General features: G+C 40.3%; 4 protein-coding genes and 1 pseudogene across 12 annotated transcripts; 2 read left to right on the forward strand and 3 right to left on the reverse strand.

Moving 5' to 3' along the window:
* The first annotated feature begins 593 nt into the window (after nt 1-593).
* On the forward strand, nt 594-47,905 carry LOC110214110 (uncharacterized). Of its 5 annotated transcripts, none has more exons than XM_020994814.2 (5): nt 594-1,279; nt 4,765-4,856; nt 8,908-9,034; nt 9,632-9,745; nt 17,521-19,096. In XM_020994814.2, the coding sequence occupies exon 5, from the start codon at nt 17,595-17,597 to the stop codon at nt 18,948-18,950; it is 1,356 nt and encodes a 451-aa protein (XP_020850473.1). In that variant the 5' UTR covers nt 594-1,279; nt 4,765-4,856; nt 8,908-9,034; nt 9,632-9,745; nt 17,521-17,594; the 3' UTR covers nt 18,951-19,096. The 5 variants fall into 5 exon arrangements, 1 of the variants encoding a protein (XP_020850473.1); XR_013486379.1 differs by lacking the exon at nt 17,521-19,096 and adding an exon at nt 43,809-43,837 and having other exon boundaries at nt 614-1,279; XR_002326193.2 differs by lacking the exon at nt 17,521-19,096 and adding an exon at nt 38,869-40,105 and having other exon boundaries at nt 614-1,279.
* LOC110214101 (uncharacterized) lies at nt 35,128-56,673 on the reverse strand. The gene is made up of 6 exons (XM_020994786.2): nt 56,574-56,673; nt 55,857-56,125; nt 48,896-48,987; nt 48,367-48,493; nt 47,649-47,762; nt 35,128-42,447 (listed from the first exon to the last, which is right to left on the reverse strand). Exons 2-6 carry the CDS (start codon nt 56,038-56,040, stop codon nt 40,187-40,189), a joined length of 2,778 nt encoding a protein of 925 aa, XP_020850445.1. The 5' UTR covers nt 56,041-56,125; nt 56,574-56,673; the 3' UTR covers nt 35,128-40,186.
* Nucleotides 56,674-56,736: 63 nt separating this feature from the next.
* On the forward strand, nt 56,737-89,281 carry LOC110214105 (uncharacterized). Of its 5 annotated transcripts, none has more exons than XM_020994793.2 (7): nt 56,737-56,888; nt 60,454-60,533; nt 79,461-79,617; nt 81,502-81,590; nt 82,960-83,086; nt 83,818-83,919; nt 85,893-89,281. In XM_020994793.2, the coding sequence occupies exons 4-7, from the start codon at nt 81,537-81,539 to the stop codon at nt 88,040-88,042; spliced, it is 2,433 nt and encodes an 810-aa protein (XP_020850452.1). In that variant the 5' UTR covers nt 56,737-56,888; nt 60,454-60,533; nt 79,461-79,617; nt 81,502-81,536; the 3' UTR covers nt 88,043-89,281. The 5 variants fall into 5 exon arrangements, with proteins under 5 accessions (XP_020850452.1, XP_020850451.1, XP_078009996.1 ...); XM_020994792.2 differs by having other exon boundaries at nt 60,470-60,533; XM_020994794.2 differs by lacking the exons at nt 56,737-56,888; nt 60,454-60,533 and adding an exon at nt 76,931-77,121.
* A 2,381-nt stretch (nt 89,282-91,662) lies between these two features.
* Nucleotides 91,663-96,731, reverse strand: LOC110214267 (uncharacterized; annotated as a pseudogene).
* Nucleotides 96,732-113,661: 16,930 nt separating this feature from the next.
* On the reverse strand, nt 113,662-117,526 carry LOC110214112 (zinc finger protein 252-like). Its single transcript, XM_078151809.1, is given in 4 exon segments — nt 113,662-114,558; nt 114,561-115,181; nt 116,722-116,835; nt 117,388-117,526. Coding segments are annotated over 4 exon segments (1,419 nt in total). The 3' UTR covers nt 113,662-114,013.
* Nucleotides 117,527-132,069: the final 14,543 nt, after the last annotated feature.

A 132,069-nucleotide genomic window follows, 5' to 3' on the forward strand; every position in this document is an offset into this window, starting at 1 on the left:
TAGGATTTTAGTTGGAACTTAAAGGAAGCCAGGGAGGTCAGTAGTTGGAGTCGGGGAGGGGGAGTATTCCAGACATGGGGTTCAGCCAGAGAAAATGTCCAGAACCAAGAGATGGAGTGTCTTGTTCACAGAATAACTAGGAGGCCAGTATCACTGTTGTACGTGTTGGGGGAGTGAGAAGGGCTTTGTGTGCCAAAGAAAGGATTGTATATTTAATCCTGTAGGTGATAGAGAGCCTCCCTGGAGTTATCGAGTAGGGAGTGACATAATCAAATCTGAGCTTTAGGGAAATCGGAGTGGGGAGAGACTTGAGGCAGGCAGATTCTGGTAATAGTCCAGGTATGAAGTGAGTAGTAGCAGTGTCAAAGGAGAGAGCGGAGCGTTAGAGATGCTGCAAAGGTGAAATCAACAGGCAACAGATTGGTTGTGGAGGGGGAGGCGAGGTGGTGAGTGAGAGCGAGAAGAGGACAAATTCTAGATGGCGGGCAGATTTGTGTTGCCCTCTGCTGTAATAGAGAAGGCGCAGTGTTTAAGGCAGGCTTTGGGCGGAGTTTACAGCTCCGCCCCTCCAGAACTCCAATCAGAGGGCGGAGGCACCTGAAGGCGCAGAGAAGGTGTTGAGTATCAGAAATGCCAATCTGGGTGATGGTGAGATTTCCGGTGATCTACCGATCTGGGGAATAAGCACTAGAGTTGAAACCTAGCTGAGCTGCAGCTCAATCAACAAGCATTTATTAAGCGCACAATCAATAAGCTCACAAGCCACAAGCATTTATTAAGAGCATACTGTATACCAGTCGCTGTGGGAATGTAGAGGAAAACCAAACGCGTCTCCCTCCCTCCTGCTCCCCGCTAAGTTTCCATCTCCTTATTTTGTCCGTATTCATTAGAATATAAGCACCTTGACGGCACGAACTGTCCTTTTTTCGTATTGTTTGTAGCGCCTAGTAGGAGGAGCTTAATAAATGCGTATTGACTGAGCCCATCTAAAATAAATAAACAATGATGGTTGGTCCGAGGGCAAGAGGGACTAGCCGTAGGTAGGAGAGTTGGGCAAAGCCTATGAAAGGATATGGCCGAAAGGCGCTAGGGCTTCCAAAAAACCCGAAGCCGCTGAGTCCTCCTCGTAGCCTAGAGCGGCCGGAGAGAAACCTCGGACTTGGCTGGGGCGACTTCCGGGGGGAACTGGAGTCCGGCAACACTTCCGTCCGAGGCTGACTCCCTCCTTTTGTGAGGGCATCCTGGTTTGGCCAGTCGATCACGCGCTCCGGAGCAGAGGGTGAGTCCGGTATATACATGCTAGTGTCTGTCACCGTCATCATCATTATTAACAATAATAATATTTTCCTAGAGGTAATAGGGAGCAACTGAAGGCTTTTGAGCAAGAGAGGAGTAAAATGTTCAAACCTGTGCTCTAGAAATATCATTTTGCTAGCATCTTGGAGGATGCATGAGGGGAGTGGGGAGGTCTAATAATCCAGGCAAGAGGTGATGAAGGAATGAACTTGGGTTGCAGTCATTTTAAGTGGAGAGAAGGGGACAGTATATGAGAGCCCTTTACGGAGGTCGTTGGCAAGACTTTACAACTGACTACTTGGGGGCATGGAGATACAGCATTTGCACAGTTAAATAAATACTTACTGATCATCGGTAGCAGGACAGGCTTCCAGTAGGAGGCAGCACCAGAGATGAGCCTTGGAGGATGCACAAAGAGGATGCACTGCTGTGGCAGCTGGATGTGGGGCAAGGTGAATTTTCCATCAAAGAAATTTCCAACAGAGACAGGGGTAACTACCAGGATCTCAGAGCTATGGCTTGACTCAAAGAGCCAGAAACCACCTGGCCCGAAGGAAACCATTTGTTTTTCAGTAATCGAACTCCCTGGGTACTGTTTTGAGGTGGAATAAAGGGTAATTGGGGTGAGGGGTAAGGGGAAGGACTTGGGGAGGTGATGAGTTCAGTCGTGCTCGACTCTTTATGACCAGTTTTGGAGTTTTCTTGGCAAAGATACTAGAGTGGTTTGCCATTTCCTTCTCCAGCTCACTTTACAGATGAGGAAACTGAGGCAAACAAGGTTAAATGACTTGCCCAGGGTCACACAGCTAGTAAGTGTCTGAGGCCAGATTAGAACTCAGGAAGATGAGCCTGACTCCAGACCCTGCACTGTATCCACTTCGCCACCTAACTGCCCCAGCTGATGAGCAGTGATAAGCAAATGAAGAGGAAGAGAGAGAAAAGCATCAATAAAACACTAAAAAATATAGCAAAGGGAGCTGAAGGAAGTTCAGAAGGTGACCCAGGCAGGTAGTCTCGTTACTAGTGTTCAGTTTAATATGCATTAAGAAAACACATACATGAGATTTCACAATTTTGTATACAAACTTATTTTTCTCTTCTTTGTATATTGAAACATTCACTTTTTATTATGTTAATAATAAAAAACAAAATTTAATGTAAAAAAAAATAGGTTTCAACACCTAAGCTACGATTTAACTCAGCTGTGTGCTTCTGAGAGCCTAAGGACTCCAGAAGAATTGCCTGGCTCTGTGTCATTTGGAAATTTATTTTAATAGATAGTTGATGCCTGTTAGGCCTTTATCAAAGTCACTAATAAAATGTGTAGCAAGCAGCACAAGACGGGTCTTTCAGGAACTCAGATCACAGATCACAGAATTTCAGAACTGGAAGAGACCTGAGCATCTATTTAGACCAACCCTTAACCTGAGGGGGAAAAAGTCAAATCATTAAACATTTTATTAAGCAAGCGCTTTATTAAGTGCCTAGAATACATAGAAAGGCAAAGAAAGACCCTGCTGGTCAGGGAGCTCACAGCCTGATGGAGGAGACAGTGCAAATAACAGTGTACAAATATGATACATATAGAATAAATTGGAGATGTCAAAGGGAAGGTGCTGAGATTAAGGAGGGCTGGGCAAGGTATCCTGCAAGAGCTAGGCTTTTGGTTGAGACTTGAAGGAAGCTAAGGGAGCCAGAAGGTTGAGATGAGGAGTGGACAGCCCTCATTACCTCACCTGGATTATTACAATACCTGCTTGCCAGTCCCCTTGCCTCAAGTCTCTCTCCACTCCTATCCATCCTACACTTAACTAGATCTATCCATGAATATGGTAGAATTTTCATGGTCTTTGAGAAATATGAGGAAGTCCAGGAAGACTTGTATGAGTTGATGCTGAGTGGAATTAGCTGAATCAGGAGAATATACACAAAGAATACAAGTATGCAAATAAAAACAACACTTAAGGCAACTGAACTCAGATGAATTGCGGTGGCTAATATTGGCCCCCAGATAACAGATAATGAATAGACTAACCTCTTGGTTGAGAGGTTCTAAATGCCCAATATACCTTTAGATGAGGCTGGTATTGCTTAACTTTTCCTTTATTACAAGGGAGGGTTTGATAGGTGTTAACCAGTGTAAAAAGTAAAAAAAAAGTCATTAAAACTTTCTTTAAAAAAGAAAAGACTAGACCTGTGATGTACAGTTGTGAGAAAACTTGCATCAGTCTTTGGCTCTGACTACTGGGTTTCTGGTCTACATAACCTCAGTCCTTGGGTAAGGGTCTCTAAAGCTGCAGGGAGAGGTCCAGTTTCCCAGCCACTCAGGGCAAGGTTCAAACAATACAATGAAGTTTTCTCCCAATTCCCACAATGGAATAAGTTTTCTCGTAAGACAGAATTTGGGCTAGACCCATAATTGAATAGAAACTAAGCTAGCTCCAGAATTGAATCACAAGATGAGTCAGTGTAGTTCACTTAATTCCCACAATTATCCACTTGCTGTGCTAATCTCCTCAATTTCAATTGAGTCCAATCTCCTCATTTTATAGATAAGGAAAGGAAGATCCACTGAGGTGAGGTGACCTGCCCAAGGTCACACAGGTAATAAGAGGAGGATTGGGGGGAGATTTGAACCTAAATCCTCTGCCTCGAGAGGTTTTTGCCAGGGCTTTGTACCACAAGGCCTCCTGTACCACAATTCATTACAGATTGTTCTTGGGGAAAAGATGGGAGAGAGATGAGGTCGACGACAGTATAAATTCCAAGCTGAATGGACAGACTTTTCATTAATAGGTCCATGCCACCTGTAAGGCTTCTAGTGTAAAGCAGTGGTAATTCCCTGGTACTCTGTCCATCAGACCACATCTAGAATATACTGTGTTCAATTCAGAGAATGTTTAGCCTGGAAAGGAAAAGATTCAGTGGGGATATGCTAGCCTTCTTTATATAGATCTCAAGGATTTTCATGTGGGAGAAGAGCTATATTTGTTCGGTTTGGCCCCAGAAAGCAGGATAAGGAGTGATGAGTGGAAATTGCAAAGAGGCAGCTTTAGGCTTGATGTCAGGAAAAACTTCCAAACAGTTCAGTTTTTCTTAAAGCGGGAATGGGGTGCTTTGAGAGGTGGTGGATTTCCTTCATTGGCGGTCTCTAGGTAAAGACCAGGTAAAGACTTGTTGGATATGATGGAGTGGGGATTCTACTTCTATAGCCTCCCTTCTGTCCTCTGACACTTCCACCACCCAGGTCATGCTCACAAACAGTTATGCTCTTAGTCTGAGGGGTTGTTATGATCATCATTTTTATTGTACTGTTATGGAAATGCTTGTTTTGTTCTACGAATGGAAAATAAAATAACATTAAAAAAATGAACCCATGACAGGGGTAACTGGAGAGTCCCAGGGTGTGGTTCTGGGGTGGCTGAAGACATGGCTGATTTCACTCACAGCCACGTTTTCTTCTTTCAGTTCTATATGTTCTCCAGGATTTTGCCTGCCCTTATAAGGGAAAGCCAAGAGACAAGGGAATGGAAACCAAACGCCTACCTTCTGAGCTCCAGGTGGGCTTTCCTTTCAGAGATCTTTTTGGGGCTCTAGCCCTTAGTGTGGCCTCAGATCCTTTTTCTTCTCTGTGAGCTTCTCTGTCTGCTAACCTTTTCTCTCTTAAGGCAGAACTCTAAAAACCCAATTCCCAAGACTGAAGCTGTCTCAGTGTGGGGAAGAGGGCTCCCTTTTGGACAGTTCTCTGATAGGCAAGGCATCCTGTCCCCAAACACATATGTGCAGTTTTAGAGAGTTAGTGGGCCTAGCTCCTATGATTTTTCTCTGAGTGATTATGCCCAAGTTGGGGGATTTCCAGCTGTTTTTGACATCCCCCCCCATTTCAGGTTTGGAAGTATGCTCTTGTCATTTCATGTAGTATAATAATATTCCATTTCGTTGACATACCACAGTTCATTTAGCCATCCCCAAGCACTGGCCTTATATGTTGTTGCCAAGGTTCCTTCCCACTCTAAAATTCTGTGATTCTATGGAAATAAATGACAGCTGAGTTGTACCACTGCTGTCAGTTAGCTCTTCATTGAATTGCAGGGGAATGGTATCTACTGTAGTTTCTTGTATAAGGGGGCTATTTCAACTTCTTTGTAAGTCAGGCTGACAGTATCCAGCAGAGTCTCTTAAATATGACTTTTGAACTGCTTTATTTCTGTCTCTACTACCTCTTTTTGAATTCAGTTTACTCTCTGAATTGTTATGAAAATTCCCTTCATTTTCCATCATGCCCTGAGTCACTCACTACCTGGGTCCATGTAAATGGGAGCTTAATCCAGTAATACTTGGAGGATAAAACTAGCAACTTTTTCCCTTGCCTGCAAAAGAACTGCTGCTCTCCCTACATTACTAATTTTTGCCAGTTTGACAGATATATAGTGGGGATCAGGAAAGGGATCCCTTTGTGATCCCTACCAGGTAGTTGTAGGGAACAAGAAAGCCTTCATGTAGAAGGTAACATATGAACTGAATCTTGAAGGAAGACAGATATTTTGGGAGGCTGAGGGCAAGAGAGAGCAATTATGTTCCAGGCATGGGAGACGGCTCTGCCCGGAGGCAGGAGATGGGATGTTGTGGGTGGGGTCAATTTGGCTGGATTACAGAGTGTGGGAGGGAGAGTCCAGTGAGACTGGAGAGACAGTTTGGGGCCAGGTTGTAAAGGGTTTTGAAAAGGAGATAGAGGAATTTATATTTTATCCCAGAGGGAATAGGAAGCCACTGGAATTGATTAAGTGGAGGAGTGACAGAGCCAAATCTGCTCTTAAAGAAGGTCATTTTGGTAGCAGTGTATAGGATGAACCAGAGAGGGGAGAATCTTAAGACGAGAAGATAAATTAGGAAGCTGTTAACAATAATCTAACAAGAGGTGATAAGAGTCTAAGCTATAGTGGCAGGTGTATGAGTAGAGAGAAGGGCTAGGAAGTGAGATATTTGGAGATAGAGATGGCAAGATTTTGCAACTGATGGATATATGGGGTGGGGGAAAGTAAAGAATCAAGGATAATGCCAAGGTTACAAATCTGGGAGCCCAGAAGGATGGATGGTGGTACCTTTGACAAAAATAGAGATACTTAGAAGATGGGAGGTATTAGGGGAAAATAATTAGCTCTGTTGTGGACATTTTGAATTTGAGATATCTTTGAGACATCAAGTTTGAAACATCTAGTAGGCGATTAGTGAAATAGTACTGAAGCTCGAGAGAGACACCAGTAATGGATATAGAGATCTGTGAGTCATCTTCATAGAGATATTAATTAAACCCACTGGAGCTGATGAGGTTGCCAAAACAATAAGGGGTAGAGAGAGAGAAGAGAAAAGGGCCTAGAACAGAGCCTAGGGGAATACCCACGTTAGAAGGAGTGTTATGATGAGCCAGCAGAGGAGCCTGAGAAAGAGCAGTCAGGTTAGAAGAGAACCAGGAGAGAGAAATGTCACAAAAACCCAGAGAAGAGAGTGCCAAGAAAAAGATCAATAGAATCAATATGGCCAATAGGTCAAGGAGAATGAGGAGAAAAGAACATCATTTTGGGGACTGAAGAGATTCATTCATTGGTAACTTTGAAAAGAGCAGTTTTATTTGGGGGTTAGTGGACAGATTGCACAGGGTTGATGCAGTGAGTGATAGGAGAGGAGGTATAGGAAGCAAGTGTAGGCAGCTTTTCCTTTTTCTAGTTTGGCTTAGAAAGGGAAAAGGTATACAGAATGATGGCTTGAGGTGATGCTAGAGTCTAATGAAGGTTTTTTTAAGAGTAGGAGAGACTTGGGTATGTTTGAAAGCAGTAGGGAAGGCAGCAGTAAATCGGGAAAGGTTGAATATTTGAGAGAGAGAGAGAGAGGTGAGGGGGTTGCAACTTGCTGAAGAAAAATGGATAATATGAGGTCAAGTGTACATGTAGAGGGCTTGGCTTTTGCAAGGACAAGGGCTACTTCGTTGTCAGATATTAGGGGAAAGGAGTCAAGAGTGGAGCTAATGTCATGGGATTTTGAAATGAAGAGAATGGGAGAAGAAGGAGCTCACATTTGATAGCCTCAGTTTCCTCAGTAAAGTTAGAGGTCAGATTTTTATCTGAGAGAAGGGGAGGTGGAGAGATGAAGGTATAGGAGGCTTAAGGAGGGAAGAGAAGGTTTCAAATAGCTTCTATGAAGAGTGAGATAATGAATCCGTTAGAGATAAAAACTTTTCTCTGCTGCAGTGAGGGCCCAGTGAATTTAAAATGTACCCAGTCATCCCCGTTATGTGACCTCCTCCAAGTCCTTTCAACAGCCCAGCAGCCCATGAGTGTGGGCAGAGGAGGTAGGTGGTGGGAGTAATCCAGGCTGAAGTTTGGCAAAAAGATGGGCCATGATAGGACAAGGGGTGAGGGATTTGAGAGCAGTGAACAGTGTAGAGTTGACTAACTCTAATTCAGTATAGTTGGCTGACTGTAGAGTCAGGATTGGAAAGGGAGGAGAGTAAAATCAGGGCAGGGTGAGACTGGAGGTCTTGATGATACAGAATAGGTTTAGTAGGGTGAGGTCATAGGGAGAGAGGGAATGATAGGAGGAATTAGGAGGGGTATTGCCCACTTTGTGGGAATCTGGGCCTCCCTGGATTCCTTTAACTTTGTTAGCATTAGACCTTGTTAGCTTTATATTTACATTAGCTTTCAATTTAAAATGCATTAGTTTCTCACAACCCTTATCCACTGTTTCCCATTTGAATATTTGTTTTTGTCTCGGCCCCCTTTTAAAACGCTGTTCTCCTTATGGCATGTTGAGTCTGTTTCTCCTCAACCATTTTGAAATTCTGGGCTCGCCTTGAATCCTTGCTCTCTGAAAAGCTACCAGTGAGCTCTGGTGCTTTCAAGGCAGGCTGAGCCTTCCTGTCCATTACCAGCTGCTGAGTCTCTCAGATGAGAAGTGAGTAAAGGAGCTCGGTGACCTTTACATTCCGAGCTCAGTCTCGACTCTTCTTCCTTAGGCTGTCTGGCACATTTTTGTTTGCCAAGTCTACAGTTTCACGGAAGCTCACAAAGGTTTTTTTCCCAGAAGTATTCATGGATAAATCTGAACTTTTGTTTGTTTTCAGGGACTTGTAAAAGGCTCTTCCTTTTTTTGGAAGGAACTCCTGAACTCTAGCTAACTGCCTGGACAAAGAGCTTGTTAGAAACTTTGTGTGCTGTTCTTTGGAGCTTTTCCACAGCCCTCTTGTCAGCTCTGATGAGGATAATGGAGATTTTCATCGTCTACATTTGGGGGAGATATTCTTTGGGGGTAATGCCTCTAAGTTTTTGCAATCTAAACTCCATTTTATCTAGCTTCTTCTTTATCCTATTCTCTGTCCCTTTAGAGGACTTTCTATCTTAGCTGTAATTCCCTTTGTTTGAATGTGAGTTATTTTTTGAACAGGATAAATGCTACTCACTGAGAACAGCTTCCTAACAATTAGTGCTATCCCAAAGTAAAAAAGGGGGTCGGTTTCCCTTCGTTGGAGATCTCCGAGCAGAGGTCTGCGAGGCTGACCCCAGGGCCGAGGATGGTAACTCTCCCTGAAGCTGCAGCAGTAACATGTTGTTTCAGGAATCAGTGGTGTTTGAGGATGTGGCTGTCTACCTCACCCAGGAGGAGTGGGACTGTCTGCACCCTGCTCAGAGGTGTCTCTACAGAGATGTGATGCTGGACAATTATGAGAACATGGCCTCACTAGGTAAGGCCTTTCTTTGAGACTCAGGCCTGAGCTTCTTAGCTGTCTGCTTTATAATAACCATGGGGTCCAAAGGATTTGGGTGACTTAGGGCTTAGTATTTAGGGATTAAGGATTCTTGATCTTATATTGGCACAGAAAGGATCTCCCTTCTGTTCCTTGACCATACCCTGTTCTATACAGAGCTAGAAATGGGTTGCTTCCTTGACTTCTCCATGACCCTGCACATTTCCCATCCTCTGAATTCCCTCTAGGAGACTAGCCTCACTGTCTTTGGCCCAGAACTGTCACCAAGATCCAATTTGGACATCCCCAGAGGTGAGAGTTTCCTACACTTCTCATAAGTTGAAGACATGAGCTAATAGTTTCCAGGGCCCAGGTCACCTTCCTCCTCGACCTCCCTCATCCTATGGGTAGTACAGTCCTGGAATTCTTCCAGAGGGTGCACAGGTCTTTCTAGGCCTTGCTGTTGAAGTCTCTCTGGACAGTTCTTTACTCCTCCCACCTGGTGCCTATAGATCCAAGGGCTGGGCCTGAGCTTGGGTTAGCCCTGTTAACCCAGGACAAACCACGAGGTCCTATTTTCTTTCTCACAAGCAGGATTTCCTGTGTCCAAACCTGATGTGATCTTCTGGCTGGAGCAAGGAGAAGAGCCATGGGTTTTGGACATACAAGGAACTACCAGGAGAGAGACCTTGTGAGACAGCTGCTTAGGTGAGTTAGTAAGTAGAGAACATTTCCTTCCTTTAGTCTTGTTTATTGTGTCATCATTTTACAGAGGAGGAAATTGAGGCAGACAGAGTTAAATGACTCGCCGAGGGCCACACGGCTAGTGTCTGAGGCCAGATTTGAACTCAGGAAAGTGAGTCTTCCTGATTCTAGGCCTGGAACTAACTTGCAAAGCTCCCATTCTATGTTCCTTAGTGTACTAAGTGGTTTTAGAGACAAAGAAATAAAAGGCATAATCCTAGCTTTGGGAGAGTTCATTCTTAGGTTTGGGTAAATGGAAACAGAAACAAATGAAACAATTAGGAAACTATTATGGGCACCATATGGAGCAATGGTAGAACAAGACATTACCAGTACACATAAGTGCCAAGGAAATGCTGGGCTAATCAAGGCGGGCTTATTGGAGAAGATGACAGTTGAGTTTTGTTTTGTAGGAATCATTGGACGTGGGTTGACAGCAGAGGAGGAAGAATTATTTTAGCTGGAAAGAGCAAGGAAGAGGAATGGTTTAGAAACAGGAAGGAGGAAGGTGGGGGTGGGGGAAAGAGATCGACTTAATTGGAGTAGAGTGTACCAGGTGGAAGTAACCAAACATGGATCATCGACCAAGCATTGAGCGAGGGATCTGAAGACTACCTCTGTACTTTCCCCCTTTGTAGCAATGGGAGCAATTGGCTAAAACTATGTTTTAATAGTTAACTGCATAAAGTTTAGTAGTCAATAAGCATTTATTAACCATCTACAGTGTGCCAGGTACTGTACTCGGCAGTGGGGATTGATGGTTGTCCTTCGTTCTTGAAGAGGACCAAAATGGCATCGCTCTGCTAGAGTCAAGTTTCCGTGGGTCCTATGGGAGATAAAAGACAGCTCCTGCTCTTGAGGATGTCACGATCTCCTGGGGCAGACAGCAAGCAAGCAGGGCATTCTGGCAGTTCTGATTAGTTTGTCATCTGCCAGTGTCGAGATGAAGGAAGGACTTTGATTGTGTGTGATGCTGTGACAGGGACTGCACAGAGGATTTGAAAACATCTGTGCTGGGGCCAGCTAGGAGACACAGTGGATAGACCACCTGCCCTGGAGGTAGGAGGACCTGAGTTCAAATCCTGCCTCACACGTGATTTGTGGGACCCTGGGCAAGTCCCTTAACTTTGATTGCCTCGCAAAAACAAACAAACAAAGCATTATATGTAATGGGGACAGGCTAGAAGCATTTCCAGTAAGATCGGGGATGAAACAAGGATGTCCATTATCACCAGTGTTATTCAACATTGTACTGGAAACGTTAGCCTTAGCAATAAGAGAAGAGAAAGAAATTGAAGGCATGAGAATAGGCAAAGAAGAAACAAAGCTATCACTCTTTGTAGATGACATGATGATATACTTAGAGAATCCTAGAGAATCAAGTAAAAAACTACTTGAAATAATAAACAACTTTAGCAAAGTTGCAGGCTATAAAATAAACCCACATAAATCATCAGCATTTCTCTATATTACCAACAAAGCCCAACAGCAAGAGATAGAAAGAGAAATCCCATTTAAACTTACTGTAGACATTATAAAATATTTAGGAGTCTACCTCCCAAAACAAACCCAGGAACTCTATGAACACAATTACAAAACACTTTTCACACAAATAAAATCAGATCTAAATAATTGGAAAAATCAGTTGCTCATGGGTAGGCCGAGCTAATATAATAAAAATGACAATCCTACCTAAGCTAATTTACTTATTCAGTGCCATACCAATCAAACTACCAAAAAATTATTTTATAGAGTTAGAAAAAATAATAACAAGATTCATTTGGAAAAACAAAAGGTCCAGAATATCAAAGGAACTAATGAAAAGAAATGCAGGGGAAGGTGGCCTAGCAATTCCAGATCTTAAATTGTATTATAAAGCAGCAATCATCAAAACTGCTTGGTACTGGCTAAGAAATAGGGAGGTGGATCAGTGGAATAGGTTAAATATGCAAGACACAGTAGTCAATGACTATAGTAATCTATTATTTGATAAACCCAAAGACCCCAGCTTCTGGGATAAGAACCCACTCTTTGAAAAAAACTGCTGGGAAAACTGGAAAAGAGTATGGCAGAAACTAGGCATAGACCAAATATCCACCATACCAAAATACCAAAATAAAGTCAAAATGGGTTCATGACTTAGATATAAAGGCTGATACCATAAGTAAACTGGGAGAACAAGGAATAGTTTACCTATCAGATCTATGGAGAACAGAAGAATTCATGACCAAACAGGAGATAGAGAACATTATGAAAAGTAAAATGGATAATTTTGGTTACATTAAATTGAAAAGTTTTTGTATAAACAAAGCCAATGCAGCTAAGATTAAAAGGAAGGTAGAAAATTGGGAAAGAATTTTTACAACCAATCTCTCTGATAAAGGCCTCATTTCTAAAATATGAAGAGAATTAAGACAAATTTATGTCTTAAGACAAAATAATGGCTTTCCCCAATTGATAAATGGTCAAAGGATATGAACAGACAGTTCTCAGATGAAGAAATTAAAGCCATCTATAGTCATATGAAAAAATGCTCTAAATCATTATTGATTAGAGAAATGAAAATCAAAACAACTCTGAGGTACCACATCACACCTATCAGATTGAGCAACATGACAAAACAGGAAAATGATAAATGTTGGAGAAATGTGGGAAAATTGGAATGCTAATACATTGTTGGTGGAGTTGTGAAAGGATCCAACCATTTTGGAAAACAATTTGGAACTATGCCCAAAGGACTACAAAAATGTGCATACCCTTTGACTCAGCAATAGCACTTCTAGGGCTATATCCCAAAGAGATCATAAAAATGGGAAAAGGACCCACATGTACAAAAATATTCATAGCAGCTCTTTTTGTGGTGGCAAAGAATTGGAAATTGAGAGGATGCCCATCAATTGGGAACGGCTGAGCAAGTTGTGGTATATGAATGTAATGGAATACTATTGTGCTATAAGAAATGATGAACAGGCTGACTTCAGAAAAACCTGGAAAGACTTATATGGTCTGATGCTGAGTGAAGTGAGCAGAACCAAGAGGTCTTTGTACACAATAACAGCGACGTTATGCAATGACTAATATTGTTAAACTGAACCCTTCTCAGCATTACAAGGATCTAAGATATCTCCAGAGGCCTCGGGATGGAAAACACTGTCCACATCCAAAGAAAGAACTATGGAAGTCAAATCATTATCACTTATTTTTGCCTTCTGTTGAGTTTTGTTTCATCTTTCTGATGGTTCCTCTTGTTGGTTTTAATTTTTACTTACAACTTCACTAATGTGAAAGCCTATATCAGATTGTGTGCCGTCTTGGAGAGGGTGGGGGGGAGGAAGGGGGAGAAAAATTTTCAACTCAAAAGCATATGGAAGTGATTGTTGATAAAATAAATTAATAAAATTTTCAAAAAAGAAAAAAAAAAGGAAAAACAAGCAAACAACCCCCCTCCAAAAAAACCCCCCATCTGTGCTACATGTAACCAGACTCATTGTTTATACAGTCCAGGATCCTGACTCTTAATAGTGGTCTTTAGGGTCAAGTTGTGGGAGGTCTTAGTTGTTGTACTGGTTGTTATCATCAGCATTTTAAGTACATGCTCCTATAACATTCTAAATTTGCCTAATAATGTCTTTTGGATTTTTTCTCCCTTTAAATCCTTATTACAGTAACGTTGGTCAATCAGTTTAGTAAACTCTGGGTGGTAGTCCTTGGCCAGTCAGGTAGAGGCAAAAGGGTGTGGCTATCTGGGTAGAATTCCCCATTTGATCAGATTGAATATTTGGCTCTGAATAACACCTGAGCTTGGAATATATGTGATAAGTGTTGAGTTCTGTATTATAGACCCAATTAGTTTATCAGCCCAATAATATACCTTCTAAAAGAGTTCTCAGAGATTCATTAGACTTGAATTCTTCTTCCCTCAAACATGTGGTTCTTACCCCAACAGGCTTTATGTTCATACATTTTCAATGATCTTACTCTTTATTATAGATGCTTATACTTGCCTGATACAGAAATAAGATTCACTGGTCTGTAATTCCCCAGATTCCCTTCTGGATGAACCAAAGTGCTAGCAATTCACTGGTCTTGCATACAGCAGTAATTTGTAAGGGCAGATTATATATTTTGGCCACTGATTCTATAGTTCTGCTTTCATAACTTCCTATTGCCTGATATTTGATTATGTTGAGTTATCTAGTCCTGTCTACATTAGATCTGGAACATCTGGTATATTTGTATTTACCATTGTTTGAGCTTAGAACCCTGAACTGTCTATTCCAAAAGTTCGTAAGTAGAAATCTTTCTCATGTCTCCCCCATGAAATAGCAAAGCAAATACATGTTTTCATTCCTCTGCCCTTTTTCCATCCCTGATCACGTGACCTGGTGATCCTATCACCAGGTGGCTGTGTGTATGCTCTGTCTTCTTATGATGACAGATTTAAAGGGCCTGTTTTTGAGTCCTTTGCAAAGTATTCCTTGAATTCTTTTACTCAGTTCATGCCTTGTTTACCCATGGCCTGCCACATTCTGCAGCTTCTCCATTCTTCTTGCTTGGGCAGCCTTCTCAATTTAAAAAAGTTTTTCTCCTTGGGTGGATTCTTTCCCATTACTAATCTGTTAAATCCTAGTGATCTTTAGAATTTAATAATAACCACTAAATTTATGTAGGCTGTAAAGGCTATAATTACTTGTTTAAATAGTTCAGGGTGAATTTGTTTTAATTGTATGCCACATCTTTTTCTCAGACTTCTTGATTTTTACTAATTCTGATCTTAGCTCTGCTGATGTCTTCCTGACAGAGACAGCCTTTTTAGGGAGATAGTCACACCAGTAAAACACCTTCTATCTGCTAAGATATGGTATTATAAAGGTGCTTACTATGCCCAGCACCTAATGATTTTTTTTTGTCAGAGTATGTGTTCATGCTATAAAGCATGAGGTTTCTATGAAATCTGCTGGCTTCCCTCATTTCTTCTTCCCAAAGCATGCTGTCCTATAGCCAAATGTATATTGACTTAATTTGGAGAGTCATAATTAATTTTTTCTGCAAAATTTCTCAATTCCTTCATCCTTAGTAACTGATGTTGGTGCATAAGTTGCAATTATTTTCATGGTGGCCATTTTGCAGATATTTGTCCTTAGTACTGCTACATATGATGACCTATGAGATGTTGTTTCTTATTGCTTCTAGCAACTTGATAAAACCTGCTCTGCTAGCTCCTTTATTAGCTTCTCCAAGGAATGCCTGTGAGCCATCCTCCCATTGCTGCAACTTCCTTTTTTTGGGTTTCATTTATAGCAAGAATGTCAAGATTAATGTGATTCACCTTTCTAACAATATGCCTACTCATTGGTCACTAGCTAAGAACATCACATTTAGAAAACCATTGGTCAAACTGTGCTTCTTCGCATCCTTTCTCCTGGTCATGCCAGCATCACTGCAGAAACAAAGCTGCCCATTTCACATTTTTCTTTGTTTCATGAGTCGCTGTGGCCAGAAAATTTCATTAGCTGGTAGCCAGTTAACTGGCAATGGGCTTCTCCATAACTATTGAGATTGAACCTTGGAAAATAGACTCAGTCTCTTGCCAGAGCTAGCCATTCTAGAATTTCTAGCGTGGTAAAGGCTTCAAGAGTTTACATTCAGCTTTCATAGCCTTCAGGAACCCAGAACCACGTCCGTGACATAGAGATTCATCAGAATAAGACTGGAGGAGCTGAACAATTTAATTCTAAACTATTTAAATATGTAACTGAAATCTCTATGGGAAATGGGGAACAGAAATTGCATTGATACTAACTATAATATTTTTATTCAGAAGATTAGTTAATATAAAGTAATTGGGAAGGGAAAAGGAAACACTCATTTATTAAATGCCTACCTACTAAGTGCCAGGCAGTGTTGTAAGCACTTTACAAATATTATCTCATTTGACCAATTACCACAAAAAGGACCCCTCAAGAACCTAGGGATCTCCTTAATCATCAAACATCTGACTTACTTAGTAGAGAGAGATGGCCGCCACAGGCAACGCTGGGTTAGAATATAAACTTATTTGGGACTTGAACACATTCTCTAAAAACCTTAACTGAATCCTACTCTTCTTACTTGCTGACTTGCTGAAACTCCTTTGCTTCACAAATAAATTCCCTGAAAAAGCTGTTTATACTTACTTGATGCCTCTGTGTCTCTTCCCACTCTTTTCTAAACCCTCTGCAAACCAGCTCCTGGTCTCATCATTCAACTGAAGCAGAGTTACCAGTGCTCCCTTAACTGCCAAATCAAATGGCCTTCTTTTCTCAGTCCTTAGTGTTCTTGATCTTTCTACAGTATTTGACCCTGCTGACTACTTTCTCTTCCTGGATACTTTCTCTCTGGATTTTCTTCACTCTGCTTTCTCTTGGCTCTCTTCTTGCCTGTCTGATTATTTTTCAGTTTGTTTTGTAGGTCTTCATTCATAGCACACCCACCAATTGGGGGTAATTTTCCTAAAGCACTATTTGAGGCCTTCTTTTATATTCTCTTATCCCGTCAGCTCCCGTGGATTCAGTTATCATCTCTATGCAGTTGACAATCAGATCTATTTTTTCAGTCTTTGTCTCTCTCCTAAGATATAGTCCTATATCATCAATTGTTTATTAGACATTTCAAACTAACTGTCCCATAGACATCTCAGATGCATGTCCAAAACATAACTCATTATCTTTTCCCCAAAATCTACACCTCTTCCATACTTCCTTATTACTCTTAATGATACCCCAATACTTCTAGTCACTCAGATTCACACCCTTGGCATCATATCTCTTTCCCCACCCTACGTATCCAATCAGTTGCCAAATCCCATAATTTCTTTCCCCACAACATCTCTCTCACTTGTCTTCTTTTCTCTATTCACACAGCTACCACTTTAGTTCAGTTCCTCTATCTTGGACTATTTCAATATCCAATTGGCCTCCCTGCCTCATCTCTTCCTATTCTAACCTCTATACAGATCTCAAGAGTCTCTTTCCAGAAAGTGGTCTAGTCATGTTAGCCCCTTCTCCTTGCATGTTTAAACTCCAATGGCTCTGTATTACCTCTAGGATGAAATTTCAATTCTTCTTATGGGCATTTAAAGCTCTTAACAACATGGCCCCTTTCTGTGTTTCTATATGCTATTCCTTTCTGTGTTCTGTGGCAGGAATGGCTACTCTTAGGCCAGACAAAAACAGGTGGTGGGCCAGATTTGGCCCTTGGGCCATAGTTTGCTGACCCCTGCTTCATAGTCTAAATGTACCAGTCCCTTTGTTCTTCTTTATACACAGCACACCATTTCCTTTTTCTGTGTCTTCTCACTGGCTGTGCCACATGGCTGGAATGATTTTTCTTCTCACTTTCCACTTGTAGAATCTATGACTTCCTTCCAGATGTGAGTCAAGTGCTACCTCCTGCAGGAGGCCTTTCCTAGTCCCCTTTAGCTACTAATATCTTTACCTCTAAGGTTACCTTTTATCTATTCAGTATGTATCTTGTATGTGTATATTTATATGATGTATCATGCAGGTTGCATGGGGTGTCCACCCATAACTTTATAGTGTCTCACCGCTCTCACCTGTGTGTATGAATACCTGTTCACTCTCTGGGCTGGCATACTCACTTCAACCTGCCATCACCGTGGCAGTTTAAAGCTAATTTTCTTTGGGATGTACCCATTGCATTCTAACAACTTTATATTTTGTACTTATTTTTTTTTCCAGATTATGGTAATAGAAATGAAAATAAGGAGTTGAATTCAAAAGAAAAAATTCCTAAAAAGGTGGAATCACAGAGGATGGTGTCAGAAAGACTTGCCCAGGATGTTTCCCAAGGCTCTGAATTTAGTAAACCTGATGGATGTGTAGGAAGTTTAGTGAGACAACTGGAAAAGACCACAATGAAAAGTCTGAAGAATTCTCTTTACCTGGAGAATGGTTTCAAGCCATTTCAAGCAATGAGAGCTCCCACTGGGGAGAAAAGTCATGAATATACTGAATTTGGGAGAAACTCCAACCCAAGTTCAAATCAGAGAGCTCCTACAGGAGAGAAATCCTATCAAAATGATACATGTAGCCAGTGCTTAAAATGGAATTCACAGCTTAGCAACCATCAAAGTACCAACATATCCAAAATTACTTGTGAACATAATAAATCTGAGAAAGGCTTCAGTCACAGCTCAGTCCTTAATGAGGATCAAATGATTTCTATTGGAGAAAAATCCTATGAATGTAGTGATTGTGGGAAAACCTCCTATCACAACTCTAATCCTATTCAACATCATATGATTCATGCTGAAGAAAAACCCTATAAGCAAAGTGAATGCAGGAAAGATTTCAGTCAGATCTCTAACCTTATTGGGGGTCAGAAAAACAATCAAAGAGAGAAGTGTGATGAATATAAGGAATGTGGGAAAGTCTTTAACCAGAGTGCACATCTTATCCTTCATCAGATAATTCATAATGGAGAGAAGCCATATAAATGTAGTGAATATGAGAAAGCCTTCAATCAGAGTTTCAGTCTTACTCATTATCAAAGAACATATAATGTAAAGAAGTCTTTTACCTGTAATGAATGTGGGAAAACTTTTAGTGCAAGTTCCTCCCTTATTCAACATCAGAGAATTCATAATGGAGAGAAACCTTATGGATGTAACAAATGTGGAAAAGCCTTTAGTCAGGTCTCCCGCCTTATCTGCCATCAAAGAATTCACACTGGAGAAAAACCCTATGAGTGCAAGGAATGTGGAAAAACTTTCAGCCAGATGTCAACCCTTATTAAACATCAGAGAATACATAGTGGAGAAAAACCCTATGAATGCAATGAATGTGGGAAAGCCTTCAGTCAGAGTACATGCCTTATTTATCATCAACGAATTCATACTGGAGAGAAACCCTATCATTGCAATGAATGTGGGAAAGCATTTAGTGCACGCTCTTCTCTGACTCAACATCATAGAATTCACACTGGAGAGAGACCCTATGAATGCAATGAATGTGAAAAAACTTTCAGTAATCGTTCGTGCCTTATTAAACATCTTAGAATTCACACGGGAGAAAAACCTTATGAGTGTAACACATGTGGGAAAGGCTTTACCCAGAGTTCTAACCTTATTCAACATCAAAGAATTCACACAAGAGAAAAAATCCCATGAATGTAACATATATGGTAAAGCCTTTAGTAAGCTCTCAGTTCTTATTCACCACCAAAGAGTTCATACTGGAGAAAAACCTTATGAGCGTATGGAATGTGGGAAAACTTTTAGTCAGATGTCAGCCCTTATTAAACATCAGAAAACAATAGTGGGGAGAGACCCTATTAATGCAGGATATGTGGAAAAACCTTCAGTGATCATTCAGACATTAAACATCATAGAATCCACATGAGAAAGTCCTAGTGAATATGACAAGTGTGGGAAAAACTTTAGCTTATTCAACATCAAAGAATTCACATTGGAGAGAAACCTTAGGAATGTAATTATTATACTTAAGCCTTCAGCGGTGGAGGAGGGGGTTGGGGGGGGTCATACTGGAGTGAAACCCTATGAATGTAATGAATGTAGCAAGGTTTTTAACCGGAAAGCACACCTTATGAAACATCAAAGAATTCATACTGGAGAGATACCATATACATGAAATGAATATATGAAAGCCCTTAGAGTTCTAATCTTATTTTTCATCAAAGAGTACATAATGGTAAGAAACCCTGTGAGTGTAGTGAAATGTGGGAAAGTCTTTAGTGTACATTCACACTTCATTCAACATCAGAAGATTCATCCTGGAGAGAAAACCTTATGAATGTAATGAATGTGTGAAAGCCTTCAGCAGAAGAACACGACTATGTATCTTGAGTCATATTAGAGAGAAGCCCTATAAATTCAGTGAATGTGGAAAAGCCTTTAATCTTAGCTTCCCCCTCTTTCAACATCATAGATTTCACATCAGATAATAAATAGCCTTGTCAGTGAATCAATCAGCAAGCATGGGAAAAACTGGCAAAGTCCCAACAAAGCCATTTGACTTCACCCCATAGATGATTGCAGACTCCTTTGAGATACAGCCACTTTTCCATTAATTCATACTGCGTTGCTCTCTTTAGCTCAGTGCTATGTAAAAATTAGTTTTTTGATAAATGTTTTTGGCATGTTTGAAAAGAATGATAAGTGTGGGAAAGGCTTCTCTTAGAATTCCCCTCTTGCACCATTGGGGATCAGGAAATCCATGCCAAAGAAAAGGTTCTAAAAATAAAATAAATGAGATGGTAACAACTGAATTAAGAGTATTTATCATCAGAGAATGGGGTGGATTGGGTAGAGAAACTTGACTTCTGGTAAATCTCACATAGTACATCTTAGCCACAATGAGCAGTGTATTTCATGTATCAAGAAAAGGTATACCCCTCACATCCTTGAAAAAAAAATCCATTTAGAGCAAGGGGTCTTAAGTGAGGGTTCATGGGTGCCCAAAGGAGTCTGCAGATAGATTTCAGGGTGTCTCTAAACTTGGATGGGAAAAAATCATTATTTGTACTAGCTGAAATCTAGTATTTCTTTTATTTATGAATTAAAAATATATTCTGAGAAGGCATGCAGAGGATTTACAAGACTGCCAGAGGGGTTATAACACAAAAAAGTTAAGAACCTCTGATTTAGGAAAAGGATAAAGGAAAGATTTCTGGATCTAGTTCCCTCATTTCTAAAATGAAGGGACTGAACTAGATACTTTCCAAAGTTCCACCTCTAGGTTTGTGATATCATTATCTTGGTATAGATTTCTTGTTGATATTTGGCACTGGGATATGTACAGCAATTTATCTTTGTTTTACTAGTTTACTCCTTAATAGCTCTCCCATGATTGTAGCAAGATTTAGATCTTTAGTTATATTCTTCTTTCTAAGAAGATACCAAAAGCCTTTACTTCTGCTAGAGTTTATTTTTTAAGAGCCACAGATCTTCAAAACTTTTATTTCTAGGTCATGTAGAAGGGAAGAGAGCCATTACCACACAATCTGTCTACATTTTGCATTTGGCCACATGGAACCGTCTTCCTGAAAATCTTTAGACTCACATTACAACTCATTCCTGCTCTTTGCTTCAGAGACCATCTTAGCACCTGAGCTAAAATTTCTGATTCCTAAGTTCACTGACTTTCTTTGTACCCCATGCCCTGCCATTAGCTTTAGGAACTCAAATACTTATGTTGATGATTCTTTTACCTTGGTCTCACTGTTCATTTCTGCTCAGATTGTACAACCTCCCAAATCAGTTTCTAAGATCTCTATCTCCAATCTACCTTGATTACCCTTGGTCACTTTACAGTGCAGACATTGTCCCTCACCATAGGAAATACATGTAACTACAGTCTCCTTATTTTCCAGCTCTCCTACTGCCTCACTCCTACTGGACCTCTTTTTTTTGTCTTTATCACGACTTTCCATCCCACCCCACCCCATCCAATCCCAAAGTTCATTGGCCATAAGCAAGTAATTTTCTCTCTTTGGGCCTCAGTTTCCATTTTCACCTCCTTAATTTAAGTATTCCCCAATAATTTTTCCTTGGCCCCCCCTTTTCTCTTGACTCTCACATGGCAATGTCATCTACCCCCACAGATGCAGCCTCTGCACAGATTTATTCCACATCTCTATGTCCATTTCCTGACCATTTTCCAAATTTTAGTTATACATCTTCAGTATTCCACTGAAAATTCAGTTCACAAGCATTTAGAACTGAAATATCTCTCAGATCAACTTTTTCAAACTCCTTTTACAGGTTGAGAGAATAGAGGCCCAGAAAAGTTTAGTAACTTAACCAAGATCATTTAGTTAGGAAGTGGTAGAACTGAATGTGAATCCAGTTTCTCGTGAAACGAAATCCAGAACTCTTTCCAGTATCCATCATCGAGGTGGCATAGAGAATAAAGTGCTAGACTTGGAGTTAGAAAGACCTGAATTCCAATCCTACATCAGATGCTAGCTATATAATCCTGAGGAGGCCTCTTAATATTTCAGCCTCAGTTTCCTCATCTGTAAAAGGGGGCTATTATTAGCACCTACCTTCTGGGGTTGTAAAAATCAAATGAGATAACATGTAAAGTGCTTTGTAAACCTTTAAGTACTATATAAATGCTAGCTATTAATATTATTTATTAAGCACCTAATACGTACGAGGTAACACACTGGTAGATGAGGATAGAATAACAAAAAAAAATGCTGCTTCTCCACCTGACTTTCAAAGCACGGGGTATGGTCCCAGGTGTTAAGGCTGCAAAAATGGCAGCAAAATACTCCTTGGCCTTTGTAGCTTCTATATGCATGTAGGGATCCCACAGGTACATAGAAAAGTAAATCCAAAGTAATTTGAAGAGAGAGGGAGCACTACTTACTGAGTATCTCAGGAAATATCTGTATATAAAGAGGCATCCAAGATAGACCTGGAAGGGAAGGATTCCAAGGGGGAGGTAAGGAGGTCATCCCATATATCTCTCCCTGAATTTGTTACCAACAACATGTCTACTCAACGTGCCTAGTCCTTAGCCTAGTGTTTGGCATGTAGCAGGTGCTTAATAAATGCTCGTTGACTTGGACTCATTTGCTTCCCTCCTCTTGACGTTCTTTCAGGGGCACCACAGAATCTTCCCATGTTTGAAACTCTGAAGTCATCTTTATTTTTTCCCTCTTCATTTTTTTCATCCAAAGCCCTTCTCAGTTACTTCAGATGAAACTTGGCTTTCTTTTCTTTTTTATTTATTTCTTTTTTGAATTTTGGTGAGGCAGTCGGGGTTAAGTGACTTGCCTGGGGTCAAATAGCTAGTAAGTGTCTGAGGTGGGATTTGAACTCAGTTCCTCTGGACCCCAAGGCCGGAGCTATATCCATTGGGCCATGTAGCTGCACCCAAAACTTAGCTTTCTTCTAATAGAATTTATTCCTTCCTTCTCTCACCTTATTTCATTCCTCGGTGACTTCACCATTGGCACTGATGATCCTTCCAACATCTTGGCTTCCCAGTTCCTCATTCTCTTTGGGATGAAATGGTTCATTTTTGTGTACTTTCAGAGTAGTGGTGTAGTACATTTTTGAGGCAATAGGAGCACTCCCCTTACCTGAAGAAGGACATTAACTAGCTTGTTAGTGATTAGTAAGAACCTGTTTTGAAAGACTTATTCTTACTAACCTGGATAGGTCCAGACTATGGATTAGCTTTGAATTCAAGTAAAGAGAGAGAGGAACCTGTATATAGCTTGTTTCTACTTAGTCATTTACACATTGTCTCCCTTATTAGACTGGGATTCTTGAGAGCAGGGACTGCCTTTTGTCTTTTTTTTTTTTGCATCCCAGTGCCTAGCACACAGTAGGCACTTAATAAATGCTTATTAACTGACCGACCTCATTGATCTACTGTCTTATTCTAAGGCACAGAGGATAGTCAATAGAGGTGACAGTCACTTTCCAGGGGAGGTGAGAGGAGGGGAGGACCACCTACATTGTAAAGTTGTTTTCATAAACAAAACTTGACATATATAAATAAAACATTTTAAAATAAATAAAACATGGGCATTTTCAGTGTGGAAGCCAGAATGAAGCTGGATGAGACCTGGGAGAAAAATTATGGCCATGGATTTGGCCAGGGTAATAAGAATTCAGTCAGATCAATCAGGAAAATTTGAGTGCTATTCAGTCTTTATTGGATATATACATTTTAAATTATCTTGAATCTCGAGTATTCTTTCTGAATTTGTATCCTCCTTTTCCCTTGTTCTGTAAATAAATATTTCACCTTCAACCCAAGATGGTTTGGCTGCTGTCAGAGAAAGAAATGACATATTAAAGGATGGTGGCTGCATATGGATACAGAAATCCCCCATCCCTAGAGAATGAGGCTCAGACCTCCACAGAAAAGAGGGATCATCCCACTCAGTAAATTGGTTTAGGAATTTAGCAAACAAGCTGAGGTTCTTGCTCTTGGCTGGGTTCAGGAGACTTTATACTATTTAATTTCCATTAGCTTCTAGCTGCACTCAGCCACAACCATCAGTTCATTCATTCATCAGCACAACTTCTCCCTTGGACTTCATCATCACTTGGGGCCACTGGGTTCAGTTCAACAAATATTTGTTACTTACAGCTATGTCTGAGGTCCTGTAATGGGTTCTAAAAATTCAAAGATTAAATGAGACACTGTCTCTGCCCTTAAGGAGCTCAGAGTATAATGGTAGGGGGTAGGGAAAGGAAGTAGGACCTGTAAACTGTAGACACTAGTTCCCAATAGATTGGGTTATGGACCCCTTGGGTCTTCAGAGTTGCAAGGGATCCACAAATCCATAAGTATATTAAGTATTGTCATTTTGGTCTTTAGCTCTAAGGAATTATCTAGCACAACGGTACAATAAATAAGCAAAAAACTTTCTGTAGATAAAATCAATATCTCATATATACATATTACTATTTTTAGTAATTGTGTGAAGTAATATGATTAATAATCATCCTTATAGAAATCAGTAGAATGCAAAGTCTTACTAAATTCACAACAGTTTTTTGTTGTCATTTTTTAATCAATGATTTTAATTTTAGTAAAATAAATAAAAAAATCAATACAATGTAGATAATTAATTTGTGGTTTTAATTTGTTAGTTTGTGGTTTTCTAAGTCAATATGCCTGGCAGGAATCCACTTCTATTTGAGTTTGACACCACTGCCCTAGAGAAATGTGATAATAGTATGAATTAGACTGATGATAGGAGGAATGGACAGGAGGGGGAAAATGTGAGAAATATTGTAGAGATAAAATCATTAAGTGATAAAATCACTTATTACCCTGACCAATCAACTGTGATATGGAAATAGCCAAGCATTCCTTGATAGGTACTGCTGTCAGCTGAAATTATTAACACAGAGAGATCTAGGAGGTAAAACCAAGGTTTATTATATACTTCAGCATAGTCCCAGAGTTCTTAATTAACTCTGATCCATGAACAGAGATTTACTAAAGCTTGTATAGTCTCCAGTTACATCAGAGAAAGAAAAAGAAAAGGAGAATTTTGGATTTATAGCTGCTGGAAGGAGAAAGGAATTTGCAACTGCCAAAAAGAGAAAATAAAGATTTATTATTCACAGATACACTTGTAAGATTTACATTTCAAAGATAAATTTGTGAGATTTATATTTCAAAGATATGCTTGTGGGATTTACATTTTAAAGATAACCAAAGAAGAAAAAACACATTAGATGTAGTTTATCAAAAAAAAAAAAACCATGAAGATGTAGTCAGGGAAAATTCTTTTATCCTCCCCCATTTCTAACCTCAGTTAAAATAACTGGGATTCTCAGCTAAACTAGTGTGCCCTAAGGAAAGCCTCAGTCAGTTACATGATTTTCTCATGATTAAAGCAGCCAGGTTGGACTCAAATAATAATTTTTAAAAAAAGAATAAAAATCTCTTACAACTGGTTGAATTTTAAGGAGACAGTGAAAGAAAGGATAAGGAGGAAATTAAAGATAATTCCAAAGATTTGAGTTCAGGTGACGGGTGGTATCAACAGAAAGAGGAAGGTTGGGAGAATGGCAGGTTTGGAGGGGGAGGGGATGATAATGAGTTCAGTTCTAATTTCTAGTTTATCAGATTGTGAACTCCGTAAATGCAGGAAATGTGGTGTCTGATTTAATCTTGTTATCTTCTCAAGCACATAGCACTAGCATTTGGTAGTCATCTGCATTGATATCATCCAAGTGGATTAAGGTGAAGAAGAGGATCCAGGAAAGCATCATGGGAACCACATTTAGAAGCCAGTGAATGAAGCAGAAAAGGAGAGTTAAAAAGTTAGGAAGAGAATCATGGTCAAGTACTATCACAGAAGTCAAGGGAGGAAGAGGTGGTCAACGCCGTCAATGTTTAATGTGGAGAAGAAAAGAATGGAGTGGGGGTGGGGGAGGGGTAGAATATGATACTTATCTTTAGTATTTGAAGGGCTATCCTATGGAAGAGGAATTTCTTCAAATATGGAATACATGGAAAAATTTACAGTGACCTATATTTGTTTTTTCACTAGTGCCAGATCAAATATGGATACACAAAGTGCCAGTTGATTTTGATGAAAGAGCTGGTGGAATGCCTGTGCACACTCCAGCAGGGAGAATGAAGTGTTCTTGGAAAGTGTAATGGTTGGGGTGGGGAAGGAGAAGGTGATACAGTCCCCCATGTGGAAGAAGCTAGGAAGCCTGCTTCCTGAAAGGCATGATGATGTGTGATGGAAGTTCTGTGGAGAGATTTGGAGTATGCACAAATGTCTCACAACTAGTCCCAGTCTGCTAGCTATCTGATGAAAAGGGGCATCTTTGATTATGGAACTGGAACTGAGATGCATTCAAAGAGGTACTAGTGTTTTGATGTGGGCTTGCTAGACTTGTTGGCATTGAAGGAGGAAGAGCTGCTATGGCCTTCCTAGTGGGGGAGGGGTCTTGAGCCCTCTGGAGTTGGCATGAAGCTGAAAGACCTTACTGTTGCTTCTGTCTCTGCTGTGTCCATTTGTCTCTGTTTCTAGTTGAAGGAGATTGGAGATGCCTACCACCTTGTGAGTTTCAAAATGGCAGGAAAGCAAGATACCAGAAGGTCTGGGAGTGGAGTTCATGCTGAATTTTAAGCCAGTCAGTCTAGAATTGAGACCTCAAGGAGCAAGAGTGGTAGTAGCAAGGTAGTCTAGTGGCAGCTGAGACAGGATTTGATAAAAATGGATTTTTAAGAGGTAAGAATGAGCTGTTAGAAGTTGGCATAATTGGGGCAGCTAGGTGGCACAGTGAATAGAGCTCTGGCCTTGGAGTAAGGAGGACCTGAGTTCAAATCCAGCCTCAGACACTTAACACTTACTAGCTGTGTGACCCTGGGCAAGTCACTTAACCCCAATTGCCTCAGCAAAAAAAAAGTTGACATAATTAACTTCATTGTGTTCCATATTCAATATTTTACTATGTAAGCCTCATCATATACTGAAGTATCAGCTTACAACAAGCTGGTTTTCTTCAGTATCTCCTTTCTACCTCTAATTACTCAAAAGTTTTTATTGTTATGAAGGAATATTGTAAAATCTCCCAAAAAACAAAAAGAGGGCCCAAGGAGTCCTCTCGTTTTCTTTAATTAACTCCCAAGGGATATATAGTCCCCTTCATCTAGTATGAATGGTTATGCTAACAAGAACACATTCCTTCTTTTGTAACAAGTGATAAACTTCCTTTTTTCTTGTAAAAAGTACATATTTCTTCTCTACTCTGACCTAGCTGCTTTGTAACAAGCACCCTTTTGCTTCATGTACCCTAACAAATGGTGTAAATATTATTACTTGGATTGCAAGACACACGTGTCCATCCACTTGGTGGTGGAGTGTGTCTCACTCACTCACTCACAAGACAGTGATCTTGTCTTTCTTGTGCCAGCCTATTGGCAGAATCCAAGAAAAACTCATGCAACAAACTCATCCAGGGGCTATACTGAATTTCCATGTGAGGAGTCAAGGATAGTCAAGGATGTCACCTAGGTTTCCAGCCTGGGTGACTGCAAGAATGGTGATGCCCTTGGCACTAATAGTGAAATTTGGAAAGGGAGAGGGTTTGAGGGGAAAGATAGTGAGTTCAATTTTGAATATGCTGAGTTTAAGATGTCCAGTAGGCAGCTGGAGATTGAAACTGGAAGTCTTGAGAGAGTTTAGGGCTGCATAAGTAGATCTGAGAATCATCAGCATAGAAATCATTATTGAATCCATGGGAGCCAATGAGATCAACAATACCATAATAAAAGTCTATTGACTTATGCATGTTTTTGAGGCAATCAGGGTTAAGTGACTTGCCCAGGGTCACATAGCTAGTAAATGTCTGAGGCCAGATTTGACCTCAGATCCTCCTGACTCCAGGGCTGATGCTCTATCCACTACACCACCTAGCTGCCCTGATTTATGCATTTTTAAAGGAGTTAATTGATATTAAATGGTTATATGGAATTGGAGTGTTAGTCACAAATGGAACTAGAGTTTTTGTGAGAGAATATAATAGAAACAATGTGGAGGTACTGAAGGTTCTTAAGCAAGGAAGTAATGTGATCAGATCAGTGCTTTAGTAATGGCTGTTGGGCAGCCAGATGGAGGATAGGCTGGAGAAGAGCATAGCTTGAGGTGGGCACAATTGAGGATGTTACAATGGTACAGGTGAAGAGGATATGGATTGAATAGAGAGGCTGGTGGTCCTGTTAGTGGAGAGGAGACAGCTGAGGATTACTCTGAGGTTATGAACCTGAGTGACTTGAATGAATGAATGGATGAATAAAAAAACATTTATTAAGTCCTTACTAAGAGCCAAACATCTTGGCAAGCTCTGGGGATACAAATAGAGAATCTAGAGGTGTCTTTGCTCTCAAAGAGTCCACATTGTAACTGGAGGTAACAACACAAACACACATACACAAATACATATACACACATACATATATAGAGATGTATAATCATATAAACATATTATACATTATACCTGATTATTTGCATATAGATGCATATAATATATAACATATTATAAATTATAAAAGTGTATGTGTTTGTATATGTATATGTTTATATGTGTGTATAAATGTAAAATATGTGTATAGACATATACACACACATATATATATACATATATATATATGTATATATATACACACACATACATACACACATATACATAAGCATGCACACATATACTCATAGCTACAGGGCACATGGAAAAGCCCAGAAGTCCTAAGAATACTACAGTGGGGTGGAAATGTATATTGGCAGGTCAGATGGCAATGCCCAGGGAGTTGGAGGGTGGAGTGGTACGGTAGATGGTTAGACCTAGAGAAACTCAGGATCTGGTAGCAGGGCAGATGCCAAGACCTGATAGTCCTCCATAGTCATAGAAGGGTGGTGGTAGTTAGTGACTTCCAGCTCATTTATTTGGTGTGAGCAGTCATGGTGCTTTTCTCACCTGTTTGCCCTATTGGGTCGGGGAAGGAAATGGGGGATGGGTGCCTCTGCTGGTGTTTCTTCCCACCTTGTTGCCCCATGGGGGGGGGGATGGGGGAACATGGGAGAAGCAACTTTGAAAGACCTAGGAACTCTGATCACTGCAGTGACCATCCACAATTCCAGAGGACCAATAAATATTCTCAATAATAATCATAACTAGCATTTATATAGCACTTTAAGATTTACAAAACACCTTACAGACATTTCATTTTATCCCTGCAGCAATCCTGGGAGGTAGATGCTATTATTATTCCCATTTTATAGATGAGGAAATTGAGGCAGACAGAGATTGAGTGAGTTGCTCAGGGTCACATAGGTATAGCAAGTATTTGAGGCCAAATATGAACTCAAGTCTTCCTTATTCCATGTCCAGTGCTCTATCCATTGCATCGCCTAGCTGCCTCATAATGAAGCATGCTACCCGTCTCCTGACAAAGAGGTGATTGATTCAGGGTGCAGGATAGATTTTTTGGACATGGTCTCTATGGGAATGTGTTTTGCTTAACTATGCATATTTGTTGCAAGGGTTGGTTGCTTTTTTTTTTCCTATGTGGTAGAGGGAAGTGGGAATAGACAGAACACAGACTTGGGGTAATTAAAACAAATAAATAGAATTGGAAAAAGTGGACAGTTCTACATTTTTTAGAAAATAAGGAAAAGAATGGTAGAGCCCTCAACAGAAATAGGGAAAATTGGAGGAAGGATTGGTTGGGGTGGGGGAAGGAGAGTTCGATTTTGTATAGATTTGGGAGCCATCTGTATAGAGATGATAATGGAACCCACTGGAGCTGATGATATCATCAAGAAAGAGGGCAAAGGGAGAAGAAAAGAGGACCCAAGCCAGAGCTTTAGAAGAGACCCAAATTTATCAGGTGGGATAGAGGCAATGACCCAGCAGGGTCAAATTAACAATATTTATGAATGGAGGAGACTTGAGCTCGTTTATAGGCAGTGGGGAAGGAGCCAACAAATGGAGAACATAGAGAAGAGAGAATGATCAAAGACACAAACCCCCAAGGATTGAGAAGGGATGGAATCAAAGACACAAGTAGAAAGGTTAGCTTTGGTGAGGGGAAGGGTAGTCCGGAGACCAGTGCAAAGTAGGAAATATATGAAGGAGTTGTGTGTGTGTGTGTGTGTGTGTATATATGGGTTTTTAGGTATGGTGTAGAAATGAATGAATTTGTGATGGATGGCTTCAATTTTCTTAGTTGAATGGAAGGTTAAGTAGTCTGTTAAGACATTGAGGTAGGGGAAATCATTGTACATTAGGAAAAAGGAAAATGTTTGGAATAGCTGCATCATAAAGAATGTTGTAGAAATGATATCAGGTAAGAATAAAAGGATTTTAGTAGTAGTGAGGGCTCAATTGAGGTTAGGTAACATGAATTTGTAGAGAATCCAGGCAGCATATTAATGTGACTTCCAATGACATTTATGTGGCTGGATATAAGGTAATAATAATAGCTAAAATTTATGGAGCTTAATTATATAACTTTATTGCAAAGTATTTTACATATGTTCATTTTGTTTGATAGTCACAACAACTCTAGGAGGTTAAGTGCTATTATTATCTCCGTTTTACAGATGACAAAACTGAGGCTGAGGTCAGTGAAGTGTCTTGATCAGGGTTACACAGCTAGTAAGTGTCTAAGGCAGGATTTGTACTAGCACAGTGGATAGAGTATTGGGCTTGGAGTCAGGAAGACTGAGTTCAAATCTGCCCTCAGACACTTACTAACTGTGTGACCTTGCTCAGGTCACTTAACCCTGTTTGCCCCAGTTTCCTCATTTGCAAAATAAGCTTGATAAGGAAATGGCAAACCATTCTAGTGTCTTTGCCACGAAAAACCCAAATAGGTCACAAAGAGTTGGACATGACTGTGAAACAACTGAGCGACAACAACTTCCCAACTCCAAATCCAATGCTCTTTCCATTTTGCTATAGCTAGACAGCTAGCATGCCCCTCTTATTTTCTCTTCTTTAGTTGAAATACTTCTAACCTTCAACTGATGCTGATAAGGACCTGGTAGGTATCAGGTAGATACCTGTCCAGGAACTGAGAAGGTGGAGGACAGTGGTGACCCATAGTCGAGGTTCGGCAAAACATGAATAATAGAAAAACAAGGAACAGGTGACTCTAGTGGTAGATATTGCATAGTTGATTTGGCTAATTGTAAAAGCAAGACTGAATGGAACCCAGTGGAGCCAGAACAAGGATGATAGGGTGGGAGAACAGGGAAGAACTGAGGACTAGAGGTCAAGATGTGGAATGAGTTTAGAAAAACAAGGTATAGAAAGAATGAGGCAGAGGGGGAAATGGAAGAAGAGATTTCAGGAAGGTTTGGGGTGATAAGCAAGCCCAGATTGTGATTTTCCCTGGGGTTGGTTATGAGGGAATTGAGGGAACTGAGTGAATCACACTGACTCCATCTTGTGACTCAATTTTGGAGCTAGCTCAGTTTTCTTCAATTATGGGCTCAATTAAGGGTCTAGTCCAATTTCTGTCTTGTGAGAGAACTTTATTTAATTATGGGGATTGTCAGAAAACGTTATATTGTTTGAACCTCGCCCTATGTGGCTGGAAAGCTAGTCTACCTCTACCTGTTGCTTAGAGAGTTTTACCTAAGGACCTAGGTTATGCTGACCAAGAAACCCAGTCAGATCCAAAGATTGATGTAAGGAGTTTTCTCACAATTCTATATCTCAAGCAATCTGAAAATTGGCCCCATGTTGGCCGATCAGTTATTCTTTCCATGTTCCTTTGATTCTTTCCATCTTCCTTTGATTGAATAGATACTTGAGGAGAGGAGGGTGACACCTCTTTTTCTGATTTCAGGGAATTGTACCTGTTTGTTCCTCCCTCCTAACTTGGAAATCCCCTAATCTTTCCTCCAATTTGAATTCAGATTGCCTAATTTTGTATCCTGTTAATTATTTTCTTTTAATTAATTGGTCTTATTTGATTAGTTCTTTTTAATACATAAAAATTGAGCTCACTCTGTATTCAGGATCTTTGGACTGACTGGGAAGTCCATTGCCCTGTTTATGATGCCTGTTTTGCTAATAAATCATATAGTTCAGATTGTTTCCTCAATTATTATTAATTGTCCACCACAGTTTTGGTATATTGGAAGTTGACAAACTGGCAAGCTAACAAGTAGTGTGAATATTGAAGAATGAGGGCAGGCACTCAGCTGAGTCAGGTACTGAATTCTGAGAAAAGAGGGAGAGATATCTGAGGGCCAGTAAATGATAGCAATGAGGAGCTGGACAGAGTGATAAATATGGATGAAGTTCTGGGGATAGGTTGCTGATAGTGGCAGAGGGAGTGTCTGGAAGTTACACTGGGGAATAAGTAATATACCAACTCTTTTTCCTAACCAGGTGTGCCTCAGGAGGTGGTGATGATGAAGAAAAGAGCAGTCAGCATTGGAAGTGGTCTGAGAATGAAGTGTCATCTAGAGAAAGACAGGCAGTACCTGTGATGAAAATGATAGATACTTGAAGTACTAAACTATTGAGTCAGTATGGCATCCCAAGAATAGATTGTGCCAGGTTAAGCTTATCTAATGTTTGGAGTGGGAAGTACCACACCAGTACTACCATTCAACATCACAGAACCCTGAAAGGTAGAAGCCCCAATCAGTTGGCACTTCCCCAGTCCCATGGCTAGCAAATTGCCACGATTCCCCTAATCTCCACGATTCAGATGAAAATCACTTTCTGTTACTTATCCCATTTTCTTGTCCTCATCCATTACAACTCTATTCTTCCCCAGTCTCTTTAATCCTCTGCCTTCCAGTATCCTGATTTCCATGAATATTTCTCCCCATCCAAGATCCTTCTTTTCACATTTCCATCTTCTTATGCTCACAGAAATCCTAGTCTCTCTTGAAGACACTGCATCCCTGACCATCCTGTCTCCCCATCCAGGGCTAGTTGCTTCTTTTCACATTGGGCCAAGCAGAATCAGCATATTCCATATTCCTCATTGCCACTTTCAGATTCTACCTTTGCCAGAATCACTTAGCAACCTCTTTGAGATTTGTCCCATCTACTTTGATCATCCTGTCCCAATCCTTGTTGCCATCATCAGCTGATCCTCAGGTCACCTTTTCTCTCTTTTTTGTGGTATCTTCTTCATCACTAAAATTTAGTCTTTGCTTTTACTGCAATTTCTAGGACTGACACCCCATCCCTTTATTCCAGGCAGCTTCTTTGCTCTGGCTTCACTTTCCTACCTTAAGAGTTTTGACCCTATAGCCAATTTGACTGTATGCTATACACCTACTGACTACCTTGCCCCCTTGCCTTTCCATCATTTCCTCCATCCATTCTTATTTTGGGATATCTCCATGTTCTCCACTCCTAGAAGCAATGTGGAGCTGATGAAGATTTTGGCAGTTGTGTGGATGATGGATTTAATGGGGGAGACTATAAGCCGGGAGATCAGCTAGGAAGCTAATACATTAGGTGAGAGGTAATGAGGCCTGAACTAGGGATTCAATTTGTTGTGTGTGTCCTGAGGGCAGAACTAGAAGCAACAGGTAGAAGTTGTAGATTAGATTGCCTCTGAGGTCCCTTCCAATTCATGTCTAAGCAAGGATTCCCTCAGACACTGTCAACAAGTGATCATTCAGAGATCTCTAGTGGGGGAAACTATACCACTTGAGGCTTCCCTTTCCAGTTTTGGATCACTGGAATTAGTAGGATTTTTTTTTTTATACACCAGCCTTTATGTATCTTGTATCCATTTCTCTTCATTCTGCCCTCTGGGCCCAAGGAGAACAAGAAACAGCCCTTCAGGCACTTGACAGCTATCATGCCTCTCTTTTTTTCTTTTTTAGTTGAAATTCTCTAACTTTCAACTGATGCTGATATAACATGATCTCAAGGTCCTTTATCTTCTTGGTCACTCTCCCCTGAACACTCTCTATGCCCCTTCTAAAATTTGATGCCTATAACTAAACATAGTACCCCAGATGTGATTCCCACCAGGATAGAACAGTGAGATTATTACCTCCTTTGTTCTACATGAAATCACTATGAGTAGCATACTACACTCCCAAATGGACTTAAGGTGTGTTATTGTTCTGGAAAGTAGGTGATATTTATTTAGTAAACACTTTTATCAGTTATATAGTATGAATAATATTAAAGTCTTCATACTATATACGGGACAGAAGTTAGTACATACAGGATACACAATATTTTAAAAATGTATCCAGTCTTGATTTATTCAACTCTTCCTTCATGGAGTGGAGAATGAGGGTGATAGTATTTGAGAGGGGATAGTAGTAAGATGAGCTTCAAGAGATTCTCACTAAAACACTAGCCAACATTTCCCCAGTCATTTCTAAGCAGTCTAACATCTGCTTGATCAGTAAGCCTATAATTCTCTTTAGCTACAAAGATGTATATTATTACAGGCTACTTTTGGATAGTGCTAATTGTTATTTAGCCACTTGTGTCTCAGTGGAGAAAGCAACATAAAGATCATTTCTCGCACCAAACCGGGCACCCTTGGATTTATCCAAGATGAGGGCAGTGGCAGGACTTCTTGGAATTTCCTGGAAGGCCTTTCTTTGGTTCTTTTAATATTATGGAGATGCCAGTATAACACTTGGACTGTCTTTGCTCTCTAATCTGCTTAAAGGCCGATGGATCCCTTCCAGCTGCCTTACCATTGCTCATGGAAGCTGTTTCACTTGGCTCTAATTCAGACATAGAATGAATGGTTTCCTAGCTTTGGAAATGTAATGCCTAACATTTTTACAATCCCATTCTATAACATCACGAAAGCCTTTAAGGAACAGATGTTAATTTCTACTATTTCTAACTGCCTCAGGCTTCAGCGGGGAAATCTCCAGTTGGGGGATCATGGAGCATGAGCAGTAGAAAGTTTTGTCTCCTTCAAAGCTATATCATTGTCCATAACAGGGATCTGTAAATATAGATTCAGGCTGTCCCTTATTCACTCTTGGAGCCTGGGTATTCTCCCCAAAGTAGTCCCTCTGGTTAGATTGATCCTCCAGGGCTCTAAGTTTTCTCTATAATTTTGGAGTCAGAGGCCTCCCCTAAGGCCCTTATGGTTATGGGCAATGGAAGACTATAGATTATCCTTATCCTGAGACCCTGGGCATATGGAGCTTTTGCTGATGCTTTCTTTGATCAATTTTGCTGGCCTTCTTCTGCCTGTTCCTCAACCAAGAACTCAGCTTCAAATCAGGCTAGTGTAACCAAGAAGCTTACCATCTACAAAAGTCTCTAGCTTTCTAGTCCTTGAAATTGCAGAAATATAAAGATAGAAATCAGAAAGGGTCCATTTTTATCAATTTTCTAACGATTAAGAACAATATGACAAAATCTAACACTCAAGAGGTAATGAAAAAGAGGTTCCAGTCACACAATACAAAGAGGAGGAGGGGCATTGCAAAGCTACAGAACTGACATTAGGCTGTCCTCAGCTAAGTAAATTCAGCCTTGTATGTATATGAAGTCAGAGCTAAGAAGAGCAGATGGGAAGAGAACAGGAATGATCTTAAAATAAAACATTAAAATTAGCTCCCACTGATTGGGTAGCTTTCTCCAACATTTTTAAGCTCCAAGTACCAGCCAGCCCTTGCTATTCCTTTTTTTTTTTTTTTTTTGCCTCATAGAGGAAAGGGGAAATGGAATCTTGGAACAGAGAACTAGAGAAAAAGGACACAGAGACCCTGAGTATTCCTTCTTTTTGGCAGTTCTAATAACTGTGGGCAAGCCGAACAAGATACTTGTGAGAATGCAGCTCCTGGGGCTTTTACTTTAAATGAACACTGATTAAGTTGGTTTGGCTTTTGGGCACATTAAGTGGATGTCATTTAAGTGTCTGCTCCAGTCCTGTAGGTATACTACCAGGTATCTGCAACATATCATGGCCAGTCTGAGCAGCAGAGCAGAAATCATAGGGATGGTTGAAATGAGCATGTTTCCCCAGCCCCACCTCTTTTTTTTTTTCAATAAGGAATGATCTTTTAAAGAAACTTTTAAATTGGAACAGCTTTTGCCTTGTTTTGCTTGGCCTTGAGGTACAGAACTAGAAGCAATATGTGGAAGCTACAGTGGGGCATTGTTTCAACATAAGGAAGAGCTTCTTAATGGAGTACAGTAGTCCCAAATGAAATGGATTGTCCCAGGAGGTAGAGCTCTCCACCACTTGAAGGATTCCGGTTCAAGAACAGGTTGGAGATGACCTCTAAGAAGTTATAATTAGCAATTTTTGTGCCCATGGCACTGCTCATTGAACTGGGAGATAGGGTGATGGTGCAAAGGCATCAAAGAACTCACTGGGAATGTGGTCACTGGTCCATTATTGGGCAGTTTCCTATTTTAATTCTTCTTGCTAATCAGTTGCTAAGTTATTTTTTTCTGTGAGTGTTGGCAGTGCCCTCAATTTTTGTGCTTGAAATTAGCACTGTGAATTTTTTGAATTCTGAGCTTTTATGAGTTTAACTAGTAAAGCAAATGCTTTAAAGTAGCATTTTGTCAGCCTGGTGAAACATGTGGATTCCTTTTTGGAATGTTTTTAAATACATAAAATAAAATGTATAGATCAATAAAGGAAACTAATTATACTGTTATCTAAAAAAAAATCACAAACTTCTGGTTAAGAACCTCTGCTTTAGAGTAACTTTCTAGAGAAAGACAAACCTAAAGAAACCTGAGATGCATGGGTATAAGTTAGCCATGCAGAATATAGAAGTGGAATGAACCTCAGAAATAATGTAGTCCAACCCACCACTCCTTTTGCAAATGAGAAAACTAAGGCTGAGTTAAGTGACTTACCCAAGGTCATACAGGTGACTCAGTACTGTAATGAAAAGTGTTCAGGATTTAGAGTCAGAAAGACCTGGATTCAGATCCTGCCTAGTTGGGTGTCCTGAAGCAAGTCAATTAACTTCCATAAATCTCAGTCTCCTCATCTGTAATGGAAATGAGGTGCCACAGCAAACAGACCGCTGGGCCTGGAATCAGGAAGACCTGAATTCAAATCCAGCTCCAGATATTTACTAGTTGTATGACCCTGGTCAGGTCACTTAACCTGCTTGACTTGGTTTCTTCATATGTAAAAGGAGGATAATAAAGTACCTATCTCCCAGGGTTGTTGTGAGGATCAAATATTGTAAAATGTTTTGCAAACCTTAAAGTGCTGTACAAATGCTATTTTAATGCCTATAATACTTAGCTCACATGGTTGTTTTGAGGCTTAAATGAGAACTAATGTGCTACCTGCCAGTTATGATATTAGGTAGCAAAACTGGAATCTGAACTTGGATGTTTTTACTCCAAAATCCAGTGCCCTTTTGACCATACCTCCTTCGCTAATCTTTATAACTTCTCTTTTCAACTTAATCTAACCTGAATTTTACACAGAACTCAAAATGTTCTTTTACCTTCCCCCTTAATCTTAATAGTATTGTCTGCCTCCTGGAATTTGTCCTGGGTTGTAGGGCTTCTGAGACTTTTGGCATCAGACCCCTGGGGAGCTGCTTTCAGATGGAGGTAATGACCTCAGGATTAGGAAATACTTCCTTATTGTACAACTTGCTTCCTCAGTACCACCTTCAGATTCTACCTCTTTTCATCCACCTTGAGCTGTAAGTCTTTTTTCCTTCCAAAAGTATGTGATAGGTATGTAGTAGTTGTTATAGGTTATGACATATAAGTGCGCGTATATTGGTGTGCCTAGAATGAATGAGTAAAAGGCAACCGCCTAAGGCCATTATGAGCCTTAGGACAGATACATTAAGGATATTGTTGTAAGAAAATAGATCTGAGGCTAGATATACCAAGATAATTGTTAAGACCAGGGGTGGGGGAACCACCCCCTGGTTAAGACCCTCAGAATATGGAAACCTATAGCTTCAGAAAAGAAACCAGAAACTTAAGAAAACAGATGAAAATTAACCTGTTGAGCAAACCTTTATCAGCAAAATAATGGCTTACATTTATGTAGCCTTTTAAGGTTTGCAAATTGGATGCTCACCCACAAAACTGCAGCACCACACAGGGTTTAAGACCACTTACACTTGGGGAGGAAGCAGAGTAGAGGAACCTAAGGGAGAGGACTATGTATCCACCACCAATTTCAGGAGAATCATGCTAAATTACCAGAACCCTTCCCTCATGGTGGAAGCCTTAATAAGAACCTGCACCTGTTCAACAAGAGAAACTGTGGTGTTGGCCACTCATTGCTCTATGAATAAGATGCCAATGTGTGTGTGTGTGTGTGTGTGTGTGTGTGTGTGTGTGTGTGTAATTCATAATTCTCATAGTCCTTTGGGTTCATGAAGCACTTTGCTTATAACCCTGCCATATAAGTGGCACATTATCACCTATGTATTACATATGAGTAAATAGCTCAGAGGGTGAAGTGATTTTCCCTCGATCACAGAGGTAAGAAGTGTCAGAGTCAAGCCTTGAATTCAGATCTGCCAATTCCAAGTTCAGTACTCTTTCCACCATGCCATGCATGGATGTGTAGACAATTGTTATAATTATTTCTTTCTTCCGCTTGCTACTCAAAACATACTGGTCCAATTTCCAATACCGAAACTATGTAGCAATACCAGTTTGTGCAACATGCTGTCTTTGTGTCAGGTGTATAAAAGCTCCCGTGTCTCTTCCCACTCCCACATATGAAATAAAATATTTTCTCACCTAACCTTTTAGATTACTCACAGAATCAGGTGGAAAAGAACTCTGAGGTTATCAATTAATATCCAAAAAGAAATTCCCTTTATAACATCCCTGTCAAATGGCTATCCAGGTTTCATGTGGAGAACCTGCTACTTCCTGGGGCAGAATATTCTACTTTGAGACAGCTCTAATTGGAAGGAAATTACTCCTTGTGCTGATATCTGTTCTATAAGATCCAACTACTGATATCGGTTCTGCTTTCCAGGGCCAAGAAGAATACATTTAATTTCTTCTATATGACAGCCCTTCATATATTTCAAGACAGTGATGACTTCTCATATCCTCAAGTCTTTTCCCCATTTTCTGCTCGCAGGTGGAAGTTGTATAGAGGAAAAAACACTGAATCTGGATATGGAGGATTTGGCTTCAAATACCAGCCTTGTCTTGTGTGACCTTGGACAAGTCACTTCCCATCTTGAGGCCTGTTTCTTCATACATGAGTTGAACTGTGTGACCACTGAAGTACCTTTTAGCTCTAACTGTGAGATTTCTTCTTCCTCACATAACATGTTTTCAAGTCACCCTGGTTACCTTCTTCTTAATAGACTGCCCTTTGTTGTCTCCTCTGAAGAAGTCCAAGAACACAATATTCTACCTGTCATCTGATGATAAGCAGAGTAAAGAAGTCCTACCATCCTCTTTCTTTCTGACCTTTATGCCACCATTAATACAGTTTGAGATCATATTTGCTTTTCTTGGCTACTATAACACAATAGTCATTCACTGAATTTGCAGTACACTAAGAGACTCAGGTATTTTTACATGAACCGCTGTCATGCCAGGTCTCATCCACTCTGTGCTTGTACAGTTGGTTTTTTGAACCTATGTGCAGGATTTTCTATTAATCTCTATTTAATTTCATCTTTACAGTTAGCCCGTAGTTTTGGCCTATTGAGATCTTTCCAGGTCCTGATTCTTTCAGCCAATGTTACCCGTAGATATGATAAGCAGAACAACTGCTATGACTTCTGATGGAGCTGGATTCTACATAAAACATTCTCAGGTTCTATGGAATTATTTAAGCAAAGTGAACTAAATAAAAAAGAATAAATTGGTTTCAGCATACACTTGAGTGAAAGGAGTCCAGCCCTTTAAAGGTAAGTTCAATGGAAAAACAAGGGGAAACTAGGTATAGTAATGGAATATAGTTTGTATGAAAGAATGTTCTAAAATTTGCTATAAAGTATTATCTTTATATACTATATTTAAAGTTGCTTAATTTTAAGTTTCAATAATGACACTTTATTTTTATAAATGGTGCATTAATTTATGGTTAAATCTGAGGCCTTGAGCAGAAAGCCACTTTTTGAATCTTAGGGAAGGCACATACCTTGGAGTTTAGAACACATAATTTAGACACTCCATTGCCACCAGGTGGCAGTGTACAAAAGTTCAATGATTAACTTTTTAAAGGGTAAGAAAAAAATGAGACCTAAATTTGTAGAAAAGTCATGAAGTGACAATTTTCTCTTCACTGTAAACTTTATAATGTAAAATTTTGTGTGAGTGCAAAGAGATCTTCCTCAAATTACATTCACAATATAACTTTCTCCCCTAGTGTGAATTTTGTGATGCTGAATTTAAAATGAGTGCATACTAAATATTTCTTCATGTGTACTATATTCACAAGATTACTCTCTAGTGTGAATCTTTTCATGACTAATTAGAGTTATTCTCTGGCTGAAGGTTTTTCCACATTCATCGCATGTAAAGGGTCTCTCTCCACTGTGAATCCTCTGATGTCGAATAAGATGAGAGCTTTGCCGGAATGATTTCCCACATTCACTGCATTCATAGGGTTTTTCTCCAGTATGAATTCTCTTATGTTGGATAAGTGATAAGCGTGCACTGAAGCATTTATCACATTCATTACAAACATAGGGTTTCTCTCCAGTGTGAATTCTCTGGTGCTGAATAAACTGTGAGTGTTGACTGAAAGCTTTTCCACATTCACTACACTCATAAGGTTTCTCTCCAGTGTGTATTCTCTGGTGCTGAATAAGTGATGAGCGTACATTGAAGGCTTTACCACAGTCATTACACTCATAGGGATTTTCTCCAGTGTGAATTCTCCTATGTCGAATAAGGTGTGCACTTTGGCTGAAGGCTTTTCCACATTCATTACATTCATAAGGTTTCTCACCATTATGTGTTCTCTCATGTTTAATAAGCGTTGAAATCTGGCCAAAGGTTTTCCCACATTCATTGCACTCATAAGGTTTTTCTCCAGTGTGACTTCTCTGATGCTGAATAAGGTGTGAACCCTGGCTAAAGGCTTTCCCACATTTATTACATTCATAGGGTTTTTCTCCATTATGTACTCTCTGATGTTGAACAAGGGAAGAAAGTACACTGAATGCTTTATCACATTCATTACATTCATAGGGTTTTTCTCCATTATGTGTTCTCTGATGGTGAATAAGATTAAAGCTCTGACTAAAGGCTTTTCCACATTCATTACACTCATAGGGTTTCTCTCCTGTGTGAATTCTCTGATGCTGAATAAGGTGACCTTTCTGGCTAAAGGTTTTGCCACATTCATTACACTCATATGGTTTCTCTCCAGTATGAATTCTTTGATGTTGAATAAGAGATAGACGTGCACTAAAGGATTTCCCACATTCATTACATACATATGGTTTCTCTCCAGTGTGAATTCTCTTGTGTTGGATAACTTGTGAACGTTGGCTGAAGGATTTCCCACATTCACTACACTCATAGGGTTTCTCTCCTGTGTGAATCCTTTGGTGCACAATAAGAGTTCGGTTTAAGCTAAATGTTTTGCCACATTCATTACACTCATATGGTTTCTCTCCAGTATGAATTCTCTGATGCTGAATAAGGGATAAACGTGCACTGAATGCTTTCCCACAGTCATTACACTCATATGGTTTCTCTCCAGTGTGAATTCTCTGGTGCTGAATAAGATGTGAGTGCCTACTGAAGGCTTTCTCACATTCTTTACACTGAAAGGGTTTTTCCCCAGTATGAATCCTCTGATGATGAATAAGGTTAGAACTATGACTAAAGGCTTTCCCACATTGATGGCATTCATGAGGTTTCTCTCCAGTATGAATTTTACCATGTTGAATAAATGATGATCTAGTACTAAAGGCTTTTCCACAGTCATTACATTCATAGGGTTTCTCTCCAGTATGAATTTTACAATGCTGAAAAAAGTATGAACGAGCACCAAAGGCTTTTCCACACTCATTACATTTGTAGGGTTTCTCACCAGTGTGAATCCTCTGATGTTTAGTAAGGATAGAACTGCGACTAAAAGTTTTTCCACATTCACCACACTCATAAGGTTTCTCTCCAGTATGAATTCTCTCATGCTGGATAAGTGCTCTGTTCTGGCTGAAACCTTTTCCACATTCATTACACTCAAAAGGTTTCTCTGTGTTATGAAGTTGCTGATGTTCAATACTAATTGAATTCTGTCTGGGCATTTTTCCATATATGTTAAGTTTACAACCCTTCTCTCGTGTATGGACACTCTGATGATTAACAAAGTCTGAATTCTTTTTGAAAGTTTGGCCACAAGTTGCACATTGATAGGTTTTCTCACCTTTGGGAACCCTCTGGTGTCTAACATGTTTTGAAGTCAGATGTAAGTGCCTTCCAAATTCGTTACATTCCTGACCTCTCACTCTGGTAGAAGCTTTCATGGGGATCACTGTCATCGGCTTGCAATTTCTTTCCAGAGAACGGGATTTCCTTAGGGCTCCCACCACAAGTTTTTCCCACTGTTTTTCTAATTGATTCTCAATTTTATAGGCCTCTCCAGATTCAGGTCTCTTGAGTCTTCCCAGTATCAGCCCCTGTAACTCCATTTTTTCAGATATTTTCTGTCTTGGAGATAACTCTTTTTTAGTTTTGGTCTCACAATCTGAAACATTGAACACAAAACAAAATATAAATGTGATCTGTTTTTTATTCTGGCTGAAGACACATTATTGGGGCAGGAGGATGAAAAGCTCAGTGAATCAAACATCTAGTTTGGTGCTGACAGATTTCAATACTAGTCTCATAGCCTATAGAAAGAATGAGAAAGGGTAGCTTTCTAGGGGAGCAAAGGACAAAAGTGAGGGGGAAAGCACTGTTTAAGGGTGAAGGGGAGTCCAGAGAACAAGGAAACCTGGACAAACTACATAAAGGTGCTGAAAGAATTTATGGAAGTGATGATTGAGTTCTTGTTAGTGATCTTTGATGAATCCTGGAAAACAGGAGAGGTACTACAGGAGTAGAAATGGACAAAAATTTCCTCATTTTTTAAAGCACAGGAAAAAGGTCAATATTTAAAACTTTACCCCAGTAAGATTGGCACAAATTCCCTGTAAATTCAGGAACTGGGGGGAGGAAGCATAGAGGAAAACATCTGAATGATACATAAAGAAAAGCTGACTATCAACAGAGACAGAAATAGAATCAACATTATCACAAGATCAGAGATTTAGAACCAGAAGAGACTGTAAAAACCATCTAGTTCCACCCACATTTTAGTGATGGGGACCAGGTCTAGAGGGATTACCTAAGGTCACACAACCTAGGGTTGTACAGAGCAGAACTGGGATTCAAACCCCCGGTTTTCCAAGTCCATATCTAGCACTCTTCCCACTACACCATAATGCCTCTTGCCAATAGATTTCATTACAAAACTCCTGGAAAAAGAGATGAAGATTTCAAGAAACAGATCACAAGCCTGGCAGCATAGAGGGATGACATAGTGGTGATGGGCAACATTAGCTATTTGAGCTCTTTCTACCAAAAGAAGCACAACTAAACATTTCCTAGTTTTCCTTGGTTATCATTTCATCCATAAAAGGCAAAAAAAGTAATGCGGACCTGCTATTCTGAACCTGATTCCCAGCAACCAGGAAGAAATTTCTACTTAAGTAAAATTATGTGAACCTTGAGGAAAAGTGACTACTACAAATCTTATAACTTGTATCTGGGAAGGAAAGGAAGATCCAGCCATAATGTGACATATAATCTAGATATGGGGAAAAGCAGATTTCAAAGGATTCATAGAAAAGATACACAAGATCCCATGGACTAAAATTCTATAGAAGGCAGTCTGGGTCTGTCAAGAGGAGAAGGTGGAGGCCAGACACTGAAGAGCTCCTCTCAGATCCTCCACCATTAAGAAGGGCACCCAGGCAATTTACCTCATCATTTACCACTCAGATGATCTCCAAAAACTTGTCATTCAATAAGATGAATTAAACTCTGTAACTTGTACTTCCTCAGATTATTTCCCATCCAGACTGCAGGACTTCATCATGCCCCCATGCCAGGTAACCTCCCTTTGCCCTGCTCTTCAGCTTCTTATTTATGTGTTGTCTTTCTTTATTAGATTGTGAGCTTCTTTGGGGTAGGGACTATCTTATGCCTTTTTTGTATCCTCTGCACTTAGCACAGTGCCTGGCATACAGTAGGTGCTTAATAAATGTTTACTGACTCTGAATTTTCAAGAATAAAACTCTGAAGACACAAAGAAACTCACAGATCAACTTAGATTTTAAAAAGAAATGTACAGAAAATAGAAGAAAAGACAAGTAATGTAGAATGAAAAGTGGTCTGGAAGGATAGTACTAGTAGCATTAAAGCTCCAAATAAACTGCAAGTGACCAAAGAATGTTAAGGACAATAAAAAAGAAGGTTGTTCTTTATTGATACTGGGGAAAAGAGGAGAAATCAAAGAAGGGATAGGACCACTTTTTGACATGGATAGGACAACATTAATAGATGGGAGAAAGAAGACAGAATTATTTAACTCATTTTTTTCTATTTTCTCTGCTAAGGAGAATAATATTTGAACTGAAAGAGTCAGAACAAAAATGAATAAGGATGAAGAGAGCACCCAGCTGCCCTTTAAGAGTTCATCACTAGGTCCAGACAACCTATATCAGGGGTGAGGAACCTGCGGCCTTGAGGCCACTATGACCTTTTGACTGAGTCTAAGTTTTACAGAACAAATCTGTTTATTAAGGGGATTTGTTCTGTGAAGTTTGGATTCAGTCAAGGGCCACACCTGGGGACCTAGAGGGCCACATGTGGCCTCAAGGCTGTAGCTTCCTCACCCCTGACTATATCCTAGGGTACTGAAAAGAAATAAAAGCATAATATCTCAACCAGCACAGAGGTTAAGGGAAATTATGCAGTAATATTCATCGATTGTGATGTCTGTATTTCTGCCATAGCCAAGAGACTGTATTCTAAATGCAAGCTGATCACTCTCCTTAGAGAAGGCATTCAGGGAACACCTCTTAATGCTCTAGAATGTTTGAGAAATGGAAGTAAAGCTTCAATAGGGGAAAAAGGAATCTGAGACAGGCAGGGAGCCTTGACCTTTACAAAAGGTTGGAGTACGGAAGAGTATTAGAGAAAGAGAAGGAAGACGATGGCTGTATGGTTAGAGCTCAAACAGATTTGAGGTCTTCACCCCCAAGAAAGGAACTGGGTGATCTGAGAAGAAGCTGCTTGTTATCCAAAGAATCATAACGTAAAACAACAGATGCTATATCCTGAGACATCATCAATAGGGGTTAGAAAAAGAAAGCTAGTAGTAATTGTAGGTGATTTTCCATTTAGGCATACTTAGGTGGCTATTTATCAACTCAAATCAGAGAGATCTGTTGTCTTCCTGGCTCATGTATCCAAGACACAAGAGAAAAATTCCCAAGACTCATCAAAATGGATGATAACTACCTAGGTGGTGCAAGGGACAGAGGGTTGGACCTAGAGTCAGGAAGGCCTGAGTTCAAATATGGCCCCAGACACTCACTAGCTGTATAACCCTGGGCAAGTCACTTAACCTCTGTCTGCCTCAGTTTTCTCATCTAAAAATGGGAATAATAATAGCACCTACATCACAGGGTTGTTGTCAGGATCAAATGAGGTAATATTTGTAAATGCTTCATAAACTTTCAAGTGCTATATAAATGCTGTTATCATTATTATTATTATTATCATTAATGTGGCAAGAATAATGCTGCCAAAAGGAACTTAAAAAATAATCATGAAAGATTACAAAGTTCAAGTCAAGAAATTAAAGACTGTTAGGACATAGTCAGTATTTCCTCACTGTTGTCCATTGAAGGCAAGGGATGCAGAAGAGAAAAATATGATCTGGAAAGTAAGCAGATGGCTAAGAAGGGGGTGTCTGAGAATGGGATTTGGATTTTTGGATTACGGTTTAAAATCTAAGGATGAAGAACTTCTGCCTAGAGAAAGAATGCACTTCTCAAAGACTGATAAGAATGTGTTTCCCTGGAATCTTGCAAATTAAATCGAAAGGGCTTTAAATTAAGAAGGATGGAGGAGGAAAAAGATTAGTGTCAGAGGTGTCAAAGACACAGCCCATAAAAACTCCCAACACTCCCAGAGCTGGAACAAGATTCAAATGTAATTGGGAAACATTTAACAAAATAAATAAAAAAATACAATAGAACATAGATAATGTTAAAAATGTGATTTCCTAAGGCAATATGCAGCCCACAGGGTTATTTATGTATGGGTAGTGGCCCCTGTTTCTATTTTTGTTTGATGCCACTGATTTAGATAACATAGAAAGTAGCAACAAGAAGTAAGACTAAAAGTTGAGACACCCTTAAGTCCACTAGATACAAAATACAACAATGGAACTAGTAGTGAAACCCCTGGCCTCAAATGTCTATACATTCATGCCTAAAGTTTAGGCAACAAGCAAAAGGAACTAAGGAGGGAAACTGAACACTGTAAGTCTTACTGAAATCTATACCCGGTTCTGGGGATGAGTATACTTTATGAAGGAGAAACAGGATAGGTACCAAGGGAGTTAGGAGTCAGTATATTAAGAAGGTATACTTACTTATGTGAAGAAATAAAGGAACCAAAGGAAAAGGGTATTTGGGTAAAGGCCAATGTAAGGAGAAATGAAAATGATTTTGTCACTGGAGTATATTACAGACTACTGGGACAGAACGAGGAAACAGATGACAATGACTTTCAGAAACAGGTCACAAGAGTGGCCCAGAAGCATGATATATGAGGGACTTCAGTAATCCAGACATCTGCTAGAGCTCTGTCAATGAGAGGCAGCTAATAACTTATTTACATGATTTTACATGATTTAATGATAAGTTCATTTTTCAAAAGGTAGAGAAATCAACAAGAGGAAATTTTATTCCAGAAAGCTAACATGATATATGACAGAGTCAGAATTCAACAAGATCTTGACAAGTTAAGAGTATTGGGCTGAATCTAATAAGATGAAATTCAAGAGATAAATATGTCTTACACTCAAGTAAAAAAGAAATTAACTTCACCTGTACAAGATGGGAAAGACATAATTAGATTGCAGTTGTTCTGAAAAAGATCTGAGTGGTTTTAATGGATTTCAAGCTCAACATGAGTTATCAGTGTGATGTGACAGCCAAAAAATCTAATGTAATCCTGGGCTGCATTAAGAGGGGCACAGATCACAGGAAGAGAGGGTGATAGTCTCACTGTGCTCTGCCTTGTCAGACTTCATCCTGGTACTGTGTTCAATATGAAGAACCACAATTTAAGACAGACACTGATAAAATGAAGAGTATCCTGAAGAGGGCAACCAGCATGGTGAAAGTCTTATAAGAAATGCTTGGAGGAATGTAGGGTATTTAGTCAAGAAAACAGACTCAGGGGGAACATGATAGCTCTGGGACAAAAACAAAATGTGTCAACAAAAATGAGATACAATTTTTTTAAAAAGAAAAAAGTTTTTGAGAGGAAAATATTGAGAGTTGTATGAGAAGCCAGATTACAGGGTTTTTACCAAATGGATAGGTGGTAAAGATATGGGAGAAGAAGATATGTTCTCTAAAGATTTTCACAATAATTGGAAAGTGAAAGTAACTTAAGCAAGTAGCATAGTTAAGGGCTTTTTTTTTTTTAAGGGAGAATAACTGATCGAGAATTCTGGAAGAGAAGGAAGGGTTGGGATTTGGAGCAAGAGGAAGGCTTAGCCTTGGAAAGATAAGTTAACCCAAACAACCATGTTTAGTAGCCTGATGACTACACAAGAAATGTTCAGTAATAGAAGGAAGGAGGTGGTGCTCATTCACTCACCTGAATAGTCACTTTTCATGATGTCTCTCCCTCCAGCTCCCTGTGTGTCCAGGACCCATGGCTCTTCCCCTTTTTCCAGCTGGGAAATTATATCAGGTTTGGATACTGAGAATCCTGTTTGTGAGGAAGAAAATGGCTCTAGGTAGTATTTCACAGACACCTACAACTGTCCTAAACTCAGTCCCAACCCCTGGGGTCTGCATGGGGCAAATATGAAGAGAAGATTTTCATAAAATAATTAAACATTTTTATACTAAGGTAATGTCCCACAAGTCTGTTTTGGCAAGGTCTATGTACTCTGTGAAGGAGCCTCAAAACTATGTTCCCTTGTGGGAAGTAGGCCAGGGAGTTGGAAATCTGGGAACAATGAACCATGACCTCTATGACTTTCCCCATTAGGAGGGTGGGCAACTTCCATCTCTAGGGATGTCCAAACTGGATTCTGGGAAAGAATTCTGAGCCTAGGATAGAAAACCTGGATGATGGGAAAATATAGACTCAGGGAGAAGTCAAGAAAACTGTCCATTTCCTGCTCTGAAGAGATAAGCCTGTGGCTTGGTATCAGGAAAAAGAAGTACCCTGTGTTTAAACCCAGATAGGACTAGGAATCTCTGATTGCTGAACGCTGAGCCCAAATCCAACCAAGCCTTCCAGTCCTAGACTATTTACAAGCAAGAATCTAAGAAATTTAGATTTGCATCTCAGGGAGAGGCCTTACCCAATGAGACCAGGTTCCCGTAATTCTCCAGCATCACATCCCTATAGAGACCCCTCTGGGCAGGGCCGAGACAGCCCCACTCCTCGCGGGTGAGGTACACAGCCACATCCTTGAACATCAGAGATGTCTGAAACAACAGAGTCCTATTGTAGCTTTGAGAAGACTGTCAATGCTTGGCCCTTGGGTAAAGGGGAAGCCAGTGTCTGCAAACCATCTACTAGAGGAAAGGAGCAGGCTGGCATGTGATATTCCACAAAGAAACAGGTAAATCTGTTCACACACAGAGAGAAGAACCCAGACTGTGAGGGAGCAGTCTATATGGAAGTACTCATCCCATAGCCTCATGGGAAAGAGAACTTGTTGAATAGCTACCCTGTACACTGTGTCATCAATGTCAATCAATATTTTGAAAGTATATATGTGGGAGGGGGAATGATGGACTGTATATAGACGCTCCCTTTCAGCACAAGGAAGGTGCTGAGGCCAGTGGTACCAGAGCATCAGTGGGATTTCAGGAAGTATAGCTCACCTGGAGCCTGGCTGGCAAGGACTCAGCTACTACTGCTTGGTCTCCCAGGCTCCACTCGGGAAGATGGGCCGGAACAGGGAGATCAAGTTGACCTGGGAGAAGAAAAACGATCATGAGAGGAGGAAGATGGCGAGATTCCAGCCTTTCTTGTGGCTCTCCTACTATTTCACTTTGAGATTCCCTAGCTATCCTCTGTAAGGGATCAGAGAAATCCTATGACCTAAGAAATGCTGTCACTCCATGACTGCTGATAGTGTGTGTCAAACTGTAAGTCCCTGCAACTGTGAATGCAAGAAGACACTAGAAGTCAAGGTCTTTGAGAAAAACTTATGTTAAATGGGAAACGAGATGGCTGAAAACACTGAGCCCTTGTCTTATGTCCTACTCCCTCTGTTCTCAAAAATCACCTCTAGGGAGTCTTACTCAACAAAGCATCACCTCCCTTACTCTAATCTCTCCAGTTTTTCCCCTAACAATCATGAAATCTCCTGTTAATTATGCAAGCCACCAGTGTCTGAACCCTACCTCCTCAGCCACATCCCTCATCTCTTCCCCTCTCTGACCCCAGCAGTCCCTCCCTAGGTCAAGCCTGTAGCTATGGCCCCTGAAAGAAGGCCCAGAGAGAGAGCCAGGACATTCTCAGATCCCTAGTGAGAGCTGCTTGAGTCCTCGTGTGGCCTTTCCCAGAGACACTCCCTCCAGCCACAGAGAATCATATACAATCACAAAGAATCACAGCTCTACAGTCTCTTCTTAGGGGAAGGGCTGAGGCCCACAGGGGAAGTTTGAAAACCTCAAAAGAGAGAGCATGTATGGAGAGGCCAGGACTCCTTCTCTATAAAGAGTCACACCATCCTGGGAACAGCCCATCACACTAGAGCAAAACACACAAGTTTGCTCCAGCCCAAGGCTTTGTCTATGAAGCAAGAAGGGAGAATGTATCCTGTTGTGATAACTCCATGTGGACAGGAAGCTACTCATTTCTATTTTTTGTTCCTTCCTTCAGCACTTCTGGGACAACATTGTGGTGTACCTTGTTTTCTAGAAGGCTTGTGTATCTATGTCCTGTGTCCTATTTTGTGTGTCCTATTTTTTCATGGTCCCTAAAGCCTCAGGTACATTCTGTGCAGGTAGCAGGCTCAGCAATACTTGGCAGATGGGCACTTTTAGGCAGATCTCTGGGCTTCAGTAATTAAAGGTGAGGATGCTTCATGGCATACATTCAGCCATTCCAGAAATTCAAGAAGCTGGAAAAAGTGCAGTCTTTCTATATACTTGTTTTGTAAAAAACCCCAACTTCTGCAGAAGAACCATGGGTGGTAAATGAAATTCTTCCACTGCCAGCACCTGAGGTGTCTTGAAAACAGGACTTCCAGGAGATATCCATAGGCTGGACAACGTTGGGCTCTGAATCTATTCTCCGCACCTGTCATCCTTGACCAGGACAGAATGTCTCCTCATTTCTCTTCATACTTGGAATGCCTGTGGTGCCCCAAGACACCTGGCCTGGGAGCAGGTTCTTATTTTAAGTACTGGAATGGTCAGACCTGTGCTTTTAAGAAATTCATTTTGGCAGCTGTGTGAAGGATGGATTAAGGAGGGGAAAGAGAGAGACCTATTAGGAAGCTATAGCAATAACCTAGGCCAAACATGCTGAACAGAGAAATTCATATTTATTAACCTAGAAGTAACAGGGAAACAGCCCAGGCTACTCCTCCCTACCCCATGCCTGGGATGCTCTCTCCTCAATTCCACCTCTTGGAATCCCCTGCTCCCTTCAGGATCACCTCAGGTACCACCTCCTGCATGAGGCCTTTTCCCATCTCCCCTGCTTTCAGTGCTCCTACCCTCATTTCTTTGCTCCCACTTTATATTTACTATAAATTAATAGATTATGAGCTCTTTGAGGGCATAGATTCTTTCATTTTTAGCACATACCTCAACACCTAGAAAATGCTTTGCATATTTTTTTTGACTGGCCTTTGATTTCTTTGGTAGAAAGAGCTCCTAGTGAAGAACTTTCTCCACCAATGTAAACTGTCCCCTTTTCTGCAGCTTATAGTTGTGAAGTGCTATCTGAAATCCTGAGATGTGAAGTGATTTGCCCAGAATAACACAGACAGTATGTCAGAGGTAAGATTTGAATTCAGGTCTTCCTGAGTCCAGGCCAGCTCTCTATTGACTACAACACACTGCCTCGTGTTTTATAAATATTTAACTGAATTGAACCATGATGACTGATCTCTTCTTCCCTCAACCCTTAAGAGATGATCTCTCACCTGACGGCATGGGTGGATCCACAGCCCCACTGCCTAACGCCAAGCAGCTGCCTCCTCCTCCTTCTCAGAAAGAACCTCATCTCTATTACTTAGCTCCAAGTGTCCAGTGGCCCTTCTTCCCTTACTCTGGTGTCACATACTTCTTCCTGACACGGATCACAATTCTCCTTTGCTCTTCAGATCCTTTTTCTTTTTTGCTTCACAAGGAAGCTTTTAAAGGACTATTTCATTACCTCTGATAACCTGTAGAACTGAGAGGCGTCCTTTAAGCCCCTTTCCTTTTTCTTCTAAGGAGGAAATCTCCACTTTAAGGGTATTGGCATGGGCAGGAAGACAAATATGGCATGATTTATTCAGGTCACTGCAAAATAGGTTTAGGAGTGAGAGATGGAAGGCTGATAAGCTGTGGCAGGAGAGGAGAATTTCACTGTTCTGGATTACAGAGGCAGAACAGTTATGAGTGATGGTGAGGTCAAAGTATGACCAAACCTGCATGTGGCAGAGCTGGAATGAAGGTGCACGTCACCAGAGTTGAAGAACAGGGAGGCCAGGGGACATCAATACATATCTTGAAGTTCCAAGTATAAGATCAGGAGCAGGTGAGGAGAGGAAGAGTGAAGCAGGTGCTCACCTCCATGAGAAAGGGGGCAGCATAGCCTGGGGGCCAGCAGATAACCACAAACTAGGTGAATAGAGGGAGATACAGATGGATGGAGCAAACCTCAAATTAGGAAATATTTCTGAGTAATGTTGACAGAGGAAAGGGCTGGAAGTGTCAGTAAAGGAAAAAAAAGAGTATGCATACTCCTCTTCTTGGCCTAGCTGTCCAGGGGCATGAGAAAAGACATCCAGTACTGTAGAAGGTGGCCAGGGATGCAAGTCTTCTGGAAGGGGAGCCAGGTTCCATGAGTGCAACAAGTTGGAGAAGCATGCCAGGAAAAGCTCTAAAATGAAGCAAAATGTATTCATGAGAGAATGGGGGAAAGGAGAAGGTGGAAGGATACAATGAAAGGGGAGTACAGAACAGAATGGGGACTCAGGAAGGATGGAGATGAGGAATGTGAGTAGTAACAGGGGAAAGGAGTTTTCACCTAGGTAGCCTTTGACTCTGGCTCAAAGATTAGGAGAAGAGGATGGGGAATATTCTAGCTGTGGGATAAGGAAATACCATTTGGCTGGGATTTATGGAAGGCAGATCCAATGTACACAACCTCACTTCCTTCTAAATGTCACAAACTCTGCCTCCTATGGGAAGAGATGGGGAACAAAATGTTTACAGTGGATGAATAGGTGGAAGGTGAGAAAGGGACAATCTAAGCCAAACTGGGAAGTCTACACGGTCAGTTTAGGGGACAGTTTGGGAGAGGAGTTTGATGACCACTCTGAGAGACAGGGCAGTCTCCTGCCATCTCCCTAGCATACCTTCCCTGTCCTGCCCAGTGTACTCATGCTGCCTTCTCTGTCCTCCAAAAACCCTGGGCCCATCCTCTTCCAAAGGAATGCCCTTTTCTGTTCACAAGGTGAACGGAAGATAGGTAACTGGAAGAACAAGTCCTGCTTCAACAGCAACTTGTGGTTCACAAAGTATTTTCCCCCAGAACATTATAAAGTAATAGTTCAAATATTATCTAACAAAGAAGTGACAGCTGAGGGCATAAGGTCATAAGCTAGTATAAAAGCTAGGAAGCAAGGAATTGGTTTAAACTAATTCACAGTAAAGGGTGAAGGACTGAAAGTTATTAACTCGAAGTCTTTAACTGATGGAATTTTGGCAATGAGAAAAACAGTAGAGGGAAGACTTTCAAACAGCCTTAGGCAGGCATTTTTTTAGAAGGAATATGGGAATGATGTAAAAATGAATCAAGAACACCTGTTTTTTCAAATGTAAAAGAACCTTCTATTAAATGTGTTTTCTCTTAAAAGCCAGTTTGAAATTTGAAGCCTTACATTACAAATGATATACTATAACTAATCACATCTGCCAAGTTCTAAGAGTTGATAACTTTCTTCTGAAAGTTTTCCCATCCCTAGTGTTACTGCCTACATCATTGCTTCTTGCCTGGATTTCCTTAACAACCTCCTCAGTGGTGTTCTGGAAATATTTTCTCTCCCTTTATTTATCCTGAACATGGGCACCAAATAAACCTTCTAATATCCCACCTTTATCATTTATGTCCCTAAGGCTTACAAAGTCCATACTCCTCACTCAAGGCTTTCTACAATCTAAACCTCATTGTTCACTAAAACCCCAGGCAGGCCTGTCTCTTCACAATTCCCAGCACAAACCAAGTTCCTTCTGTGCCTTTCTTCATAATATATCCCCACTCCGAAGTACCCTCCTCTCCAAATGCTATCCATCCTATCAAGGCTTAATTCCCCATTTCTCCCATGAATTCTACCCTATTAACCCAGCTGCCATGATCACCCTTCCTTGAAAGCCTTTGCCACTTAAGAGGTAGCATGGTATAATGGTAAGAGCATTAAAGTCAAAAGACCTAAGTTTGAGTCCTACCTTCAATATGTACTAAGGCTTCAGACCTTGCAAGCTCCTTGACTACTTTAAGCCTCAGTTTCCACATCTGTAAACTAGGCATCACAGGCTTTTGAGAAAAGTGCTCTTCAAACATTAAACTGCCATGGAAATGTGCAATGATTACTACTACCATATACTCGAGCTCTTAAATAATCATAAGACTAAATATAATTAACTTTGAGTATTTATTATTCTCTGAGGGCTTGAAAAACCATGTCCAGCACTTTCTATATGTCTGTCACAGTATCAGGGTAGAAAACAGGCACTCAATAGCATATGAATCAATTACAAAAGTATCATATCAAATATCCAAATGGGGTTATATCATGTACTCCATGACTGGAGAACAGCTAATCAAACGACAGTATACAAATGTAATGGATTATTACTGTGCCATATGGAAAGATAAAGATGAAATTTGGGAAGACCTGCACGAAGTGATAGATAGCAAAAACAAAGTACAGCAGGTGATATACACAATTACTACAACCAAGTAAATACAGACAACTTTAAATGTCAACAAAACTCAGATCAAAATTGCTGGACAATATCATTACTAATAAAGCACCTACTATTCGTTTCACAAGCCACAAACCAAAGTATAAAGTTGCATATAAAGGCGATCACTCTTTTATGCTATTTTGCTGAACTCTTTTAAGGTATTATATATTATGGAGGAGGGAATAATGAATATACTGGGGTTTTGCATGATGTATGAGAACAAAATCTAACAACTAAAAAAAAAGAAAAACAACACAAAGGGGTGATTACAGAATTACTGACTTATTATAGAATTTCCCTTTAAGTAATGTTATTCATTGAACTGGCAAAGGAGAGCCCAAAGTTATTCTAAAGAGTGATCAATGGACTTCCCACACAAGTTTGGATGGATCTGACAACTATAAAAGTGTCAGAAAAGATACACTTGTTGACTAGAGGCTGGAAACCAGAAGCTTATCACTAATTGGACTTAAATCATCCAAGATTACTTTTATTATTAGGCCATTCTGACAGAGATGAGGTTACATGAAAGAGATATTCTGGAGCTTGATAGGCCAAACCTAGCCCTCATCAGCATTGGAACAAGGCTAGAATAAGTAAGTAACATCAGGGCTATCATGGGACCCACAAGTGAGAATATAGAGAATAAACAGTAGTGTCTTTAATTACATTTGGGTAATCTGATATTAATTACAATTTTATGAAATCCAATATTTTTTGAAGGAGTACAAGAACTTAAGGAGGGAAAAATCAATCTCTCTATGAATTCACTGGGTAATAGGAGATAACTTTGCTAAAGATAATGGGGTCAATGCTTAACAAGTTATGAATATGACCATGGAGGCTGTTGGCAGGAGTCCTTCAAGAGTGATTTTCTGATATAGTAAGACATAAAGAATCTACAATTTGATTGTATAATCTATGATCCTAAATTGAAGGACAAGTCTCTATCCATCCCCTTCTAGCATCTTCTTTTATGAGATCTCCTCTCTTTGCCTCCATATTCACTAACCTCAGATTTACTCAGAAGATAAAGGAGTGACCATGGTTGAGACAGGTCAGGAACCAATCCCAATTTCACCATAAAACAGAACTATTTCCACTCTAAACCGTGTGAATTTCTTTTGTGCTGCTAAAATGTTATTCCTATTTAGTTGCTAAGAATCAGACTGCCAACAGCTGTAAGGCATATTAGAGTTCATTTGCTTGAGTCCTATTATTTCAGAGGTGAGGAAAAGGAGACCTAGAGAGAAGATATTTGGAAAAGGCTAGTTCTCATAACTACTACTCTTTCCTCTACACCATGACTACTCACGACTACTTGTCTTTCCTTTACACTAGCTATTTCTTGAATAGTTCAGGGTTAGAGTCTATTGTGTTTTTCCTCAATAACAAAAACTCTTAAGTGATTAAGGAAGAATCCACTCATCTCCACAGTAGTCACTATAGTCCCTTTTCCTCAGATATGGTCAGAAATGTAAGCTTACTATAGCTGGGTTTCCTTAGATTCCTCAACTCCTCTTCTGGGAAAGCTTTGGGGAACAGAATTTCCAGGCTCAGGGAAAAGCCTTAAGTTCAGAGGGAAAATGAGGGTATGCAATGAAAAGAGTTCAGATCCTTGATTAGAGAGGGTGGAGGTTGAGAGTACCTTGATGGGGATCGTGGAGGGGGAGCAGAATTTCATGACACAGAGTTCTGGGTCGGATCCTCGGTGAATTGTTGATTTGAGGAGTAGGTGCAGTAGGTAACTCTGGTCCTGCTCCCAGCGCAGACATCTCCATCTCCATTTCCTTTGAGAGCACGTCCTGTCCCTGAGCACAGCCTGGGACCATCAGGGACACAGAAAGTGAGGTTCAGGGCTGTGTGCAAGTGCATGCAACCTCACGGCAAAGGCCACTGGAACCGTGGCCAGGAACTCTGGGTGCAACAACGAGGAATAATAATAATAGTTAGGATTTATGGTGTATTTTTAAGGTTGCAAAGTGCTTTACAAACATCTCAGTTTATCCTAATAATGAGAGTTAACATTTAGATAGGATCATTACGTGCTTACACTGTGCTAAGCGCTTTGCAAAGCTCTTGTTCTGTGAGATGGGAACTGCAGATATTATCCCTATTCTGCAGATGAGGGAACTGAGGTCCAGAGAGGGGCTGACTTGCCCAAGATTATACATTAACCCCGGGCAGGTTTTGAATCCAGGTCTCCGGACTAGCACTCGGGGGCCCGCTCCTCGGTCCTGTCTCTAGAGAACTGTTCTTGACAGCCGCTCCCTCCTCCAGCCTCAGTTTCCTCCACTGTAGAAAGTGACAGAAGAAGGCTGTCAGGCACACCCTCCCTCCCACCCCGGGCACGGGCGCGACTCACCCTCCGCGCCGGCCCCGGCTGCGGAGACGGAACCAGACCAGACCCGGAGCCCCCGAACCTCTTTCCCTCAGGGCGCCAGACAACCCAGACCGGAAGTGTCGGCCGCATCTCCAGCGCCCAATCCGGGCCTGGGGAGCGCCCAGCGCCGCTCTAGGCTTCCGGGAGGACTCGCCGTCTCGGTAGCGGTCCGGCAGGAGGCCTCGGCCTGGCATGGCTACTGCCGAGGCCCCGGGCCTGACGCCGCGGTCCGCCTGAGGCCTGCGGGGCCTCTCCGGGATGCGGGCCCGCCGGACTGCGGAGCCTGGCCCTTACCAGGTGAGGAGCCCAGGCCAAGGCAAAGGCGGGGGGCGGGGTAGGGTCACCACGAAGTCACCGAGGCCCCGCGCACTGGCCACGCCTCCACCGTGTGTGTGGGTGTGTGGGGGGGGTGTGGGTGTGTGTGGGTGTGTGTGTGGGTGTGTGTAATCGTGATCTCCCCTGGTCAATAACTCTATCTCCCATGAAAACATAGTACTTTATAAATGCTCATTATTGATGATGAGGATGATGCTTACGATGATGTAGTGAGCATCAAATGTGCTGTGCAAACATTAAAGTGCAACAGAAATGGTAAATATTCTTGGTGATGGTGTTGGGTGTGCAGGTCAGGAATTTGACAGGTGGAGAAGGGAGATCTTAGAGGAAGGCAGCAGACTAGGCTGCCCTCCCTTTCTCCGAATCTGAACAGAAGTCAGATCAAACTTTCTATCCCTCACATTCCCCTTCCTCCTAAGGGTCGCTTTTTTCACAGGATAGTGGATATAGGGCTTCAACAGACTTCAGAGACCACCTAACCCAACCCATTCATTTTACAAATGAGGAAACTGGAGGTTTGACCAAGAAGTTTAAATGGCTTGTACACAGTCACACAAGTAGTAAGTGTCAGAGGTAGATTTTGATCCCAGATCCTCTTGAGCCAGGTTTCTCTCCACCAGACTCTGCTAGGAACCTCTGACTACAAGCGGAATTGTTCTGAATGTATTCTGTTTTATTTATTTATTTATTTGGCTAGGCAATGGGGTTAAGTGACTTGCCCAAGGTCACACAGCTAGTGCACCTTATGTGTCTGAGGCCAGATTTGAACTCAGGTCTTCCTGACTCCAGGGCTGGTACTTCTGAATGTATTCTGAAATGAACCACTGAAGATACTCCTCGTCAATTCCATTTCTATCCGGGTCTGTCCTCTGAGACACCCTCTGGTTTTTTCTTCATTTTTGGTGAGAGGATTTGTGAACCCTGGTTACCTGACCAATCACGGAGCTGTGGGAACAGGACTTTTTCACATCTAGACCTTCTGAAGCCTTTGTTCTCTCCTCTGTAAAATGAATGGAGCTGGCCTAGTTAAAGGGTTCTTAACCTTTCTTGTGCCCTGGACTCCTCTGGTAGTTCAAGTGAAGCCTAGGGACGCCTTCCCAGAATAATGTTTTTAAATGCACAAAATAAAATACAAAGGATTACAAAGAAGACCTCAAAACATTGAAAAAGAACAAGTTCCTGGAGGTCAGATTAAGAAGCCCTGGACCAGATGTCTAAAGGAAGGCCAAAGGAGAGGAGGTGGGAGAACAAAAGAGGATAGCAAGAAACATCGAGTTCGAAGGATGGAATTTATATATAAAGCTAGATACCGGAAGACATACAAAGAGACACACTCTGTCTCCTCAGGTCTGGGCTCTCTGGCTCTGGGATGGAAAGAAGTTAATCATTCATATAATGGAGGACCTTGAGGCCCAAGGAAACATGAAGGAGAATAAAAAGGCTGGAAGCAGCAATTTAGGAAGGTGAACCTCTAGATCTGGGAAGGATAGATGGGAGCAGGGAAAGTGGAGGTGGCAGGAAATGAGGAGATGAGGCAGTGAGATAGCAGAGGGAAGAAGAGGATGAATGTTGCCTGTCAGGAGAGCTGGGTTTAAACTCTGGCTTCTGACATGCATCCTCTGACTATGGGCAAGTAAGTCAATTAGCCTGTCTGACTAATCCATTTAGTTTTAGAATTCCATTTAGTTTGACAGATACGTAGAGGATCAGTGTCACAGAAGTTACACATAGATGTAGCTGTATGTGGCTCAGTAGATAGAGCCTTGGACCTGGAGTCAGGAAGATCTGAGTTCAAATCCAGCTTCAGGTATTCACTAGCTATATGGCCTTGGGCAAGTCCCTTGACTTCTATTGGCCTCAATTTCCTCATCTACAAAATGGGGATGATATTAATAGCACCTACCTCCCAGGGTTATTGTGAGGATCAAATGAGATAATAGTTGCAAAGCACTTTGCAAACCTTAAAATGTTATATAAATACGAAGAATCACCCAGAGTTTATATTTCTCTTTAGTGGTACTATACAAGAATAGAAAGTTACCAAGAAGACAAAAAGATCTTTCTCTAGGTTAGTCTTTGAGTGTTCCTTTTAAAAACATTTTTAGTTATTAAAAACAAAACCAGTGTCCGATTCTCTGTAATTATAGTCCTCTAACATTATTACTCTTCAAGGAATTCAACTGAAGTAAAAAATTCAGATTTTTCAATTTGGATTTAACCAATTTCAATCTGAAGCAGGTCATCACATGTTTATTTATTTATTTTTTTCCAGCATGCCTCTCCTTGGTAGCAGATTCTACTCTTGCCCCATTTTGCCCAGAGGGAACCAAGTCATTATCAGTTACTCCTGTTCTTTAGTGCTTTTAGAAACTCCTCATGAGGGGCAGCTAAGTGGCACAGTGGATAGAGCACTGGCCCTGAAGTCTCAGGAGGACCTAAGTTCAAATCTGGCCTCAGACCAAACACTTGACACGTACTGGCTGTGTGACCCTGGGCATTTAACCCCAACTGCCAAAAAATTTTTAAAAAAAGAGAAATTCCTCATAACCACCTTATGAGGTGGCACAACCTTTATCCTCATTTTACAGTCAAGGAAACTGAGGCCCACAGAGGTTGGACAAGTCACTCAACCTCTACACACTGGTATATGAATGATTGACTTCTTTCTGTCCGAGGGCCAGAGAACTCAATATTCATTAGGGAAATTTTCTATATTCCTTCTCTGTTTTTGCTCTTCCTGGTTTAGGTATCATCACTATGTTTGTGTCAGAAAAGGAATTTAGTAGGACTTCTTTGCCTATTTTTCAAAACAGTTTATATAGTATTAGAATTAACTGTTCTTTAAATGTTTGGTAGAATTCACTTGTGAATCCATCTCACAGGGTTCTTTGAAAGAAGTGTTTTGTAAGCCCTACTAGAACACTATATTGGGGGTCCCAAAAATCTTAGTGCCATTTTCTTTTTTTCTTTTTTTCTTTTTTTTAGGCAGTAGGGGTTAAGTGACTTGCCCAGGGTCACACAGCTAGTTAAGTGTCAAGTGTTTGGTCTGAGGCCGGATTTGAACTCAGGTTCTCCTGACTTCAAGGCCGGTTAGTGCCATTTTAAACTATTAAAGCTTAATAGGACATCTTCTATAAATGTGAATTGTGGGGCCTGGCCTAAGTCAGTCAATCAGTAAGCTTTTAACAGGTGCTTAAGGTGTGCCAGGTACTGTGCTAGATGTTGAGAATACAAAGAAAGGCAAAAAAATTTCCAACCTTCAAATAACCAGATACATACAAAGTATAGAGTAATCTCAGAGGGAAGGCACTAGTAACTGCAGGGACAGGGAAAGGCCCCTTACACAAGGTGGAATTTGAGCTGAGTCTTCAAGGAAACCCAAGAAACTAAAAGGGGAAATGAGAAAGGAGACCCTTCACAAATGTTTGTTGAATTAGCATGAATAAAGCAGAGATTGCTGGGGAGCTTTGGGGAGGGCTGTTCTGTCATACTCCTTTCTCTTCTCTTAACTCCATCTGCTAACCAGGTTCCTTCTTATCCAGAGGAGCCTGGAGGAGCCCAGGTGACCAGACGATGGCATCTACTCTCCTGTCAGCAAGGCCCCAGGTGAGCTCTATTCTTCCTGATACCTCATTGCTCTTTTCATATAACCTGTTGTCTAGCTGTGGTCATGCTTGTAAAGTCGATTTATAAAACTCAGAGGTACACTTCACACATATGATGATAGGGTCTGTCTAGTTATCTCCCTTTCCTCTTGGGAGGTATGCACAAATATGCTCACAGTAAATACATGTAAAAATACCTCCCCAGCATACACACACACTCTTAACACATGTATTCTCACAGATCTATAGAATCACTCTTATTCCAGTTTACATCCAGAGTCACATTCATGTACACATGCACATACAATCAGAACTTTGCCTGAGTGGCATAGAACAATGGTAAGAGTTCTTCCGTTTACAACCTTTGTGATTATGAGCAAATCACTGGTCTTCTCTGGTCCTCAGTTTCCTCATCTATAAAATGAGGGGGTTGGACTGGATGACCTCTAAGATCCCTTCCAACTCTGATTCTGTTACCATATGATCTTAAAGGTCCCTCCTCCTCTTCCTCTTCCTCTCCCAAGTCCCTCCTCAACCTAGGGTAGAACGGTTGGCCCATCTCCAGGGCTGCAGTGGGAATGTCTTGTTTCTGAAATTGGTGATGTTTGAGGATGTGGCTGTATACCTCACCCAGGAGGAGTGGGGCCTTTGGGGCCCTGCTTGGAGGGGCCTCTACAGGGATGTGTTGCTGGAGAATTATGGCAATGTGGTCTAGCTGGGTAAGGCCTCTTCCTAGTAATCATGTCTGACCTTCTTGGCTTCCTGTTTTGTGAACAGCTAGTAGGGGTCTAAGGGCTTGGAATTAAGATTCAGGGATGTGTGATTTCTAATCCTGTCAAGGCTTAGACACAGGACATATCTGCTCCCTGGTCCTTGTTTACAGGCCTGATCTGTACAGTGTTGGAAATGAACATCATCGTTGAGTTCCCACTGAATCCAAGTCTTCCTCCTGTAGAAAGTTTGGCCTTACTGCTCCGTGCCCAGCTCTCTCTTTAAAGGACAAGTGCAGATTTTCCCTAAAGTGGGAGTTTCCTACCTTCCCCCAGGGGTGGGACCTTATGAGATTACTATTCCTTGTGGCCAGGTTACCAACACCTCGATTATCTTTGCCACCAATCTGAGGAATGAGGGAGAGGAACAGACCTGAAGTGCTTCTAGACGGTGCATGGATAGTCCGTAGGCCTTCCTACTACTATCTCTCTGCGTTTTGCCTTTGTCCTCCCATCAGCCCTCCTCAGCCCCTGAGGCTAAGACTGACCCCTGTGTACCTAGCCTCACAGACATTCACCAATTTAGAGCTAGATGGGGCCTTTGAATTCCTTCAGGCTAACTGCTTGTTTTACAAGTGAAAAAACTGAGGCCTGGAGAGAAGTGACTTAGCCCAGGTCACACAGCAAGTAAGTGGCAGAGGTGAGACTTGAACGCACATTTGAAAAACAAATTTGAAAAATAAAGCCCATAATACATAGCTATAGTTCAGAAAAATAGATGCCTCAATTGGCCATGTCTGAAAATGGATGTCTCTTTCTGTATTTAAGTTGTTCAATTCTCTATCAGAAGGTAGGTGAGCATCGAGTTTGATGGTTATTCTTTTGGACTCATGGTTTACCAAAGGCTGAATGGCTACTTGTTGGGAATGATATAAAGGGAATTTGTTTTCAGGTATGTGTTTGTTGAAGAAGAACATTGATACTTTAATCTATGTTTTAGGCACAAGTCTGGCAGAAACAATTTTTATTAATTTATCATTCATCTAAATTCATACATTTCAGTTTAGAGAGATCTATCCAACCAGGAAGAGCTGCCTAGTGCCTTTGGATATGATAAGGCCTGATCAGTCAACTTTTCCTTCTTTCTTCTGGTTTTATTTATATTGGGAACATCAAGATTGCTATGATTCAGCTTCTCCAGCATTGGTAGCTGCATAAGGATCTCATTTAGTGTAACAGTAATCAAATTAAAATTTACTGACAGTCTGGAAATGGTGTGATTCCTAGTTTTCTCTGTCTCTTTTTCCCTAACTCTGCTACCATAATTGCAGAAGTGGAAGAGGACCACCCAGTTCTGAAATTTTTATTATATGTTTACCAGGGCCAAAAATTTCATCCCCAAGTGACCAACACGTTTTTGATGTGCTTCTCCAAAGTTAATTAGGCTGGTCCTCAGAAAACAGACTCAGTCTGTTGCCAGGGCCGAATTTGAAGCCTTTCCAGTAGTTTAGAAATTGTCAGAGCTTACACTGTCATAGCCTTTAAGAATTCAGCGTCACCTCTCCACAGAGAGGGATTTTGTAGAGGTTCCTCCTCACTTATAGGCTAAAATATAAACTTCTTTGCCTAGCATTGAAGGCTCCCACAATCTTACTCCAAACTATCTTTCTAATCTCATTTCTCATGACATTGTAAATGATGCTTTCCTTCATACTGTTCCTTGAGCTTAATCTGCATGCATGCACATCCATGTCCATAGGCTATTCCCCCATCCCTGGAGTGTATTTCTTCCTTATTTTGAATTTATTGAAATGCAAAAAACATGAACTGTGGAGTCAGAGGCCCTGAGTTCAAAGATCAACCTCCAATAATTATTACCTCTGTGACCTTGAAAAAGTCACTTAACTTCCCAGAGCCTCAGTTTCCTCATCTGTAAAATGAGGTGGGAGGTGGACTAGATGGTCTCCGAGGTCCCTTCTCACTCTAGATCTCTGATTCTCTGATTTTCCTTTAAGACTGTTAAAAATGGATTTTTTAAGAGCCAAGAGTCGTCTGTTAAGACTTGACATAACTTACTCCATTTTGTTCTGTGTTTGCCATTTTGTTATGGATGACCCCTACGTGAACTGTGGGAACAGCTTACAACAGCTGGTTTCCTTCAGTATCTTCTTTCCTCCCCTAATTGCTACAGAATACGTAAGTGCTACAAAGGAGGACCTCAACAGCCAAAGGATATATGCTCCCCTTCTTTATCTTATCTCACAAGTGATGTATGGTTCCCTTTGACTTAATGCAGCTGGCTATATTAACAAGAACACATTCCTTCTCTATCTCTTGTAACTAGTGATATATATTTTCCTTAATGAGCATGCCCTTTTTGCTGTGTATAACCAGCTGCACTCTAACAGGTAGCCATTTTTTCCCTCTTTTGTTTCATGTAAAGTATAAATATTATTTCTCACATTGTAAGGAATACACATGTCCACCAACTGCTGGTGGAGTGCATCTCACTCTGAGTAAATGAAAACTTTACTGTCCCTTATCTCTGACTTGTGCTGGCTTACTGGCAGAAGCTAGTCAAATGAACCAAAAGAAAATTCATACAACCAGGCCAAATTCAGGGTGCATCTCATCCATGCAGTCTTTCCTGATTTCTCTAGCTCAGTGTAATCTCTCCCTCCTCAGATTTTTTTTTTTTTGGTGAGGCAATTGGGGTTAAGTTACTTGCCCAGGATCACACAGCTAGTAAGTGTTAAGTGTCTAAAGCCAGATTTGAAGTCAGGTCATCCTGACTCCAGGGCCGGTGCTCTATTCACTGCACCACCTAGCTGCCCCTACTCCTCAGATTTTTGAAGAGTGTTTTGTATCTCCTTTGCCCCTTCCATGTTCTGTGTTGAATCATGCTCATATCTGATAGCTCTCATATTGTCAGGTTCTTGAGGGTAGAATGTGGGTTATTTTTCATCTTTTTATCCTGGATCTGTCCTAGATCTGATTCTCAGCAATGAGGAGGAACTCATTGTTGGGGTGGAAATGGTGGGAACCTGGGAGTTTGTTGGGGGGAAGGCGGGATGAGAGAAGTGATCATTTTGCGTCATAATTTGTGACCAAAAAAGTAAGAGAAAGCTAGGTGTAGTCTGACATGTATCCTAGATTTTAGGAGAACAGATTTTAAAGAATTAAAGAAAGAATATACAGAAGTTAGTATAGGAGAAATAGGAAGCTTTCAAAAGTGGAATTCTTAAAAAACAAAAACAAAACCCAACAACAACAAACAGAGAAATAATTCTGATGAGGAAGAAAAGTATGAGTTGTCTGAAGAGAACAATGTGGTTGCTGAGAGAACTCATCAACTAACTTAGATTTTTAAATGATATACAGAATAGTGAAGAAAAGGCAGTTACAGAGGAACACAAAAGCATGGCAAAAAGCTAAGAACAGAAAAGAAAGGACATTTGTGTTTTTAAAATATATTTGTGTGAAAAAGAAGCATCATTGAGTAGTAGCAGACTTTGAAGTAGGAAGACTTGGGTTCAGACCCTGGCTATAACACATACTCTGAATCAGTTAACTTCTCAGTGCCCTAGACAATGCTGCAAGACCACAAGTTCCAAATGAGTGGCTAATATGCTTCGGTAAAGGGAGCATCTACGTTGGAAGTTCCCCCCATGGATAAAATCATGGATCTAAAGCAAAAAACAAAACAAAACAAAACAACAAATAAAAAGAGAAAGACAAAAGAAGGTGTAGGACCACTGCTTGGAGTGGAAGGTCTGAAAGTAATGGACTGGATTGCTCTATTCATTTTTCTTCTAGTTTTTTTTTCTGCCAAGGAGAATGATCTTTGGATTGGAAAGGATAGGAAAAAATGGCTAAAGTATGTTAAAACTCAAGATAAGTAGGAGAAAATCTTATTGCCATTGATGAATTCACATCACCAGGCCCTCTATGAGCTACATTGTAGGGTCATAAAAGAAATAACCAAGCTATTGTCATTGATCTGCCGCCTCATCTCCATGCTGTTCCATGTGCCTGGACTACACGCCTTTCTTACCTCTAACTCTTAGTAGAATTCTTAGATTGTGTCAAAACTAGGTTTATGTACCACTTCCTACAGGAGGCTCATCTAGTTGTCAGTGTTCCTTTCTTCCTTGAGTTGTTACATATACACATATCTGTTTACATAAACTTCTTGAGTGAGACTGTTAAAAAAATTTTTTGTTTTTGTATTTCCAGTACCTGGCACAATGTCTTCTTACACTAGTTTTAATAAGTATTTCTTGGATTAGATTGGATCTTTGAAAGCTCATGGAGGCTGGGGAAGAGAACAAGCATTTATTAAAGGCTTTCTGTGTTCCAGGCACTGTCAGAAGCACTTTCTTGGAAAAGTGATTTGTTCAGTTTTTCACCTGTGGTGTTTCCCTGATATGCTTCTAACTTGCCTACATGTTCACAGGCATCAAGAAATTCAGGTCTTTTTGGTATCACCTCCTCTAGAAATGTTCTTTTTTGAAGACAATTCCTTGCTCTCAATCCTAGTCTCACAAAATGGAATAATACACAAATGTCACCTATTCTAGAGTACTTTATTCACCTCCATACACTCTGTGTTCTAGCCAGACTTGATCCCTTAGTCATCAAAGAATTCACACTGGAGGGCCATCCCAGATCCTCTGGTAAAGCTCATGATTTCTGTTTTGCAATTTCCATTTTCAGAGGCATTTAATTACCTCTCTTAGCACAGCTGAAGTATTACTTCCATTGTTCTGGACAGAATGCTTCTGTTAATGTCACCTAAGATTACATTAGCTTTTTTAGCATTCACTCCACACTAGTGGTTCATGCTGAGCTTGCAGTCAACTAAAGTTTTTGCATGAAATGCTTTTAAGCCAACTGTCTCATATCTTCTATGTTTACAGTTGATTTTTTGAAACTAAATGCAAGACTGTATATATCCCTTTTAAATTAAATTTTATTTTTTCACTCCATTATTTTAAAATTCTGATTTTGTCATCCATAGCATTAGTTACTGTATTCAGCCTTGTCCCCTTCCTATATCTGATAAGCATGCCTTTATCCAACTCAAAGGTTAAAATGCTGATCCAGGGTTAAGGACAGATACCTGGGGCACTCTCCTAGAAATCTCGCTGCACAATGATTTCACTTTTAAAATCTATACTTTACATACAGTTCTGAATACATCTAGGTATACTCTTATCCAGCCCATTTCTCCTTTTTGTTCACAAATGAGCTATAAAGAGAATTATAAAATAAGATCCAGTATGACTGCAATCTGGCTCTTTCTGCTTGAGTTAAAGGAGATATCTCTGGCTTCAGAAAGGCCCCCTTTTAAACAATATAAGCAGGGTGGTCAAGGCTTGCCCATCTCTGTCTGTCTAACACCATTCTCAATTGGAATTTTACTTTAGTTGGAAAGGGAGAAGAGGTATTCCTTTATCTCCTTCAGGACAGTGGAGTGCAGAGAGATGTTTAGAAAGACCAGTAGGATATGTCAGGCAGAGGTCACCCCAGGAGCAGCTTGGAGCCTCTGGAAGGACATTAAACTTTCCAGTGATCTTGGTCTCATCTATCAGCTCTTTCTGGGCTTGCTCTTTGGTGGCCTGACACTTGCAGAGGGGGAGGAAGAGGTCTACCTACTTCCTCCTTGACTGCCCCAATGATATATTTGGCCTTCTGAGGGGAGGTCAGGTGTGTTTAATGTATGGTTGAGGAAAATCCTTAGGACTAAGCACATACCCAGGGGCCTGGAGGTGTTCAAGGAGAGGTGAGATTGCAATTTTTCAGTGATGCTATAGAGGCAGTTCCTGTTCAGGCATGGTAGAAAATATAATTCCTGTTCATGAAGAGCTCACAACATGCTTAGGAAGAACAAAACAGGACATACCTCACAATGCTTTTATTAGGCTCAAACAAGATAATGTATGTAAAGTGCTTAGAAATCTCCAAAGTGTTCTATGTTAGTATACTATTTTTACTTTTGTTGTTATACCTAGTGTAGAAACTATATCCACCAATGTAAATCAACAACTCCTCTGTAATTTAGTCTTCAAGTATGACTTTGGAAAAATCACTTCACTTCTCATTTTTCTCATCTATAAGATGAAGATGTTGGATTAGATGACTTCAAAATTCCCTTCTATTTCTAAGCCTATAATCTTTGAGAGAGTTTCCTGGGTCCCAGATAAGTTAAGTGACTTGGCCATAGTCACATACCTAGTTTATGTCCTGGCAGGGCATCCTGTCTCCAAGAATACCTCTCTGTCTACTGTACCATGCACCTCTCCATAACTGTTATTATGATGACTTTTGTTTCAGAAAGTAACTAAAAAACAGTTAAACATTAGAAGCATTGTGAGATTTTATTATTCAGAATCACTGAATGTTAGAACTGAAAGGACACTTAGGAGTTCATAAGTATTGAGGTAATATAGGATTAAGGAGTGATCAGAATAGAATTGAGTTCATCCAGGCTGGCAAATTGGAGGACATTGAAAAATTAGAGGGTGCCTGAAATGGTGAAAGACCAAAGACCATGACATAGGAGGACCAGTGGAAGGAACTGGAGTTGTTTAGCCTGGAGAATGAGATTTAATGAGGACATGATAACTTTCTTTAAGTATTTGAAGGGTTGACACATGGAAGAGGGATAAGACTTGTTCTATGTGGTCTCTGAAGGCAGAATTCGGCACATTGGGTGGGGGAGGGGAGTTTGCAGACAGGCAGATTTCAATTTAATTCAAAACTACAGCAAAATATTCAAAAGATGATTATGACTAGGTTGGATTTCTACCAGGAATACAGGGTTGGTTCAACATGAGGAAAACTATAAGCATAATAGGTCATATTAATATGACAAAATCATACAAATTAGATCAATTGATGCAGAAAAGGCTTTTTGACCAAATATTTATATTAAAAAAATTTTAAACACATAGGAATCAATGGATCTTTTCTTAAAAAGGTAAATAGTATTTATCTAAAATCAAGAGTTTCTACAGTTTCTACAAAGGAGAAACACTACAAGCCTTTCCAGTAAGATCCAGGATAAAGTAAGCATATCTGTTGTCACTATGTTGTTTGACAGAATTCCAGAAATGCTAGCTATAGTAACTGGACAAGAAAAAAAGTTGAGAAAATAAGCATGGGCAAAGAGGAAACAAAATTCATTTTCATGATGTAATCTCCTGGAAATGAAAAGGTACTTCGTGGGACTGGTGAACAGATATTTCACTTTCACTTCAGATCTGTACTATCTACATGATTCTAAAGGTTCAGATTGACTGGCCAGCTGAGCATAGCTCTTTATTCCTTTCAGGTTGAGGAAGAGTCTGTCAATGGTTATTTTCTTGGGGAATCAGTATAATTTCAGGAATCACTTCTCATTGGGCAGTCAGCATTGATTCTCAAACCCATAGAGAGGTCAAGAATGGCTCAAGGTCCCTGGTTGCTGAGAGTTGAGTGACAGGTGAACACCAAAGGTGGATGAGCATCCCTAAAAAGGGCTTGACAGGCCCTCACAGCAGAGATGTGTGGGGTTGAAAACTGTCCAACTTGCAAGAAGAATCACTGAGGCAGAGATCTGAGCCACTGGCACTTTATTAAAGGGTCCGTGGGGCCCTCTAATGAAGTGGACCTCAGATCTTCCTCATGATCGGAGATGCCCCTGCCTCCCCGACCTTGTTTTTGTATAGGATTTGAGACCCAAATATGCAAAAGAGGCATGGTAAAATACAGAATCTCATTGGTTGATAGACCTTGGTCTCAAAGGTCAAAAATGATGTATCAGCAGGGGAGTCATGGGTTAGGTGAAGCACAGGATATCCCTGCTGACTGGGTGGTCATAAGATGGTTATAATATGGTCATCTGTTCATGTTGGGCAAGAGAGGGTGGTCCAGAGGTACAAAAATAAATTGGGGTACTTTCTAAAGAATCAAAGCATCTTACCCACACTGGGTTTGGATGTAGAATTTGAGCAAAACAGAATGGAGACATCTTTGTAAGCATTCTTATAGTTGTGTAAGTGAGCTTTATAATTATGGTAAACAAATGGAGAATGTTGGATTAAAGTTTGAGGCCTACTATAAAGGTCTACCATAAGAACCTATCTTATCTAATTATCCCTGTATGATTTATGTAAAATATCAAACTGATTAATACTGATTGAAATAGAGTAGGGGTCCAAATGAATCATTTCTCACAGATGCTAGCCCTCCCTGAATACCCCATATACAGGCATCATGGAAATCCCTAAACCTGAGGGGAAAAACATGGTGTAGAACATTTGGGTAAGGACAAAAAGGAGAAATAAGGTGATATTGTGGTGGGAATATTTTACTAGCTACTTCATAGCATTGTTATAAGAAAGCATTTTGTAAACTGTGAAGCACTAGATAGATAAAGAGTTTTTATGACTACTTCTTCTTCTTCTTCTACTACTACTACTACTACTACTACTACTACTACTACTACTACTACTACTACTACTACTACAACCACCTGGCCAACTGAAAAAAAACTGATAATGAGTTCTTGATATAGATGACAAAACCGGCACAAAGACAGGATGAAATGTCATATATAGGGAACAGCAGTGAGGGCAGCCTAATTAAAACATACAGAGGTTGAATGAGAATGAAGTTTAATAAACCTGGAAAGGCAAGCAGGAGCCAGTCATTTTAGTGATAATTTCACCTTTCAGAAGGGGGAAGAAATAGAAATGGGAGCTGCTATTGTGGATCTGGTTCTGACCAATTAAGAAGGAACTAGTTGAAAGAAGGGATAAGAACCTTTAAATAAAGTGACCATGTCCCCATCAAGTTCACTAAGAGCACACTGGCAAAGTCCAGTCCAATGTTTTCACAAAAAGGATTCTGATGATGGAGTCTTAAAGGATTCTAAGTAAGAGTCAGAGTCATAGAATTTTAGAATTTAGAGGGATTTCCAAGGCTGTCTAGTCCAACCTATGTCTGGATCAGAATCCTTTTTACAGCATCTGCTATCCATCTGGGGATACAATGTAGATTGCAGGAAGAAGGGAGGCATCTAGAGACCATGTGGCTGCATGGTGAGCTCTTAGATGAACTGATCTTAAAAGAGTCAAAAGGAAATTATGGACACCAAACCAAGAATGAAAAGTGTAATGTAAAATATAGTATCAGAATGTTCACTGCAGCACTTTTAAAAACTGAAAACAAATATACCCATCAGTTGTGGATTGACTGAAAAAAACTGATACATGAAAATAATAGAACACTACTGTACACTACTATACAACAAGAAGTGACAAATATAAGGAATTCAGAGCAATATAGGAAGTTCCATGTGAACTGATGCAGAATGAAGAAGAATCAGAAGACTAGTACTTATAATGCCTGGCACATAGTAGGTGCTTAAGAAATGCTTGTTGGTTGATATCATATATGACTACAATAATGTAAATGAAAAAAGCACTAAAAGAAAGACCTTAAGTAATTATAATGTCCTATTTTGATCCCAAAGGACAGATAATGTAATAAACTTTCCTCCTCTCAGGAGAGAGCTGAGACTTAAACATTGCTTACACTGTTAGATGTGATCACTATATTGGTTGTTTTTGTTTATCTGTTTTTCTTTGTTACAAGGGAATATTCATTTCTGGGGTTGGATTCTCCAGAAATAACTGTTGTGGTTTTTTTTAAAGGCATACTGGTAAGTCTAACTTCTGGAAGATGAAATTACCATTAGGATGACTGACTCGAGCCTAATTTTTCATGCTTATTACACATTTTAAAGAAAATAGCTTAAGGAAGATTTTAGCTTTGTAGAAGCTAAGGTTTTAAATGGATGCCAAGGACTTTTTTTAGCCTGTGTTGGTTGAGGAAAGGAGAAAAACAAGGAAGTTATAGGGGCTCCCTTCTTGGGACAGAGAGAACAATGAAAACAGATGAAGAGGGAAAGAAGACCTATTTAATTCCTGTTTAACTTCTTTCTCTATGACCCTCAGGAGACTGACCCTCAAAATAGATGAGACAGAAGAAAAAGAATTTACAGCTCACTGAAACCTGAAGTAAATTAAGAGATGAGAGGAAAGTTCCTAGTTATCCTAGACAGAGGTTCCCAAGCTTATTTGGCTTACCGCCCCTTTTTTTTAAAAATTACTCACTGCTCCTCTGAAAATCTACTTTCTTTAACCCTTTAATGTTTTTTGAAATTTGTATCATTTCAAAAAATATAGTTTTTTAAATGATGCATCTTAAATTAAATAATTTATTGTAAATTTGTGGGTTTTTTCCTGCATTGAAATTTTGGGATGCAATATTGTGTCATGTAACTTATATAGTATCATATTGTAAACAAGTCATTACACATACATATTCCCACTGATGCATGCTGGACTTCCCAACAATGCATGACATGCTTGCCTGCCAACACCTGCTTGTCAAGTCCTGTCAGTGGACAAGACCACAGCTGACTTGATTGGTTATAACTTGCATTTTGTGTGTTCATTTGGAAAATAATGTAATCACTACAACTTTAAGTCTGTTATAGAACAGATGAAACATATATGAACAGTTTTTCAAAATTTTCTTCTCTTCTCTTCTTTCCTTATGCTTCCACCACCCCCTTGTGTTTTTATTCAACACCCCTCAATTGCACCTGAGGCTACTACCATTGGATGCTGCTGGATCATTCCAGCGCCCCCTAGGGGGCGGTATCTCCCACTTTGGGAACCTATGTATCAGAATTGTAGGCAACTGGCCCAGACAAATTACATCTCATTATACTTAAACAACTCTCCCAAGTAAATGTTGAGTTGCTGTCAGTAATCTCTGAAGAATCATGGTTAACAAGAGAAATACCTCAAGACTGGAGCTAGGTTCACCCTTCAATTTCCAAAGTGATGATAGAATATGAAAACTACAGCTTGACTTGACTTTGTAGTAAAATTCTAGACCCACCATTAAAGGGTAGGAGAACTGTGGTACGAGACCATGCCAGACTCACTAATTTTTTAAATTAACATCATTACTAGACTTCAGTTGAATGGCCAAGTCCAAAGGGTACTGACTGATCAATGTCAACCTAGATGGAAGTCTCTAGAGGAGGATCCTTTGCTGTGAGTTTAATTTCTGTCTTTCCCCCCCCAACCTCACAAAATTCAGGACTGTTGGTTCTAACTTTTTTCATCTGAGTAATATGCTATCTACCATGCCCTCTGTGGTTTCCAAGCCTATTTGAAGTTGACATTTTGTCTGTAGGAGGCAGGTAAGAAAAGAAAGACAATATCTAGAAGAGCATGGAAAGACCCAGGGACTTGTTAGAAGGGCCTCAAATATGAGTTCTCTGAAGAGGGAGAAGGATTCTATAAGGCAGTTGGTCATTTGGACACAGGGGAAAAATTCATTGAATTTTCGTGCTCTTTCCACTGGGAAGGTGTGAAGTTTCTACTTATATCTGTAGTGTCTAGAATAGACTTTCTAGTGACACTTGGCCCATTAGGAACAGAAAGTTGAAATACCTCATTTTAGAGCAGAATAATAGGATGTTAGATTTTTAAAGCAGGTTGTTGCTTGTTGTTCAGTTGTTTTTCAGTTGTGTCTGATTCTTTGTGACCCCATGTGGAGTTTTCTTGGCAGAGATACTGGAGTGGTTTGCCATTTCCTTCTCCAGCTCATTTTACAGATGAGGAAACTGAGGCAAAGTGTTAAATAACTTTCAAGGGTTACACAGTTAGTAAAGGTCTGAGGCTATATTTGAACTCAGGAAGAGGAGTCTTTCTAACTGTGGCCCAGTACTTTATCTACCGTGCCGTCTCGCTGCCCTTTTAAAGCTGGACACAACATTAAGGATAGATAAAACTCCTTTCATTTTACAGATCAGGAAACTGAGGCAGAGAGAGGTTTGTGCATAGCTTTGATGCTTTGGATAGGGATTGAACTAGATGACCTAGAACTTTCACAAGTCCAATCCAGATCAGAGATTCTGTAATTTTAAAGCTGAAAGAGACCTTAGATCCACCATCTAGTCTGACCCTATAATTGTACAGATGAAGAAACAGAGACTCGGAGGTGAAGTGTCTTATCCAATATCACACTGTAAGTTAGTGGCAGATTTAGGATTTAAACTCAGATCTTCTAACTCTAAGGTCAGTGCTCTGTAACTTGCCTGAGGTCACATTTAATAAGCTGCTGGGAGAACTTGGGACTAGAATCATAGGATCATCGACTTAAATCTGGAATGGATCTCAGAGGCCCTTTAGTCCAGCATGTACCTTTGACAGATAATGTAACTGTGGCCCAAGACAGTTTAAATGACTTACCCAAGTTCACATAGGTGTCACATGTCAGAGGCAGAATATGAACCTATGGGACTCCTCTGACTCTAAATCCTGTGTACTTTCCATGGTGCCACTCTGAATTCAGGTCTTCTGGCTCTTGGCCCAGCATTATTTAAATACAATAAGCTGCCTCCCACCATTGAGAGATGAATTTAGGTTAATAAGGTCCTCTATTAAATTGTAAATACTTTTATTTTGGAAATTTAAGGCATTTACATATTAATATGTTATAGATAGTCTAAATAAAATAGGACAAACTAAAAAAAGAACTGAGAGGCTGATGTAGGGGGTGAGAAGTGGATAATTTTAGAATTTGTAGCACCTAAGGAGTAGTTAGACCTACATGCGGTGCCACTCTCACCTTGGATAAGATTGCTAATTTCTGAATGCTGACCTGAGCCCTTATCCCAAAATCTGATCTGTCAAAGGAGAAGCCTTACCAAGAGAAACCACATTTTCATAATTCTCCAGCATCATTTCCCTGTAGAGGCACCTCTGAGCAGGGTCCAAGTAGCCCCACTTCTCCTGGGTAAGATACCCAGCCGCATCCTCAAATATCACTGAATCCTGAAACAAGATATTCCTGCTTCAGCACCATGGATAGTGCCCAGGGGAGAGGAAACAGGAGCTGATGGTCTCAAGTTCTAAGTATGTATATTTATATGAACATCAGTATATAATGAAAGGAATTGTCTCCTGTTAACTTTGGCTGGAGGGAGAAAATAGATGTCAAGTGGAATTATATTCCTCCTGAATAAAAGCTTAAAAGCTGAAAATATAATGCTATCTTTTTGAGAATTTCTCGTTCTCTCTGTGGAAAGAGGAAGTTCTTAGAAACTACTTAGGAATGAGTATTAGCATAAGCCTGCTAGCAATCAGGTGTCCTTATTGACTTAGACTGAGTGAATCCTGTGAATGACTGAAGTCCAGATCCAGAGCACTCATGTGGGCAAATCCCAAATTGTGCCTGCCAGAGGAATCACAAGGGCAAAAGAAGCAAAGCTCTTCAAAAAAGTATGCTAATTTACTGGGGAATATGAGAATTAATATATTTAACCTCATATGGGATTTTTTTTTTTTTTGCTCGACCATGCATACTGTATTTGTTACAATGGTTTTGTTTTTCTTTTTTTTTCAGTGGGGGAAAGAGAGTGAAAAAAATAAATGCTTGATAATTGAAGAAGAAAAAAAGAAAAAGCTATCTTCAAAATAACAACAAAAAGTAAAAAAAAATTTGGCCTTTGTACTTGCCACATCCAGGTCACATAGAAAACTTGCATTTGCCTCTGCATTAAACACACTTTTGTCCCTTCCACAATGGGTACTCATCACACTCAGGGTGCTCTCTTCAATAGTGATAGCCACTTACACATTTATGTAGCACTTTGTAGCAACAAAATACTTTCATATAAATATATACCTATATATGTAAATGTATCTACAAATACATGCATACTTACGGTATTCCCAAAGCATCTGGAACTGCAATGCCCCACAGACCACCAGTTCTGTCTCCAGTCCACCCCCACCCCCTGGTGGTCATCATCCAGGGGAGTAACCCTTGTGGAGAACGGATACAACATCCCTGCAAACATCAGTCCCCAGGCTACCAGTCCTGCTTTTCTCCTGCCCCTCTGCAGCCATAGTCCACAGGAGTAACCTTTGTGGACATTTGGTGTGGTAACTGCACAGCAGCTCTCTAGGTCCTACAGGCCTTGTCTTCTCAGCAGCCACAGTTACTAAAGAGCCAGAAATTAAAATTTTCATTACCAAAGACTTTGGTACTATCAGTTGGTTCAGTGGAACCATATCAAATGGTTTTATCAGTGGAAATGATACAAAGGAAGATTTATGACCATCTGCCCTGTTGTTCTACTGTTAGTTGGGATTTTCCGTCTGATGTGCAGCTGAAACCCATATGTATTGTCTCTCCCATTATAATGTGAGCTTCTCAGAGCAGAAACTGTCTTGCTTTTTCCTCCCCTCCCCTCCCCTCCCCTCTCTTTTTCTTCCAGGCCAAGGGGAAAAGTGTTGAACACATGAACATGCAGTCACAGTACCTGAGTTCAAATCTGAGCTCTGCCATATACTACCCATGACAAGTCAATTAACATCTTAGGGCCTCAGTTTCCTCATCTATAAAATGAAGGGGAAGGAGTTCTAAGGTCTAGATCTTTGGTAACAAGAAATACATTTTTATCATTTCATACAGTTATTAACTGTTGGATGTGGTATGAAAGGGTTTTTATTTTGGGGACACCCCTCTTCCATGCCCTGAAGAGCCCCTCTGTCTAGGTCTTGGACCCTAATCCTGTAGGAACACAGCCCCTTCCTGTGGAGTCCTCCAGCTATTGTGTCAAATAATTGAGGATAACAGAGCTAAAGGAGAGCTCAGGAGATGAACCAAGCAGAATGAGAGGGAGGCAAAGAAAAGTATCAGATAAAGGGATAGCTGAGTAGTGCAGTGCAAAAGGATAGAGCACCAGACCTAGAGTAGGAAGATCTGAGTTCAAATTCAATTTCAGACACTTACTAGCTGTGTAATGATGGGCAAGTCATTCAACTTATCTGCCTCAGTTTTCTTCATCTGTAAAATCAGGATAATAATAGCATTTACCTCCCAGGATAAAATGAGATAACATTTGTAAAGTGTTTTGCAAACCTTAAAGCAGCATATAAATGCCAGTTATGATGATAATTTCTTGTTACTATTAAGTAAAGAAGCCAGCTTTTTTGCATTTGGTAAGCTAGCTCTGCAGGCTGTTTCCAAAGCAGAGACCTGGAAATGTTGCCAGCAGTGGCAGCAAGCCTGGAATAATGATGCAGCTTCCCAAAGGAAGCTCCAGGACTATCTAGTTATTTGGTCATTGTCATGTCTGACGCTAAGTGACCCGACCAAGACGTCCATGGGTTTTTACCGGCAAAAGTACTGGAGTGGTTTGCCATTTCCTTCTTCAGTGGATTAAGGCAAACAGGTTAAGTGACTTGCCCAGGGTCACACAGCTAAGGGTCTGAGGCTATTTTGAACTCAGGTCTTCCTGACTCCAGGCCCAGAGCTCTATCCACTGAGCCACCCAGCTGCCTCCCTAGTGTTATAAACGACATCTCTTGAAAAAGGAGCTGAGGCTCGGCCCATGAGAGGTACCACGGCGGTTCGGCCCCGTTCACTTGAACGGCAGCACACTTGACTCTCAGGGGTAGCACTCCACGCCCAGAGCAGCCCCTACAGGTTTAACACCTGCCGGAAAGCCTTTCTTCTTCCGAGTGGAAGGGGACAGGGCCTGAAGCACGGAGGAGACCCAGAAGAAGCTGGGGGATTTGCGTGGGGGTGGGGGCAAGCGGGGACGGCAAGCTTCCAGCCTTCAAGGGAAAAGGGAAGATGCGGAGAAACCATAGAGAGGGGAGTCCGCTGAGCGGCTAGAGCGGCCTGGAGGGAGCGGAGAAGAGCCGGGGAGTCCGGCCGCTCTAGCCGAGGGTGGGCAGTGGATTCTCGGAAAGCAACGACCTGTGCCGCCATTTGCGCGCTGCCCTGCAGAGTCAGGTGAGTCTGGCCTCAGCTTCCCCGTCTGTGATACGGTGGAGCTAGCGGGCTTGGTGATCTCTAAGCGCATGTCACCGCTCCCCGATCCGAGGCCAAGAGTGATGAAGATGATTGTTGTCATTATTAATGTTGTATGACATTGTGATGTGATTAACTATACCATGTTGAAATCATAGCTTGCATTTATAAAAAGTGCTTAAGGTTTGCAGAGCACTTTACAAAGATCTCCTTCGAACCTCATAACCACTGTAGGTGGTCGTTGCTATTATTATCCTCATTTTATAGATGAAGAAACTGAGGCAAAACAGGGGTTGAGTAACTTGCCCAGGGTCACACAGCTAGTAAGTATCTTAGGTTGAATTTGAACTCAGATCTTCCTAACTCCAGGTTCAGTGCTCTATCCACTGGCAGGAGGAGGGGGCCTTAGGGACTGGCCGTCTTGTGACCAACATGGTAGTGATGGTTTAGGGAGCTGAAGAGAGGATGAATGGCTGAGCACACCCAGACAGCTGGCGTAGACAACTCAAGTTTGGCAGCCAATAGAAAGGAAGAAATGGGATGGTTGCTGGATATGATGGAAAGGGTAAGGTTAGTTAAAGGATATGAACAGGCAGCTTTTCAGTGAAAAAATAACTATATATAGTCATGAAAAAATGCTCTAAATCATTATTGATTAGAGAAGTGGAAGTTAAAACAACTTTGAGATAACATCTTAACACTTATCAGATTGGCTAAAATGAAAGAAGGGGAAAATAACAAATGTTGGAGGGGATGTGGAAAAATTGGGACATATTCACTGTTGGTGGAACTGACCTGATCCGTCTTGGCGAGCAATCTGAAATTATGCCCAGAGAGTTATAAAACTTTGTATACCTTTTGACCCAGCAATACCACTATTAGGTGTGTGGTGTTCTAAAATATTTATAGCAGCTCTCTTTGTGGGGGCAAAGAACTGGAAATTGAGGGGATGCCCATCCATTGGGGAATGGCTTAACAAGTTGTGGCATGTGATTGTGATAGGATACTGTAGTGCTATAAGAAATGACGAGCTGGATTTTTTAGAAAAATATGGAAAGACTTTGAAATGAGCAGAACCAACAGAACGTTGTACACAGTAACAGCAATATTGTTCTAAGAACAACTTTGAATGACTAAGTCATTTTGAGTATTATAAATACTCAAATCAGCTACAAAGACCCAAGAAAGAATCTTCACCTCCAGAGAAAGAACTGATAAACAGACATATGTATAGTATGGTTTTACACATACACACACATACTTATATGTGTGTGTGTGTGTGTGTGTGTGTGTATATACTCTCTCTATATACACACATACATATTTGTATTTAATGAAAGCCTTTTCTAGGGTAGAGTGGGGAGGGAAGGAGAAAAAAATAAAAAGTATACAGCAGAGAACAAAAGAAAAAAAAGGAAGCATAGAAAAGCACAGTAGTTTTGAAAGTGGTGAAATGGAAATTCATGGTTCTATATTGAATCTTGTTTTTATGTTGTGCTGTGCATATGGAAATGTTCTCCTTTTTTTGTCTTTTTGTATTTAAGTTTGAAATGAATAAAACCTTTTTTTTTTAAAGGCAAGGAAAGGTTTGTTTTGTTTGTTGGCTTGTTTTCAGCCCTGGGAAGGCATTTATAGTCTGAGGCTAAGAAGCCAGTAGAGAATTAGAGAATTAAGGAGGCACAAAAGCAGGAGATTTGATTCAATTCAACACTTATTAATCACCTGTTGTAATCTCAGAGCTACTATGACCAAAAAAGTCCTGTCCTGTAGGAGCTTACATTCTACAAGGTAGCAAGGAGGAAACAAACACCAAGAAGACAGAGAACGTTGAAGGTTTTCAGTTAGAGGCAGGTTGAATGTTCCTTACAGAGAAGATGACATGACCTGTTCAGGAATTCAACTAAGAGCAAATAAGTTCCTATTGTGTGGAATGCATTGGGGAAACAAAAGCAAAAGCAGAATTGGCCCTGCTCTAAAGGATGGAGTGTCTGTTGGGGGCTCCATCAGTCATACAACACACAAAAAAGTACAAGTGAACACATGGCATAAACAAAGTCATTTTGAGAGGCAGTGTGCTCATAACCAAGGGGATTGGGAATAGTCTTGTGCAGGAAGTAGCACTTCAGCAATATTTGATAGGAGGGCAAAGGAAACACCTAGTTGTGTTGGGATGTAAAGTATGTGAAGGGGAATGATATGAAGTGAGATAGATTGGAACCAGACTGCAGAGGGGCTTTCTTGTAGTCTCTACTTTGCAAATATATATACCCTGTGTCCCTCACAGCTCTGATCTTATCCACCATGCCCTTCTTGATCCCTAGGCCCTAGGCTGTGCACAGCGACAGGAAGTACTCTCAGAGGAGCAAAGACAGAGATGAAAGCTCTGGTTGCAGCACTTGTTGTCAGTGATTGGGCCATGGCCCGTACCTCAGTGTCGTGAAGACCTACTCTCCTTCCATCTACATCATCTCCAACAAGGTATGTGATTTGATTAGACATTTTGATTTTATTAATCCAGAATTTGATTTAATTCAGGAAAAATTTATTTATTTAAGCAAGAGCTGTGTACAGAGCCCTGCGCTAGGTGCTGGAGTGACCCTATAAAGCAGAGTAGAACATGAGTTCCTACCTTTATAGAACTGATGCTCTTATAGATTATAAACCAAAGTTGATCATGATAATAAGTGAATAAGAGAAGTAGAAATTAAGTGCTCTGTGAGGTGCATGTGTGTATGTTGGGGGGGGGAGCAGGGACAGAGAAATCATCTTTAACAGAGCAGACTCAGAACCTTCTGAGATGAAAGGGACATCTAATCTCACCTGTACCCGAAGAGTACTTGCCTCAGTGACATCTCCAGTGAGAGGTCCTTCAAAGTCCACTTGAACATTTCCAGTGAGATACCCCAATTGAATATGTCTACTCCAAATGTGGTTCAATTAAGACAGGGCCCAGTGGAATGATCACCTCTCTGATTCTGGACATTATGTCTCTTGATTGTAGCCTGAGGTTGCATTAGTGGTTTTAGCTGCTATGTCATTCTGTTGACTCATATTGAGCTTACTGTCTCCTAAAGGTTCCTTATCCCCTTACCTCTTTCACATTCAACCCTTTTGTGGTCAGTTTTAAAAAATTTTTTATTTTTTATTTTTAGGCAATTGGGGTTAAGTGACTTGCCCAGGGTCACACAGCTAGTAAGTGTCAAGCATTTGGTCTGAGGCCGGATTTGAACTGGGGTCCTCCTGACTTCAGGGCCGGTGCTCTATCCACTGCCCCAACCAGCTGCCCCATTTGTGGTCAGTTTTTAAACCAAAGGGTAGAATTTTGCATTTATCCCCATTGTGCTTCACTTCATTTATTTTAGTCTATCATCCTAGCCTTTCAGGATCTTACCAGATCCTGAGTCTATTGTATCATCTGAAATTTTGACAAACATGCCTTTTGTGCCTTTATTCACGGCATTGATGAAATTGTTGAAGTACATGTATATAGTCAAGAACAGGTCTTTGAGGTACTCTGCTATGGGCTATCTTCCAAGTTGATATTAATCTATTTAATTAAACAAATTTATATTAAGCACCTACAGTGTGCGAAATGCCATGTTGGAGATACAAAAACAAAAATGAGACCTCTTCTGTCCTGAAAGAGGATACGTTTTACTGGAAGGATACAACTTGTTTACAAGTATAATTCAGAATAATTTGAGGAGGAAGAAACAAGTTCAGGGAAAGCTTCAGGAAGGAGGAAACACCTAAATTGAGCCTTGAAAGAAGACAAAGATTTTGAGAGGTAGAGATGAAAAGAAAGCGCATTCTAGCCATGTAGAAAGGCCTGGGTAATATCCAGAGGCAGGAGATGGAATGTCAGTGTCAAGTTCAAGTACAGCTTGACTGGACCGTAGCCATTTGTTAAGGAGAATAGTATGACAAGACTGCAAAGGGAGGTTGGAGCCCAGTTGTAGAGGGTCTAAAATTGTAGGCTGAGGAGTTTGATTACAGGATAAAATACAGTGGTTTTTTTTTTTATGGAAGATTGACATAAGTAGATGCATCTTAATAAAATTATTTTGATAGCTGTATAGAAGATGGATTGGGAATAGGAGAGACTCACAAGCCATTAATGATGACTTTGGGTCTGGTCATTCAACTTTCCCTAATTCACCCAACCATATTCTCATCCAGCTTACATCTCTTCATCTTGTCTTCTAGGATATTAAATGTTTTTTGTACATGCTTTTCGCAAATCCAGATAGGCTTTATCTAGAATGCTTTCCTGATTCCTGAGTCTAATTACTTATCAAAAAGAGGTAATGGGGTTCATTTTCCATGACCATTTTTGATGATGATCCTTTCTCTTTTCTTAAGCCTTCTCACTCCAGGTTCTTGTCTATCCGCTTGCGATGACTCCAGGAGATCAGGTGATAGTGAACAAGCTCCTACCAGCCAGGCCTCAGGTGAGCTCTCTTTCCTGAGATACCTTCGTTGTTGAGGTCCCAGTGTGAACTTCTGTCCTTCTTCTTAGTCAGGAGCTTTTCTGCCTAGCAACTTCCATAAGCCCCAATTTCCTTCTCTAGGAGCCTAAGCTGAATCCTGGATGACAGATTTCATATACCTCGTAGTATGGAGTCAAGCACTGTGAGTCAACTGTACCTCTCCCCAGCAATTATACGATTTGGAAACATGGACTGTGTGGCTTTTTCAGACAACTAAGAGTAAATAAGTTCCTACTGTGTGGAATGCATTGGGGAAACAAAAACAAAAGCAGAATTGGCCCTGCTCTAAAGGATGGAGTGTCTGTTGGGGGCTCCATCAGTCATACAACACACAAAAAAGTACAAGTGAAGCTGAGGCAGACAGAAGTTAAGTGACTTGCCCACAGTCACACAGCTAGTAAGTATTTGAGGCTGGATTTGAATTCAGATGTTATCAATTCCAGGCCTGGCACTCTATCTACTCTGCCATCTAGGTGGCCCCAGCTCTCAAAAAGCTCAAATGCTAATGAGATCAAATACAAACTTGCTGTTTGGCATTTAAAGCCTTTTGTATACCAACTTTCTCTTCCAGCCTTACTCATTACTCCCTTTGAGCACTCAGTGGTCCAGCCAAATTATCTTCTTGCTGCTCATAACACCCATCACTCTATCTCCTGTTTTTGTACAAACAGTTTTTCATTCCAGAACAAACTCCTTTGCTTCTGCTTCTTGGTATCTCTATCTTCAGCCCAAATGCCACCTCCTACTTAATCCTTTCCTGATCGCCTGGCTACTAGTGCCTTTCTGCCCCCCCACCCCATTACTTTTATATGTTTATATGTGTGTGTGTATATATATATGTGTGTGTGTGTGTGTGTGTATTTATATATATATATATATATATATATATATATATATATATATATATATATACACATATATATATATATATATACACATATATATGTATATATATGTATATTATACACACACACACATATGCTTATATACACATAACTCCTAAAGGACAGAGACTTTTTCATTTTTGTCTTTATATCTCTAGTGACTAGCATAGTTCTTGACATATAGTAGATGTTTAATAAATGCTGATTGTTTGAGACAAACATTTGTACCCATAAATATTCAACTCATGTGCACATAGGTTTATACATGTTTGCAATCACATATGCACTTATTTATACATATACACACTTATACACACACATTTGCACATTCTCCCTATTCTCTTCAGTACTGCCTTTTTATCTAGTACTTTTCATCCTGTGAAGGGTAAGAATAAGGAAAAGAGTGAGATTATGCCCAGGGCTGAAGGAGGAACATGTTATTTCAGGTATCTGTGATGTTCGAGGATGTGGCTATCTACCTCACCCAGGATGAATGGGGCCATCTAGGACCTGCTCAGAGGGGTCTCTACAAGGATGTGATGCTGGAGAATTATGAAAACCTCGTCTCATTGGGTAAGGCCTCTCCCCCACGAACTCAGATGTGGGTTTCTTGGCATCTTTGAATAACTGTAAGTTCTGATGGGCTCAGTTAGGTTTAGGCTTTAACATGTTCAAGAATCTAAGACTGCTGATCTTGTCTAGGCTCAGAGTTAGAGCATTTGTATTCTCTTTTCTTTGTCTTTTATTTGAGGGGGGGCTTTTTTTTTTAGTGAGGCAGTTGGGGTTAAGTGACTTGCCCAGGGTCACACAGCTAGTAAATGTCAAGTGTCTGAGGTCAGATTTGAACTCAGGTCCTCCTGACTCCAAGGCTGGAGCACTATTCACTGTGCCCCGTAGCTGTACTCTCTATTCTCTTATCTCAACCCTTAGGTATGGTCTGTGTAGAATGAGAAATGAGCATTTTCCTTACGTCTCTGCATTTGTACCTTCCCTCTCCTTCCAGCTTCCTATAGAACACCTGACTTTGCTACCCCAAACCTCTTGGATCCCATGAGGACATTCCCAGGGATGGAACTTACCCACCTTCCTGATTAAGGAGAGGGCACCTAAGTTAATTTTTTTTCCAAGGCTCCAAATCACCAACTCCCAGATTGCCTACTCCTCTTCTAGAAAACATGAGTCTTCAAGATTTGTTCAAACCTAGCCTAGGCCTGCCTGTCATATCTTTTCTGGCTCTTTTTCTTGAAGAAACAAAGTTCTGTGAATTCACAGCAAATTAGACCTGTTTCTTTTCTTACATGTAGGATTTCCAGGGTCCAAACCTGAAGTGATCTCTCAGCTGGAACAAGGGGAGGAGCCATGGATCCTGGACATGAAGAGAACTGAGAACAGAGAGATCCTGGAAGGTGGCTACCCATGTTAGACAATGAGAACCTTCCTTTCATTTAGTCATTAAGCATTTATTCATTGAGCATCTCCTTGATATGTTTGTTGGGGTCAAGTTCAAAGGAAGTAGGAGAAACAGTTTCTGCCCTGGAGATCTCACTGTATGGTCCATCTTGCAGGTTCCTATCTTTGAGCAAAGGGTTGGAGATGTGATGTGTGAGGTCATTTTGTCCCTTTAGCATCAGATTCAAAGGTTAGGGCTATCATCAGATATCCCAATTTCCATTAAGAACCCTACGATCTCTGTCACTGATAAATGTATAAATCTTTTTTTTTTCATTTGTTGATAGATATTTTTAATGCAAAAATTACTTTACATTTATTTGGGGCTTTAACAAAGTATTGTCTTCACAAAGGCCCTGTGAGGTAAGCAGTGCAAGTATTATCCCCATTTTATAGATGGGGAATAATAGATAGGAATATAGATAGGAAATTAAAGCTCTGGGAAGTAAAATGACATGTCCATAGTCAAATGGCTAGTAATTGAACCAGGGGTCAACCTAGGTCTCCTAGCTTCATGTCTAGTAATTTTTGCACCATATTACACTGTCTTTCTCATATATATATGTGTGTGTTTGTATGTGTGTGTATGTGTGTATGTATATGTGTGTGTATATATATATGTATATATGATACATGTACACACACACACACACACACACACACACACACACACACATTCTCGGAGTTAGAAGGGAGCTCGGAAGCCATCTATTTCATCCCATACTGGACCAAAAATCTCTCTTGCATTATGACCAACAAATGATCAATTAAGCCTTTGCTTTAAGACCACAAGTGAGGGGGGTCAGCTACCTCCCAAGGCAGCCATTTCCAGTTTGGGACAGCTGAAAGAATTAGGAACTTTTTCTTGACCTCAAACCTATATTTTCTTCTTGGCAACTTCCAGTCATTACCACTAGTTCCGCCCTCTAGGCCAAGCAGAACTATCCCTGTTTCACACTTTGCACTTTAGGTACTTCAAAACAGCTATCATTTGCTCCCCCTAAGTCTTCTTAGTCCAAGGTAAGGATCCCCAGTTCTCTCAGCTATTTCATGGTCTTTATCTTTAACCATTCTAACAATCCTTCTCTGGATGTTTATCCAGTACCCTCTCTAAACCCTTCATGTTATCATTACCCTCCCTAAAATGTGGCATTTAGAACTTACCACAGTACTTCAAACACAGTCTGAAATATGGTGTCCATGGTTTTTTTTTTTGGTGTGTGTCGTGGTTTTTAAGCAATCTAATGGTTTGTAAATTATCTCTCCTTGGCTTATTTTCTGGATTGGTTGTTTAATGGTAGGAAATATCTTACATTTTCTTCTCTTTTTTTTTCAATCTAATGATTTTGTTCTTGTATTTCTTATTGTCTCATGGAATAACTGATTTCTATTTGTCCATTCTTATTTTTCAGGGTGCTTGCTATTTAGGTAGGGTTTAGCATCTCCTGGATTGAGCTATTTAGTGTCCTATCCATTCTTTCCTCTAGAGTTCTCATTTCATTTGTAATAATCCTTTTTTAATCTCTTGCTCCATTTCTTCCAGGAACTCTTATAGACCTTATGACTAAGCTATCATATACATGTATATATATATATATATATATATATATATATACATATACACACACACACACATACATACATACACACACACGTGTGTATATACTTTTCTATATGTATATATGTATGTGTGTATGTATGTATATATATGTGTGTGTGTGTATACACACACACACACATAAATACACACACATACATACATACATGGCTCTATTTGTAGTTGTTGAGTAGTTATTTTCTTTTTCTGGGTTTGTGTCTGTGCCTTGCAGTCCAAAGAAAATTTTTTTTCTTTTTGATTGTCGTGTTCCTGTCCTAGGTGTCTCCCCTGAATTGAGAAGTAATATGAATTTTGCATTTTTTTCTTATTTAGATGGTGAGACAAGATCAAGAAACAATGAACTTCCTCCAAATCAAGGAATTTATGAAAAAGTAGAATCCCAGTACATGACCTTAGAAATACTCAGAGGGGATATTCCTCAGTTCCTCAAGTTCAGAGAGGTATATAAATATGAGTGCAGGGTAGAGCAACACCAAAGAGAAACTGTTGAAGAGAGACAGAGAAAATCCTATTCTTTGGTGAAAAATTTTAGACCAGTGACAATAATTCAGAAGGAAAACTCATTGGAGCAGAGAACACAAGTAAATACCAAATTTGGGAGAAGCTTAAATTTGTGCTCAAATCCTAATGTACATCAGAGAGTTCCTGCAGAAGAAATACCTTATAAATGTGATACATGTGGCCAAGGCTTCAAACACAATTCAGGTCTAATTAAACATCGAAGAATCCATACAGGAAAGAGATTTTGTAAAGCTAATGTATTTAGGAAAATGTTCAGGCAGAATTCAGTCCTTCCTGGAAAACAGAAAGCTTACAATGATGAGAAATCTTCTGAATATAATGAATTCGAGAAAACCCTCAGTCAAAGATCAGCATTTACTAAACATGAAAAACCATTTGCTAGAAACAAACCGTATGAATGTAATGAATGTGGCAAAGCTTTTAGCCAGAGTGCACACCTTATCCAACATCAAAGAATTCACACTGGAGAGAAACCTTATGAATGCAATGAATGTGAGAAAACTTTCAGTCAGAGATCAACCCTCATTAAGCATGAGAGAACACATAATGGAGAGAAACCCTATGAATGTAATGAATGTGGGAAAAACTTTCGTCAGAACTCTCACCTTATTTATCATCAAAGAATTCACACTAGAGAGAAACCCTATCAGTGTAATGAATGTGGGAAAGCCTTTAGTGCTTGTTCTTCCCTTATTCAACATCATAGAGTCCATACTGGAGAGAAACCCTATGAATGCAATGACTGTGGGAAAACCTTTAGTCAAAGCTCTAACCTCATTCAACATCAGAAAACACATAAAGGAGAGAAACGTCGAGAGAAATGTTATGAATGTATTATATGTGAGAAAGTTTTTAGCACACACTCATCTTTTATTCAGCATCGAAAAATTCATACTGGAAAGAAACCGTATGAGTGTGGCCAGTGTGGGAAAGCTTTCCGTCAAAGAACTCACCTTATTACACATCAGAGAGTTCATACTGGAGAGAAACCCTATAGCTGTAGTGAATGTGGAAAAGCTTTCAGTCAGAGCTCTCAACTTATTCAACATCAGGTAATTCATACAAGAGATAAACCTTATGTGTGTAATGAATGTGGAAAAACCTTCAGTGCTCATTCTTACCTTATTAGACATCAAAGAATTCATACTGGAGTGAAACCTTATGAATGTACTGAATGTGGGAAAACTTTTAGCCAGAGAATAACTCTTATCGTTCATGAGAGAATTCACACCAGAGAGAAACCTTATGAATGTGACACATGTGGGAAATCCTTTAGTGCTCCATCATCTTTTATTCAACATTGCAGAATTCACACTGGAGATAAACCTTACGAATGTAGTGAATGTGGCAAAACCTTCCGACAAAGCTCTCAGCTTATTACACACAAGAGAATTCACACTGGAGAGAAACCTTATGAGTGTAATGAATGTGGAAAATCTTTCAGTGCATGGTCATATCTTATTCAGCATCAGAGAATTCATACTAGAGGGAAATCCCATCAATGTAAGGGGTGTGGCAAAGCCTTCAGTACACGTTCTTATCTTATTTTACAGTATAAAATTCATACTGGAGAGAAGCGCTATATGTGTAATGAATGTGGTAAAGCCTTCAATACATGTTCAGATCTGATTCCACATCAAAGAATTCATACTGGAGAGAAGCCTTATAAATGTAATGGATGTGGAAAAGCATTCAGTCAGCACTCTAACCTTGCTAAGCACCAGAGAATTCACACACGAGAGAAACCTTTTGGGTGTAATGAGTGTGGGACAGCCTTTGACCAGCTGTCTAGCCTTATTCAGCACCAGAGAATTCAAACTGCAGAGAAATCATACGTGTGTAGTGATTGTGGGAAAGCTTTCAGCCAGAGTACCAACTTGCTTAAACATCAAAGAATTCATGCTGCAGAGAAATTCTGCAACCAAGCAATCACTTCATGATTTTGCTTTTTAAATTCAGTCCTCAAGTTGGTGTGTTTGCTTTTCAAATGGCTTCCCTTACAGTTTATTTACATTAGATTGCCAACATTTGGTTGTTGGGTGTCTTGTCATGTTGATGAAGGTCTCCTTGAGATGATTCAGAGGTCTCTCACCAACCTTCATTCATATCTAGACACACATGTATGTATGTGTATCTATCTATCTATATATAGTATGCATATACACTCACATATATAAACCTTTGCTACAACAGCAAAATCACATTTTAAAATGTGAGCCTCTAGAGCAAACTTAAACACTAAAATATAATTTGACATCTTCATTCTTTCTCAACTCTAAATTACCAGGAAAGGCAAAATTATCAATAATAACCACTTAGTGAGTACATACTATGTACAAAACACTGAGCAGAAATAAAAAGTAGAATCTTTGCCATTAAGCACCTACATAGAGACGTGGCATACACATGAGAAAGTTGCATAAGAAAGATACAGATTACTTCCCCTCTTAAGTGCTGAAACAGGATATTTAAAATGACAACAGCCATCATGTAATTGGATCAAAAGCTTTGGACTCTACATTTCACTGGGCATCAGAGCTTTCTCAGGTATAAGCTATAATGCTTTAGTCTTTCCTTCATTTAGCAACTAGAGAAAGAACTGTATTTTGCCAATAGTTAGCACTAAATAAACGTTTAACTGAATTGAATCGGACAACTGTATGGAAGGAAGAGAAAAGGAGACAGAGTTCTCCCAGCTCCACTCCAAGAGCCCTTGTTATCTCCCATCCTAAAAAAGAAGTAATGGAAAGGTATGTAGCTGTGAGTTTTAGGGTTGAAAAAATACAAAAACCGTGGACTTTTAGTTGTCTCAACAAGGAGATGTTTTAAGTTATCTTTGTTTTTAAAACATCGCCTCTTACCTCCTTGATAGATGGAAGTAACTTAATATATAGACAGGGCAAAAGTTGCTTCAACTTCATCTCAAAGAACTTTCAATTCTCACCATTACTGGCTTACCTTGTCAGCTGAAAATTTTGGGGGATTGGATATATTGAGTTTGTATTGACCTTAGCCATTTAAAAAGATTGCATTATTCAGAAGTGGAATGTGGCTGTTGGAACATGGAGGACCTGGAAGTAGGGCCCCTAACTACCTGCCCCTTTTTGTAGAGTAAGGGCAGTCCTAGGAGTAGGTTTCTTTAATTTGATACAATGAAATGGATGTTTCATAGAAAATCAGTACAAGGCTGCAAAATACCTGAGAACAGAGATGCATACAGAAGGGATAAGACTTTGCAAGCCCAGGGTGCTTTTTAGTAAATAATGTTATGATACAAACAGTAATTCTCACTTTAAGGTAGGGGTTCTTAACCTTTTGGACCCCTTTGGTAGTCTAATGAAACCTACAGATCCCTTCTCAGAATAACATTTTAATGCATAATTTTAAATGCATAAAACATAGGGTTACAAAGAAAACCAATTATATTGAAGTGTAGTTATCAAAATTATTAACAAGTTCCTAGGTTAAGAACTCCACATTTAGTGGGATACGTTATTTGTTTTATTTTATTTATTTATTTTTTGTGAGGCAATCAGGGTTAAGTGACTTGCCCAGAGTCACAAAGCTAGTAAATGTCTGAAGTCAGATTTGAACTCAGGTCTTCCTGACTCCTGACTCCAAGGCTGGAGCTCTATCTACTGCACTACCTAGTTGCCCCTAGGCAGCTAGTTCTTGTCAGACTTGTGGATGCCCATTTCTTTGGTAAATTGTTTTCTTTGCCACTTGTTACCTCCACTGACCCTGGGTCTGTCACTTCAACCTTGTGCTTGTTTTAGGCATTGATGTTTTAAAACAGCCCTACCCTTGCCTCATCCCTAAGTCCCTTGCCCAGGATGAGATAGTAGCAAGTTCCTTTATTAGTGGATTCCTGCATTCATTATCCTAGGTTCATGCTGACCACATAAGTCAAGGTCAAGGGCTATAAACAGCTTAGATACCTTTACTAAACTGAAATATCCAAAGTCATCTCACAGGATGGCCTTCTTACTTTCCCATGGAAATGTGTAAGGATTCATTTTGTTTGTTAGTTTGTTTCTCTTAGGACTTTCCCCTCATACTGTTGTTTCTTTTTAACTAACTTTGTAAAAGGAGCAGCTAGGTGGCCCAGTAGAGAGAACACTGGGGCTAGAGTCAGGAAGACCTGACACTAACTATGTGACCCTGGTCAAGTCACTTAAGCCTGTTTGCCTTATTTTCTAATCTATAAAATGATCTGGAGAAGGAAATGGCAAACCACTCCAGTATCTTTGCCAAGAAAACCTCAAATAGGGTCACGAAGAGTCAGACATGACTGAAATGACTCAACTTTGCAAAACATCCTATATCTCTGTTGGTCCTTTCCTTAGAGTTCTTGTGACTCTTAATTAGTATGATTACCTAGCATGTTCCAGGGGCTCTCTGCTTTGTCCTGTTGGCTTTCTTACCTATGAGCAAATTAGCTGTTTTCATGAAGGACTGTAGAAGAGTTGTATTAAGGATCTAGCTCTTACTGAGTAATAATAAGAATAAATGGCATGTATACAGCACTTTAAAGTTTACAGAACAGCTTATACGTATCTCATTTTACCTTCACAACTCCTATATAAGATAGGGACTGTCATCTCCATTTTACAGATTATAAAACTAAAACTGAGGCTAAGTGACTTGCTGAGGATTATATGACTAATAAATGTCTGAGGCAGGATTCTAGCTCAGGTCTTCTTGACTCCCGATTGAGCATTCTATTTACTGTGCCACCTAGATGCTTCCTAATCAAGACAAAATAATAAATTCAGATTTTAAAGGGGAAAGTTTTGTGAAACACTATCCAGTATTCTATCCACTATACCACAACTGCCTCCCAAGAGATACTGAATTGTTTCCTGTTAGGTCCTATTAAAAAGCTAAGTTTATATGTTGCTGGGACCAGGCTCTTTTAATCTTTTTCAAAATTTTGGGTAGAGTATGTCCCAGTATTTCTAGTTTGGGGTTATATCTTCATGCTGATATTTCCCTTTCTTCTTTCAGACTTTGTTCTGTTTTACAAATTTTTTTTTTTGCTTACCAAATAAGATTTTATTATGGCATTTCTAATGACATACTCTAGCATTGTAAAACACTGATAGAATTTATTGTAGCCATCTAAAATGATATACATTCCCAGATATTGGCATTCCAGGTTATTTTCTTGCCATTGATGACTAATAATTTTAGCCTGACAATAGGAAAAAAATCAGGACTAAGATATTCTTTAACATGCATTCATGGTAGTTCTGTTATTGCAGTTACTTGGCTTATTAAAGGCACAATAATTATATGATTAGGTAGTCTAACTTAACTTCCTTATACGTAAGAAATTTATTAAAAAATGTCAGCAATAATCACCATTCAGGGATTCTTTCTCTATTCTATTATTATACAACTAGGGATGAAGTTTTTTTTTTAGGCAGTTGGGGTTAAGTGACTTGCCCAGGGTCACACAGCTAGTAAGTGTTAAGTGTTTGGTCTGAGGCCGGATTTGAACTCAGGTCCTCCTGACTTCAGGGCCAGTGCTGTATCCATTGTGCCACCTAGCTGCCCCCTAGGGATGAAGTTTTGCAGTTGCTCCCTGCACCTCTGAAGAAAATTTCAACTCCTGAGTCACTTTTATCAAAACTTTATTTCCTTTCCTCTGATATTCTGGAAATTCCAATACTATTTGATCCATGGCAGCTCGACCCAAAGTAAATTCTGGATCAGAATCACTCTCTGAATTGATAGGGTGACCACCAACTTTGGCGTGGTCGTAAGCTGTCCATCGAAATTTATCTTGGCAACAGAGATCAACATCATATTGAAGAAGACTGACTATGCCTACTGGTTCACCACTGGCAGCATGCATAATGGCTGTCCTTTTAGAGTTATCCAAGGCATTCACATTTGCTCCATTTTTTAAGAAAAAATCTACCATATTTAGATTATTTTCTCTAATTGCGACCACAAGCAGTGTATAGTCTTCCTTGTTTTTTCCTTCAATATCCATGTAATGTTTCAGCGGCTTTGCTGCTGTAGCTGTGTTCTGTCCAAAGGCAGCATAGTGAAGTGCAGTGTTGTTGTTGATGTCCACAAAATTAAGGTCTGCACCATGTTAGAGCAGGGTAGTAGCACACTTGTCATGTTGACACTGTACTGCCTTAATTAAAGCTGTTAGATTATCATTGTCCAGAAGGTTTAGATCTCAGTTTCTTTCTACTAAGAGAGACACAACATCTGGATATCCATTAGCACAGGCCAGGTGTAGAGGTGTCCCTCCCACACCTGGGCCCAGCCTCCAGCCCCACTCTGCAGCCACCTCTGATGCTGCTGCGCTCCAGCCTCCCACCCCGTGATGCCCTAGACTCGGACCCGGCGCCAGAGCTGGGCTTGGTCTCCAACATGGCCTGACAGCCCTGTCTACAAATTTGTTAACCCATAAATTGGAAGACTTGCCATCCTCTTGCAAATACCAGGCTACCTGATATGTATGGCTTAGTTTGTCAGAAATGAAGTTTGTGTGAGGAGTAGGATGATTAGATTATAGAGTATGTTAAGAAAAGTAACATATAATAACCCTGGAAAAGCAGGCTGGAGCCAAACTTTGCAAAGTTTTAAATGCTAAACAAGGGAGTTTGTATTTGCTCCTAAAGGGTAACAGGAAACCACTGGAATTTACTGAGCAAGAGAGTAATATAGTTAGACCTATGCTGTAGTAATATCACTTTGGCATCTGTGTGGATAATGAATTGGAAAGAGTAGAGAGGCTATTGGAATAGTCTAGGTGAACTAGGGTGGGGAGAAGTGGATGCAAGTGATACATAGATAGGAATGACATGGGTAAGAAAATAAGTTCAGTTTTAAACATGCCTAATTTAAAAGATTGCTTTGGGATGTTCTGTTGAGGGCCGATCTTAAGAGTCTGATAAGGGTTTAAGATCCAAGGCAGAGTTTGACCTCTGCTCAGGCTTTCACCCCAAAGGGCTCAGGGATTAAGTGGTACGGCTCCCCAATTCCTTCCTGATAAAGATGTCTCTGAGACATCCCTTCTTTCTCTTTGAACCTTAGGTTTACATATTTACTCCTCTATGCAGGTGGCACCTAGGCACCTGGGAAAACCTTGGAATCTACAGCCCAATCTAGGAACCCTGATAAGGAGGAAATTCATGATTGTTACATCCTCAGCAGATGTTCTGGGAAGTATCTCAAGGGGAGGACTCTTTGAAGTTAGGCTAGATCTTCCCTATATGTTCTGTGCCCTCAGATGAATAAACTGAGTCAGTAATTCTGCTCCGCCTGGCCCATGTCAGAAGTTATTTCACGCCTCTCCGTTCGGTGTACAATCTGGTTGCGGGCAACAATATTCAGTTCAAGATGTTCAATAGACAGTTGGGTATGTGAAAATGAAGGTCAAGAGAGAGATTAAGGCTGAACACAGATCTGAGAGTCATCTGCATAGAGATGATAATTGAATCCGTGGGTACTGATGAAAAAGCCAAGTGAAATAGAGGGAAAAGAGAACCTAGGATGGAGCCTTGGGGCACACTCTTGGTTAGTAGGCATGATATAAATGAAGATTCAGCAAAGGAGACTGGCAAAAAAGTGGTCATACAGACACGAGTGTCACAATATCCAGGAAAAGAGGGAGATTGACAATGCCAAAGGCCGTAAAGAGGTCGAGAAATATGAGGATTGGGGGAACATGGCAATTAAAAGATCATTAGCAACTTTGGAGACTGCATTTTCAGCTGAATGATGAGGTTGAAAACTAGACCACGGACTTAAGAGAATGAGAAGAAAAGTGAAGGCATTGATTATAGTCTTCCCAAGTAGTTTAGTTAGAAAAGAAAGAGATAGTAAGGATGACTGGATCAAGTGAGGTTATAGGCAGTGGTGAAACAGCCAGTAGACAGGAAAGGATTGAAGATAAGTTAGAGAATAGGGATGATAGAGGAAGCCATCTGCCGGAGAGGATGGGATATACTTGTACTTGTGATGGGGTTGCCTTGGGTCACTGGTTCATGTGAGACTGGAGTGAAGGCAGAGAATGTGATGGAAGGAATCTTTGTGATATGAAATGAAGAGGGATAGTGAAGAGGGTGCTCTTGGTGGATGGCCTCAATTTTTTTTTTCCCCATGAAATGTGAGGCAGGGTTTTCAGCTGCAAGGGTGGGGAGCAGAGGAGCCATGGAAGGTTTGAGGAGGGATGAAAAGATTTAGAAAACCCACTTGGTGAGTGGGATAATGTGTCAATTAGGGAGATATCAAAGGATTGCATTGCAGCATTGAGAGCGTAGTTGAGATTTGTAGTATACCTAGTCAGCATGGTTTTGTGATTTCCTCCATCTTCATTCTAGCAGCAAGTAATTAGGAGCAAAAGCAGTGGATGGTGAGAGTAAGCCAAGGCCAAGGCTTGCCAGTGCAAGATTTGTGATAGGATAAGCAGACCGGGGGACTTGAAAGAAGAGGGTGCTATAGTTGAACTGGTTCACTAAGGAGTCACGACGGGGAAGGGAGAAGGGTTTAGTCAGTGTGGTACTAAACGCTTGAGAAAGAACTGAGGAATGGAGAGATGGGAGGCCAAAGTGTGGATGGAGAATAGGTTTGGGGATTACAAGGCAGAGGGAATGGTGTCATGACAACAGATTGTAATCAAATAAAGGAATTTCAGAGTCCCTGAACATGGAAGTGGTGCATTTGTAGGGCACTACAAGTTCAAAGGTATTACCATCTCTATGTGTAACTTGTGAGATGGAGGAACTGGGAAGATGTCTGAGGGAGTATCAGTGTATGTGTTGAAGTCCCCTAGTTGAAGGGTGTGACCCAGGTATTAAACTCTTTGAAGAAGGAGAATGACTTGGAGATTGTTAGACAACAGCCACCAAAATCTTGATTGGGTGACAAATATGATTAAATGAACCTCAAAGGAAGAGAAGTTACTTGAGCGATGATAGGAGAGAGCCTGGCAGTTACATGAAGCAAGGAGTACTCCAAATCCTCCACAACTACTGTGTGTGTGGGGTGGGGGGAGAAGGGCTGTTAGAAAGTACATGTGATATACTTAAATTTGCATTAATTCCATGAGCATCAAGTGATAGGGGCCTGAACAAAGGTAGAGGCATGGGACTAGGAATGGGATGCAACGATCATATTTAGGCCTGTGTGAGTGGTGGTATATAACAGGTTATTCCAAAATGACTGGATCAGTAAACATCTGTTAAGTGTTTGCTGTGTGTCAACTGTGCTAGGAGCTAGATATACAAAGAAGGGCAAAAAAGAAAAAAAGTCCTCGACTCTCAGCAGTTCACAGTGGGGGGAAACAATATGCAAACAATATATAAACAATATATGAATACATACACATAGAGGATAAAATTGAGATAAGCAATAGAGGCACTAGCATTAAAAGAGTAGGGGGGTTAGTTAGGTGGCATTGTGGATAGAATAGTGGCCCTGGAATCAGGAGGATCTGAGCTCAAATCTGACCTCAGAAACTTGACACTTACTAGCTACATGACCCTGGGCAAGTCACTTAAATCCAATTGTGTCAAAGAAAAAAAGAGGGAGGGGTAGGTATTGGGAAATGCTTCTTATAGAAAGTGGGATTTTAGCTGGGAATTGGAAGAAGTCAGGAGGCAGAGATGAGGAGAGAGAGAATTCCAGGCATGGGGAAACAACTGGTGGAAAGCCTAGATTTGGGAGATGGTGCATGTTATGAGAGGAGCTGCAAGGAGGCCGATGTCACTAAAACACCATTCCAGTCTCCTGCTGCTTTGGTGAGGAAAAAGCAATTCCATCTCAGTCACTCATATCTCTTGATTGAACTTAAGCCTCTGGTGGGAAGAGAAGTGTCATTCCATCATACCAGCTTCCCACAATGAGGTGGGAGAGCACCATTCCATCAAGTTTCCAACCTGGTCTCCAGCTTTGGGGGAAGGAAATATCATTACTCCTGCTTCAAATTCTTGCTCCTTCACCTGAACTATCCAAGGTTCTGAAAGGACCTTACTGTGCAGTCATAACACTACTGACATTGAAAATATTTCTAAAAATTTCCTTTAATGATTAACAAACTCTGACCTGGTCATGCCCTCCTAAATCCAGTGATTCTGAACCTCCTAGGTCATTATTTTTTTTTGTTTTGTTTTTTGGTTTTAGGCAATTGGGGTTAAGTGACTTGCCCAGGGTCACACAGCTAGTAAGTGTCAAGTATTTGGTCTGAGGCCGGATTTGAACTTGGGTCCTCCTGTCTTCAGGGCCAGCACTGTATCCACTATGCCACCTAGCTGCCCCATCCTAGGTCATTATTTAAACTACAGTCCCTATTTCTCATTGCCTAAATTCTTATTTCCATTTCCTTTAATCCAACATTATTACCCCTCACCTTGCTATAATGTCTCACCTAAAAGCTAGTCTTCATTTCCACTGTGCCCTCTGAAATGCTTGCTCCATAGACAAACTTGCTTTCATCTTAAATCTTTTCCTTTCCTACTCTTTCCATTTTCTGGCTGTAAGTGAGACCCTGGCTCCCTGCTGCTGACACAGCCTGCCTGGCCACCCCTTTCCAGTACTGGCTGAACTTTCATTTATTTTCCCTGGCTCACAGGGTGAGGTAGGGGAGTACTTCTTGCTTCCCATTGCCACTTCCAGGTTCTTCCCTCTATCACCATAATCACTCAGTAACCTCTCCTCTGAACTTCACACAATCCATATCTATCACCCAATCAAAATTGGTAGCTGTTATCTACAGACCTTCAGGGCAATCTTCTTCCTTCCTTAATAAGTTAAGTACCCAGCTCAATCTTTCTGCTCCAATTCTTACCCCATATGGCATATGTATGTATATACATATACATATATATACATATACATGCATATATACATATGTATGTATACTAGAGGACTTCAATATTCATACTGATAATTCCCTCAAACACCCTAGCCTCCCACTTTCTCAATATAGTCATTTCACTCCTTCACCCCACTTCAGCAACAACAAAGATGATCATACACTTGATCACTTACAAATGCACCACTTTGGTGGAGCCAGCATGGCACAGTAAAAGCAGTGACTTGCTTGGCTCTAAACAAATTCTAGAGCAGCAGAACCCACAAAACAATAGAGTGAAACAAATTTCCAGCCCAAGACAACCTGGATGGTTGATTGGAAGGATCTATTGCACCAGACTGGGAGAGAAGCACAGTTCAGCTTGGGCTGTGTAGGCCATGCAGGTAAAGATGGAGCCTCAGCAAACCTGGAGCAGTCCTCAGGGGATTGAATCAAGGGGAACTGTGGCAGTTTCCAGACTTCTCAACCCACAAACACCAAAGGCAACTTAGAAGGTCAGTAGGAAAAGTCTGGCTAACCATGGTGAGAAAGGAGCTTGGTCCCAGCCCCAGTCCCAGCATAGCCCCGAGGCAACAACTGCTTCAGGAGCTCTTGGCCCACAGACTCAAGTGTTTGATCAGAGAGGGATTGCAGGGATCTCTCTGCTGGTGCTGAGGCAGGATTCTCTTGCCCATGCTTGGATCTGGATTACGGTCCTGGGTGGCAGTCCTGGTGTGAGGAGGAGTACTGGCATGGTAGAGCTTGTAGTGGTTGTGAAGAGGGAATCCTCCTCACAGTTCCAAGGAAGAAAAGAGTGTTGTGGTCGCTCATAGACCAGAGCACAGGCCAGGAAAGGAGTGAACACCTCACCCTTGATCGTACCACCTTGGAAGAACTGAACATTTACAGGTCCCTAGAAGTATCTCTGAAAACAGCTGCACAAAACCCTGAAGCTTGGGACAGTACATGCTCCACACTGGAAGCAGACCCTTACCTTAACAAAGAGTTTATAACTCAAGTAATTGGCTGAGATCATGAGCAAACTTCGCAAAAAAAAAAAAGTCATACCATATAATCTTTCTTTAGTGACAAAGAAGATCAAAACATACAACCAGAAGACAACAAAGTCAAAGCTCCTCCAAAGCCTCCAAGAAAAATATGAATCAGTTCCAGGTAATAGAAGAACTCAAAAAAGGATTTTGAGAATCAAGTAAGAGAAGTAGATGAAAAACTGGGAAGAGAAATGAAAGTGATGCAAGAAAATCATGAAAAACAAATGCACTACTTTTGTGATCAGGAACTCTGAAATTCCCTTATCTGATCACTATCTATTGGCCTTCCACCTCTCCCTCTGCTTTACCTATACTTTACACCTAATTCTGCTCTTTGTCCAAAACATGATCTTCAGTTCCTTGACCCTTTATAATTATCTCCTAGGTCACCACCCCCTGCACTAGCTACATTCTCCTCCTTTCCCTATCTTGATTCAGTGAACCAGTTCAGTTCTACTCTGTTGCCCCTTATTATATCACCTATTATGCCCTGCCAAATCAGCCTTGAGTCACTCCCACCATCTACTGCCTTTGTTCCTAAACACATGCTGCTGAACAAAACTAAAGAAAACTCACACAGTTGTCCTCACTGGGTGCACTACAAATTTGTATTACACACCCTCAAGTGGGGCCTCACTGCTGCAGGGCAATCCTTTTATACTTCCCTAATTAGCCTGCAATTCCACTCTCTGAAGTGATTTTTCCAAACCTTTTTATCCCTCCTCATGCCTCTCATAGGTCCCTCTCCTCCTACACTCTCAGCTGAGAACCTTACCATATATATATATATATATGTATATATATATATATATGTATATATATATGTATATATATACATACATACATATATATGTATATATATGTGTATATATGTGTATATGTATATATGTATGTGTATATATGTATATATATGTGTGTGTGTATATGTATATATATGTGTATATATGTGTATATGTATATATGTATGTGTATATATGTATATATGTGTGTGTGTATATGTATATATGTGTGTGTGTGTGTATATATATATATATATACATACATATATACATACATATATATATATTTGTGTGTATATATATATATATATACATACATATATACATACATATATATATATTTGGTGAGGCAATTGGGGTTAAGTGACTTGCCTAGGGTCACACAGCTAGTGTCAAGTGTCTGAGGCCGGATTTGAACTCAGGTCCTCCTGACTCCAGGGCTGGTACTCTATCCACTATGCCACCTAGCTGTCCCTTTACCTTATATTTCACAGGAAAAAATGAGGCCACTTACCATGAACTCCCTCTTCTCCCCTCCTTTTCATTTTATATCACTCAGATACCTTTTCCCACTCTCTCTTCCTTTACCCCTGTATCATCCCCAAGATGAAAGGTCTCTTCTCCTTGCTAAGGATAAGTGATCCCATTACAGCTGGTCTTCCACAGCAGCTTGCTCCATGTATCATCCTTACTGTCTCACATTTTCAATCATTCCCTCTCTTTTGGCTGCTTCCCTTCTGCCTACAAAAATGCCCATGTCTCCCTCATTCTCAAAATATCCTCACTTGAGCCACCCATTCCTGCCAACTATTGTCACATATCCCTCCTGCCTTTTGTAGCCAAACTCCTTGAGGTGGCCATCTACAATAGGTGCCTCCACTTCTGGTCCTCTCACTTTCTTCTTAACTCTCTAAAGTTTGACTTCTGACCTCATCATTCAACTGAAACAGCTTTTTCCAAAGTTGACAATGATCCCTCAATTGTCGAATCCAGTGGCTTTTTCTCAACCTATATTGACTTCTTGCAATCTCTTCTTACACTCTTCTTGACTTCTCTGCAATCTTTGACACTGTTTTTTATCCCCTTCTTCTTGATATACTTTTCTTGCTAGATTTTCAGGAAATTATTTTGTCCTCCTATCTGCCTTGACTGCTTCTCTCTCTCTCTCTCTCTCTCTCTTCTCTCTCTCTCTCTCTCTCTCTCTCTCTCTCTCTCTCTCTCTCTCTTTTTGTGAGGCAATTGGGGTGAAGTGACTTGCCCAGAGTAAAACAGCTGGTGAGTATAATGTGTCTGAGGTGGGATTTGAACTCAGGTCCTCCTGACTCCAGGGTCAGTGCTCCATCCACTGTGCCACCTAGCTGCCCATGACTGCTTCTTTGTTACCTCCTTTTCTGGATCTTCATCCAAGCAATATCCAGGCCTGTTGATTTTACTTTTGTATATACCCCATTCTCTCCTCTAATATTGCCACCACCTTACCCACCACCCTCATCTCTTCATTCTGTTGAAATAGCCTGCTGCTTGGTCTGTCTGGCACAAATCTTTTCCCATTGCAGTCACTGGTCGGCTACCAAAGTGGCTTTCCTAAAGTGCAGGTCTGACCATTATCACTCACACCCTCTCCTCAATAAACTCAAGTGGCTCCCTTTCACTTCCAGGATCAAATATAAAATCCTCCCCCAACCCTCTTCCCTGTCTCCATCTACAACCTCACACACTTATTCTTCAATCCAGTGACACTGGCCTCCTTGCTGTTCCTGGAACAAGACACTATCTCCCACCTCTGGGCATTTTCACTGGCTGTTCTGCATGCCAGGGATGCTCTCCCTCTTCATCTCTACCTCCTGGCTCCCTTTGCTTCCTTCAAGTCTCAACTGAAACCCCACCTTCAACAGGAAGCTTTTTTGGATCCCTCTTAATTCTAATGCCTTCCCTCTGATGATTATTTACTATTTGTCATGTATGTAGTTGTTTGCAAGTTGTCTTCCCCATGAGATTGTGAGCTCCTTAAGGGTTTTGTCTTTCTTTATATTCCAAGCACAATGCCTAGCACATAGTAGGTGCTTTATAGTTAGTGACTAATTGACTGACTGAATCACAGAATACATGGGGAGGGGTAAGGTTTAAAAAGACTAGAAAGATAGGGATGGGTTATTAAGGGCTTTAAAAGTCAAATATACAATTTTATATTTAATCCTAGAGGTTATAGGGAGCCACTGGAGTCTGTTGCATTGGGGGAGGGAAGGAGGTCACATAGGGCAGCTAGGTGGCTCAGTAGATAGAATACTGGGCTTGAAATCAGGAAAACTCATCTTTATGAGTTCAATTCTGGCTTAAGATACTAGCTATGTGCCCCTGGGCAAGTCATTTAACCCTGCATGCCTCAGTTCTTCATCTGTAAAATGAGCTAGAGATGGAAATCACAAACCAATCCAGTATCTTTGCCAAGAAAACCCCAAATGGGGTAATTTTCATCCCAGAAGTTATAGTGGCTTCTTTTTGTCCCCATCTACCCCACTGCACAATAAGCTCTACAAGGACTGGAATATTTTCTATTTCTTTTGAACTTGGTCTAAAAGACTTTAGCCTAGTTCCTTCCCTGAGCACACTGGAGATACTCAGTAAAATCGTGTTCAATGACTGAAGGAAAGGTTCTCTCACTTGATTCGTTTGACTCTTTTTATATCCAAGACCCATGGTTCTTCCCTTTGTTCCAGTCAGGAGATTGCATCAGGCTTGAATGCTGGAAATCCTGCTATATGCCTAGTATTTTTCTTTTTTCTTTATTTATTATTCATTTCATTTCTTTTTTAAAATTAATTTATTTTGAATTATCAACAATCACTACCATAAGCTTTTGAGTTTTAAATTTTTCTCCCCCTCCCTCCCCAAGATGGTGTGCAATCTGATATAGGTTATACATATACGTTCCTATTAAACATATTTTCACATTAGTGATATAAGTAAAAATTAGAACCAGTAGGAGGAACCACCAGAAAGAGGAAACAAAACACATCTAGTATTTTTCCTATACTACCCAGAGAAGACATAATAGGAAGGCACAGTGAAGAGCTGTCTATCTACTGCAGGGGTCTCAGGATTGTCTTCCTTGAGGGGGAATAGGGAATTGGGGAGTTAGTGTTCTAGGCTTAAAGAACAATCATCCCACATGTCCTATCCCCACTTCGAAGTTGAGAAACTGCCGCACCTGAATGTATTTATACTTGGACCCTAGAGAGGCTTAGGTCTGGGGCAATTAGGCCAGGTATCCTATTGGGTAGCGGGAAGAAGAGGAGAAAGGTGAGAATTCAGAAAGAGCTCAAAGAAGCTGCCCGTTTCTTATTCTGCACAAAGTCAGCCTGTCTCCCAGGAAAGGGAACCTCTTAGCCCAAATAGGATTAGAATTCTCTGGTCTCTAAATCAAAATCCAATCAATCCCTTCCAAAGCTAGTCACATACCAAAATAGCAAGAAACTTAGATCTGAGTCCTGGAGAAGAGGACTTACCAAGTGAGACTACATTCCCATAATTCTCTAGCATCACATCCCTGGTAGAGAGTCTTCTGAGCAGGGCTTAAGTGACTCTACTTCTCTTGGGTGAAATGCACAGCTACATCCTCAAAGATCACAGGCGCCTGAAAAAAAAAACATTCCTACTGAAATCCAAAAATCAATTCCAGCGTTCAGGCTTTAGGTAAGGGGGGAGTCCAGAAGCCAAAGAGAAAAGGATCTGAAGTAAAGGGTCATTTCCTTAGAGTGTGTGAATGCTTGTGAGTGGATGAACATATACTTAGAGTCATGGCATGTATGGCAGTTTAGGCAGGTATCTGCTAGGGAAGGAGATGGGGTGTACATTCCTATTTGATAGAAGTCAGATGTGACAGTTTACACATGCAACCTGAGAATGCAGGCCCCCTGTACACTTGGATGTTTCTGTGGAAGCAAAATGAGACCCTACCTCAGGTGTCCTCAGTCAAACCCACATATGTTCTTTTAAATTTTTTTTCTCTTTTTATTATTATGAATTTGACATACCAAGAACAAAAAAGGGGGGTTGTAAATAAAATGATAAATCTATACTATGTGCAGCTTTAAAAAAGTATATATTAAACATTTCCAGTTCCATCCTTCTCCTACTTGTCTATGGAATCCTGTTCCCAGCAAATGTGTCAGGCAAAAAAGTTCTCAGTAAGGGCCTTGAAATGCCAGATGTGGCCTCTCTTACTGGGTTACTTTGAAGAAAACAATGGTGTAGTGGAAAGGGAGATGGATTTAGAATCAGAGGACCTGGATCTGAACCTTAGCTTTGTCATTTATTACCACTGTTGAGTATATTGCTTGTCTTCTCCTAGTTAGATTGTAAGGAACTTGAGGACAGGAACTGTCTTTCTTCCCTTCCTTCCTTCCTTCCTTCTTTCCTTCCTTCCTTTCTTCTTTCTTTCCTTTTTTTTTTGTATTTGTATCCCCAATGTTTAGCACAATACCAGGTACATAGTATGCACTTAGTAAATATTTATTGACTATTTATATAGCATCATATTTTCTCATTTCATCCTCATAATGCTGAGGTAGGTACTATTATTACCCTTATTCTGTGGATGGGGAATGTCAAATCAACAAGCATTTATTAAGTACTTACTATGTACTAGCTAAATGGCAAGTGGATAGAGCACTGCACTTGGAACATGGAAGACCTGAGTTCAATATTGCCTCAAACACTTATTAGCTGTGTGACCTTGGACAAGTCACTTAACATTTCAGCTTCATCTCCTCATCTGTAAAATGGGAATAGTAATAGCACCTACCTCATAGGGTGGTTGTGAGTGTAAAATGAAATAACATGTGGAAAGTGCTTTGCAAGCTTTAAGGTGTTACATAATTGCCAGCAATGCTGCTGCTGCTGCTGATGGTGGTGGTGGTATTGGTGGTGATAATGGTGGTGATGGTGATGATGGTGATGATGCCAGGCACTGTACTAAGGACTAGGGACAAACAGTCTACCCTCAAGGAGCTCAAAATCTTAGGAGAGACTCTGTTCCCTGATTTATATAACATGAGGGGGCAGGACCAGATGACCTCTAAAATTCCAACGCTACAGAAACAAGGGCTGTGATTGTCACCAAACTTCTCAGTCCCTGCGCAGACAGCAGGAACAGCAGAGTTCAGTCACCCTTCTCCTTGGCTTGCCGGAGCCCGCTGACAGGGAGTGCCCATCTAGGCTTCTACCCCTTAGGCCGTAAAACGCCTAGTCCCAGACCCTGAGCAGGTGGCTTTCTCTAGTGCCCTTTCTATCAGTGTCCACTTGGTGGCAGTGAATGAGTGCAGTCTACAAGCATTGGAACTGTCCCTGAACGTATTTAAGGCATTGACGTTCCTGGGAGGGCAGGAATGAAACGGCTGTGGTGAGAGTGGCAGGGAGGAGCCTGCTGCCCTGTCTGACCAGGGGCCCCTCTGGCTTTGTCCTTGGCCTTTCTCTCCCTCCCCCCCTCCCCTCAGGCTGTGGCGGAGCTTAAGAAGTATTGCTGCAGAACTCGTATTAAAACTTTACGTGAAAGGACCGGCCCAGTGAACAATAACTGTAATAACACTGATAATTAGCATTTTAGTATTCCCAAAACATCTGCACACCAGCCCAGTAAAAGCAATAGATTTTATTGCTGAAAACCAGACCTTTGGCTCCTAATTTTCTCAAAGCAAATTTGCTTATTTGTGTTCAGAGTTACTAAGGCTGGAAAGGCAACTCTTGCTGAGGCAGCAGTCCTATGATTAAAACATTTAAGTGCCAGAATGAACACAGGAGTCATTGACCTCTAAGAAGCTGAAGAGGGGCATAGGTGACTGTAAGAAATACAAAGAGAATAAAAAAAAAGAGCTTGATGCTTTAAGGGGGAGGCAGTATGCATGGGAATTATCAAACAATTCAGATGGGACTATGCCTACATCTTGTAGAGACAAGCACTCCCAGATGGGCATCCATTTTATGTGTTCATCACTCTCTGAGGCTCATTGAAGATTTTGACATCTATCCAAATATGGTCTTTGAACTTTATGTCATTTCAGACTATAAAACCAAGATGAAACCAAAGCTGATTTCAAAGCGGGAAGTTTCTAAAGGGAAATCACAAGAAATCAACATGCATTTATATCAAAAACCTGGGATCAGAGAAGCCTTTGATTTTGAGGGTAGGTTATGGATACATTGTGGAACCCAACAATACAAACAGGAAATGTCTGCCCTAGGAAAAGTTTTTCCAAGTGAAAATAACACAAGAAGGTGTCACTGGGTAAAGAAACTGGAAGAACAAAGAATTGGGGGGGGCAAAAAAGTTTCAATGTGAGGTCAAACCATATTAAATATTAGAGAAAGAGACCAAATCATTGTGACCCATGTGAGCAGAGCTTCCACCAACATTTACAACTGAATAACCATCATAGAATTTCTGAAAAACCACATAATATTGCAGAACAGGTCTTCAGTGAGAGCTTAGTCCTAAATGAATACCAGAAAATTGACATTAGAAATCTTATAAATCTGATGTATATGGAAAAATTTTCAACCAGATTGCAAACTTTATCCAACATTAGATGATTCACAGTGGAGAGAAATGTTTTATACATGTTCTGGGCCAGGCCTGGTCTGACTTGGCCAATCCCCTGGCAATTTAGGTTATGATACTGGAACAAAATGATACATTTGTAGCTCATTCAACAGTTATCAAAAGATTTACTTAGCTATTTCAGGAGAAAAAATAATTTTTCCCTTTTTTATTAATTTATTTTGATTTATCAACAATCACTTCCATATGCTTTTGAGTTTAAAATTTTTCTCTCTCTTCTTCCCCACCACCCTCCCCAAGACAGCACACAATCTGATATAGGCTATACATATACATTCCTATTAAACATATTTTCACATTAGTGATGTTATAAGTAAGAATTAGAACCAATAGGAGGAACCACCAGAAAGAGGAAACAAAACTCAATAGAAGGAAAAAAAAATAGCAAGTAGTATGCTTCAATCTGCATTCAAACTCCATAGTTCTTTCTTTGGATGTGGATAGCATTTTCCATCACAAGGCCTTTGGAGATGTCTTAGATCCTTGTATTTCGGGGAAGGGTTAAATTTATCAATATTAGTCATTGCACAATGTGGCTGTTATTGTTTACAACATTCTCTTGGTTCTGCTCACTTCACTCAGCATCAGACTATACACGTCTTTCCAGGTTAGAAAAAATAATTTTAAAAGGATGTTGAGCTCCCTAAATTGATTCAGCTGAGAAAAGCTCCCACTAAGATCCACCAACCAAGCACCTCAGAGCCTCCTCATGGCAGTTTTGTACTCAGATGATGAGGAAGTCATTTCAGTGAGCCAACCAAGTCTTGAAGAATGTCTCAGTACATTTTGAGGCACAGCTAGCCTAAACTGCATTGGGGAAGTGGTTAAGATATTGCTTCTAACACCGTCTGTTAATGAGTGTGGGAAAGCCTTCAGTGTATACTCAGTCTTTATTCAACATCAGAGAATTCACAATGGAGAAAAACCTTCAGTGTAATATAGCAAATCCTTTAGCAAAAATACACATCTTATTTGACATCATTAATCAGTGAATAAATATTTATTAAGCACCTACTATGTGCTAGGCACTGTTTTAAGTGCTAGGGATAGATACAACGAAAGGCAAAATACAGTCCTTGCTCTCAAGGAGCTTTCAAGGAGCTCACAGTCTAGTGGAGGAGACAACATGCAAATAATTGTGGCATTTGAAGGAAGACAGGAAGCAGAATGAAAAGGGAGAGCATTCCAGGCATGGAGGGCAGCTAGTGAAAATGCCAGGAGTCAGGAGATAGAGTATCTTATTTAAGGAACAGTTAGGAAACCAGTGTTGCTGGATCAAAGAATGTGTGTGTGTGTGTGTGTGTGTGTGTGTGTGTGTAAGGCGTTTGGGAAGAGGGGTGGAGAGGGTGTAAGAAGACTAGAAAAGTGTGGGGGTGGGGTGAGGTTATGGAGGGCTTTGAATGCTAAACAGGATTTTACATTCAATATTTGAGGTGATAGGGAGCCACTGGAGTTTATTGAATAGCAGACCTACACTTTAAGAAGATCACTTTTACTCATGGTGGAAAATGCTAGCCACATCCAGAGAAAAAACTATGGAGTCTGAATGCAGATCAAAGCATACTATTTTCACTTTTTTATTTTGTTTTTTTTCTTTCTCGTGGTTTTTCCCTTTTTTCTGATTCTTCTTTCACAACATGACTAATGTGGAAATATGTTTAGCATGATTGTACATGTAAAACTTATAGCAGATTGCTTACCGCCTTGGGGAGGGGGAGGGAAGGGAGAGAGGAAGAAAAATTTGGAACTCAAAATATTACAAAAATGAATAGTGAAAACTATCTTTACATGTAATTGCAAAAAAGTAAAATACTATTAAGTGTAACAGCAACAACAAAAAGATCACTTTTGACAGCTGAGTGGAGATGGAGCTGAGTGACAGTCAGACCCATCAGTAGGCTATTGTGCTGAGAGGCACCAGGGCGGTAGATGTACATGGAGAGAAAGGGATAAATTGGAGAGATACTGTGAAGGTAGAAATGATAAAACTTGGCAGGAGATTGGGTAGGTGGAATGAGTTCAAGAGAGGAGTTGAAGATGACACCAAGATTGTATGGTAGAAAAAAATGGGAACCCCAATTATTTTGCTACATCCTGATGGACTAACAATGTAGGAATCCCACCAATCATGTAGTGGCCTAATATTAGAAAGTCCCCAACCCTCATGCAAGGACATGGTAAAGCAGATGGTCTCACCAACTGTTATAACAACAATTTGCTGTCCTTGGATCAGAGATCCTGTAGTTTTGCATAAAAGGACAGCTTTCATAATTGCAAGAGTGTTTGGCTGATTCTCCATCTTTCTCCATCCCTCCCCCACTTGTGAAATGCTAATGTTGCCAATTGGCTGTGTACTCTAAGTGGGCCTGAAAGGTTATAAAAATTTAATCTGTACTCCAAGAATCTGAATCTGCTGTCAGTGAGAGCAGATTCCTTAGAATCTACCCTTCTGTCTTTGACCCATAGTCAATAGACCCCAATTGATGGGTATGTCTGTGTCAAGATTTGGAGAGAATTTGCTGATAATGGCAAGCCTGGTGACTGGAAGGATGGTGGTGCCCTCAACAGTAATAGAGAATTTTGGAAGAAAGGAGGAGAGTTTTAGGAAAAATATGAGTTCTGTTTTGGACATATTAGTTTTGAGATGCCTACAAGACATCCAGTCTGAGATTTTTTTTTAATTCATCTTTCCTTATTCACTGCTTATTCTCCCACTTTATACAACCTCTATTCCAACCAGACCGGCCTGTTATTTTTGCCTGTACATAGCATCCCTTTTTCTACCTTTTGTATACATTATCCCCTATATCTGCCTTGATATCAGACACATTCTTTCCCTGGACAATATTGCTTTCTTTTTTTTTCTTTTTTTTGGCTTTTAGGAAACAGCTCTTAGTTTTCTTCTTACTTGTCTGAATACTCCTCAGTGTCCTTTACTGAATCTTCCAACTTCTCCTATACATTCATTTTTGATATCCCTCAAGACTGGCCAAGCTCATCTTCCCTTTCTACACTCTTTCAATCAATAATCTCATCAGTTCTCGTGGATTTAATTTTCATCTTTTTGCAAATGACACTCAGATCTATATACCCAGCCCTAATCTATCTCCTGTACTTACGCATTACCAGTAGCTTTCAGAGAATTGTAACCATGACATTCTGTAAGACTCTTGAACTCGATACATTCACTCCCCCCTAAAAATCATCATATTTCCTCCAAAATTTATCTCTCCTCTGAGTTCCCCATTTTTGTTGAGGGTATCGCTAACTTCCAGTCACCATGCAGTCTGAAATTTCCACAAGGCAATTGGTGATGTGAGAATGGAGGTCAAGAGAGTGATGAGGGCTGGATAATTAAATCTGAAAATCATCAGCATAAAGATGATAATTTAGCCTATAAAAGCAAAATAGTTGAGAGGGAAAAGAGGGCCCAGGGCAGATCCTTGGAGAATGTGACCTAGATGACAGTCCAGCAAAGAAATCTGAGACAGAATAGTCAGTTGAGCAGGTAGACAACCAGGAGAGCAATCAGAAAAACCCAGAGAGGGGAAGAATATCCAGGCGATCAATAGTGTCAAAGGCTACAGAGAAATCAAGAAGTATGGGGACAGAGAAAATGCCATTAGATTTCACTGGTAACTCTGGAGAAAATGATTTTAGTTGAATAATAAGGTTGGAAGCCAGATTGCAGTGTTTAGAAAAGAGTTACGGGGGAGGAAGTAGAAGCAAATAGCATTCTCAAGGAGTTTAGCCACAAAAGAAAGATATGGGACTATACTTAGTAGGAGTTGTAGGACTGTTAGGGTTTTTGTTTTTTTTTTAAGGATGAGAAGGGCATGGACATTCTTGTAGGTAATAGGGAAGGAGCCATTAGATAGGAAGAGATTGAAAATATGAGAATAAAGATGATAGGATAATCTTTTGAAGAAGACTGGAGGGGATGGGATCATGGATCCTGTAGAAGGGCTTGCCTTGGCAAGGAGAAGGGCTACTTCTTCATGTGAATGGATAGTCGGAGAACAAGTCTGAGTGGTATGAGTCAAGGAGGGATGCAGAGGGAGCTCTCATCAAGTGGCCATAATTTTTTTTCAATGAAATATGAGTCAAAATCATCAGCTGAGAATGGGAGGAGAGGGATTGCCATAATGGGCTTGAGGAGGGATAAAAAGGTTTGACATAGTGGCTATGGTGAATGAGAGAACAAGTCGATTAGGTGGGGTATAAAGGATTGCCTTGCTTAATTCAGTGAGGGCCCAATTGAGATTGTAACAAACTTACAGTGAATCTAGTCAGTAAAGTTTTGTGACGCTTCAGCTCCACTCTCCAGCAGTATTGAATAGTAGGGAAGCCAATACATGATTGGCAGTATAACCCAAGGATGTGCACTAGGGTTTGAGGATAAGGGAGTGAGAGTACAGAGGGGTAGTGTAGAGGTGGACTGATTCACCAAGACATTGAGATAGAGAAGGGAGGAGAGTAACTTGTGCTAGGATGATGGCTTGAGAAAGTATTGAGGGGTGGAGAAAATGGAGGTCACAGAGAAGATGAAGACTGGGGTTGGGGGTGGTGAGGCACAGGGAAAGATGGAATGATAAGTGGATAGAGCAACGGCCCTGGAGTCAGGAGGACCTGAGTTCAAATCCAGCCTCAGACACATAACACTTACTAGCTGTGTGACTCTGGGCAAGTCACTTAACCCCATCACCTAACCAAAAAAAAAAAGAGATGTAATGATAAGGGGTTATGAGAAGATAAAGGAATTTTCGGAGTTCCTTAACATGAAAACTGAACACACTTGCAGATGATGGCTAGATCCAGGATATGACAATCTCTGTGTGTAGCTAAGATGGATTAAAGGAGTGGGTCATGGGACTTGAGTAGACAGAAAGTCTGGTTAAGTTAGGGTATTTGAGAATCAATATATACAGTATGTTCCAAAAATCTTAGTGCAATTTTAAGCTATTAAAGCTAAGACATTTGGGACACTTCCCAAAGTGTGGTAGAAAAAGCATGGATCTGGTCCTTTTCTCTTAGGCTGCCAAAAAAAAAAAGATAGAAGTTTAAAATAGCATTTTGGCTTCATGGCTGTCTTATTGCCATGGTAACCAGGTCCTTTTTCCCAACCGTTATCTTCTACACATGCAGAGAGACAACCCTATAGGGGGAAGGGACAGCAAATGGGTGGTTACTAGAAAGCAGGTATTCTCAAAGTGGGAGAAGGTGAGTGGTCTAAAAGACTGGCAACATCCATTATCCAAGGGAAGGGTTCAGCAAAGAGAGTGAAATTCCTACTCCTACCTCCTGATGCAGCTTAACAGCTGAATTTATACTGACTTTAACAAAGAACCCTCTTAGGCACTGTTACAAAAAAAAAATGCTACCCCAAACTGAAAACAGTACTTCAGATGTGGTCTCATCAGAGCATAGTACAATGGAACTATTACCATTGTAGTCCTTGATGCCATGCCTCTATGCTTAATACTGCCTATGGTTGCGCTAGCATTTTAAATGGTTAATAATAGCTAAAATATAGCACTTTAAAGTTTTTGAGGCATATATTGTCTCATTTTATCCTGACAACAACCCTAGGAAATAGATGCTTTTATTATCCCCATTTTACAGATGAGGAAAGTGAGGCAGAAAGGTTAAGTGACTTGTCCAGGGTCACACACTAGCATCTGAGGCAGGATTTAAACCCAGATCTTCTTGACTCCAAGTCTATCTATCTGCCGTGTCATCTGGCTGTACCTGTTTCACTTAGCTATTGTCACAATGTTGACTTTCCGTAAGTTTAGAGTACACTAAAGTCCGCAGATCTTTTTCAGAGAACTGTCTAGCACCTCAATCACCCTATATTTATCATGCTGAATTTTTGAAATGAAGTGTAGAATTTTACATTTATCTCTATTAAATTTCATACTGAGCCACAGCATGGGCAAGAGATACAAAGCAGACTTGAGTCAGGAAGACTTGGGCTCAAGTTTCACTACTGATAACCCGGCTATGTGAAGCTGGGCAAATCACTTAACGTGCCAAGAAACTCTAAATCACAGGTGTCATGGACCTTTTTTTTTTTTTGTCATGGAACCCTTTGGCAGTATGAGGACATCTATGGACCCATTCTGAATGTTTTTATATGTATAAAATACATAGAATTCCAAAGGAAGCCAATTATATTGAGCTAGCGACCAACATTTTTGTTTGTTTGTATCAGATCCCAGGTTAAGAATTTCTATTCTAAATGTACAAGTTGTATAATTTAGTTGTCAATCTGCACTGGTAAAGTCGATTTCCATGCCAGGAATTCCCTACACCAACAAAATCAGTTCTACACTCCCCAGATTGCCGTAGTAGATTCGGTCCATCACTTTAGTTTGTTAGCATCTTTTTAGCTCCTAACTGTCCAACATGTTAGCTATACCTCCCACACTTGCATCATCTGCAAATTCAGTAAATATGCATTGTTGCCTAAGTCACTGATTAAAAAAAAAAAGTTAAATAACAAAGGCCGAGCAACTACCTGAAGCTCTCCACTAGGAAGCTCTCTCCAAGCTGACGCTGAGTCATCTAGGACTCCTCTTAGATCCCAATCATGTAGCCAGTTTTTAATCCACTTAAATAGATGAACTACCTTGTATCCAATTTCTCTCTTTATCTACAAAGGTTGTAAGCAAATAAGCAAACAATTAAAGGCATTTCCCTTATCTACCAGTCTAATAACCCTGTCAAAAAGGAAAATGGGGATAATCGGTATAGTCTGTTCTTGATGAAGCCATGCTGGTTCCCAGTGATCACCACCTCCTCTAAATATTCACAAACCATCCCTTTAAAAATTTATTCTGGGGCAGCTAGATGGCACACTGGATAGAGCACCAGCCCTGGATTCAGAAGGACCTGAGTTCAAATCCGGCCTCAGACACATAACACTCACTAGCTGTGTGACTCTGGGCAAGTCACTTAACCCCATTGCCTAGCCAAAAAACAAAAAAATTGTTCTTGAATTTAGTCAGGAATCAAAGTCAAGTTCACTGGTCTATAGTTTACAGAATCTACTCTCTTCTTTGGAAAGCAGGGACATCTTATCAGTCTTATAATGCTTTTCCTAGTCTCCACAATTTCTCTTTCAAAGATTAATGATAGTGGCACCACAGCCACATTCACCAGTTCTTTTGGTACCCTGGGATGTAGTTCACCTACCCCAAATTCCTCAAGGGAAACTATGTGTTCTCACTATCTCTTTATTTACCTTGGGTTCCAGCTTCCTACTAACCACCTACCTCAAATCTGTCTTTGTTAATCTTGTTTCCCTCAATATAATTAAAGAAATCTCACTTCTCCTTTTTTCACCTTAGCATTTATTGCTGGCCTCAGTTCTTTTGCATTCCTAAGAGTTTTTAATGGGCTTATCAGTGGTTTTATATTCATCCTCCCTTATGCGCTCTTTCATCTTTTACATACATCTTTTAAATTTAGGTTGTTGACAGGTTCCTTGTGTATCCAAATAGATCTTTTTGGATACCTCCTCTTTTCTTCCTCACTGAAATACAGAATTTCATCCTTGAGAGTTTTCCATCCCTAACTGACTCTCTCCAAAAATGGCTTGTTTTCTACTCCATCTTGTGACAGAAGGGCCATTCTCTCTTTCCCCATCTCATTTGACAGGGAAGTCATTCTCTATTCTTGCTATGTGGGCAATGATGCACATACAAAAATATCTCATATTTTGATCTGATACTTCATGTTTTTGGTGTACAAGGGTGTGGAGATTTAGTGTTAAATTACTGTCCCTTGGCAGAAGCTACATTTGATATTTCATTGAAGGCCTTGCCTTGGTGTTCTAGTGCCATGATCTATAGACCTCCAACCCCTAGAATCCACTCAGGGCAGCAATCATAAAATACAGAGTTAACTTGAGCAGGGGAAAACCCAAACAATCCGTTGAGTGCAGAGCTATGAAACTTTGTTATAGTTTTAGTCCCATATGGACTTTCTGATGAATAAAGGATAAGTTTATATCCATGGCTTTAACCCATTCATTGGATATTTCTCTATGGTAAACTCCATAATTCTGAATAAGACATAAGCTTAGAAGGAAGGTGTTACTTCATTCATTCCACTCAATTTTTCTCTTGTATTTGATTCTCTTAAAATGTATAGTGTGAAGCTCTCTGCCATAAAGCTTTTCCATGCTGGATACACACACAAGGTCTCTGATGCACTGAAGGGAAATTTTCTTTACCAGTTTTGCTGTGTCTACAGCATGAACTAGCTGATATTTATGAGGATCACAACTCTGAGTGAAGGTCCATACTTTCATAGAGAAAGGTGGGTTGTTTTTTTGGGAGCAGTCAGTCAATGAGCATTTATTCAAGGCTTACTATGTGCAAGGGATATACTAAGCTCTGGGGATATGAAGGTTCTTAATGCCCTCCCTACTTTAATTATTTTGTATTTCCTTATCTATGAGTATAATGCATTCTCTCAATATAATGTAAGTTCCTCGTGTTTTCTGTTTTTTGTATCCCTAACCTCACCAATAGTAGATGCTTAATAAATATTTCTTGAATTCTCTTCACTTTGAATTCTTTGATTTTGAATGAGACGCATGTTCACTAAATGCTTTCTTACTAGTACATATAGTTTTTCTAAGTATGTATTTTGCAATGCTGAGTAAAGTATGAGCTTGCACGAAAGGTTTTCCCACAGTTGTGACATTCATAGGGTTTTTCTCCAGTATGAATTCTATGATGTTGAATCAAATTTGCAAGTGCAACAAAAGCTCTCCCACACTCACTACATTCATAGGGTTTCTCTCCACTGTGAATTCTCTGATGTTGTATAAGTTTACAGTGCTGAGAGAAGGCTTTACCACATTCACTGCACTCATAGGGTTTCTCTCCAGTGTGAATTCTCTGGTGATCAATGAAGTTAGAGCCCCGTATGAAGGTTTTCCCACATTCATTACATTCATAGGGTTTCTCTCCAGTGTGAATTCTCTGGTGTTGAATAAGAGAAGATCGTGTACTTAAGGCTTTTCCACATTCCATACATTTATAAGGTTTCTCTCCGGTGTGAATTCTTTGATGTTGGATAAGGTTAGACTGCTGATAAAAGGCCTTGCCACATTCATTACACTCATAGGGTTTCTTCTCAGTGTGAATTTTCTGGTGTTGGTTAAGATTAGAACTAGGTTGAAAGTTTTTCCACATTCTTTACACTCATAGGGTTTTTCTTCTGTGTGAATTCTCTGGTGCTGAATAAGGGATGAGCTTACAGAGAAGATTTTCCCACATTCATTACATTCATAGGACTTTTGTCCAATGTGAATATCTTGCTGTTCAATCAGGTCTGAGTTCTGCCTGAATGTTTTTTCACATATGTCAGATTTATGGTATTTCTCTGCTATATGTACTCTCTGGTCAGTACTCTGTTGGGAACTTTGTCCATTTGTATCATACTGATGAGGCTTTTCTCTTGTAAAAATACTCTGCTGTTTAATGTGCTTTGAGTTCATACTGAAGCCTCTCCCAGATTCACTAAATTTGGAGGGTACTTGTCCTGGGCTAATGTTCCTATGGTTCAGTGTCACTGGCTTGACACTTTGTTTTCTGGAAAGTGATTTCTTGAGTCTTTTCCCAGTAGCATTCCTCTGAGGTCGAGTTAAACTGCCTTTGATTTCATCAACACTATGACATTTGGAAGGCTGGATAATATTTCCTGTGAGTATTTCCAATATTGCCCCCTTCAATTCCTTTTCTTCAGGAATTTCTTGGGCGGAAGTCAATTCCTTTTTCTTGTTGCTGTTCTCACAATCTAAAACGAAAGATATTCATTCATTCCTTCATTTAACAAAAATTCATTGAAAGCCTATATATGCCAAAAATTCTAGGGCAGACAAACAAGTATATGTAACTGAGGGTACATGTTCTCAGAGCTTATGCTTTAGTAGAAAGTGAGAGATTGCCAGCAAATGACCTAACTTGAGCATTCTTTGAAGGAGACAGATATCAAAATCATGGAGGGGGGGGAATGCCTTTTGAGTTGTAACAAGGGACTGTTAATTAACAACCAGTATCTCATCAAGGATCTTCCTGGGAGAAAGAAGGGATGGGATCTAGAAGATGAAAGAAACAAGCCCTGGGAATTAAAAATAAAGTGCATGTAGCTGAACCCCGGGATGAAGAATTAAGAGATCACTGAAAGGAGTCTAAAAGTGGCAAGCTTGACCTCCGCTACTATTCAAAGACCAAGAGCAGCTGTACTGAAGGCTATTTAAGCCTTCCTGCTTTTTATCTATGTTTGTTATCTATATTTGGATTTATGTTCCCATAGTCAAAAGCAGTAAAAAGAAAAAAAAATTAAGAGGAGCTATTTACTAAACTGGGGTGGGGGGCAGGGCAGGAGAGAGGAAAAGGATAAAAAGCAAAACTTCTTGCTTAGAAGTAGTCCGGGAAGAGGAGATTCTCAGGGGTGAGGAACCTGAAGCCTCAAGGCCACACGTGGCCCTCTAGGTCCTCAAGTGCGGCCCTTTGACTTAATCCAAACTTCACAGAACAAATCCCTTTACTAAAAAAAGGATTTGTCCTGTAAAACTTGGACTCAGTCAAAAGGCTACACCCAAGGACATTAGAAGGCCACATGTGGCCTTGAGGCTGCAGGCTCCCCACCCCTGCTTCTAGATGGAAGGTGAGTAAAAAGGTAGATAGGAAATGAGGAAGGTAAAAATCTGTAGTTAGTGGAAAGGAAGAAATGGAGCTTCTGGACATTGACTGAAGGCCAAGAAGTATTTCCAGGGCTTCAAACCAGTACAGCCTCCACATGTCTCCACTGACATAAACAAAAATAAGTCTAATACAAGACATTCACTGTGTAATAAGTGACCATATGAGTAGCACAGATTAATAGAAGAAGAGATCATTTCTGCTGGGATGACCAGTCAGTAATGTAGGAATGACAAGCTCTTGCCCAGTGATGGAGTGCTCTTAAGAAGTAGTAGGGGGAAAAGAAAATGTTGGAGTGGCTCTGGGAAGATGAGAACTGTAATATGCTATTGATAGAGCCGTGAATTGTTCTAACTATTCTAGCAATTAATTTGGAATTACATGAGAAAAGTCACTAAGTAATTCATACACTCTGACCTGGCAATTACAGGAATGTAGCCTGTGAATAAGGAGAGATTGAAAATGAAAGCAAGAGGCAAGCTCCCAGAAGAGACAGGAGGGGACAGGACCAACAACACAATGAGCTCAGGGAAGGCAACTTTCTGAAAAACCTAGTTCCCCAAAAAGCATGCAGAAGGAGCCCAGCAAATGTCTGTTCAATCAGTGAATGAAGGAAAAGTTGTCTCACTCACCTGAACAGTTGCCTCCCAGAACCTTTCTCCTCTCGGCTACCTTCACGCTCAGGACCCAGGGCTCTTCCCTTTGTTCCAGCTGAGAGATCATATCAGGTTTGGACACTGGAAATCCTGATCATGAGGAAGGAAATGGGGAAGAGTATTTTTTTTTCTTGGTTATAAAGGACTGTCCTAGTTTCAATCTTAGCCATATGTACAGGCAAGCAAGTTGGAGAAGGGAATACCTAGGGGGGCCACGACAAGAAGGCCCAGGGAAGAACTATGCATCCTGGCATGGGGCCCCAGAGTTACGTTCCCCCAGGAATGAATGGGTCCAGAGAATTTGTGATCTGGGCATAGCAGAACAATTGTTTCACTCTCACTCCCACTTCTGGGGATGTCACCATTGGACCTTTCCTATACCTGGACAACAAGGAAGTTGGAGGAGAGGGAAGAATCAGGCTCAGAGAAAACTTAAAAGAGCTACCCATTTTCTTCTCTACACGAACCTTATGGCCTACGAAAAGGAAGCAAAAACAACCTATTTTTAAGCCAAGATGGGATTAGGAATTTCTGATCCTTTAGTTTGGAGCCCAAACCCAACTAATTCCTCAAGACACTATAGTTATTTATAATATAGAAAATCATGAAGATCAGATCTGAGTCCTAAGAAATACACCTTACCCAATGAGATCACATTCCTGTAGGTCTCCAGCATCACCTCCCTGTAGAGACACCTCTGAGCAGGGCCCAGGTAGGCCCACTCCTGCTGGGTGAGGTATACAGCCACATCCTCAAAAGTCACCAATGCCTGAAACAACATCCTCCTGTTGTAGCTCCAGGGATTGTCCCAGGGTAGGGGATGTGGTAGTATAAAGGTTATGGGCCAGTATGCATGTGTATAGTACTCACTATATCAAATGTGTACATTTTATTAATGTTAGAATGCTGGTATCTATGAACCTAAGTAATACAAACATATGTGTATGTGTCTGTGTTGAACATAAGGGTTATCTATGAATGAAACTCACTTCTCAAAAAGATGGACACACTTGGGAGGTATGGGAGTGTTACAAATAGTACTCCCCCCTCCAACAATGGGTTGAGATCACTCTGTTCCAAACCCTCTTTTTCAGGTACAATAACTCAAAGAGACTGTATCTACAAATGTGATGACCCAGGTTTGCAAACTCCATGCAGGTGGGTTTGGCAGGGAAAAGGATAGAGTCCATACAAAACAACTCATGGTCAGGTCTGACCCCGCTCCTGGAAGAAGAAATCAGGGCTCAAGTTCATAGGGAAGGAACTAAGCCTATGAGGGGGCTTAGGAGTGGTAAGAATGAGGTCTCAGAAAGGACTGGCTGATAGAAGCTCAGCTGCCATTGCCTGGTCCTCTGGGGTCCCCTTAGAGGCATAGGCAGAAACCTGGGGAGCAGGCAGAACTGACAAAGGAAAGGATCATGAAGGAGACCATACCTGACCCATCCTAACTTTCCAACTAACATCTGATCTTGGGATTTCTTAGCCTTCTCTGGGTCCAACCATGATCCAAGGACAACCCTTTCCTGTTCCCTCTGTGGTCACATTTTAAATGTGTTTGTGTGCACATGTACATGTGACCCACTGTTCACCCTGCAAACTGTAAACATGACTGCCTATGAGCACTGTAAACTATTCAGAGTGTAGCAGGACAGCAGGGTAAGCAACATCTCTGGCTGAGGGTAGTGCACTTGTAAATTGGAAAGCAATTTATCATCTGGCCTTTATTGTTGTCTATTCCCAAAATAGAAAACTTTCTCTCTTTTGTGCCAAGACCTTTCTATTTCCCTTTTCAAATCTATTTTCAAGATTCATCACCTCCCTTGCTCAATTCCAGTCATGCTCTGCAACTGTATATATATTGTTGTTTATGTGGAAAGAATTGTTTATCTTTAAATAAATACACTCAAGAAAAAGAGCCCCAGCTACCTCCCCAACTTTATTCTTCATCACCCTCCCAAAGGCATGTCCTATCCAGTCAAAATGATGCCCTGAATTCAGTGTGACCCAGTCCTCAACCAGGTCACTTTCAGATCTCTGGGAAAGCCTGCCCAGGGCCATCATCTTCCATCAAGAGTTGCAGAACTGTCCAGCTCCGATGTCTCAAGCAAGAGCTAGAGAATGCTGGGGAAACCTGAAAAAGACAGGGTAAGAAAAAGGCATATGAAAGGGTTAGGAGGAGTTATCATGTACTGCATTGTCCGGAGGACAGATCTGCCACCACGCAAATGGGAAACTCCACACAAATGAGTCTCTTCATCTTCTCTAATCCCCTCCTTCACCCAGGTACAAGCCCAAGATTACATTAATTTCTCCCCAGTCCTTCCCCGCCCTAGACATACACTATGCACAAGGCTGCCCCAATGTCTTCCTCAGTTGAGTTTGGATTCAGGGTTCAGGGATCAAATTCCTGTTAAGATGTTTCTTCCCTGTTTTCAGGCCACCATTGGTCAATCCAGTTAGGAACTGACCTCCTCCCAGCCTCACTGCCTCAAGCCTAGGACTCTTCTCTGTGATTCAATCTTCCCCAAACCAACTTTTCTTTCTGTTTCTGTTGTGGACTTACTTCTTCCAGTCACCCAGGTTCACTGCACCAGTGTTATCCCTAACTCCTGACTCTCACTTACCCCACATAGTCAATCACTGCAAAATCTTGTCGTTTCTCCCTCCATGATTCTTTCCTTCCGTCCCTTCTCTCCATTCACACAGCCACCATCATTTCACCTCTAACCTATATTACTGTAATGGCCTCCTAATGGGTCTCCCTGCCTCGGGTCTCTCCACTCCATTCATCCTCCATCCAGCTTCCAAAGGATTTTCCTCTAAGATCAAACAAAATACCTCTGCTTCACATTAAAAGACCATTATCTATCTTTCCAGCCTCATTACACACTATTCCCCTTCATGAACTCTTGTCCAGCCAAATGGGCCCTTTGCCTGTTCCTCATATGCAAACCTCCCCCCTCTGGGTCTTACACTGGCAGTCCCACAGGCCTGGAATATGCTTCCTTCTCTCCTCTGTCTCTTGGAATCTCTAGTATCCTTCATGGCTCAACTTAATTATCACTTACTAGATGAGGTCTTTCCTCACCTCCCTGGCTGCTGTAGCCTTCCCTCCAAAATTACTATTTTGTATCGATTTTATACTCATTCCTATATGTACACACCTTCTTCCCTGGCTAGACCGGAAGCTTTTCAAAAGCAAAGATTTGCTTTTGTTTGACTTTTGTTTCTGTGTCCTCAGTATCTAGCACAGTCCCTGGCACACAGTAGGCATCTAATAAATGCTTGATATTTGATGGCCAGAGGGGAAGGGTCTGGCACACAGAAGGTCTAACACTATTTTGATGTTTACTGCTTGTTTATGAAGTTGTTGTTGTTCCGTCATGGCCAACTCTTTGGCCCCATTTGGGGTTTTCTTGGCAAAGATACTGGAGTGGTTTGCCATTTCCTTCTCCGGCTCACTTTAAAGAAGAGGAAACCAAGGCAAACAGAGTTAAGTGACTTGCCCAGGGTCACACAACTAATAAATGTCAGGCCAGATTTGAACTCAGAAAGATGAGTCTACTTGACTCCTGGCCCAGCCCTCTATCCACTTCGACCCCTAGCTACCCTTGTTTATGAAGGGTCTACTTCAAATTTATGATAGCTAGTCTCAACTGGACCCTTATTACAGGAAGTTAATCCTACTATTCCTAATAAAGTCCCTATCCCACTCACCACAGCAGCTGTTCCAAACCTTCTCTTCTCTCCTCCAGACTCCCATACCACTCCCTCCACCCACCTTCTCAACTGAAGACCTTGCCTTCCACATCACTGAAAAACTGATGGTCATTCACCCACTGAGCCCCTTCTCCCTTCTTCCTCATCTCACAACCCTTTGACATTGTCCCCCATTATCTCTTTTCCTCCAGTCTTATGATGAGATAGCCCTTCTGTTTGCCAAGACGAACCCACCAATCTCTGATCTCATCACCACCATTTTCTTTAGCAGATTGCCCCAATCATCATCTCTACTCTTTTGATAATATTCAATCTCTACTGATTTCCTGGTTCCTTCCCTGCTACCTACAAATACACTCAAGTCTATCCATCCTTAGAAAATCCTTACCAGATCCTCTCATGCCCTTCAGCTATTGTCCTATATTTCTCCTCCCCTAATGAGCTGGACTCCTAGAAAAAGTTGTGTACATGAGATGCCTCCACTTCCTCACCTCATTCTTTGCCAAATGTGATATTTGTAAAGCACTTAACACAGTGCTTGGCACATAGGTGGTGCTTAAAAAATGCTTGTTCCCTTCCTCCATCATTAAACTGAAACAACCCTCTTGAAAGTTACATATTGCCAAATATAATGGCCTTTTCTCAGTCCTCATCCTTCTTATCTCTGCAGCACATGACCTTGTTAACTATCTTTTCTTTCAGGATATTCTCTCCTCTCTGAGTTTTTGTTATTCTGCTCTCCCTTGATTCTCCTATCTGTCTAACCATTCCTTCTCAGCCTCTGTCATAGATCATCAATGTAATGCCCACTAACTGTGAGTATCCCTAAAGGCTGGCTTGCTTTAAGACAAAATGAAATGATCGAAAAAGGACCCATATTAAAAAATACATCTGTAGCAACTTTTTGTGGTGACAAAGAAATAAAAACTAAGAGTGTACCTATCAATTGGGGAATGGCTGAACAAATTATAAATATGAACATAATTATGCCATAAGACATTATGAAAAAGATGGTTTCAGAGAAACCTGAGAAACCTGTATGAACTGATGCAAAGTAAAGTGAGCAGAACCAGAACAACTTATACAATAACAACACTGTAAAAACAAACACCTGTGAAAGACTTAGAAAGTGTGATCACTACGATGACCAAACATGATTCTAGAGAACCAGTAATAAAGCATGCTACCTACTTCCTTCCAGAGAGGTGATAAACTCAGGCTACAGAATAAAATTACATGTTTTGGATTTAGCTAATGTGGACATTTGTTTTGCTTGACTATACAGGTTGGTTACAAGGGTTTTGGTTATTTGTTTGCTTGTTCTTTTATGGGAGTTGGGGGAGGAGGAAGAGAAAGTAGATCTTTGTTAATTGAAGAAGAATCAAGTTTAATTTTTTAAAGGAGACTCAGCTCAAGTGCTACATCCTACAGGAGGTCTTTATTGGTGCCCCAGTGGTTAGTACCATCTCCTATAAGGCTACTTTCCATCTACTATGTATTTAACTTGTATTTGCTGATTTTTGTAAAAATTGTTTCCACCAATATAAACTCCCTGAGATCACAGTCTGCTTTTTCTCTTTGTATCCTCAGCAACTTGGCCCAGTCCCTAGCATGTGATAAGTACTTAATACTTGTTGATTGATTATGAGAGAACTGTTTTCTTCCCTTGATGAAAATTATGCCTGTTAGTTACTATTATATGCAGAAAGCTTTCTAATAGTATAAAAAAGAGGAACAAATTTTGGTAGCTCTCTCCACTGAGGACAACTCAGGAGTGAACAATAAGTACTGGGGAAGATAGACTTGGTAACAATTTAAACTTGAATGTTCAATTCAACAAATATGTATTATGCACCTACTATGCGCAGAGTACTACATGTCCACTGCTCTGGAGAAACACAAATTTTAAATGAGACAGTCCCTATCCTTGTGGAGGACTATAGTAGGGGTATAACATACACATGCAAATAATCATAATACTTAGGCACGTTAGAAAGATGAAAAACAAAGTACTATGTAAAATCCAAAGGGATTTTTTTTTTTTACTGCTGGAGTAATAGGAAAGGTTTCATGAAGGACATGACATTTGAATTGGGCTTTAAGGATTGCTAGGCATTCAACGTATTTCAGCATAACCTGTAAACATCATACCTTTCTAGCCCTAATTCATACTACTGTCCATAAATCAATTAAATTAAAATAATTTTAAAGCACTTATTTAATAGAAGGCACTGTTTCAGGCACTGGGGATACAACAATGAAAAATGGTATTGTCCTTGACTTCAAAGAGCTCACATTATACTAGCAACGAAATGGCATATACATAAATACACAAGGCCTCACACATAGTAAACAATTAATAAATGCTTACTACTAACAAATGAAGCATAAGGAAAGGTGTGATGGGGACAAAAGAGAGATCTGAGCCAAATGAACTAGAAAATTTTTAGAAGAAACAAATCATTTTCAAAGGGGAGAGGGCCGGGGTAGGAGGGGCCAATCAAGAAAGGTTTCACAGAGAAGATAGTGCCTGATTTGGACCTTGAAAGAGAATTTTGACAGGCAACAATATAGAGCGTATCCTAGTCAGTGGAGGAAACCTGTGCAAATTAATGGAAGCATTAGAGTTTGGGGAATTGTTAGTTATCCAATTTAGCTTGAAGGGAAGTCATCTGAATTAAGACTAGAAAAGTGGGATGGAGCTAGATTGTGAAGGATCTTCTATACCAGGCTGTGGAGTTGATATTTTAGATGGGATAATAACTAAAGATTTTTGAGCAGGGGAATGATGTCATCAAATCTGTGCATTGAGAAACTAATTTTGTCACCTGTATAAAAGATACATTTGAGAAGTGAGAGACGAGTAGAGAGACTGACTGATTGATGAAACTATTACAAAAATCTAGAGGTGACAAGGTCCTGAATGACAGCGATGTGATACATGTGCAGAGAAAAGGACATATGCAAGAGATGTTCAATGAGTAGACTGAACAGGACTAGAGAATAATTGGAATAGGATGGGGCAGGGGAGGGTGGTGGTTATGTAAAGGAAACAGTCAAAGGTGACTCCAAGATTCCAAGCTTGTGTGATTGGGAGGATGATGCTGGAATCCACAGAAATAGGGAAGTTGAGAGGAAGGCAAACTTAGAGAAGAAGAAATAATTAGTTTTGTCAAGCTGGTCTACTCTCTGTCCTGAAATAGGCCATTTGTCCTTTTGCCTGGTCAAATGATATGAATAGGCAGTTCTCAGATGAAGAAATTAAAGCTATCTATAGTCATATGAAAAAATGCTCTAAATCATTATTGATTAGAGAAATGCAAATCAAAACAACTCTGAGGTACCACATCATACCTACCAGAGTGGCCAACATGACAAAACAGGAAAATGATAAATGCTGGAGATGTGGGAAAATTGGAGCACTAATGCATTGTTGGTAGAGTTGTGAACTGATCCAACTATTTGGAGCAATTTGGAGCTATGCCCTAAGGGCTATAAAACACTGTATACCCTTTGAGCCAGCAATAGCACTTCAAGGTCTGTATCCCAAAGAGATCATACGAATGGGAAAAGGACCCACAAGCACGAAAATATTTATAGCAGCTCTTTTTGTGGTGGTAAAGAATTGGAAATTGAGGGGTTGCCCACCAGTTAGGGAAAGCTGAACAAGTTGTAGTATATTCCATAACAAAAATGTTATGGATTACTATTGTGCTATAAGAAATGATGAGCAGGCAGATTTCAGAAAAACCTGGAAAGACTTAAATGAAGTGATGCTGAGTGAAGTGAGCTGAACCAGGAGAACATTGTACACAGTTACAGCCACAATGTGTGATGACTAACTTCAATAGACTCATCTCTTCTTAGCAATGCAAGGATCCAAGTCCAGGGGACTCATGATGGGAAATGCTGTTCACAACCAGAGAAAGAGCGCTGTGGAGTCTGAATGCAGACCAAAGCATATTATTTGTTCTCTCTCTCTTTTTCTTCTTCTTTTTTGTTTCTTCTTTCTCATGGTTTTTCCCATTGGTTCTTCTTTACAACATGACTGATGTGAAAATAGGTTCAATATGAATGTATATGTATATGTATATGTATATGTATATGTATATGTATATGTATATGTATATGTATATGTATATGTATATGTATATGTATATGTATATGTATATGTATATGTATAGCCTATATCAAATTGCACACTGGCTTGGGGTGGGGGAAAGGAAGAAATGGGGAGAAAATTTGGAACTCAAAATCTTATGGAAGTGAATGTTGAAAACTAAAAATAAATAAAAAACAAAACAAAACAATGATCTATCACAACTCCAAAAAAAAAAGGGAAAAGGAAATGCCCAGTTAAATGTGAGAATTATGGCAAGGAAGTCAATTTCACTAGACTGAAAAGCATGTGGAGGTGAAGATTTAAAAAAAATGGAAAGTTTGGGGTAGTGGGGGGAGGCAGGTTATGAAGCCTTTGAATATATTTGATACTAGAGGTAATAGGGAATCACTGGAGAAAACGTCTCACATCTACCCTCTCAGTACTTAATGTTCAAAAAAAAAAAAAAAGGAAAACATGCAGGTAGGCCAAGATGGAAAATCATGAGCTTTATCCATGAGAAACAGCTGTAGGGGAAATGAATCTAAAAAGATTTTGGCAGCAGAGACAACTACGTTTCATCATTCCAAAAGCATATGTAGCTGAAACAGGTAGGAAAAAAACAGGCAGGAAATGGAACAGATCTGCCAGTGTTAACTATTGTCATTTATTCTCATTTACAATAGTAAAACCACCATATTTGGATTCTACCACCTCAGTGTCCTATGTACTGTTTATGAGAAGTGGGAATGGAACTTAAGATGCTGGGAAAAGTTGATGAACCTAAGAAGAAATTCATACTAGAGGTGACACAGTTTTAAAGACATACATTGATCTTTGAAATATTTAAGAGATTTCAAAACAACACACAATATCACAGATGTTATTATTAAAAAGAAGTGTGACTGAGGATCAGCAATTGCCAATCCTTATACATATTTTTTCACCTCGGTAAAATCTCCATAATAACAATCTAAGTATTTGTTATCAAAAAGCACAATTGACGCTATAGGAGGTGGTGGAATCTCTCTTACAAGAGATCTTCACAAAAAAAGATTGATGTCTACTTGTTTGGTGTGTTGTAGTGAAGATTCTTAGTTATGAATTGAACTATATTCTGAGGTCTCTTTGCAATTCTGAGATTCTATGGCTCTATGCAATGAGGTTATCCTTGTTGAAAATTTTGAGAGAACGGGCAGACTTTCACAGAAAATTTCTAGAAGATATCACATTTACAGTCATGCAGATGACAGATACAATTGTGAGATAATGCTCTATGATTCGCATATTAAAAACACATTTGACTTGGGAGGACAAAATGAAGCTCACCTGAGACAGTGTTTCCCACACATATATTAAAATCTTACTAAATGCAATTATGGAGACAAATTTGTTCAAAGATCCTATGTGTATCAACATCAAATGAGGCATAAAGTCTAAACATAAATACTCTTTTTGCAGGTATCATGTACATTGAACTAACTTAGAACACTGCTTCTTCAATGAGATACAGTTATTAAAAAAAAAAACCCAGTCATTTTAACCATTCACTCTATAAAAATGTGGATGCAAAACATACATTGCCCAGAATATATAACATGCAGTTGGATGACCATTAGTTACTCCAACAGTAGATATAGCTTATGTGGGTAATCCAGGTAGATGAGCCAGGCTCAGAACTGAATAGGAGGAAGACACCAGCTGGATTTCATTGAAATCACATTGAAATCACAGTGTTTTCAAGGATCTTGAGCTACTCTCTATTCCAAAAGACCATCTTTGAACAGCAATATACTACCAATAATGTTAAATAGCTGTGAATTATTGAATATCATGATTTCTGAAGAATCAAAATTGCAGTTAATCCTCAAAAAGCAATGAAAAGATATGTGGTGGATGCCAGTTACAGTGCCTTAGCAACACCTTCCATATGAGAAATGAATTGTAAGCTTTCAAGAACATGCGTGACTGGAAAATACGACAGCTCCTGTGCTGAGTGTGAAAGATAACAAATAGCCAGCCCAAGTGCTTCCCTGGCATCCAAGAAATATTTCAAGAACCAGAAGAAGGCCTCCAATGCATTGGGCATATCATCTATGGAGGAATCAGGAAAGACATGGACAAGAATCACACCAAATGAAAAAGCATGAGATGGTTGTTATGATCTCTATCCAACCTCTTAACCTGCCTGGGCTCCTTTCCTCTTCTATAAAATGAAGGCATTAGACTCTTCCAGCTCTTAATTCTAATGATTCACCTGGATGTCCCACAAGCAACTTAAGCTCAAATACAAGTAAAACTGAACTTCTCTATTAGACTGCTGAATCCTTGCTGTGACAAGTGGCACAGTGGAAAGAGCACTTATGCGTTTGTTGAATGGCCTTTCCAGTCTTTTCCTTTTCCTTCTCCTTTTCCTTCTCCTTCTCCTTCTCCTTCTCCTTCTCCTTCTCCTTCTCCTTCTCCTTCTCCTTCTCCTTCTCCTTCTCCTTCTCCTTCTCCTTCTCCTTCTCCTTCTCCTTCTCCTTCTCCTTCTCCTCTCACCCCATCACGGAGTCAGAGAGCCTGTCCGTCCCACGGCAATGACTGCCCTTGCCCCCTTCCGTGGGATCCCGGGGCTGCCCCCCTACCCAGAGGCGGGGGCAGCAAGGGTGGGGGAAAACACATGAAGAAGAGAAGAGCAGCACGTGCTCTGCTCGAAAGAGCCCGAGTCCACACTCGTTGACTTTTCAATAGGGACTCGGTGGTTTCCCCACAGTTGCGAGTACATACATAACTTAGGGTGTCTAATGAACAAGGCGGAAATGGAGGGTGGAGGGAGAAGGAAGGTACCCTGGTCCTCTCTCGGTCTTCCCCGCCCCCGGACTCACCCTCCACAGTGCGGCCCGGCTAGACAGCCCCCACGGAGCCAGACCATCCTGCCCGGAAGTTCCACCCCACGGAAAGGGGCTCTGACCAGAAGTGTAGGCAGGATTCTCGCCTTTCCACTCTACAATATAACAGGAGCATAAACCATAGAGACTGCGAGTCCCCCCCTTTTTGCCTAGAGTGGTCCCTACAGATTCTGTCATCTCGAAATGATGAGGGTTTCTCTTTTGGAATAGACTAAAGGCATCAGACTGGGATAATTTTTTTCTTTTCAATTTTGAATAACATTTTTATCTAAAGTTTTGAATTCCAAATTCTATTCCTCCCTCCCTCCCCTCCCCGTTCCTGAGACAGTAAGCAATCAGATATAGGTTATATATGTGCAATTACGTAAAACATTTCCATATTAGTCATTTTGTACAAGAAGACTAGAAGAAAAGAAAAGAAAGGGAAAGAAAGAAAGTGAAAAATAGCATGTTTCAGTCCGTATTCAGTCAATATCAGTTCTTTCTCTGGACGCAGATAGTATGTTTCATCGTTAGACCTTTGGGATTGTCTTGGATCATTGTATTGCTGGGAATCGCTAAATCATTCACAGTTTTTCATCGAACAATATTGCTGTTACTGTGCAGAACGTTCTCCTGGTTCTGTTCACTTCACTATGCGTCAGTTCATGTAAGTCTTTCCAGGTTTTTCTGAAATCACCCTGCTTGTCATTTCTTATAGCACAATAATATTCTGTTACAATCATATACCACAGCTTGTTCAGTCATTTCTTAATTGATGGGCATCCCTTTGATTTACAATTCTTATTCACTACAAAAAGAGCTGCTATAAATGTTTTTGTACAAATAGGTCTTTTCCCCTTTTGGCGATGTCATTGGGATATAGACTTACTTAACAGTGGTATTGCTGGGTCGAAAGGTATGTACAGTTTTATTGGCCTTTAGGCATAGTTCCAAATTGCTCTCCAGAATGGTTGGATGTTCACACAACTCCAACAATGCATTAGTGTAGACTGGGACAATTTTTAAATGCTTTTTAAAATTTTTTGAAAGAGGGAACAGGAGAGGCTTTGTCTGCTTCCACATTTCCATGATTATCATTCTTTTTCAATTAGTCAGTCTTAATTAGCTTTTACTTAGGGGCTTTTAAATTTTTTTATGTCACGGATCCCTTTGTTAATGAAGCTTATGGATCTTTTCTGAGGATAATGCTTTTAAATGCATTAAGTAAAATACATAGGCTCACAAAGGAAACCAATTATAATAATATTTATATATAAGTAAAATATATGCAAAGCACTTTGCAAGCCTTAACACACTATATAAATTCTAACTATTATTATTAAACCAATTATATTGAAATATATACAAAAAAACAAGTTTACAGAAAAACCTGGAAAGATGTATATGGACTGAAGCTGAGTGAAATGAGCAGAACCAGGAGAACATTGTACACAGTAATAACCATGTTGTACGATGACTAACTTTGATAGACAGCCTTTCTCAGCAATGCAAGGATCTAAGATATCTCCAAAGGTCTGATGCAAAGTGCTACCCACATCCAAAGAAAGAACTATGGAGTTTGAATGCAGATCAAAGCATACTATTTGCCATTTTTTTTTCCTTCTGTGGAGTTTTGTTTCCTCTTTCTGGTGGTTCCTCCTATTGGTTCTAATTCTTGTTTTTGTTTTTTCTTTATATTCCCTGTACTTATCACAGAATCTGACACATAGAGAATACTTTAAAATGCTTTTTGATTGATTAATTGTCAGGTACTTTCCTTCCCCCCCCCTTTCTCCCACCCCCATCCCCAGTTTTTCACAGGAAGGAAGTTGATCCAAGGTACATTAAATCTTGCATCTTTGCTATTCAAACACATTTTTTTACAGTTTGGATGTGTACACTACTGCATTCAATAAATCACATGTTCATTTAGAAGTTAACTGCTAAATCTCATTTTTATGGTATAATCAGTGAGGAAAGAGGAGTCCAGACAAGCAATAGGGGCTCAGAGAAAAGATGAGAGAGATGTCCTCATTTTGACAACTTAATGGACATATTCCAGATCATATCCCTAGATCTCTATTAGCTTTGGAGGCCAACCATCACAAAATATTGTTTTTGGAGAAGAACAAGTAGGAGGCAGGAGTAGGCTACTCATGAGTTCTTAAAATGTCACTAGAGGCCAAATAAGATATAATTCCTTAATTGTTTAATAATTTAATCACATGATTAAAAATTATATTTTTATATGATATTCTGCAACAGCATAATTTTATATACGTGTATATGTATACGTATATGTGTAATAGCATAAAAGCAGGGGAATGAGTGAGATATAAATGAATAAAGCTTTAGGATCACTTCCTGATCCCCTAACATGCATATTTCCTATGAAAATTGTCATACTAGTAAATGGCATTTCGTAGCCCTTTAAGGTTTGCAAGCTCATATACATATCTTGCATATCTAAATCATTTGAAGCTCACAACAATCTTGTAAATTAGGTACTACAGGTATTAGCCCCATTTTACAGTTGAGGAAATTAAGAATTAGGTTAAATGACTTACACATAGTCAGGCAATTATTAAATGTCAGGGATGAAACTCAAGTTAATGTCTCCTTGATTCTGAAAATTCTGTGCTTTTCCCATTATACCAGGGTGCTTCCAGTTTGGGAATGATGGGACAGAAGTTGTATGGAATAGAAGAATCAGGGAAAAGTTTTGTTTCTTTTTTTAGAATCAGAGAGACATGACTATGTTGGTAGGTGAATGTGATATGTGGGAGGAGTGTGGGAGTGAGGGTGAATGTGAAGACTCCAGGGTGCCTAAGGAAGTGAGAGAAAAGAGGATCAGGACTATAGGCAGTAGGATTAAGCATAGTGTAGAGTTGGGATGGTTCCTCTTCTGTGATCTGAAGAAAGTAGAGAGAATAAGCAATGAAGCAAAGAAGGTTCACAGTACTTGGCCCATAGAAGGGGCTTAATAAATGTTTGTTAAATGGAGGCATAAAGCTAAAGGGTGAGGGCTCATAGTTGGATGGCTTACCTTGTTCTTAATGAAGCAGAGACTACATTGCCTGCTACAGGTATATAGGAGGTAGTGGGTCTGGGTTTCAGGAGAGGGAAAGAGATTTGGAATCATTGCTGTGAGGAATGAGAAAGTAGATGGAGGTAGGGCAGAAGACTGTCAAGCAGCAATAGTGAGGGACCTGATGAGGTTATTTACTATTAATCTGTCAAGGTGAAATCAGCTTCATTTTGTGATTTTCTCCAAATGTATTCTGCAACTTTAGAGCAGGAACAGAAAAATCAAATGGTGGGGATCCCCCAGGGATAAAGATTTGCAGTTGGGAAAAAGTCAAAAGGACAAAAGATTCTATATTAATTTGTTAATAAAACATAATAAAACCTTTGACCATAAGGACAAAGCTATGTATGAACTTAAATGAATCCAGATCAAGGTGGGAGAGTGGGGGGAGATAGGCTGAGAGAATAGGAATGGGCCAAGGCCAAAAGTCAGAATAAGGGGTGTGCTGGAGCCAGCTTGTACCATTTAAGAGAACTAGTTGTTAAACATTTGCCAGCAAACTACTACCTAAGTTTAATTTGCATGAAAAAGCATGAGAGAAGGAAGGATAAGTGGGTATGGCAAGAGTGGAATTTCAAAGTTTGACTTCTTAGAGCTTAAATGGTTCTCAGAACTGGTGAGGTTGGCATTTTGGTTACAGTTGGGTAGAGGAGATCATTGAGGTTGAGGGGGTTGAAGAATTTTATCATACAATTTCTAAAATGTCATTTCTAATCACTTCCCAACTTCTATTGAGTCTTCTTCTGCATTACTTCATTCCTCTTCTCTTTCACTATCACCATCTCAAGTATAGGGTATGACTAGCACATGCCTGGATTATTACAATAGTTTCTTAATTGGCCTTCCCCCCATTTATTCTTTATACCACTTTATGAAGACTAATCAGATCATAGAATGTCATATTAGGAAGGGAACTCAACAGCCATCTAGTTTAATCCATGCCTGAAAAAGAGTCCCCTCTATAATATACCTAACAGTGATTATCTAGCCTTTGTTTAAATACTTCCAGTAGGGGGAAACCAGATGCCTAATGCATGGATTTGATTATGTCACTGAAAACCCCTTAAAGGTTCACTCTTGTCTGCTGAGGAAAGTTCAAATTCCTTAGCCACCCATTCCAAACTACTGGTGTCACAATACCTTTCCAGCCTTGTACTCCCTTATGTATCCTAAGTTCCAGCCAAACTATCTACTATCAAACTATCTACTGTTACTCATACACACTCAGCACTCTCTTTAGAGGCAGTCTAGTCCAAACTCCTCATTTCACCAGGTCCACTGGTCAGTGGATCATTTCTCACAGTGCTAGCAGCCAAGTTAACCATCTATAAATTATGCGATTCTTAGCACCCTCTCTTCCTTTCCCCTCACTCTGCTGCCATCATCGTAGAAGAAGAAGGGGACTGCACAGATTGAGGGAGCTTTTGTATTTTTATTAATTCATGGATTGCCATGGCCGAATTCATTACCAAGTGCTCAGCCTCCTGCATTTGAGCCTCTACTTAGCAAGGCTGGGCCTCAGAAAACAGATTGTGTCTCTTGTA

The sequence above is a fragment of the Phascolarctos cinereus genome, unplaced genomic scaffold (genome assembly GCF_003287225.1).
Source record: "Phascolarctos cinereus isolate Bilbo 61053 unplaced genomic scaffold, phaCin_HiC Scaffold_4;HRSCAF=312, whole genome shotgun sequence".
NCBI classification, from domain to species: domain Eukaryota; kingdom Metazoa; phylum Chordata; class Mammalia; order Diprotodontia; family Phascolarctidae; genus Phascolarctos; species Phascolarctos cinereus.

What these genes read in the sequence shown, in the direction of transcription:
- LOC110214110 (XM_020994814.2), top strand. Translation starts at nt 17,595, where the DNA reads ATGGTGTCAGAAAGACTTGCCCAGGATGTTTCCCAAGGCTCTGAATTT.
- LOC110214101 (XM_020994786.2), bottom strand. Translation starts at nt 56,040, where the DNA reads ATGGTCCCAGGCTGTGCTCAGGGACAGGACGTGCTCTCAAAGGAAATG. An exon ending in CCTCCACGATCCCCATCAAG is followed by an intron (nt 48,988 to 55,856) that starts GTACTCTCAACC and finishes TTCTTCTCCCAG; the next exon opens with GTCAACTTGATCTCCCTGTT. An exon ending in CGGGAACCTGGTCTCATTGG is followed by an intron (nt 47,763 to 48,366) that starts GTAAGGCCTCTC and finishes CCTCACAAACAG; the next exon opens with GATTCTCAGTATCCAAACCT.
- LOC110214105 (XM_020994793.2), top strand. Translation starts at nt 81,537, where the DNA reads ATGACTCCAGGAGATCAGGTGATAGTGAACAAGCTCCTACCAGCCAGG. An exon ending in TCCTACCAGCCAGGCCTCAG is followed by an intron (nt 81,591 to 82,959) that starts GTGAGCTCTCTT and finishes ATGTTATTTCAG; the next exon opens with GTATCTGTGATGTTCGAGGA. An exon ending in GAACAGAGAGATCCTGGAAG is followed by an intron (nt 83,920 to 85,892) that starts GTGGCTACCCAT and finishes TTTCTTATTTAG; the next exon opens with ATGGTGAGACAAGATCAAGA.